General features: G+C 47.0%; 1 long non-coding RNA gene across 8 annotated transcripts; it reads left to right on the forward strand.

Annotated features, from left to right (window-relative positions):
- Nucleotides 1-9,095: 9,095 nt before the first annotated feature.
- Nucleotides 9,096-108,863, forward strand: LOC139361181 (uncharacterized). Of its 8 annotated transcripts, none has more exons than XR_011618749.1 (8): nucleotides 9,096-9,415; nucleotides 47,888-48,037; nucleotides 99,514-99,853; nucleotides 100,666-100,753; nucleotides 101,445-103,856; nucleotides 104,906-105,712; nucleotides 107,244-107,411; nucleotides 107,807-108,863. It is a non-coding gene; the product is annotated as an uncharacterized lncRNA (long non-coding RNA). The 8 variants fall into 8 exon arrangements; XR_011618747.1 differs by lacking the exon at nucleotides 9,096-9,415 and adding an exon at nucleotides 30,440-33,973 and having other exon boundaries at nucleotides 46,255-48,037; XR_011618748.1 differs by lacking the exon at nucleotides 9,096-9,415 and adding an exon at nucleotides 43,713-46,503.
- Nucleotides 108,864-144,179: the final 35,316 nt, after the last annotated feature.

The raw sequence follows: 144,179 nt of genomic DNA on the forward strand, positions 1-144,179 counted from the left end.
AGCAGAAGGTCTAACAGCAGTGATATTTATCACTAGCTGTGTTGGCCAATGTGTTAGGAGGGTGAACCTGTTTGACTTAAGCTGCTTGACTGGTTTGCATTTAAATAGACACCTGGTGACCTGGTGCCTGGACACTTGCTCTGTGACCTACCCCACGTGGCTTCTCCCTCTGCTATGCATTAGATGAGATGGGCGTGTTTAGGGTGGTGTGGCCCTCGACTGGAATGCATTAGAAGTGCAAACCCTGCCTCACCCCAGACGTGCCCCACCCCAGTGTGACTTTTGGAGGTGGAGGCCCAGAATCCTTCACCTGCCCTCCAGGTGGGCCTGAGGATGCTGAGATTTCAGAGCACTGCTTTGCTGGCACACCAGCAAGTCCTGCTTAAAGAGACCAGGATGTGAAATGGCAGGTTACCAAATTGTATAGCAGAAAAATAGAAATGTTTCCTTAGAATGGGTGTAGGAAGAAAAATGATTTCCTTCACCGTATCTGGAAAAGATTTCAAATTAGCAGGCACTATTTTTAATTATTAGTGGTCTCTTGTATTTCTTATCTTTTTTTTTTTTTTTTTTTTTTTGATACAGGGTCTCACCCTGTTGCCCAGACTGGAGTGCAGTGGTGCAATCTTGGCTCCCTGCAACCTCCGCCTCCTGGACTCAGGTGATCCTCTCACCTCAGGCCCCTGAGTATCTATCTGGGAATACAGGCACGATACCACACCTGGCTAATTTTTGTATTTTTTTTTTTTTTAGAGATGGGGTCTTGCTATGTTGCCCAGGCTGGTCTCAAATTCAAGCATTTGTCCTGTCTCAGTCTTCCAAAATGCTTCTGTGCCCCTGTCCCAACAAGGAAGAACAAGAGATGTGAGCCACACTCCTGGCCTCCTGTCTTTCCTTGTTGGAGCCGGAATGGAGAAGCACTTGCCGCAGCTGACTTGAGTATATCCCGTTTTGCTTTGTTTTCCTCACGGGTAACCTGGCAGTGCTGTGCACCAGTGCTGCTGGCCAGCTGTTTTTTCGATGGACTGGCAGAAAATGAAACTGAGACCCGGGTTCCTTTCTCCCTGGGTACTGACCAGGTGGGAGAGGAGGGACGTTATCTGAGTATCATCTTCATGAGGGCTGGTGGGGAAACGTCAACTTGAAGGTGCCTGGGATCTAAGGCATGAAACCCAGCAGTGCAGCGGAATATAGGGGATGTAGACTTGGGACCAGAGACGTGTGGGCCGGTGCCCTCGTTCCTGGTGGGTTTTGAGTGCAGGAAAAGGTTAGTGAACCAGCCGAGGTCACGGAGCAACCTGCCAAGACCTGCCTGGATGTATGGCTAGCTGCCATGCTGGCCCCACAACTGCCCATTTGGGGATTCCTTGCAGTTGCAGACCCACCTAGGAGTCCGGAGAGCATCCCAACCATGACCTCAAAGAACGAGGTGTTGCCTTGAGATCCTCCAAGGTGAGGGTAGGATTTTTTTTTTTTCAATTAGCAACAATTTGTTGTGAATGATCTTGGACCTATTTTCCACTTCTTTGTATAGGAAGAGAGAATAAAAAGTCTCAATGTGCCAGATGCAACATCAATGGATAATGCTGCGATTTGGTTTCCTCCCGTGGTCCAAAACACGTTCTAGAGATGCCGCTGCTTTGTGTGTACTTGAGACAAGGGTCTAAATGTATTAGGGCCTTGATATAATCTGTAAGACAGGCACAACATGCCTATTTCAAAGAGGCACTAGACAAGAAAGCGTGCTCTACTCAGTACAATGAGAATGCTTCATTGTCATAAGCAAAGTAAAATGTCTCCAAGACGAGCTTGCCATGCATTTAATGACCTTGGATACGAGCTTCCTAAACCTGCCAGAAAGTGCTTCCAGCATAGCTTCATGCAGTGGTTTCATGCAGTGGCTTCAGTGGAGAATGTGCATATGCGGCTCATACTGAGAGCTGGGCAACACCCTCCTGACGTGACGGGTGCCCATGTGTGAACCGTGAGCCGGGAATCCTGACTTGACGGGTCCCCATATGTGGACCGTGAGCCGGGCAGCACCCTCCTGACCTGACGGGTCCCCTTGTGCCCATTGTGGGACCTCCGTCACCCAAGCAAGTGACACGCGTCAAACTGAATGCAGGGAGGAGGGTCCAGGATTGTGTGCGGGCTCCGTGTCTCGTCCTTCTGAGGCCTTCTGGGAAGCCAGGAGGGCAGTGGGGACTTCTGTGTGTTTCCTCCTGGTGGCTGTGAATTTGTAGCAATGGCTTTTTGCCAAAGGGCCCGGAGGCGGAATCAGAGCCTGTCTTGGAAAGGATGACACCTTCACGGGCAGCTTTTTCCGCCACTCCAGTGCTCCTGTGATTTTCAATATGTGCACCCTGCAGACTTCAGCCTGCTAGTGTCTTGGGGGAATAGATACCAGGATTGCTCCAATGCCTGCAAACCTCAAACAGGAATTTCTCTGCATGAAGTTGGTCACCAAAATGGGAGGTAAGGGGAGAGGGGAAGGAACTTCTTGGCCTCGTCAGCCCTTTTCTTGAAACTCACAGTCAAACTTTGTCAAATTCTAGGTGATGGTGCTTCAGGCGATGCACTTGTGTATGTTATGTCTTGTTTTCTGACTATGGTGCTTCGAGAATTTAAATATTAAGGTGAAATTGCCATGCACAGTTGAATTGGCACCATAATTAGACTCTCTGTAACGCCTTTTGGTTTCCTGTTAGAGTGACTTACCATTTTTTGAGTTAACTGAAGCAAACTCACTCTGCTTTCAGCACGAAGGAACCACTGTATAGTTAGGACATCCAATTTAATAGAATTACCCTAAATAAAGTGTGCTCTTTTCATAAATTTTAAAAATTCTTTTATTCATCAAACACATATTGAGTACTTATTATCCTGGTTGCTAGTCACTGTTCATATATATTTTTAAGGAATTACTTCCACCTAGCTCTGAAATAACATTGCATTTAGAATTTAGCACAGAGGTGATTAAGCATGAACTTTTCTCAGCAGTCTTGTTTTCGTTTTTACTTGAGAACATGTTCTCAGACTCGGTGCCCAGCTGACATTACCGTGCGTTGCCCGAGGCACACACCTGGCCGGCGCTGTGTCTCTGGGGCTTTAGAGCAGGAAGGAAGGGCTGCCAGGTGTCTGGCCCTTCCATGTTTCCCTGGGGTAGGAATTAGGCCTTGGGCAGGAGTCTTGGCTTGTCTTACTGGATTAGCTGGTGTCATTTAGTCAGCTCTGCCTTGGTGTTAAGCTCTGGACTGACACTGACCTCTGAGTGGCAGAGGAGAGGACGGCGATTTAGAATCAGTCGTGCAGACCGGGGCACCCAGCGGGTCTCCGATAAAAAGTGGTGGCAATTGATCACTTCCCTTTTTGGGAGAACTGTGTGGATTGACTCAGACCTCTTTCTTTTGATTTTATCTTGAGACTTTGTAGAAGCAAAAATGCCTTTAAAAAAATTAAATGATGGGCTTTTGTAATGTTTGTATCTCCCCAAGATTCACAAGTTGGAATCCTCACCCGCGAGGAGATAGTGCTAGGAGGGGGAGCTTTGGGCGGTGAGGATGTTGTGAGGGTCTCATAAATGGGATTTGTGCCCTCAAAAAAGGGACTACAGAGAGCTTCCTCGCTCCTTCCACGGTGTGCGGACCCAGTGAGAAGGCGCCGTCTATGAACCAGGAAGCCCTCACCAGGCAAACCTGTCAGGCCTTGACTATGGACTTCCCAGCCTGAGACTGAGACTGAGAGCTGTGAGAAATGAACTTGTGTCGTTCGCCAGCCCCTGCTCAGCCTGTGGTGTGTTGTTAGAGCGGCCTGGGTGAACGAAGGCAGGTCGTGAATTTTCTGTCGTACTTTCTGGCTTCAGATATTTGCTAGGGAGATGTCACCATCTTACCCAGGTGGGACTGTCTGGAATCAGACGTTCCGTTATGATTTGACCTTGTTCTTGCCCCACGCCTGTGCCGTTCACACCTCCAGGTGTCTCGGCTGCCCGCGGCCCCTCCAGACGTTTCTGATTCGGGATGTGGTACTGGTCACGGCCACGCCATCAGTGACCAGGAGTAGGAGCTCGCACCCCTCGTGAAGCAGCAGCCTCACTCGGAAGCTGCTGAGAAGCGTTTGACAGAAGGTGATCGTGCCTCGAGACTGAAACTTCCTGTTTACAGGGAATGGAGGTGCATAGTAGGGAATTTAATGATGGCCCTAGAAACAGATGCCTCTGGGGTAGGGGATATTCTGCAGGACAATGCCCCCGGACTCTCGAAAATTGAAGATCACACATAAAAGGGGTGCTAGGCTGTCCCTGAGGAAGACGGGGAAGGAGAATCACTCGGCGCAGTGTGTGGCTCAGATAGAAAAGACGTTTTCGGGACGATTGTGCTACCTGAACATAACCTGGACAACGATGCTCGGAAATAATTCTTGTCTGCCGATGATGGTACTGCGGCTGCAGAGGGGCCCTTATTCCTAGGGAATGTGTACCCGAGGACTCGGTGAGGCAGCAGGAGCCTCTCACCTTCAAGTGGCTCTAGAGGAGAAACAAATCTGTCTCTCTGTCTGATCTACAGAGACAGTGAGAAAGCAAATCTAATGAAATGCTAGCAGTTGTTGGAGCTCCACGTGGAGAAAACTTGACCACTCGTTGTACTGTTCTTCCACTTTTTAAATATGTTAGAACATTTTCATAATGAAAATGTGAGAAAGTAAAAATAAATCTGGAAATTAGAACGGAAGTGAGCCCAGCCAAGCGCTCTTGGGTTCAGCTGGGAAGAGCCAATCGTCCGTTGGTGTTCTCTCGACTCGTCGTGGGGATTTCCTCCTCCTGGGTTCACCACCTAGTTTTCCTTGTGATAGTTATTTTATACATAGCTATGAGCATAGGTGATGCTGAAAACACACGTTTAGTGTGGTTTGTCATTAAGAATTTGGAGAACTGGCTAAAGAAACCACTTGTACAGAGTTGAGATGAGCACTGCCTGCCTCGGCGTCTGTGGTAACAGCTTCATTTGGGTGCAGAGCTTGGCAGAGGTTTGAGTGACTCTGTCTCGATGGTCCTCTGTCAGAGGACAAGGTTAAGCATCACCACCAAGGGCCCTGTTGAGCCTCTGGGCCGGAAGTAACCTCCCCTGGGCTGGTGAGGCAGCCTCGGGGGGCTTTCCTGACAAAGCCCTTCACTGAGCTGCAGTTTGGCCACCTCTGCCCTCGCCTCCCTGACTGCAGGGCCTCGAGATCTCACCACCTCCAGCCTGAGCGCCCAGTGCCCAGGGGCAATTTCCCGCCTTCTCTGGGGGCTCAGGATGCCGGCTCCCGGAGCAGTGTCCGCAGCTGGGCCCCTCCTCCTGGGCTGGGGGTAAGGCTGGGCACGGCCTCCTGCTATGTCCCACTGGCCACTTCACGACAGCTGCAGCCCACACTGGGTGGCCGCTCCTGCTTCTGTTGGATGAGGAGATGCAGGCCTTCACCGAGGCTTCCCGGCCTCGCCCCTGCTGGCCCCAAGGCTGTGCCGCTCCCCCCTGCCCAGCCCCTGGTCTCTGTGCAGTGTTTGTCCAGGATGTCTGTCCATCCGTCCTTGACATTCTATCCAGACGCGGCCACTCTCATCCTAGTCTGTGAGGGGTGAGCAGAGCCCAGGTGCGGTCGATGTGGAGACGCTGATGGACTTCAGTGTGCAGGGAAGTGAGTTCCTTCATATCTACAGCCTCTGCACAGACAGCTGGGAGCTCACCCCATTCACTGGTGGATGTGCCTTGTTTTTTAGCCCAATCGCCTACATTAAGTCAGACAACTCACAGTTCCCTGCTTTTCCGGCTTTCGTGACCGTCCGCCTCCCTCCTCTGCCTGGGGCTGAATGGTGGGGTCTGTCGTGGGTTCGTGGGAGCCTCTGTTCTCGTGAGGCCACCAGGGACTGTTATCCAGGCTGATTCCATAGGAGGAGTTTGGGGTGAGATCCTGAGCGAGAGTTGGGAAGACTGACGTCTGCGTAAACCTTGCTTGTTCGTGGTTATTCCTCTCAGTCTTCTTAAATTCTGAAAAATTGGGGCCAGTTTGAAATAAGGATTTAGGTATGGATCGGTGAGGAAAGAACGTTGATCTGATTGAGTTTACGTTGTGTGTGATAATTTTATGCTACCTTCGGGAAGAACTGAAGATGTTGACAGTGTCGTGAGAATCCATCCTTCCTTCCTTTCTTCCTTTCTTTCTTTCTTCCTTCCTTTCTTTCTTTCTTTCTTTCTTTCTTTCTTTCTTTCTTTCTTTCTTTCTTTCTTTCTTTCTTTCTTTCTTTCTTTCTTTCTTTCTTTCTTTCTTTTCTTTCCTTTCTTTCTTTCTTTCTTTTCTTTCTTTCTTTCTTTCTTTCTTTCTTTCTTTCTTTCTTTCTTTCTTTCTTTCTTTCTTTCTTTCTTTCTTTCTTTCTTTTCTCTTTTCTCTTCTCTTCTCCCTTCCTTCCTTCCTTCCTTCCTTCCTTCCTTCCTTCCTTCCTTCCTTCCTTCCTTCCTCCCTCCCTCCCTCCCTCCCTCCCTCTCTTTCTTTCTTTCTTTCTTTCTTTTTTTTTTTTTTGATGGAGTCTCACTCTTGTTGCCCAGGCTGGAGTGCAATGGTGCAATCTCAGCTCACTGCAATCTCTGCCTCCTGGGTTCAAACAATTCTCCTGCCTCAGTCCCCCAGTAGCTGAGATTATAGGCGCTCATCACTATGCCCAGCTACTTTTTTGTGTTTTTGGTAGAGTTGGGGTTTCGCTTTTAAGGAGATTGTTCATTAAGTATTAATTGGTGGCCTGCCGTTGAACTAATGTTAGTGTAGTATTGACATCATCAGCTACAGCAGAAACTTACTTGGCACCCCTGGAAAAGAGGGCAGGGAAGCATAGTGCCCTGAAACCACCTCATTCTCCAGTGCTACTTCCAACTCTGAGCTGATGGTCATTATGAGTGGATCTGCCCTGGACAAGTAGTTTAGTGCAGCTGCCTTGGACAGGCAGGTTAAAAGTAACAAACCGCCACAAAACTCAGCTAATAAAATGTGAGGAGAGACATGGGGCGCCAGGAAGGGGTGAGGCCTGTCTCCCTGTGTGCCATCTGTGTGGAGCCTCAGTACCTAGGGGACAGCGTTTACGCAGAGCCCCAGGTTTTTATTAGCGTTTCCCTGAATAAAATGTCACTTGTGAGCTGCGGACTGGGAAGCTTTTTCTGATGATTAGGTTTTGTAATGTGGGATCATCAGTAGGCAAGGTGGACCTGAGGGCTGTAGGATCTGGAGACTGTCCAGGGCGGCTTTCTGGGGATGACAGGCTTGTCCTGTCAGCAGTCAAGACACCAAAGAGAGTCTTTCTGAGAATAAAAGACAGAAGCTTTTAAGGAAAAAAGCAGTTTCTCTCTCTGTTTGGGAGTTGAGTGCATTTTCCTACATTTATTCGAAGATGTTCCTTGGTTCCCACCATGTGCTATTGCCCCACTATGGGTTAGGGTCACCCCACCGCGTACCTAACCCGGGAAAACTCCTCTGCAGTGATTTCAGAGGCTGTGTGCATTTCTCTTGCCTCAATGGGTGGAGTGAGTTTTTCTTCCTACTGTTTTTAGTCAGTTTTCTTAATCTAGCGTACCTTGCGTAGAGAGCAGTCCACCTGTAACCAGTTTGTTCCTGGAGGTGCTGCAGTGACCTTGGTTACGCGAGGGCTCCGTGGCTCAGGATGGGCCGAGGAAGGAGTGTGTGTGTGAGCAGTGGGCACTGGCCAGAGGCAGGGGAGGTGTGGCCACTTGTGGCTTAAACCCCCCGATGCACTCTACTGCACCGCTGGGACGTGAACACTCTCGCCCTGAACGTTTTCTCTGAATGCTCAGTGCCCAGGCTCTTGGGTACACAGGCGGCCCCGGGGTTTATTTGAAAAAGGTGTCATGAACAGTGAAGTAACCCACGTGCCTAAGCTTTGATTGACATGAAGGAATGTAGAGGCTGCTGAAATCCTGGTCATTTTAGAACAAAGTATTTTATTAACAGTTTTCTAAAAGAAAGAAATCGTTAAAAAATTGATCCCTGTTGAGGTAGAAGGATCTCGTCCTCATGCTTCTCAGTTCTTTCCAGAATCAGCTTCCAGTTCAGCTGCACAACAGGTTCTGATGGTGGCTGGAGCAGCCCAGGCAGGTGCTGTTGGGTCTGAGTTCACACTGGTGCCTGTGTGGTCTCCGGTTATGGTGTGGGCTGTGGGGTCTGAGTTCACAGCATTGCCCATGTGGTCTCCAGTTACGATGCTGGCCGTGGAGTCTGAGTTCACACTGGTGCCTGCGTTTAGAACGTGAGTTTGACGTTACTGTGGTAAGGGGTATCCTACACGTCATAATTCATAGTCAATATCGGGTATTTAGTTAAAATAGAGTCAAGTATAGAGAGGCATTGGCCCCCTCTGCCGAAAGGGCAAGGCACGGTGCTTTAGGTCCAGGTCCCCAATATCAACTATGAAAATAAAACGTTGTCAACTCCAATTGCAGCCCTGTCCTCAGCGGGTCATTGTTTATGCTAACAATTATAAACAGCGTGAACTTGCTGTCCTGAGAGGCAACACACCCTCCATTCTCTCTGCAGTGTAGCTGCCTTGGTGGATGGAACATGCCCCTCCTCCCTCCCTCCACCCTCCTCTCTCCTTCTCTCCCTCATCCTCTCTCCCTCCCTCCACCCTCTCCTCTCCCTCCCTCCCCCCTCTCCTCTCCCTCTCTCCTCTCCTCTCCCTCCCTCCTGCCTCCTCTCTCCCTCCCTGGCCCTCCTCTCTCCTTCTCTCCCCCCTCCTCTCTCCCGCCTTCCCCCCTCCTTCTTCCTGTTTTCTCTCACCATTCTCCCTCCACCTTCTCTCCTGGGTGAAGGGCAGAAGAGAAGAGACCTCTGGAATCTTGTGCTTCATCCAAGCAGCTTGGGGGCAGCATCAACAGCTGCAATTTGGCTGCCCCAGCAGGTGCCTCAGGGCAGCCTTTCTATTGGGAGTCCTGGAATCATGTCTTTCCTTAATGTGCCCTAAAGGCTGGAGGACATGAAGTGAAACAATGCTCCATGCTCAGTCCTGTGATTTTGTGTATTTGTTGGACTTACTTTGAAATTAAACTAAATGATACTCAAAGTACAGCATGAGAAAAACGAAAAAACAGGCCATGGTGTTTGAAAAATAAACAAAGCCGTTTGTTTTGTTGGTTTGTTCTTAGACCTTCACAGGCTCCTAGGTCACACGTTTCAGTTTCTCAGCGAGTGACATTCTCTGCGGAAGCCGTGTCAGCCTCTTGTTTGATGATGTCAGCCACAGCAGAAAGAAGCACTCCATAGGCCCTGTGCTCAGCACCTTGGCGTGAGCTCTTGCAATCTTCTGTTCATCCTCATCACAGCTCTGTGCAGTGGGCGTCCTCCTGATCCCGGTGGGAGGATGGAGGATGGAGGCGGAACGGTGAGTGACAGCAGGATCACATGAGGGGTCTCTCCCGAGGTAGAGAGGGGAACCGGCCCAGAATCTCAGTGCCCATTACGTCCTTCCTACTCCTCCTCTGCCTCTCTGTGACTGACTCAGGCTGCAGGGATAGATGTGAGTATGTGCAGAGTGTGTGTGTGCACCCCTGGGGGTGTGTGCTCATATTGGCAGGGAGGGATGTGAGTGTGTACAGAGCGTGTGTGCACACCTGGGGATGTGTGCTGGCATTGGCAGGGACAGATGTGTACAGAGTGTGTGTGCACACCTCGGGGGTGTGTGCTGTTGGCATGGACAGACGTGAGCGTGTACAGAGGAAGTGTACACACCTGGGGGTGTGTGCTGGTGTTAGCATAGACAGACATTAGCGTGTACAGGGCATGTGTACACACCTGGGGGTGTGTGCTTATGTTGTTTTGTAAGCGGCAAATACGTGGCCCGATGCTTCTGGCGGCCCTGCGCCCGTGCTGAGTCCGTCAGTGGCTCTCGGGTTGGGGTCTCCATCTCCCCAGACAGCACTAGAGTGTCTTGAGGTTTCAGATTCTTCCTCTCCGGTTACTTGGGCCTCCTCAGACCGAACATCAGAACCAGCCAACTGCAAACTACAAGAACATTCAAATGCATCTTCAGTAGGAAAACAAAAGCAATTGGAATAATTTTCCAACATGACCCCATGGTTAAGCCGTTAGATACTCCAGCTAACAGATTGAGTCACTTTAAAATTCACACCAATTAAAATGGTTGTGAGAGTTGCAGAGCTTTACCGCTAAACTTTGAAATAATTGAAGAGTTCTGCTCCACTTGCTTACAAACTGGGGTTGGGGATAACTTTCAGTCCAAAGTAGTAACCTTCTAAATCCAGCTTAGATGCGAGGCTCCCACTCACACAGGAAGAGAGAGAGACCCTTGATTATTCTCCTGTTTCAGATACTTTGTCATTTTTTTTGTATCCTGATCATCACTTCTGCTTTTCCAATTCAAACTAAAGGGAGTTTAGTTCTGTTTTGGAGAAGCTGTGGTTAGTGGTTTCTTTTTATGGTTTGCTTAATCTCTTAAGTCTGGCACTTACATTTATCCAAATGGACTTTGCTTTAGTAAGACGGTGCCATAGCCCAGGGCTTCTCCCTCCATATCTGCTCCCCAGGAGGCCCCCTAGGAGTGGGCGCTAGAGATCCAGCCCCTCTCCGTGTGCCATTTTCTTTGAGTCTAATGTAGGTTTGGCTCAGAGAAGAAAAGAGGCCTCCGAGTTAGGTGCCTCTGACTGCTTGCTTGTGAAATGTTTAATGATAAGGCGACTTCCAAACTAATTTTACACATTAATAGTTGTAACTTAAAGTATCACTGCAGTCATAAGAACAAGAAACACTCCCATAAAGTAGATAGGCAGAAAAAAGCCATAAAAGTTTAATAAAGTGCAAATAAAATGGTGTTGTAAGAATGTACAGTGGGAAATGTTCTCAGTCCAGCCAGATCGGCTGTGGCGTCCTCCTGTAAATACATTCAGCCACGTGTGGCCCTGATCGCAATCAGTACTGTGAATTGTGATCCAGAATGTTCTTGGGGGCCGATACCTGGACTGTGCCAGCAGCTGAGTCTGATTGGACATCACGGCGGTGATGTGCTAGGCGTGGCCAGCTGGGCCGAGGGGTGGCCACCTGTGCACTAGCCACGTGCAGCTGTTATTCTTGTGATGGAGTTGCACGGGGCGTGGCCTGTCCACCTGGGCTACTTATAGTACCGGGAACCCAACCTCTGGTGGGTGCCTCCCGACATGGGAGCTGTCTTTTTTATCCAGGGCCCTCTGGCGCTGCAGACCCTGAGTGCACGGGGAGGCAAAGGAGGGCTCTGCTGGGCCATGGAGGTCCCCAAGCAGGTGGTCACTCATTGCTTGTGGAGTGGTCCATGGCCTGTGAGTTTATTCCCAGGGTCTGTGTGAGCGAGGTTAACCAGTTCACAGCTGGGCACTTACCCCTTACACAGGTGATACTAGTTAAAGTGGAATCTATATTAGCTCGCACGGGAGCGTGTGAGGAGCTGGGAGGGTGGTGAGGCTTGGCCCTAGCACTGGAGCCCGGGCTCCTGACTTTCTGCGTCTTCCTGTTGCGGGGCCATCAGGGCCGCTGTGGGTCCTGAAGACAGTAGGTGCCATATGGACCAGGGGATGCGGAAGCCTCTAGAGGCTGTGGGAGGCAAGGAGACGGTCGCTTCCCCAGAGCCAGCCCTGCCGACACCTCGACGTTAGCTGGTGGGACCTGTTTTGGACTCCAGCTTTCAGAAATGGGAGAAAATAAGTCAGTGTTTAGGACGCTAAATTTGGGGTGATTTAATGGAGAAATAGAAAACCAGCCCACGAAGGTGCACGCATTGAAATGTGCTGTGTCCAGGTGTTCACAGTGGCGTGAGGGGGATGGCGTCAGGGTTCTGGGAACTGTGCAGTTTTACTGAAGGAAGGGGGCTCGCCACGCCTTTCCTCATGTAACTGAAGGTATGTATGCCTGCCACACTGCCCAGGAGACAGGGACCAGAATTCTGACTTTATTTCTTATGGGAACCAAGGTCAGAACACGGTGAGGGCTGAAACGAGCTTCCTACAGCCTGAACTGGGCAGAGGAATCGCAAGTAGTTTGTGTTTTTCTACACAGACCTGTCCTTTCAGGTTTTGTTAAGTTCTGGAAAAAGGGAGAAGCCAGGCACACCTCGGCGACGGACAGTGTTTCTGGAGGTGGTGTGGCTTCAGCCTGAATGTGGCCGTGTGGCTGGGAGGCTCAGAAACTGCCCTCCAAGAGCACTCATCTGTTCCTTATTGCACTAATACCTCATTTACAGAAATCCACAGAAATTACAGAGCTGTGCGGGAGGCCTCTGGTCTGGATGGCTTTGTGTGGACCGAGGTCACGGGGTGTTGTCCCAAGTGCTTATCCTGATCTGGCAGAGGCTCTGTTCCCAAATGATTATGCCACAGTTTCAGAGCCTATATCTGAGTGATAGTCTTTTAACTTTGGTGCATAAAAGCAAACAAAGTGTGTCTTGAGAGTCTAAAAATCCGTTTAGTAGCATGGCTGTAAACTCATACATGGGGCATTGGGATGGAGTGAAAATCACCGTCACCTGGCGTGGACGCTGTGTGGTATTCTGTGTGGTGGCCTGCTCGTGCCTTGAGCTCCATCTGCAGTGTGAACAAAAGCTGTGCATTTGAGAAATGTGGGCAGGTCAGCTTGCTCCTCCAGGGGCCTTCAGGCGTCCGGGCGAGGGGCCTGGGATGAGGCCACGTCAGTGGGAAGGAGCTGGGTTGTGTCAGCAGATATGTCTGTCTTTACAGGCCCGCAAGCCCGCCAGAACCCAGTTTTCTTTGGTCATCTAATGCCAGAAAAAAACCCATTCCTTAGAGATTCTCGTAATTTATGTTAATGAACCATTTGACCATACATAAGATGTTATAAATGCATGAGGCTTTATAACTTGGCAGATGTATAACTCGCATGTTATGATTGAATCAAACTGTTGAAGATACTGGTTTCACTTGAAGATTTTTAGCATTTTATGCGCAAATCAAATGCCAGTAGCATTTTGAAGGAGTATTTTGGAATCGTAAATACAGTGGGACACTGCTGGGTCTCTGCGATGCTGGTGAGGTGTACGTGACCTCAAGCTCTTGGAGCTTACAAATAAGATTCCTAAATTGTCACACCTGCAGTGCTGGAAGTCAAAGTGGATTTCTGTAAAGGAGGTATTAGTGCAATAAGGAAAAGATGAGTGCCCTTGGAGGGCAGTTTCTGAGCCTCCCAGACTCCCCAGGAGGAAGCGGGAGAGGGAGGCAGTTACCCACCAGAACCTGGATGGTGGAGCTGGGTTTGCTGGTGGCCCTGCGTGGCAGGTAATTACGTGCAATAAGGAACAGGTGAGCGCCCTTGAGGGCGGTTTCTCGCTCTGCTTCGGAACTGCAAGTGGAAGACGCCCCAAAGTGGGGGTGGGGGGTGTGGTTGGTTATCCAATGGGGCCGGATTTGCTGTTGGCCGCTGTGTGGCAGGTCACTGCGGGGAGCGATGGGAGGTGAGTGGAGTGGGAATAGAGGATGCACCCTCCACAGCTACTGCTGGGAGTTGGCTCTGGTAGCAGACGGGGCATAGAGGGATTCCCATGAGGGGCAACACGGCCGGGGTCCCACGTGTGCTGGACGCTGAGGTGTGGCTATATGTGATCTCAGTCTCCACAGCCGTCCTGGGAAGTGGGTTCAGTCACCTTCCTTTCTCCCATTTGAGAAATCTCGGGCTTACATCACAGCTGGGTGGGTTGGAACTAATGTCTCAGGCAGGACGTTGGCCCGAGAGCCCAGATCTTAACCCCCCCTGCTCTTTTCAGTTCACCAAGCTTGTAGAGAGGGGTGTGTGGTGGTGGGGGGTGGTTGAGAAACCAACACAGTAGAATGGGGGAAGGAAATAAACCAGGCAGGAGACACAGGCTGTGCTTGGGAGGTCTGCACGGGGTGTGGGTGGCACCTCTGGGCCTGTGAACCCCGTTCTGTGCTCTCGGCTTGCCCAACCTTGGCCCTCAGCCATATGCTGTGCACTTTAGGTGAAATCTCAGTCCCTCGAGTGATGCGGGCATCTTTTCTCCCTGGTTTTGCCTCTCCTTAAATCATGGAGTCTCAGTGGGGATGGCGGGGTGGTTGGTGGTCCATGGAATTGGCCCTCCACTTCCCCATCCCTGTCCTGTCCTGTCTGGCCTGTTACCTGTGTCTGTGTCCCTTCAGAGCCTGCAAATAAGTGGAGGCCACGGCAGCCTCTCGCTGATTGGCCTCTCAACTTTTTTATTCATCAGAATCGTGTTAAATGCTGATTCCTAGGTACCCCATTAGACTGTCTACGCCTGCCTGGCATGGGTACTTTGGGGAAGGTACAGAGGGTTGTTGGGCTGTTCCAAGAGGGAATTTGCATTTGTAGAATGTCAGCTGTGGTCTTTCCAGCACTCTACTTTCCACGCACACATGGCATTAAACCTGGAAGACCTCTGGGTGCTGTGCTGGTGAGGAAGCCCCGGCTGGACGAGGGGCTGCTGGGGCTCGGACTTGATTCCTGGGCTGGGGGCTGTGGGCTTATTCTCTTCAGTGGGTCTGCTGATGGGATGCCCTGGGAAGTCCTGCTGTGCACTCGGGGAAGGTGCAGACACACGCTCGGGAAATACCATGGATTTAAAACTTCCTACTGGAATACCTTTTATGAGCAAAGTGATTTGCATCTAACTGTAGACAATCATTGCTTGAATAATTGATTTGTTTACCAAATTGGTCCTATGAACAGAATAAAGTTTTCATTCATGCCTTGTCTATAACGTAAATAGGAGCATTACCGCAACCTAAATTAGCTTTAAATTTTGTATCAGATTGCAGTCCAGATTACAAACGGCTGCTTGATAATCTAATTGATAAAACAGAGGAATTTAGTGCTTGGAACCCAGAGTGAAGGGAACAGAATTGCTTTGGTTTCTCAAAAGCGTGTGACTGAGGGGTGACCTGGGGTGAAGAGAAGTGGCTGGAGTCATTACACTCGAGGAGATGATCTGCCCCAGCCTTTCTCAGCTGTCTTCTGGATAAAACAAAAGGGCGATAAACAGAAAAATTCAGCACTGAGTTCATCTATTCCCTGAGCTTCTCATATGGTCATTAAGGTGACTGGGCTGTATCTGTGAAGCCGTATAGAGGCACAAGGGAATTAGGCTAGAGTAAGGCGGCCGGCGACCTCTGGCGTCTGTGCCACGTGTCATTTCCTGAAGCCCTTTTGGGCGAAATGACAGTCGCAGTGTCTGTTGTTCAGAGGAGTGTAATCTCACGTATGAGATACAGATTTTAAACGATGGAGATTTTAAACACTAAAGCCAGGAAGCTTGGTGGGAGTGGCTGTCTTCCGAGTGGTTTTCTGTGCTGCCATGGACGAGGCGTGGATGTGTCATCCGTTGGTGAGATCCACTGGTGAAGGGGCTAAGCAAACCCTGGGGGGAGGGGGGTGAAACTACATCTCTTCTGGCATCCCTAGTAAATACATTTTGTAAAACCTGTGAATTTGACCCTAACCCTGAGTGTTGAAGTCTGGTGCAGTGTCTTGAGCCCTCTTCTGCCTTGAGGGTGAGTGACTGTAAATGACCAATTCCTCAGTGATGAAAGTTCAAATTTAGCTTCCCTGAGGAAGCCAGACCTCAGTCACCCGTGTCTCCATTAACACTGCGGTCCCTACTCGGGTGGCTGCAAGTTTCCAGGTCCTCCTTGGAGACAGAGCCGTGCGGTGCTTGATGATTTGATAACATCAGCCACCTTCTGTCTAATCGCGGTGCAGATGATTCTCCTACAAGGAAACAGATCTAGTTTCTTCCCTGATCGTTGGAAGAAGCAGCCCGCCTAGGGACTGCACCGTCCTCTGCACTTTCACAGCGAAGCCTGTGTCTGTCTGCGAGGAGTGTCGTGTGTGTCGTGGGAATCGTGGGAATTGCCTCCTTAATTCTTTCTGCTTTTGAGGGCTCGGACAGCTCTGCCTGTTTCACCCGGGACGAGCAGCGGGTGGTCTCTGGCTGCTGTGGGACTAGGGCTTGGGGTGCATCATCACATCTGGTGACCTGTCCAGGTGGGCATATTGTCTTGCCTGTTGGCTGAGGCAGCTGTGATGCCATGGGGGTCATGCTTGTATCAGGGCCAACCCAGTTCTTCCCGTGCACACTTCTGCTGCTGGAGTGCCTTTCCTTATGATGACGTGTTGAATTAGGGTGGAGAATGCAGAGAGGCTCTGGGCCTCTCCTTCCCATTCTTACTCCCTGGAGCTGTGATGCCCGACAAGGGAGCCCATAGCCAGAGGCTCCTGTAAATTTAATTAGAATAAAGATTTGATAACATAGCCAAACACATTTGAAAAGAGCTTCACACATTAAATTCCGGATTCAGCCCTTCAGGCCCAGTGGCCACGTTTTGGGGCTCAGCAGCTGTTAGGTGGCTGTTGTCTTTCTGTGTTGGCTCAGCAGATTGGGACGTTTCTGGTTCAGCAGGCAGTTCTCTTGAATGGCTCTGCCTGTGGTGAAGGCACCTTGGCTGGAGAGCCTCGTGGGGATCCCTTAGGCCTCTGGCTCCAGCCAGGCTGCACGGTTCCTGTGCCCTGTGTCCTCTGCAGGCCCAGAGCTATCCCACCACAGAGTCAGCACTGCTAGACTTGGGTACTGTGTGCAGACAGCAGAGGGGCATATCTGGGTCTTGCAGGGGCTGGGGTGACTGGCCTCCTTGGCCAGGAGCCCGTCTCCGAGTCTTCAGGGGAAATGCATCCACCATCCACACCGTGCACCAGAGGAAAACTGTAGGCTTCTCTGTGGATGGTGAATTGAGATCATGCAGAGTGACTAGGCTTGGGCTCCTGACCAGAGTGAAACCTGATACCTTTAGGTGGAACCTGACATGCCTCCATGTGTACATGGCAAAGAGAATGCAGCGTTGTCAGCTTGAATCCAGATGTGCTCCCGTTTTGAGGTGGAAGGTTCTGGGAGTATTGGCCATTGGTGATTGTCCTGCCATGGAGGACTTTGAATGCAGGCACTGGTTTAGGATAACCCTGGTTTCCTGGTCCTGTATGTGGGCATCCCTGAATGTCCCGGGCTGGAGGAAAGCAGGGCAGATGGGAGGGTGACAAGAGGTCAGGTGTTTCCAGCTCTGGGGAGTGATGCCATCAGACGGCTGAGATCAGGTGGCGGGGGAACAAAGCAGGGGTGCATGGAAATGTCATGTTTCCTGGGGCATGGGGAGGACCTGTTGAACTCTATTCCTGGGCAACAGTTCTTCCATTCTCAGGAATCTGTGCCATTGTAACTGAGTAGCAAATTCTAGAATTGCTCTAATTACTTACTGTTAAGTCCCCATCCCAATTACCATGAATTAGCAACAGTGATAACAGTTTGCCTGGTCAAACCTTGCTAAGAAAAACCAGTGGAACTAGTTTTCGTTGCCTCGAGTTCCCTCCAAATCGGATTCCTTAGCGGCTTATGTCCCCACAGCTGCTGCAGTTCTTCCTGGGCCTGGCAGGCACATTCCAGACATTGACATCTCAGCTCAGATGCAGGCGTGCATATTATAGAAAATCGCACTGTGCTGCGATTGGCTTGAGCTGACGTTCTCTAGGTGAGAGGCGGAGGCCGAGGACCTGTGAGGGACTGTCTTGAGTGTCCTCTCATTGACTTGGAGCAGATGCACATCTGTTCTTCAAAAGTTCTAATGGGATGAAATTAGAAATAGGAATTTTTAAAATTCATGTGTTACGAACTCTGTTCAGTGATTTCCTCTGAAATGAGAGACTATTTGCAGATGAGGCATTGAGCCTACAGCTCTCCTTAGAACTGTCCTAGACCTCGATGCCGTCCTTTGGCCTCTTCCTGGGTGTGGGGTGCTCTGCTTGAAGCAAAACCACGTGGTCTGTGCATCACTACTGCAACCAGCTCAACGTACACACCCACTGGGAGGGGGGCCAGATCACTTAACATTTTAAATGCATTTAACATTAAACCAGCAAGTCAGCCAGTGCTTTCTGTAACCAAGCTGCCTGGCTTATGGGAACCTGACACTTAATTTTTTGGGAGAGAATACTTGCTTCTGTGGAGTGTCAATATTTGTCTCATTTGTTGAGACTCTGCTCAAAGTGATGAACGTGTGTAAATTAGGACCTTTTTGTGTAAATTGGGCCACAGAGCTCTCTAGGCACAGTCAGGGGAGTAAACGGCTGTGAAAGATGTCGCCTGATGTGAGCCGTGACCAGGCACTTTGGAACCTGGGATCCCATCTCCAGCCTTTCAAAGGACGTAGAGGAATCGGCCTGATGTGAGCCCTGGCCGGGCACTTTGGAACCTGGGATCCCATCTCCAGCCTTTCAAAGGACATAGAGGAATATAAAATGCAGATGGGAGAGTTCATATTTTGGGCATCTCTGTTCTTTTGAAATCAAAGTGCAAAGAAAAAGTTTTGCCTTGAGGTCTTAGCCCATCCTTGTTTTTCTCCTGAGGTTTTAACATTTTCTTAACTGCTTTTTTCTCGCCCGATCCTTGGGGAACTTCTATCTTCATATCTTCTTAAAAGATACGGTTAAATTCAACACTGAAATTTACAAACATACATTCATATTATTTTTCTTTAAACTGAAGTATCTGACATTGGTGAAGAACTAACTGGGTGTATTGGTGTATTTTTATTTTTTTGAGATAGTCTTGTTGTGTTGCCCAGGCTGGAATGCAGTGGCGCGATCTTGGCTCACTGCAGCCTCACCTCCTGGTTCACGCCATTCTCCTGCCTCAGCCTCCTGAGTAGCTGGGATTATAAGTGCCTGCCACCATGGCTGGTTCATTTTTGTATTAGTAGAGATGGGGTTTCAACATGTTTGCCAGGCTGGTCTTGAAATCCTGACCTCATTTAATTCGCTCACCTTGGCCTCCCAAAGTGCTGGGATTACAGGCATGAGCCACCACACTTGGCCTGGGATATTCTTGATTGTAACTGTAATAGATGCCTTTAATAAAAACAAAACAGAACAACAACAACAACAAACAGCTGTCTGAAAAGACCCAAAATTAAAGAGCTCACTTGGACAGGGATTAAAACACCAGTTGAATGGCCTAGCACAAACCATAGTTACATGGGCCACTCGGCCTGTTAGATCCTTAGGGTATTTGAAGTCGTGGGGATATTTGCATTTCTGCTTCTGGATATCGTGTCAGTATGAATTCGGCTAGTGTTTGAGGGCCAGGCTCAGATCCAGGAAAGCAAGAGCCCCTGCCCTCACGGCACTTCTCTTCCGTGTGTGTGTGTTAGGAAAATAGAAAGCATAAGATATTTTTTTCAATGAGCTGGGAAGATGGAAAAATAAGCTTAAGATGTTTACTTGTTCAGAAGAAGGGAAGTGCAAGGAATACTCAGCTTTGTTGCTGCTGAAGGAGGCCCCTGGCGGAGGATATTTCAGAGGTGGGGTTTGTCTGAGAAAGGTGGCAAGAGGCAAATAGGATGCCCCATCTGGTTTGCCAGAGATGGGGAAAGTCCGTATCCCCAAAACAGCCTCGGCATTCTGGCAAAGGCTTTGGAAAACCAGCTAGGGTGTGGGACGTTGTTGGCTGCTGGGTAGAAGGAAAACATTGCTGGTCCTGAGGACTGTACTGTTCTTCCACTGCTATAAAGAACTACCTGAGGCTGGGTAATAAGGAAAAAAAAAGTTTAATCGGCATACAGTTCTGTGGGCTGTACAGGTTTCTACTTCTGGGGAAACAGAGTGGAAGGTGAAGGAGAGACAGGCATGTCTTCACATGGCTGGAAGGGGAGAGAGAGTGAAGGGGAAGGTGTCATGCACCTCCAAACAACCAGATCTCAGAACTTTCATGAGGACAGCACTAGGGGGATTGTGCTAAACCATTAGAAACCACCCCCATGAGTCAGTCACCTCCCACCAGGGCTCACTTCCAACAAAGGGTTAGAGTTCAGCATGAGATTTGGGTGGGGACACACAGCCACACCATGTCAGGCTTCCCATTCTTCTCCTGCACATGCTTCGCAAATGGTTCTGTCATTGGTTTTTGTTTTTGTTGATACATAATATGTGTACATATTTTCAGAGTGCATGTGATATCTTGATTCATCCCTATATTGATGAAATCTGTGTACTTGGGATGTCTTTCACTTTAAATATTTTCTTTTCCTTATGCTGGTAATGTTCAAGTTATTCTCTCCTAGCTGTTTTGAAATACACAGTAGATGACCCACTGCCATCCCCCTGGTGATTTATCAATAGTAGGTCTTGTGCTCCCATTAGGCTGTGTGTTTGTGCCCGATACGAGCCTCTGCCTATCCTGCTTATGAGTGGACTCTGCTGGGCCCTGTTGACCACCTACTCTTGGCCTCCATGAGATCTGCTCTCAGCTCCTGTTTATGAGTGAGAACATGCTCCGTTTCTTTGCTTGGCTCGTTTGCTTAACGTAATGTCCTCCAGCTCCATCCATCCTGTCTCGGATGACAGGGATCTCAGCTGTATGGTGGAGTATTGCTCCTGTGAATGTTCGGGCCACATTCCCTTCATCCCCTGTTGACGGGCACTCAGGTGATTCCAGATCTTGGCTGCTGTGGATGGTGCTGCATTGAAGCTGAGAGCAGTCACTGGCTTTATACTCGGGGGACGTGAGCCACTTTGATGTTCTCAAGCAGCCATTCCCCAAAGTCCTCCGTGGAATTTGTGCTCCGCTTTCCTTTGTGCCCATGGTTTCCACTAGGATGAAGAGCTGGGAAGGGGCTTCGAGTGAACCCTTGGGTTTCTGTCTTTAATTGGTACCCAGCTGCACTGACCAAGTGGGGATCCCAGTGACCCTGGACACTACCTCACATAAGGTCCAAAGATGCAGTTAGGTTCTTTTTTTAACTTAAAAAAAAAAAAAAAAAAAAAAAAAAACCCTTTTGACCTGGTTAAGCTATAGCATTATCAGTTAGTGTTTTTCTTATTGGAAAGGTGTATATTTTATTTTCTAAGAAGGAAAGAAATCCTGTTAAATATTCTAACTACAGATTAAATCATGTCAAGGAAAGAGGTACTATTTTGGGGGAAAATTATCCCTTCATGTCAATGATCAAGGAGAGGACTTAGATTGTTTAATTGAGTTAATTATGAAATCTTAAGTGGTTTTGAGAAGATGAGCTGTGGATGCTGCAAGACATGAGACTGATGGTGATTTAATGTGAGTCAGCCCTGTCAGAATGTGGCTAATATTTAAAGCTTGCTCCAGTATTGCTTGATAGATTGTAAGTTAATGTAAAGATCTGTTTGATGCTTTTATTTTACAAACTATTATGGAGAAAAAGTTTGACAGCCAAGGAACCACCTTCAACCAATTTCTTCCTACTTTCTATCACTAGAAAAATTTGTCCTGTTAATTCCAGAATTTACTTTTGGAAAGTTCCTGTAAGGAGAGCAGAGGTATTGGTGGTTGAATGGTGACTTGAATTTAGGTGAAGATCGTTACATATTTCATAGTCATGTTTGTCTTGGTGGTTTTAGCAATTTTATATTAAATTTAGAACTGCGAGTGAAACCAAATGTGTTCTTTTGCTTTTGTGATACTCCTTTGTATGACTATACTGGTAAAGAATGATAAAATGTGTATCGGGTATTTTTTCTGTGTAGATATTAGGATTTTGAGGGGAACAAATTAATCATTCTTCTAATAGACATTGTGCTGTGTGTTGGGTCCTTTGTATATTAGTTGAATCCCTATAATGAGGACAACTTGAAAGTTTGTTTCTATACAAGATCTTTTATATGCTGACTTGTGTTACGCAAAATCCTTCATCCTCTAAGAAGACTAAGCAATGGGTTGGAGGAGAGGTTTAATCACCCATTAGGTTTATTCTAAATGCCCAGAATTGAAAGCAAGTACGAATTATGTTTTTGAAGTGTGGTGTGTGTGTGTGGTGGACTCCTTTTTAGGTCATGGGAGGGAGGTAAAGCAAAGATCAGATTTGCTGATAAACATTTGTGCATATGCTAGTGGAGAAGTCATATGACTTGACTGCACCTGCGTACTCTGATTTTGGTTTTGTTAGTGTCTGTAGCTACAAGCCACAGCCGCCTCTGGGACTCACCCTGAGGGGCTGTGATGAGGGTTATTACAGAGTTGTGTGTCTTAGCGAATGGCACAAACGGTCTTGTGGGCCTACTTTGGCTTCGTTTGAATCTGTAGATTGTTAAACTAAGTTTAACATTTTGAGGATTATAAATTGTGATTCTTGTCTAAGAAGAGGTTTCTGTTGTCTCTGAAGACAGGAGCCACAATACAGATGGTCCCTGGCTCACAATGGTTACATTTGTGATTTTTCTTTTCAACCTTGTGATGGTGTGAACTAGTCACACTCAGTGCATTGTTCGGCCCGAGATGGGCTGCCTCTGGATGAACCCATTGTAAGTTGAAACTATTATGTCAAATGCACTTTCTATTTAGGATATTTTCAGCTTACGCTGGGTTTATTGGAACAGTTTCATCCCACGGTAAGTCAGGGAGCATATATGCTCATAAAAGTAGAGAGAATCTCATAGATACCATGAGATATAATGTCTCTGATGTTATAGAGATACGATGAAAACAATCAAGTGGGACTTGGAATCCTTGGAGGGACTCACATGGGCGGCTCCTGGAATGCAAACGTGAGCGCCACTGGCTTCTGGATGTGACATCTGTGCCTTCTGCTTAGCCCAGTGGGTTATTGGCTGCTCCCGAGGGCAGAGAGGTCCAGCGTTCCTGTATTTAGGTGTTTGCGCTGCCTTAAGAGGCTAGGTCAATTCTCACTGGTGTCTTCAGGGCTTTAGGTCTTCTGAACAAGCAGGAGGAAGGACGACTTTGTAGAGCTTTGGAAATCTCAACGGACTTCAGGGCCATCCCCCTTGGCAGGAGAGAGCTCCACTGGAGGCGAGCAGGGTGCCATGCGTGCCTGTGCTGGGCCCAGACGTGTACGGATGTTGTGAGGGCCACAGGACGCAGATCGGTCTTGGTTCACAACTGGTGTCAATGGCCACGCAGCATTTCTGCCAGGTACATGACTGCGGGGACTTGGGTTTTGGGGTGTGCGTCCTGGTTGCCTAGTTGCTTGGAAGACCCCTATTCAGACCCCATCCTGAGTCACCGTGACAGGCCTCCCGCTTCACACGCCACACGGAAGCCGTGGCGTCGGTCACTGACGCCCACCAGCTGTCAGATGTGCGTATGTATCTTCCCTGGTCTCGTGATGTGTCTTGTTTTGAGGTTATAGTAAACGTTCTTTAAGAGGGGTTTTGGATTTTTTATGTTGTTTGCACGGAGGCAGCAGGGAGTGCTTGAGCAGTGAGATCCCCTTCCCAACCAATGCAATTTCAGATCCCAGCAGGTAATTAGGGCAGCGGAGCTGTGGGATCACCTACCCAACCAATGAGAATTCAGATCACAGTAGGTAATTACGACAGCGGGGTGGGTGGCAGAACCCTGAACTGTGGCTGTTTCTGGTGTCTTGCCCCGCGGACAGAGTGTGCTGGGGCTTCCGTGGTCCTCTGTGGGGTGGGTGGAGCACATGAGCTGGGTGCTGCTGGGCTGTGGCTGGCTCCCCAGCCCAGGGTTTATGCAAGACTCGTTCTTAAGACAACTTGGAACCCAGAAAGCAACATGAGGAGAACGGGTTTGTGCGTTTCTGGATCCTTGGTGCTTCCCAGTCTCAGACGCTGTGCAGGCTCTGAGGGGTCTCGCCAGGAAAACTTGAACAGTCGGCCCCCAGGGTGGAGTGGGGTTACAGCGGGTCTTGCAGAAACTGGAAGTGGGGGTGAGTGTCTCGCAAGCGGGACCTTTCAAATGGGCCCAGCAGGCTGCATCTGTGGAAATGGTGCCACCTAACGCAGGGCTGTGGCCAACAGGGCCTGAAAGGCTACAGCGGGCTCTGTTTCTGCTGTCTTGAGAGAGTCTGCACGGTTTTCCTTGGTCTTTGTCTATTTGGAGGACGCTTCCCCCTTTCTTGGGCTTACCAAGCCTTCTGAGCTGCCTTGTTGAGTATGACAAAGCCCTGAGAAGGCATTTTTATCGCATAATTATGTTATCCTGGTGGCTGGATAAACGACCTGCAAATATGGGTGACTCAGTAGCTCTGAGGGTGCTCAATATCCAAGACAGGTGGGAAGAAAATGTTCAGGCAGGTGTCAGAGAATCTGTTCTCTGCTTCACACTGGGGCCCTGGTTTGCTGACAGTCTTCACACTCGATCCAAAATGGGGATAATGAAGTCTCACGGATTCGGCTTCAGCTGAGAGCTGCCTCCAGCACAGTCTTGTGTGAGTAAGAGTTTATAGGTTTGGTGCAAAGGGCGGGCGTCAGTTGATCTTATTTGTGGTGGTGCTTATGGTGGCTTTTCCGTAAGGAATTTATACTTTATTAGCTTTGGCAAGGGAATCCTGAGTGACAAAGTGGAAAATGCTTCAGGAAATTCTGGAACCTGCAGTGAGTTTGGAATCTGTATGAAATTGAGATTTAGATTCTCACGATTTCCTAATGCTACCCCGAAACCCAGTAGTTGAGACAGTCGTAGAGCTTCAGTTGTGCTGCCCCGGTTCCCCATTTTAAAAGGAACACGTTGCTTTCATCTAGAATGTTCTGAGCTCTGAGTGCTGCCAGCGGAGTTTCCAGCTCTCTGCATCAGAGGGGAAGCCAGGACTGCGCTCACGGTGTCGCGGCAGCTGGGAGCTGAACCTAGACCTCAGGCACGTGTGATGCTGACCATTTTCTGTAAACTCCAAGGGTGCAGTGGTCTCCTTGGCACTTTACAGTCTTCTGAAGCTTTTGATGTGTCTGTACTTTATAGATTTTTCAGAAGTAGACGGCCTTTTCCCACACCCTTGGGCTGAGTTTTGTCAGAGGCTGGTGTGTGGGAAGCACCACACCCACATTCTGAGAGGTCAGAGTGGAAATTTGTTTTTCCTTCCCTCCAGTCTGGTCCAGCTGCTCCCTGGTTGGCCAGAAGAAAATCATGCTTATCCAAGTCATAGGCAAACCCCTGAAGTCAAACATTTGTCTTTTTTCTTTAATATACCCATTTAGTTTTTATGGGACGATAGATGGAGAAGTGTTTTTTAGGGGAAAATTAATTTCTTTAATTACAGAGAACTTTTTGGACAAAAACTGTAATCCAGAAGCTATTGTGTAATAAGATCTAGTTAAATACTACAGTTGAAAGCTCTTTATATTTGATCTTAAACTTGGGCCTGGTATGCATGTCTGCACACTCGTGCTCATGACGCCAGGCTCAGCTGTGAACTACAGGCACGGTACAGACTTTCTGGTTGCTTTTTTGAAAGTCTTACTGCTTGGCCTCTCGGACTCAAATGTTGAGTTAGGTTGATTCTGTTCAGAATGTTCATCCCTCCATCTAGGGTCCAGTCATCTTTCAGGAAGGAACCGTCTTCCTCATCTTTGTCCCCTACAGTATTGTATATTTAATAGTTAAATATTTATAGGTTACATGGGTGACTGATCTGTTCATTAGGAGGAAAACAATGCCAATTTTTACATCATTATAATGGACTTGTTAAATGACTGTTAGTATAATGAAGTTTCCATGGCAAAAGAGGCTTTGCAGATGTGACTGTAACGGACAGTGAGATGGGGGAGGACCCTGGGTTGTCCAGGTGGGGTCCAGTGTCCTCATATGTGCATTGATGGGAGGGAGTACGAGAGTCTGCCTCAGAGGAGGAGACCTGAGGATGAGATAGAGGCCAGAGGGCTGTGGGGCTGAGGGCGGGGGTGGGGTGGGGGCCGGAGGGGCATGGGCCAAGGGTGGGGCAGGGGCTGGAGGGGTGCAGGGCTGAGGCCGGGGCAGTGGTCAGAGGGGTGTGGGGCTGTGAACCAAGCTGCATGGTGGCCTCTATGAATTGGGAGACTCCAGGCAGGAACACAACCTACTGACCCCTTGACTTCAGCCCTGGGACTCCTGACTTCCAGGGCTGAGAGGAGGTTTGCGTTTGTGGTAATTTGTTGCAGCAGCAATAGGAAGTTAATGCAGTGTATCTGTTCTTCACCTCCAAACCTTTGAAAAGTAACCCTGTTTTATTGGCCTTTTGTGTGCCCTAAATTCTAATGAGATGGTTTGTAGGAAATAACGGACACAAACGATGGCAGAACACAAAGTTGGACAGAAGCAGTGTCTTCTGTGGTTCTGTAGTTTGGGTCTGTGAAGTTAGATTTCGGTCAGAGAGTGTGTGGTCTTGTTCAGTGTATACCTGGAGTACTTGTTCAGAGCTCCTGGGGGAGTGGTCTTTAACACTGTTAGCATTAAAACTCCAAGCACATCAGGGCCAGAGTTCCTGAGTCAGTGTTAGGCGACCTTTGAATAAGAGTTGGCGTGTAGAATCTGCCCACTTTACTAGCATGAAGCAGCACATTTTTTTTTTTTTTTTGAGATGGAGTCTCGTTCTGTCACCCAGACTGGAGTACAGTGGCTCAGCCTCGGCTCACTGCAACCTCCGCCGCCTGTACTCAAGTGATTCTCCTGCTTCAACCTCCAAATTACATGATTTATTTTTCTTTTTTATATACTTAGTATATGACAACTCTGCAAACTTTATCAATACAAATGACATGCCAGAACTTATGAGAATCCAGCATTTTCCCATGCAAATTAGTAGTGATGTGGAATTCCTGGGCTGGTTTGGTTTTATAAGACGTAGGGGCGGATTCTTTGCCTAATTTCTGTGGAGCTAACAATTGTTAATCACCCAACACTCTTACCTCCCCCAACAGCTCAGGTGAGGGGGTTACCCCCGCTGTCATGATGAGAGGCAGGAGACTGAGGCTCAGATGAGCAGGTGACACATTACTGTCCAGCCCCACCCACCCCGTAGTTTCCTGCCATGGCTCAGCTATCTTTCTACGAGAAAGGACAGACACCCTGGTGCTGGGTAGAATTCCTTGTGAACCCCTTTGCATCCTCCAGGGAGTTCTTGCTTTACGGTGGTGGCTCACGGGGAGGCCTCTGGCCCACTGAGAAAGTGACTCATGTTGTAACATTACTGTCTCTCTGTCCGGCTGCTGTCGATTGGGTGATTTGTAAAGAGACATTTATTGCTCACAGCTCTGGAGGCTGAAAAGTCCAAGGTCAAGGCAGTCCAAAGTCAAGGCACCTGCACATCTGGTGTTCCAGGGCCTGTGGCATACAGACGGCAGCATCTCACCGGGTCTTGCGTGGCAGCAGGCGTCTCATCGGGACTCATATGGTGGAGGAGCAGGAGGGCTCCTCCATCTTCCAACAAGGACACCAACCCCAGTCCTGAGAGCAGGACCTCCCAAAGGTCCCACCTCTTAATGTATCCCATCGGAGATGGTTTCAGCATGAGGTTTTGGGGACATTCAGGCCAGAGCCATTGCTCTGCCACGGTGTTAGGGCTGCATGGCATCATTACTGCAGCAGAGCCACAGCCTTGTCATGTGCATTTGCTGCAGGAGGAAGACGCAGGTGCCTGTGCATGTTGGGGTTCAGTGCAAGAAGTTGAGACCCTCTGGGAATCTTAGCAGGAGGAACTTAAGGCTTTGAGAACTGACACCTTAGGACTGTAGTTTTCTTCAGACTGTAAAAACCTTGGTGTGTGATAATACTGAACATTTCCTGAGCCCTGTGATCCTGTAAAACAGTGGTGGTTAAGACATTCCCCCTCCCCACAACTAGGCCCCCACTTTTACTGCAAGAAGCCCCTTCCCATGTGGCTTAGGCTGACTGGCGGATGACCATTTACCGAGGAGAAGGCCAGACACAGGCCTTCAAACCCCCCATCTCTGCCTTATAAGTGACTGGCTAAACTGTCTGTTCCCACTGATCAATCACCTCCCACCTTGAAGTGGTTCTTCGTGGTGCAGTTGCGCCTAGGGGGGTGGACTTGTCTTTGACTGTTGCCTTCCACAGAGGACGGTTAGGGTGGGCAGGAAAGAATTCTCTGCTACACGTCTGCATTCCAGGCTGTTTCCAGAAGTGGGAATTCTTGTGCCCTGGAGTCTGGGAATGGATTTCTAGTGTCCCAGCTTCAGGTGGAGTTGAAATTGAGTGAGACAACCCGCCACACCCATCTGGAGCCAGGAACTAGAGCCATTTTTAAAGTGGCAGTTTCTCCATAAGATGACCCAAAAAATGCGCTCAGCACGTTTCTTTCTTTCTCATATGCATTTGGCCATCTAAAATGGGAATGGTGGTTTTTTGAAGTATGGATGTAGTTTTAAATTTTGAGTATTGTAAACCTTAATGTAGCTTCTTAAAATGTTTGCCTGATTATTTGGAGATTTACTAAACCTTTGGAGTGGTAATCATGAATTGATCTATATGACTTTGCTTTCTATGATGCAATGAAAGTACTCTAATGAAAACCTCTGCAGTTGGGTCAGCAGGCGATTGGCCAAAACAAATTCTGCTTTTTGGGTTTCTTTAACCAAACAAGGGAGTAGAGTGTAGGCCGAAGTGGCAAATTCATTTCAGAGCACGCCAGAGCCCTCAGTGATTGAGCAGCCTTCTCAGGTGAACGTGTAATGTGCCGTGAGTCTTGGCAAGCCTGGCTACTGCTGTGTGCACGTGACATCACAGAGCCACACCTAGGAAGATGTGGTTTCTGTAACAAGCTTTGGAAAACCAAAGTTCAACTTAATTATCCAACTTTGTTATAGAAAAAGCTTAGATCAGATGGCCAAAGACCTGATTGTTTCATGGTTGAGACATGGTTATAAAATTGCCCTTACTTGGTGCCAATCGGTGTTGGTCCACAGTGATACTCCTCCAACCTCACTGAATAGCTTGGAGACTGATATGAGTCTGTGAAAATCTCCTTAAGGTGAAAAGGGCTCTGGGGCACCCGGGAATATCCGCACACCTGTGGCCATTCCCCTATAAGGTGGAAAGGACGGCTGGGTCACGCGGGAGCATCCGCACACCCATGGCCGTCCTCTTTAAGGTGGAAAGGGCTGCTGGGGTGCCCCGCAATATCTGCTCACCCGCGGCCATTGTTCCTGTCCCCCTTTCTGCTCAATCACCTCTGTGTTCCCGCATTCAGGCTTTGGGACAGCTCGTCCCCTGGGCTGGTGAGGAAGGAGTGGGAGGTTGTTCTGAGGCTCTGTCACTGTCTGCCCTGTCATGAGCTGGGGAACGCAGTGGCAGTGACCCTGGAGGAGTCTGGTCAGTGAGGGCTCCGGCAGGAAATGCTGAGGCTTGAGGTGGCTCTGCCAGTTGTAACCAAATGTCTTCCCTCTTATTTCCATGATTCCTTCTAGTTCTGCACCTTGCACTGCAGAGTCTCTGTGTGTCTATAAATATACATGAGTTACGATACAGGTGTCTCTTTCCCCTCTGTCTGGGGCTGGGCCCAAGGAGTGAAGTGCAAGACCCCCTTACTGCTGGATGCCCACCAGCACGAGGCACTGCCTACCCTGCTGACGAATGCCTACAGCGAGTCCTGGAAGCCTCCTTCTGAGCACCTGGCCTGTTGACGGTGTATACGGGAGACAACTGAGCTCCCCTTGCCCCACCCTGAGCAGAGACTGGGGAGGCGGCGGTAGCACTGCCCCCATGGTGCATCCTTGGTGCATGGAGGAAAGTGTGTTCATGCTTAAAACACACCTCATCCTCTCAAAAGCAGGGTGACAACCACATTTACTTCTGGAATCTTAAAAAAGGGCCCGTCTCTTTGAGAGAAGAACGTGGTATGTATGTGTGTACCTCCATTGTTTTCTTTGAGACAGTTTCCCTCTGTCACCCAGGCTGGAGTGCGGTGGTGCGATCTCAGTGCAAGCTCCGCCTCCCGGGTTCATGCAATTCTCCAACCTCCGCCTCCCGAGTAGCTGGGACTACAGGCACCCGCCACCACCCCTGGCTAATTGTTTGTATTTTTAGTAGAGACGGGGTTTCACCGTGTTAGCCAGGATGGTCTCGGTTTCCTGACCTCGTGATCTGCCCACCTTGGCCTCCCAAAGTGCTGGGATTATAGGTGTGAGCCACCGCGCCGGGCCGTATGTGTGTACCTATTTACAAGTCTTGCCCGACCTTTGCATTGAAAAATTATTGAAAAACTTAAGGATGTAACTGACAAGAACTTTATAGGTTTCTCCAAGGAAAAATTTGGAAAAGTTAAGTGAACCCATAGTGTGTTTTACTTCTATGAGTCCCATACTTGGATTTTTAAATGTGGGCAAAACATCTGTATGTTCTTCAGCCTGATTTCCGTGGAATCGTGAATGAAACGTGCTGAAGTTGCCATGCGGATTTTGTTATGTGGCGGTGACAAGTGGGGCTGGTCATTAAACAACTGGAGGGATCCCTGTCCTTTCTGTGCTCCTGTTGGACACTAGGCACGTGCTTGGGTGTTTTCTGTGTGTGTGGACAAGATGAGGACAGAATTTCCAGATTCACACGGTGGTATCTTCTCCCTTTTCTGTTAAAACTTGTCTTCTGCTGCTTCTACATAGACCAAGTGTTTCTTTCTCTTGCCTGTCTATATAAACACTGTTTAACAAAAACTGTATTGTAGACTTGTGAAGCTGAATTCCACATGATACAGCAGATAGAGATGACTGAGTATACTGTTTTGTGGAAGGAAGGTTTAAAATGATTTTTACCTTTTTCCCTGAAATAGGGAATAATTTTAACTTTTTCCCTGAGATAGGGAATAATGAAATGGGAAAATAATTAAATTTTCCCATTTAATTGTTAGATTATATTTAATTATTAGATTATTCATGTATTGCAAGGGAAAAAGGAACTAGATCACCCCATGTACCCAAATGAAAATTTAAAGGGTATGGGCGAGTTCATTTGAACTCCTTTAATTTGTTTTAGTTTGTTTGTTTTTGAGAGTCTCACTCTGTTTCTCAGGCTGGGTGCAGTAGTGCAATGACAGATCTCTGCAACCCCAACCTTCTAGGCTGCAGGTTCAGGAGTGGTCAGAGGAGGCCAGAGGAGGCCCTTGTGATGCGAAGCTAAACGTTTAATGATGGCGCTGCTGAGTGCATGAGCCGCGTCAGCCCAAGAGTCTGGGTAGGAGGGAACGGCGGGGTGGAGAGAAGACTGGACAGATAGGTGCTTTCCTCGGCCCCTGGGAGCACGGTCAGGTCCATGCTCAGACGTCCTGGTTTCTCCCACATTGCCATAAATAGCAAGGGAAGGACTCGGGGCACCCAGGGACCTCAGGGGTATAAGCTGTGTCCTCGCGTGGCCCCAGCTGTGGCCAGTGATATTGTTCTCTTTAACCTCAGGCTTATTTTCTATAAAAACACAAAGGGACAGAAGTAGTTCAAGGGCCTCTAAACACTTACGTAATTGTTAATAGGCCTACTTTTATGCTTTCTTATGTATTAAGAGCAAATCATGAAACAAACTCATTTCTGTTTGAAGAAATCTTTACGGTTCTCATTTTTGTGGCAAGCAACATTGATTCTTTGCTTAGTGAGCGTTAGTGCCCTCCTGCCCAGTGCGGTTGCCTGGCGTGTCCTCGCACACACCTCTGTCCATTGGTCTCCGTTCACCTTTCCGCCTAGAATTGTAGGAGGGTCGCTGGGATCTTAGGGCTAGAAAGAAACTCTGAAGACCACTTTTAGGGGCGGCTTTTAGTCAGGGCTCTCCAGAGAGACAGCCAGCCGGGTGTGCGTGTGTCTCCAGGGGGAGGCTTGCTGCAGGGGCTACAGAGTCCAAGAAGCCCCAGGACCCACAGCCTGCAAGCTAGAGTTCTGGGAGGGTGTGGCTTGAAGACTTGAGAAGCGGAGGGTGCAGATCCCACCCGGGTCTGAGGAGCTGAGACCCAGGAGCACGGGCTGCAGAAGACAGATGTCACTGGCATATCAGCCAGACAGGTGGAGTGAACCCAGTTTTCCCCACCTTGCTGTTTTACTCGGGCCCTGGGTGGACAGGGTGGTGTCCCCCACACCGGCGAGGATGGGTCTCCACTCAATCCAGAGGCAAACATGCATCTCACCCAGAAATAATACAGAACCAGCCATCTGGGCACCCCGGGCACGCTCAGGTTGATGCACAAAACCAACGCCACGCGTGGCCCTGACGTCTGCGTGTTCGCATCACTCCACGCACATTGCTCGGTCATCGTCTCGGTGAGTTTGTAAGCTCGTTGTGTGGTTCTGGGGCTCTTTGTCCCGGGTGGTGGTGGTGGTGATGACAGGCTCCCCATTGCCCCAGCTCAGGTATGGAAGGTGATGGCACCAACGGCTCCTTGTTTCTCAGACACTGGAGCGGGTGCTCTGTGCAGCCAGTTCCACCTGCAGCAGCATCTGTTTCCTATGCCGATTCCATTCGGAGTGTGCGCCTCCCTTCTGTTGAGGGTGTAGACTTCTTTCAGGGAAGAACTGTGTCCTGTTCGCCTATATCTCCTGTGGTGTATCTCATGGCTGAATAAGTAGCTATAGTATACCTTGGTGGCTGAATGATAGGTTCATTGGAAGGAAAACTTGATACTTTTTTTTTTTTCTTTTTGGGATGGAGTTTTACACTCAACGCCCAGGCTGAAGTGCAATGGCACGATCGTGGCTCATTGTAAACTCTCCCTCCCGGGTTCGTGATTCTCCTCCCTCAGCCTCCCAAGTAACTGGGGTTACAGGCGTCTGCCACCATGCCTGGCTAATTTTCGTATTTTCGTTAGAGACGGGGTTTCACCATGTTGGCCAGGCTGGTCTTAAACTCTCGACCTCAGGGGATGCACCCACCTCGGCTACCCAAAGTTCTGGGATTACGGCCATGAGCCACCACACCCAAGAACTTAATACCATTTTTTTAAAAAATCATAATGGGCTTGTTAAATGCTTACGTTAATGTTTATTTTTAAAAATGTTATCTGTGACCTTTCAGCTTTTCATAGCACTTCTCGTGTGAATATTTTAAAAAGGCCCTTTACTCGTGGGGGAGAAGCAGTTATCCCTTTCAGCAGAGGGAGATGGAGGAACAGGCCCTCGTGGGTCTGAGCACAGGCAGTCACCCCAACCTTGGTGATGGCTTAGGTCTGTTCTCCGTTCACCGTAGCGCATCCACTCTCATTGTCAGCTTAAAAATAAGCTTTTTCCTCTTTCTAATCAGAACAGTTAGTTTGTTAACCATCACGTTAAGGTACCGAGAATGATGGCTTTCAGGCCTCAGATATGACAGAAGTAGTAAATGCAGCTGACCCTGAACAACATGGGTTTTGAGCTTCGAAGGATCACTTATGTTAATTATTTTCCAACCAACCCTTACTGAAAAAACCTGGCTTTGTGGAGGGCTGACGTTTCCTACATGCGGTTCCATAGGGTGGCCGCGGAGTCCTGTGGATACGTAGATTTGGGTAAACTCGGGGCATGTTCTGGAATCCATGTCCCTGTGTATACAGAGGGACAACTGCAGCTTTTTAAAAGTTTGTGTCCTGCCTTGTCCTAAAAAGGCTCCAAGGTAGATGCAAAATTATTTCATCCTTTTGGTTTTCTTGGTGGGATATTGATGTTTATTCTTCAGTGTCTAAAATCCTGAGTGAATAGAGTTGGTGCTTCAGGAACAAAGCCAGTCTGGAAACACATATTGAGATATCCACCTTTTCTTCATGGTTTCACAAAAGGCCATGATCATATTTTATTCGGTTGAACTGTAGGAAACTGCCAATATTTGCTGTTTTTGGCCTACAAAATGGCAAGTTCGTACGATATTAAAAACAAAGGCTCCCTGGATGGGGAAAATAGGAATCGGTGAGAACCTGAAGTTGTCTGTCATGGCCTCTGAGTCACAGGTAAATAAACCTGTGTGAGGGGAAGTTGGCTGTACAGTATTTTCCTTCTGTTTTGAGACTGTCAGAAAAAGGTAAGTTCCATTGCGTTGGGTCCCTTTTCCTCACCTTTGCTGCAGAGCGGACTTGCCATTGTACCTCTTGTTTCCAGTGCCCAGGAGGCTGATGCCAAATAGAAGACCTGCAGGTCAGTGAATGTGAAACAGGCAACGGACACGCTGTGCATCTTGGGACGCATCTGAGAAGTACGTGCTTGCAGCAGGTCTGAGGTGAGGGCGTGTTCCATCTCCTCTCCCTTCTCTGGCTTTGCAGGCCTTTGAAGTTGGTCCTGGAAAGTGAAATTAGTTAATGCTGATTAGCTCCAGGTCAAAGCCGGGGGGCCGAAGAGACCCACCCTTCACTCAGGGTGTGAAGCATTGGGCCTTACATCAGGAGGTAGCAGGGACTCGAGAAATCCCCACATGCCCTCCAGTTCCCTTATGTTGAAATTTTTTGTACTCGGCCATGCTGGGTTATTTTGGGAGGTAAATGGGGGATTCACATGGGGGTGTGCAGTATTCTCAGGTGTCAGGTGTGAGAGTTGAATTTGTAGAAGCTGTGCGCATAGGAAAGGACCTGACAGGGAGTGCTGTTTACACGGAGCCAATTTAACGCGAGATCTGTGCTCTGCCTGGGTCCGTGTCTGACCGGTGTCTCCCAGTCTGCAACAGGACGTTCATGTGCCTCGGTGCCATCGTCCCACTCTGTGTAGACGTCTGAGGAACTGTGCGCGGATGCTCTGTGAGAGAGTTGTGATTATGAACTGAGAAACAGTGAACAAACCCTGAATTGGTTAGCACTGGTTCCACGGCCACTTCTGCCGTGGTTGGAGTCATTCATAATAAAATGTGCTGGACTCCTATGCAGAGCTCTGAATTTCAGAGGCCCTTTAACTCGGCAGCTAACCAGCCGCTTCCTTCAGAAGACATTTGAGTCCCCTTTACCTACCAGGGTGACCCTGGGAGTTTGAAGATGAGTGAGACAAGCCCTCCGTGTCTTGTGGATTTTACTGTCCAGAGGGGAGACAGATGTGGATGGTGAAGGGGGCCCTATCAGAGGTCAGCCCACATCAGTTTGATTTCTTCAGCACTTGCTGTGTTCAGGCGGTGCCCTGGGCCATGTGCAGAGCATCTGGGGACACTGCCCATGGCATCCCAGGCACAGCTAGCATCTGCGCCATCTTCATACTTGGCCTGAGTTTTGGGGAAGTACCGCGGATGGCTTCTGCCCTTGCTGGAGAGAGTTGGAAGTCAGGGCAGCCCTCCACAAGGAGATGATCGCCAGCTGATTCCTCAAGAAAGAGAGGTGGTCCCCACATGGGCAGAGCAGGGCAGCATGCACAGACCTGGGTGTGGGGTCTGGGGCATGTGAATCTGAGTGGGGTCTGCTGGGAGACAGCAGGGGTGAGGTGTGAAGGCAGTTGGAATTGACAGGATAAATGATCACTAAGGCGATGCTGGGAAAACATAAAATTGGGACCCTCTGGGGTAAACGTGGACTTAGGGTGACCCTGGGCGTGGGTGTTTTCAGGCTCTGAAGGCAGAGATTTAGGAAATTGGGGCAGAGCCGAGCCCTAGATGAGGGTGAAGACCACCCTTGGGAAGTTGAATGAGACAGGGGTGGAAACCCAGTGAATGTCGTGGGGTCAGTCCAGGAGGAAGGCAGCAGAGGAGACCGGTGCCTTCCTCAAAGGCCCCGTGGGGCCTGCCTCTCAAAGTGCTGGGATTACAGGCATGAGCCCCTGCTCCCTGCCGATACTTTTAAAATTTCTAAGCTACTCTCTCTCATACCCACTCCCGTATTTTTTTTTTTTAGTCTAGGTTTATGGCTATATTTTTTCCAAGGGAACCAAACAGTTACCTGTTTGAAGTACAGAGAACACCGTGTTTAAAAACTGAAAATGCCAATTTGCATAGAAGTTTCGAAATACCCAGTTGTTTTGAGCCTTGAATTGCAGTGTCACTACCTGCTCTTAAATTTCTACACGATGTATAGATAGTGAGGCAGGGATGGCTCGTACATCTTCAGGTTTCAATTCTACTAACTTGGGCTATATTTTCATTTATTTTGGCACATCTGTGGGTGTGGCAAGCAAGGCCAGGGTATTTATTTTGAAGCTTGTCCAATAACAGTTGGGAAGATTTTCACATTTTTAGAATTTTCATAGTAATAGTTATAATTTACAAAGAATTTAAAATTGTGTAGTCATTATTTTGCTTTTTTCTAGATATGCCCTGAAACAGGGTTGCTAACTATCATTCTACATCACAGGATTCAGAACAGTACCATTTTGGAGCAGATGCCTGTAATCGAGGAATTCCACCTAGTCAGTTCACTTTAAACTTGTTTAAAAGGTTTTCTTTATCCAAGTTGGCACCTGTGGCTATAGTTTGTTTTCACTGCTGAGGAATATTCCATGATGGAAACCCTAATTCACCTGTTTTTCATATCGGTGGACATTTGGATTGTTTTGGGAGGGTGTGTATGTCTATTCAGCCTTCGTTTTTTCAGGATTTTTTGTAGAAGATAATGTAACAGTTTAACATCCTCTGCTACGGAGCCAACACGAACCCTGATGACAGCCACACAGACTCTCACACAGACTCTCAGGCCTTGTTACCAACGCACAGAACCATTTTCTTAAGTTGAAACCCAGTTGCAGAACCTGAAGCCATGTGAACGGGTCCTCCGATCTTACACTTGGAATTCACTTTTTATTACTATGTCTGCTGATTAGGAAGCATATCAATTATACAGAAATCTGAGAATATAAAATTATACGTTTACGACAGAAAAAAACTTATTTAATATTCCAGAACACATGGCTATGTTTTTCCCTCATGGCCCACCACTGTTTTCTTTGCTTGAAATGGGAAATGATACTTGAAGGCGGTTTTCTAGCAACTGTTAGACTGGCATAGTTCTTTGGAGACAGAGGATGTAAAGCACATGGAGAATTTCTGTTTGTGGAATGTGATTTCCCGGTCACCTCATTCAGGCTGCCGCCACCTTCCCCTCTGGCCGCCTGCATCATGGGACGTCTGAGGAGGTCCCTGTTTCATCCTCTGGAAATTCTGAAAAGGAAAGAGAGGAGGGCGTGCAGGGTGTGATGCATTTGTGTTGGTCCTTCCAGCTTTTATTTGCCTTGGTGGTTCCTGCCTTTATGTCCCTAGCTCGTGGCTTTGTCCTTGTGTCTAACTCACAGGCAGACCGATGGAAAGGAAAGTTGTATTCAGCCAACAGCTTGATCTTATTCTCAAGGCTCAAATCGACTGGGTATTTGGAGACTTCTGTGCAAATGGCATTTTTGGTTTTTAAACACGGTGTCTTATTTGTACTTCAAATGGGTAACAGATTCTCTTGGAAAAAATGTAGCCATAAAACTGGTTCTTTAAAAAAAAAAAAAAAAAAAAAAGGGAGTGGGTGTGAGAGAGTGGCTTAGAAATTACACCAGTAATGGTTGGGCCTGGTGGCTTACGCCTGTAATTCCCGCACTTTGAGAGGAGGAGGCAGGTGGATCCCCTGACGTTAGGAGCTTGATACCAGCCTGGTCAACATGGTGAAACCCCGTCTGTACTGAAAATATGAAAATTAGCCGGGCATGGTGACAGGTACCTGTAATCCCAGCTACTTGGGAGGCTGAGGCAGGAGAATCACTTGTACCCGGGAGGCAGAGGTTGCAGTGAGCCGAGATCACGCCACTGCACTCCACCCTGGGCGACAGAGCAGAAACTCCATCTCAAATTAGGAAGAAAAAAAAAAAACACCCCGGTAATGGAAACCTGATTGCGTCATCTGTGATGGAGATGGCAGATTATTTCATTTTTAGTGACAGGATGAATTGGATATGTTTGCAGTATTCATCTTGACAAGGGAAATGGTGAGAACCAAATGTGCCTCCCAGCTTGGGCCTCGCCGTTGGCAGAAGACCCTGGCGGGCAACAGACTGGAGACTCGGAGACCGAGGGGAGAATTCTCATGCCATGATGCTGGTGCAGTGTGCGCTTCTGGACTCCTGCTGGAGGGAGCGGCCCCTTTGCCTTGCAGGCTTTGGTGCTGTGGAGACCTTAGGACCCGCCCCTCCTGGCACACCTTTGGGTGTGGCGAGCAGTGCCAGGGCTGAGGCACAGGTGCTGAGCCCCGAAAGTGGGACGGGAGAGGCTGCACACGCCGGCAGGCGTCTGCTCCAGCAGCCGGGGGTTTCCGCAAGGGGGCGGGGCGTTGGTTTTCCTCCTTGAATTTGGGTGAGGAGGGTGTCCTGGGGTGCTGTGTCTGCACTTGTGTTGCTCTGAGGTCAAGTTGTGGCCCCGAGTCCCTGTCCCTCTGCCAAAGTGAGGGTTTGCCCATTTTCAGGTCAGATTTCCCTTGGTTCTGGGTCTCTAGGAGTGGGGCACATTCGAAGGGGGCGTGAGCACGGTGGACGTGCGTGGGCCTCTTCCTCTCCCCTCAGCTCCTGGGCTGTTTGTGAAGAGCTGCCCAGCGGAATCACTCTCCTGCCTGGTGTTTCATTCACCAGAAATCGTTCTCACTGTGGACTGTTGAGTCAAATGTAATCCAGGAATGGAACGTGCTGTTGCTGGATGCCACACACAGCATCAGGAGCTTAGTTGGGGATTATATGATCTTACCCCACACCTTAAAAGTAAAGACTATAGTTGTCAGGCGTCTGAGCCCAAGCCAAGCCATCGCATCCCCTGTGACTTGCAGGTATATACGGCCAGATAGCCTGAAGTAACTGAAGAATCACAAAAGTGCAAATGCCCTGCCTGGACTTAACTGATAACATTCTACCAGAAATAAGTGAAAATGGCCGGTCCTTGCCTTAAGTGATGATTTGTGTGTGTGTGTGTGTGAAATTCCTTTTCCTGGGTCATCTTGGCTCAAAAAGCTACCCCACTGAGCACCTTGTGACCCCCACTCCTGCCCGCCAGAGGACAAGCCCCCTTTGACTGTAATTTTCCTTTACCTATCCAAATCCTATAAAACGGCCCCACACTTGCCTCCCTTCGCTGACTCTTTTCAGACTCAGCCCGTCTGCACCCAGGTGAAATAAACAGCCATGTTGCACTCACAAAGCCTGTTTGGTGGTCTCTTCACATGGGCGTGCATGACAATAGTTAAGAGGATACTGAAGTCTTTGGCAGCTCCAACAACTTTTTCAGTTTGTGTCAGGACATTTTAGGCAGAAGGAAAAGCTTGCTTAGAGAATCTTACAGAAATGTTTGGTGCAGGGCCATTAACTCGTGGAATAAATATGTAACTTTCCGTGGAGGCCCTCTGGAAAGAGATGCACTTTGAGTGCACCCTGGCCTGCTCGCTCCAAGAATCGGCCGTGTCACCCCACTTTCCGTGGGTCTGCAGGTGTGCGTGGTCCATTGCCCTGCACTGTGGCCATGGAAGGGAAGATGATCTGGAATGTTGGCGACAGTTATCGGTGTGTGTTGATGTGTGCTGCTTTCTACAGGGAAGAACATTTCTGTTTAATAAACATCTCATCAGGATGATGACTGCAAGATATTTGAGTCTCATTCAATAGTGTCTCTGGGTTCCTTCTGTTTTTAATCTTTCTAGCACTAGGCAAGTGAAGACATGGAAAGTAAAAACTCATCGAACTTGTAGAGACATGGTGTTGTGTAGGAGCAGACTGTAGCCTCTGGCTCTGTTTTTAAAGATTGTAGTAAACCTCTTACCTGGCGTGGTCAGGTTGTAAATTATCTTGTTTAATCGAAATGTGTATGAGTCAAAACTGGCGCCTGCATTGTTGATGAAATACCAGATTTTAAGGGAATATTTCAATGTGCCGTAAGATACCAACAAAGTTCCTCACTGAGGTTCGGCGCGGGTTCGGAGGAGCTGGGCCTTAGGTCACCGGAGTCGTCTCTGGGAGCAGATGTTCAGTGTGGGCATTAGTCACTTAACCTTTCCAGAGCCGAGGAACAGCTCTCTGTGATGGTTTTCGGAACCTGTATTTAGAGTCAGTTTGTCCCACTTGACTCGAAGTTGCCGCGCAGTTTCAGACCTTTGCCTCCACCGTGCGCTCGTTTTCTTGTCCCCTGATAACTGCCTCGGTTGCCCCGGCCTGACATTTGAGCCTCGTCGTTCATGGACACAGGCTCCGTGGTGGGGCCAAGGCCGCGACTCCGGCTTGCACAGTTCCGTGCCTCTCACCATGGTTTATCACATCACTCCCAGGATCTCCCGTTTAAAGGAAGAGTGTCCCTTTCCTGCAGGCCCTGTGTGGTGTGGAAACCACCCCTACCTACCTTTCTCCCGTTTGAACTGTACCGTGAAGCTATTTCTGTCCTAGCCAACCGTCAGAATTTAAGGAACAGTAATTGAAGTAACTTACCACATGCTTCTCAGCAGTTCTTTATGAATTTCATTCTGTTGTGAAATTATTGCAGTTTTCACAGCTATGCTGGTCTCAGGTTGTGGCCCTTGAAATGAATTGTCTTCCCCATTGTGTGTTGAGGTTGTGCCTGGGAGATGTTGAGGCCTCACCTCTGCTTAGGGCAGTGGCTTTGCTCTCCTGACAAGAGAAATAATCTTTTTTAGAGCATTTCTAATGTGGTTTTTGCTTCCAGACAGAATTACTTTTTTCATAGAGACAGCCACTAAAGTCATAAATTATGCTCAGGACGGACACACGGGTCAGCTGACAGAATGAAGTCCAGACCAGATCCAAAGAGGCAAAAGCAGTTCAGTGGAATTTGAGTCTTTTCAACAAATGGTGCTGGAATTATGGGACAGCTGTATGCAAAAGAGTGAAAAGAGGGAGAAATTTCTGTATGAAAATTAAGGTGGACCATAGCCCTGAATGTAAAATACCAAACTACACAACCTGTAGAAGAAAGGGAAATTGTCGAGACCTAGGGTGAGAGCTCTTAGCCATACCATGATGCATAATCAAGGAAGAAAACAAGTAGGTAAGACTCATCAAAATTAAACTTCTAATATAAAAGACACCCCTAGGGAATTGAAGAGACACATTTTCGATAGATGGGGAGAAGATGTCTATGAACCATGCAGCCGGCAAAGGACTCGTATCCAGAATGCACAGGACTCCCACGGCTCATGACAGAGAACAAACTACCTGACTTTAAAGCGGAAGAGACCTGAACAGATGCTTCGCTGAGAAGGACGGGAGGATGGCCCGAAAGCATCTGAAATGACCTTCAGCGTGACTGGTTGCACCGAGATGTGCACCGAAGCCGCAGTGAATTTGTTCACACCCCTGCTGGATCGCCTGACTAAGGTCTTCCGACAGCCCCAGGTGCTGGTGAGGACAGGCAGTAGGGACTCCTGTGCGATGCTGGGGTTCAGCATGGTGCAGACAGCTTGGCGGTTTCTTATAAAACTGAACTCACACAAACGTGGGGCCAGGTGACCCCAATCCTGGGTATTTACCCTAGAGAAACAGAAGCTGATGTTTAAGAAAAACTGTGCCCAAATGTTAATAGCGCTGTCTATAGTTGCCCAAAACAGGTTACAATGTGCCACAGCCATACGTGTAATAATCATCACCCAGCAGCCCCGAGGCCTGGCTGTTGATCACAGAACACCCTGGGTGCACCTCCAAGCACGATGCCCAGGAAATCATGATTTTGTGAGTGTTTTGCCACAACACTCGCAAAAGACAGACCCGGGGGATGGGAGAACACAGAGAGGGTGGTTGCTGGGAATGGGAGGTATGCTTATGAGGCCCCGTGAGTGGGTTTGGGGCTGTTGGACTGTTCTGCTTGTGTGATGATGATTGTGGGAATATGTGTGCCGAAATTCACAGAACTGAACACTGTCCACTTTACAGTAATTTTTAAAAAGTGGCAATAGGTTCATTTTCAGGACTGTTTTTAATTGAAGATGGAGTTTGCCAATGATTCATTAGGGCAAGCCTGTCTCAAGAGTTGGTAGACGATTCGTTAGAGGCCTGTCTCATGGCCCTTGGGTTGGGTTGGGTTGGGATGGGATGGGATGGGATGGGTTGGGATGGGTTGGGGATGGGTTGGGGATGGGATGGGATGGGTTGGGATGGGTTGGGATGGGTTGGGATGGGTTGGGTTGGGTTGGGTTGGAAAAGCCTTCCCTGTTGCGGGCAGTAGCATGGGGCATGGAAAGGATATTGGCAAGGAAACACATAGAATCCTTTGAGGAAACGTGTGTTTCTAACTTGCTATAAGATAGAATTGGAAATTGTAACGGTTTTGTTTCCTAGAGTCTTGGTAGAATAGGGAAGACAGTGTAATAAAAGCTAATTTTGAAATGAAGAATTTGAAAGATTTCAACAGCAATAGCTCTAGGAAGTCACCCTGGAAATGTTTTTAAAGATGTTCAGTAGCGATAGCTCTAGGAAGAGTCACCCTGGAGTTGCTTCTTGAGCATTGGTTTCCTGGCTGTATCTTCCGACTTTCATTTTTGAGTTTTGCTGTGAGTTGGGGATGTGTGGGAATAGCCATCCCCAGGTGTTGGGTAGGAGTGGCCCTTCAGGGGGGTGCACGTGCCCCGAGGCCTGAGGCACTGTTTCCACCTAGCTTGGAACATGGGGACTCTTGTCAGTGGCTGGAGTAAGAGTACCAGCCTGGCAGGCTGGGGGAGCCCCGGGGTGGTCTGGGCACTGTCCTCCCTGCCTGCAGGATGGCAGCTGGAGGAGCTTGAAGGCTGCCTGCCTGCCTCGTGGCTGTCAGCGCAGCAGCTCCTCCTGGCCCTGGAGCAAGCTTTGGGTCCATGAGTCTCTGCGCCAGGACTTGCCTCCTGGGACCTCCGCCACTGTCCTGAGGGCCCTGGTGCCACTTTCCCAATGGGACCCAAGCCTCAGGCAGCTGCGACCCCAGATTTGGTTGCTTTCCCTGCCGTCTCATTCCAGCATGAGTGCTCACCTCACTCAATGTAGAGCCTCAGGTTCCTTCAAGATCCCCAGAGACGGAATCTCCCAATTTTACAAGATAGTTGGCGACAAGATTTGAGTGGCACTGATTTAACTCGGCTTCCAGAGTTGAAGTTCCCAAGACACAGTCCTGCTCCTTCCCTGGCGTCATCCTGTGTGGCTGGTGTGGATGTGGGTTTTCCGGAGGGTGGGGTAAGGCAGGTCAGCAGCAGGGGGATGGCTCATTATTGATCGCTCAATGCCTTGAGGATAACTGGGATTAATGACCTTTATAGGGCTGTAGGTTTGGGGTGTGTGTGTGTGTGTGTGTGTGTGTGTGTGTGTGTGTGTGTGTATATATATATATATATATATGTATGTGTGTGTGTGTGTATGTATGTGTGTGTGTGTGTGTGTGTATGTATGTGTGTGTGTGTGTATATGTGTGTATATATATGTGTGTGTGTGTGTGTATATATATATATATTTAAACGAGGTGGACACGGTTATCACTGCATTTTTCTGACATGAAACGTGGAGAGCAGAGGGTTTAGGAAACTCCTGAAGCCACACTGTCAGTGGGACCCGGGCAGTCTGGCCTTAGACCCTGCACTGTTTGCCCCTCGCCACGCTGTCAGCAGACCCGGGTGGTCTGGCCTTAGAACTCATGCTGGTTGCCCCTCCCTGCCACGTTATGGGGTTTTTCCTGTCTCTGGGCAGCATTTGATAGCTTGTGAAACAAGACCAAGACTTACTATGAGTGGATATGCCATTATCTGAGATCCAGAACGTTTCCTGGACCTGGCGTTGCCGATGTCACGTAAGGGGAGGTAAAAACGTTTTCATTGTGGTCATTGGGGCTCCCGAAATGGTGTTTTTCCCAGTGAAAATTTGCTCATAAAAATCTGTTAACTCAATACTTTGTGAACAGGAAGAAGTGTGTTGGGCTCTAGTTAAATGTCTCAGAGCCACAGAAGTAAATGAGGGCACCTTCCGAGCACAGCCTCCCTGAGGAGGCCAAGGATGTTTGCCTGGAGGTTTTGCCGTGAAGCAGGACTCGGGCAGGGCTGGTCTGCCTGGAGAGGTCTCTGCCAGATGTAGGTTAGTTGAAGTAGTTGAGGGGTGGTGGCGTGAAGTCGGTGGTCCCCGAGGAAGCCCCTAGCAAGGCCGGTTTCCGTGGGATGGAAGACTGCCGTTCAGTGGCTGTAATCCTGGCTTCACGGGTCTGACATACAATCCTGCACTTGGATTCTTGGATCCCAGCCAGGTCAGATGGCCCTGAAAGGACCTTCAGACTGTGATGGCTGCACCCATTCTCAGCATCTGTAGGGTCTCCTTTGTGTGTGTGTGTTTCCATTTTCTTTCAGCACAATTTCTCTCTCCCAGTGAAGTCGCGAGAAATAGAAGGAAACATGGTATGAAGATGTGATTGAGGAAAGTGTGGTGTGGTCTTTGACCTTATTTTGCTTTTGTTGGTGCTCAAGAACTGCACCTGACCTCAGAGCTGAGCGTTTCTGCCAGGAGGTCCTGCCTTTTATCCTACCTCGAGGCCTGTTGAGACACTCCAAGAAGTTTCGTTAACAAGTTGCCTTTTCCTTTTACAGCAGTTGGATATATTTGCAGCAAAACAAAGGAATAACCCCCCAATATGGTGATGAAATGCATTTAAGTATAGATAACATTCAGTCTTGAAGGGCCTGGGATTTTAATCATCTTTGGGTCATGTAACAAGTGGTGTTGGTGATTAAAATCTCCTGACAGCCTTGTTCTGCCACGTTCTTCAGTTTTGAATGATGATCTTCCTGGTTGTACCTTGGAGGGGCATTTGTGTCAGTAGAGAGCAGAGTGGTGGTTCCCAGAGGCTGGGAAAGGACAGAGGTGAGGCCCCTGAAGGTCGCTGGTCTTCCTGGTTTAGGGGCTCAGCCACCTTCCTGTGTCCGTGTAAATTATATCCAGGATAATTTTCACTCGCCCCACTTGAGTTGAGCATTGGAGCTTCAGGATGTGTGTGCCCACATCACCTGGGCTGTGATCCTGGAGTTGGGTGAGACATTCCCGGGTTTATAGAATTACTCTGAGATGATTGAAAACAGAAGCACTTGAGGCATTCGTAATGCTATTTCTTGAACATAACTTAGGTTCAGTTCTTCAGAAACATTTATCTGAGGAAGCATCTATAATTTTTGTTTACTGCCACTCAGTGCTAGAAAGAATTGTGCAACACTCAAGTGAGTGGCATTATTCCTCTCCCTCCACCATGCAAGCAAGATTAAAGGTACCTCTGGCTCCCCTCAATCTTCTCGCCTGCAGGGCGCCTGGCGTGGCAGTATGCTTTCTTCTGTCTTCTTTTTGGGGAGAATCAGTCGTGTTTGTGTGTGCTGCTCAGCTCAGCCTGGTGCGGTTGTGTGGGTGAGGAGCTTGGTTGCTAGGTGACCCTCCCAGGCCTGCCTCCCACCTCCCTAGGCCTTGTTCTAAACTGACAGATAACCAGTGTGTTTTGGGAGAGGACAGCAGCAGGGCAGGAGAGAGTTTGTTCAGAGTTTCTCCTCGCACTGACGTTTGAGCCTTCATCCAGTCTGGGCCCTTCTACAGAGCTGCCTTTGTGTGTTGCAAACCACTCCCTCCCAGTAACCGTGCTTTCAGAGGTTTGGAAATGTGACTGAACTCATCTTCAATTTAAAGCATACTATTAAATTTTAGTGTTGAAACTGATGTATTTTATGGCCTTTATTTGATTTCTCTTGATTTTTTTCCCCCATATGAGACATGGCATCTTAAGGGAGACAGCCTGGTGTTGGCCCTGTTTCCTAAGGATGGAAGTGAATTCTGAAAGCCCTTTATGTAGGCAGTGAAATAATCAGGGAATCGTTATTATAGCTATGCCTGTCCATGTAAAGCGAGCATGACTCATAAGCAGAAAAAAGTGCAGCCCGGGGGCAAGGTGAGCCCTAATGCTGCCTGTGCCTCGCCTCCCTGCCATGAGGAGCGGAAGTACAAGCGCAGGTAGTTGAGTTAGCCTCCAAGCCCAGCCTGCACCCCCTCACATCCCTCTGCATCTGCAGGGGCACAGGCCGTGTTGCCACTCCTCGCTCAGTCCCACGGCTGATGCGTCAGGAATAGGGGGTACTGTCCCCCCCTTGCTCGGTGCCAGGGATGATCTGTCAGGATCCCTCGTGCTCATCTGGTCGTCATGTCTTCATCACCAGCCTCCTGCTGGTAACGGGCTTGTTATTACCTTGATATGGGTAATAACATACCCATACCAACGTATGTAGTAACATACCCATACCAACGTATGTAATAACATACCCATACCAAGGAGTTGTGGGGTGGTGCTCAGTCCTCCGAGGGAGGGAATTGGCCCTTAGCCGATTCATATTCAATAGGACCGGGAAATGGGTTCTTGTTCCATGTCCTGGATGCCGGGAAGTCCTTGTCCTGGACCCTGGAATGCCCGGGGTCTTCCTGAGAAACGCTGGTGCCACTGGAACACAGCCCGGCCTCCTCCAGTTTCTCTGCTTTGTAACTGCACTTGTGTTTAGCAGGTCTTCAGGACTTAGACGCTGCTTGGTGTGAGCCAGGTTTTGTGTGGAAAGAGGACAGGTCCGAGCCGGCAACCAACCAGCCCAGAACCATCTTTTATGCTTCCAGATTCTGTGGCCAAAACTTACCCGTGGATATTGAGGGTGATGCATTTCTGCTCCAAGACGTGTGTGGACTCAGCTGGAGGGATAGAAAGGACGTGGAGCCTCTTCACTCCTGGCCTGGGCTTGGACCTGCTGTGTAGCCTCTCAGTGGCACCAGGGCCCCCTTGTGTCACAGCGGCCTTGGGTTGCTGGCACTGCCCCAGGATGTCCCAGGCTTCATGATGTCCAGGCTCCCCTGGCATAGCGGCCTCAGGTGGGTGGCACTGCTCTGACGGACATCCCAGGCTTCATGATGGTAGGGCCTCCTTGTGCCATGGCGGCCTCGGGATGGTGGCACTGCCCCAAGGTGTCCCAGGCTCCAAGGCCAGTGTTCAGTCCAGCGAAGGGAAGTTGTACTGTAAGGTCTAGTCTCGGAAGATGCCTGGGGTCCTATCCTTCGGAGTGGTCCTACACTCACCACAAATCAAGCCAGGGGAGGCCCTGCCAGAATTTGCAGGTGTGTTTCAGGTCATCCAATAAGGCCTCTTTTATTTTGGGTTAGTCAGGTATATAATTCTTTTTCTCTTTGGTTTTTTTGAGACAGGCAAAAAAAAAAAAAAACAAAAAAAAAACAAACCTTTTTGTTGCCCAGGCAGTGGTGTGAGCACGGCTTACTACAGCCTCAACCTCCCAGGCTCAAGCAATCCTCCTGCCTCAGTCTCCTGAGTAGCCAGGACCCACAGGCACATGTTCCACGTGTCCCAGTGCCTGATTATTTTTGTATTTTTTGTAGAGATGGAGTTTTGCAATGTTGCCCAGGCTGGACTCGAACTCCTGGCCTTATGCGGTCCAGCTGCCTCAGCCTCCCAATGTACTGAGATCACAGGCATGAGCCACTGTGCCTGGCCAAGTGTGTTTCTAATTTCAAAGTTAAGAGTACCCAGAGTCAGTTAATGACGTCTCTACTAGAACATGCTGCTTATAGTACATTAGGAAAAATCCAGAACTTGGAAAAGGGGCTGGACAGACACAGCCCTTCGAGGTTGTCTGATGAACCCCTGGGGTCTTTAACCATCTGCAGGGATGTACCATGTCAGACTCACTCTTGTCGACGGGCTGAAGCCCAGGTTTCATGAGGTTATGTGTCGGCTTGTAGTCCTTTCTCTGGCAGAGATGCGAGTGACTTCTGCTCACTGAGAGGCTTATCTCAGGGACTTCATGGCCTGAGGGACGGCAGCCTATTTGAGCTGATCGAGCAATCTCGCGCTACCCTTATTTTCTGAAACGCCTATGAGTGACTTCTCATCCGGTCTTTGAAGCGGCTTCATGCCTGCGCTCCTTGGTAATGATTGAATGCTTTTTTTGACACCTTGTCCCCTTTCTTTGGGGTGTTCCAGTCTCAGTTCTCGTGTATTCTGCTTCTACGGGAAGTTCTGAAGCTGCTGAGTGTAGAAAGCACTGAGGAGGCTGTGGTCCCACCCCTGTGAGTCTTCCAGACATCATCCTCTCCCCTTGGCGAGGCAGCGTCCATGGCACACCGAGGAGGCTGTGCTCCTGTCCCCCGTGAGCTTTCCAGGAGTCCTCATCTCCCCTCCAGGGGGACGGGAGGAAGCTTTCAAACCCTTCTTAAACTTGTTTTCATGTCTTTGTTTTAACAGATTTCTTTGCATCGTCTCCCTTATCCAGAAGTGAGGGTGAACGCTGAGTTATTCACGGGAGTCAAGAAACCACACGCAGCCCAAAGAGACGTTTTTTTTCCCTGAAATGATTTGTGTGTGTTCACCTTAAAATGCAACTCAGTAAAACAGGTGTGTTTTGAGGAATGACTTTAAATTACCCAGGTAAAAATGTGACAGTCAAATGTCATCGTCTCTGCGGGTGTCCACAACCCCCTTCTGTGATTGCGTGTGAGTTTGTGACTTGTGGTTATTTTTGAGGAAAGAAAATCTGTTACTGAGGACTTCAGAGGGTGTGCTGGGATTGTGTAGGGTGGACATCGGGGGCTTCAGTGTGTGGCTTCCTTGAAGAACTTCAAATTAAGGCTGAGAGTCCCTACTCCAAAATGCTCTGAAACCTGAAACATTCCGAGGTTCCCCATGACACTTGAAGGAAATGCTTTTCGGAGCACTTTGGATTTGAAGCGGGGGATGCTCAACTGGAAATTGAAATATTGCAAGACCCTTCTGGCCCCAGGAGCTTGGATAAGGACATGGAGGGGGCCTGTGCCCGGTGTCCCTGGAGTGTGAGGCAGACTGGGCTCGCTGGACTGGTTTTTGTAGGAGCCACAGAAGGGAAAGAGGGTCAAAGTGGCCACGCCTGGCTCCTGAGAAGTCTGGACCAGAAGGAGGTGTGCACAGAGGGCAGCAGTTGAGTCCCCAGCGTCCGGGGCTCCTGTCCCTGGTGGAGTTGAGAGCCTCCTCTAGTTGTGGCCTCTCCCCTGTCAGCAGCCACTGAGGCCTGAAGGGAGAGGGGGCTGAGGAGAGGAGGGAAGGATAGGCCTACTTCTGGAGAGGGCCAGCATCGGCCTGTGCTAGCCTCCTGTGTTACTCCTGCATCCAGGGTGCACGGCCATGCCTCGTGGTGTAGTGCTTCCCGGGATGCACAGTACTCTTGTCTCCAGTAACGGCTTTGTCTCCGACCCTTGGAGGCAAGTTACCTTTTTCCCCAGTGAAAAGAGGAAAAAAATCTTACAGAAATGCATTTGTTCTAATGTCTATTTTCCGATAAGACATGGTCGCTTAGGCTAAATCTTTGGGAGGTCAAGGCAGGAGGATCACTTGAGGCCAAGGGGTTGAAGACCAGCCTGGACAACATAGCAACACCCCATCTGTATAACAGAAAAATTAGCTGAGTGTGGGGGTGCGTGCCTGTGGTCCCTGCTACTCTGGAGGCTGAGGTTGGGAAGATCACTTAAGGCTACAGTGAGCTGCGATTGCTCCACTGTACTCGAATCTTGGCGACAGAGCCAAGACCCAGTCTCAGAAAGAAAAGTTAAAAAAAAAAATCCAGAAATGTCATTTTCTTTTTAAACCATCCCAAAAGAAAAATCGGTTTTTTCTAAGAATGTAAAAGGAAAGTGATACAATTGTTTTTCAAATATTTACAGTAGTCCATCCATGTCATCTCTCATCTCTCATCTCATTACAGAGCAGCAGGTTTCTTTGAGGTTAGTGGTGTTTCTCTGTATCACACCTTGGAGAACAGCCAGCATGAAACCTCTTACCACGATCGTGCACATTGTTTGTAGTCCCAATTAAAATCCTCTCCAGAGACGCCTGTGCTGCTTATTATAGCAGAACTTTGGTTTCGCTGAAATGTGCATTCAGCTAATTTTTTTAAGTTCATATCTGAGATGATGCTGTATAATTCCTGAAGCATATGGGATCAGTAATGATTGAAGATAATTCTGGCTGATGTCAGTTAGAGGATATTTTTCACTTCAAGTTAAAACTTCCTTCGTGATAGTCATTTTGGGATTCATTTAACTATGCTTTATTTCATAGCTCAAATTTTCATTAGTCATTTCATAACATAGGATTTTGAAAGCAGATTTGGCAAAATCTTTCTAACAAAATGCTTGCTTATGACGTCCCAAGGAACAGCACTCAGAATTGCTGGTAACTGTGGTACATTTTAAGGCTGATGATAGAAGTCACTTGAACAGGAAGGGGTGCTTTGTGAGGCAGATGGGGTTTGAACCCCGACCCTCCTGATACACCACCCTGACCCTGGCCTTCTCTCCTCTCCACTGGGAGATGAGAAGGGTGCCAGCATCCACCTCACAGGCCATCCTGAGAACCCGGGACTAAGGGCTTGTGTTCCTCTTGCAGGTGGCGCAGATGTGGGGGCTTGACGATATACACACTGCAGGCTGCCAGTGTCGGGGTAATATAGTTTTAGTCATAAAGGTGGGATTTGCTTTGCTCCCCTGCAGACCAGGTGCAGTGCTGCTGTTGTAGCAGGTGTGTGGATCCTCTTGGGTGGTCCTTAGGTGGACAACAAGTCACCGATTCGGATTCCCAGTGTTAGATGTGAGGGGACCATGGACCTCATGTGTTCAGAGGGGAGGAGTAAAAAGCTTCCCTTGTAATTCCAGGACTGTCTTATCCCAGGAATGCCAAACCACTGGCTTTCACCTGACGCTGTCGTAGGTGACACTGTATGGAAATGAGGACTCATGTTCCGCATACCTGAGCCAGTACCGTCTCCCTCCAGGGCCGTGGCTGAGCCCTCCTGATTTCGCTGGGTTGCCAGCCTGGGGATCTGTAAGCCCAGTGACGTCTCTGGTCTTGGCCCCCGCTCCCCGTGGGGACAGGAGGTGGCTTCAGGGAGGCTGGTGATGAATGCCTGAATGAAGCTGACTTGTGACTGCAGTTCTGTCTAAGGGCTTCCCCGAGTGTTAGATGTCAGTAAATGACACCTGTGTGTGGATCTCATGTGATGAGAGAAACAGTGGGGGAAACCAAAGCTTGTGGAGTCTGCAGGTTCTGGACTTGGGGTTGTGTGCACCTGTGTACTTGGTGAGGGGTGTGATATCTGGAATGACTGTGCAGGTGTGTCACGTTTGTGCGTGTGTGGTGAGTGTATTTAGCAGGTGTGGGTGGAGTGAGCATGTTCATGTGTGTCGTATGTATTTGAGGGTGTGTGTGGAGTGTGTACACGCATCACATTTGGTGAGTGTATTTGAGGGTGTGTATGGAGTGCATACATGCGTTTGCGTGTATAGTATTGGGTGAAGGGGTGGCATGCACACGTGTATGCTGTGTGTGGGGTTTCTACGTGGTCCTCCCCTGAGCCTGCTCCTGGGCCCTGCTGTCCTGGCAGCTTTACAGTTTGGTGTGTCTTTGATTCCCGAAGATTCCGGAACCAAATTCTGAAGCTGTGATCACAAACTTGCAGCCCTGGAGGACGCTGGCCCGTGGAGCCGGCACGAGGGTCTCTGTGCTGGCCTCTCCCTGGGCTCTGTCCACAGAAGAGCATGTCCGATGATTGAGCTGGGCGGGTCTGTGGCTCCCCAGCCTCGGGTCCGCCCTCAGTTCTGCCCCGCCTCTGTTTTTCTTGCTGAGGGGCTCTGGGAAGTGGAGCCTGGGATGGCGTTTTCACCCTGGGGTTGCTTCGCCAGCTGCCCAGGTGCTGGCTGCCTGAGGCCTGCTGCCGTCCTGGGTGGACGGGGCTGTCACGGGGACATCCCTGCACAGGAAGGCAGGTTTAGGAAGTGCCAGAAGTGAGTGGCTTCCTCCCACACTTGATTTTCTGGAAAGTTCTGGGTCTCATATTTTTCTCTAAGGGAAGTTAGAAACTGAGTTTCTCTGTAGGGGAACGTCTTTGCAGCGTCTGTTTGAATGTTCTCCAGGTGTGGAATACTCGGGGCCGTATGTGTTTGGGAACATCCATGTCCTGAGCGAATTCAGTAGGGAATGGAGAGAGGCCTCCTGTCAGCTTGGCCTGTGTTTCCAGCTTGTTGAAGGTTGACGGCTGCTGGTATCCCAGGGAGAGTAAAACACTGGGTGTTGTGGGATGGGAACGTTCCCTCTGACAAGGTCAGTGGGAAAGCACCTAAACAAACGTCCCTGTTCTCTGGGCTCCTCGGGGTCGAGCTTGTTTTGTGGTGTTGAGGGAAAGCTACCCTTGTTCCTGTTCCTCACCATTTGAAAGGTGTCCAGGGCTCGTTCCTCTGGAGAGGTGATATACGTGAGTGGGGGTCAGGTCGCAGGCTCCGAGGTTATTTGGGATCTGTCAACTGATTTCCTGAACGCACAGGTGCTTGGTAAAGATGTTTCTGATTAGCTAAAACATGTCAACAGGACGTGATAGCTGGTGGTTGTTTAAAGACTATCACAATTTTCCTGTTACTTTTTAAATGCCTGTTGAATAAGGAAGGATTCACATATTTTTCTTTTCCTGTCTGCATATTTGATATTTTGTTTTTTGTTTATGTGGGTGTGCAGTTAACAGGATTTAGAAGCAGTCTTAGCCCTGGGGAGACTTCAGGGCCGCCTCAGTCAGTGCTGAAGGGAGGCAGGGATTTGGGGGCTCCATTTGTTCCTCCATAGGACGGACACCAAGGGACAGAGGTCAGCAATCTCAGTGAGGTCACAAAGACGGGCACACCCAGCACCCTGGCCCATGTGCCTCTCCTTCACGTTTGTCTCTGCTCAAAGCTGCTTTCCTGGGTCATCACGGGTGATCTCTAGGCGCATGCTTGGTTCTTGCAGAAGTGGTGTCTGGCTGTGGTCAGTGTGGGCCCTCAGGACTTCCATGTTTTTGGCTCACATTAATATTAGGCAGTGGTGTATGTTTGTTTTGGAGTGGTAGATCGGGTGGATTTTGGCTTTGCCAACTCATTTCATACCTGCTCTCCTAGTCGCTGGGACCCTCTCGTAAGCCACATGTTTTCCTAGGTGCGGGGGCCCTATCATAAGCCGCGTGTTCTCCTGGGCGCTGGGACCCTATCGTAAACTGCATGTGAGGGATCTCGGAGGTGCTCCTTATGAGGATCCGATGCCTGACCTGAGGTGGAACAGTTGCAATTCAAAACCAGCCCCCAGAAAAATTGTCTTCCATGAAACCCATCCCTGGTGCCAACAAGGCTGGGGGACAGCGGGCCTAACAGGTGCTAAGATGTCAGTAGATTTTTGGACTCGGGCCTCAGTTGAAGAGGATTCGATTTTGAAAGGTGGGGATTGAAGGCTTCTAAAGGGCAGGTTTTCATCTCCAGTGGGGCCTGGGCAGAACTGGGTAGAACTGACCCAGAAGCTGACAACTAGTCAGGCTGGCTCCCTGCCTGTGTCCTGTGTGTGCAGCCTTGCTATTTATTCAATTGTCTGGTGGTGGTGTGGATTCCATCCACAGCCTCATAGTAGTGGAACCCATTACTTCAAGGCTGACCTTATTTCACTTTATCAAAAAGACATGAAAATCATTTAGTATAAATCTTCCAGATACCTGTATCCTTTCTTTTCCCAGAGGCTTTTAAGTATTGCAACTTAAAAATCTTCAAAAATAACTTTAAAGGTAAACCTCTAAGTACATTTTTGATGAGCACCCTTGACAGCTTTAATATGTGAAGTAAATTCCCTTGACTTCTGTATTTCTGTTTGCAGAAGACTTTATATTTTGTCAACAGTGGCCACTGTTCGGTGACCATCATACCTGCCGTGTCTCATTTAGAAAGTTGGATGTGGATGTATTAACTTTTCAGACACACAAATACATGCGCTGTTTGTTTTTAGTTTTGATTTTTTGGGTTTTTTTTTTTCCCCAGCTGAATTCAAGAAAGGGAAACAAGCAGAGTAAGTACCCGAAAGCGTCTAAGTGGCTGGGTGGGGGATCTTACTATGGTGTTGGATTGTGTTCTGCCAGACATCGCTCCTTGAAAAGCTGACCCTGAAAGGGCTGGCATTGCCCTCACCCTGGGACATTCGTCTGTGTCACCAGAAAATGAAGAATCTGCCAGAGTACTGTGAGTCACATTCAGTCAGAACTCGATTAACTAAGAGGCTTTGTCTCAAAGGCCAAAACGTGAGGACACATTTTTAATTTTTAAGGAGCCCTACGTCGTGAGTCAGTTCTGATGTGTATTGCATTAGGAAACCTCTGAACTTCCACGGTCCGGCCCCAGAACTCTGAGGGAAAGTGGTTGTGCCCTTCCCACTGTTTTTGTCACTAGCTTTATTCATTTCCTTAAAACCCTTTTTGTATGAGTTCTATTATAGTTTGAAAAAAAATTCACTTAGGTAGAACCGGAAGCGTTTCTGCAGTGTTAATACTCATGACGTGTTCTGGGTCTCGGTATATGTGTACTGCATAAATGTACATGTTTGTATGTGGTGTACCCATACTACGTGTATTTCCACTGTGCATGTATGTGCAATGTATAGGTATGTACACTACCTATGTGTCTTACACACGTGCATGCTGTAGGCATGCATTTACACGTGTATATGTGTATATGGGCACTATGGTTATATGCACACTACTTGGACACCTATCTGTTCTGCATGTGTATATACATGCATGTATTTAATGCCATATGCATACCTGTGTATGTACACCATGTGGTTATGTGCACATTATTTCTGCAGATGTATATATACATATGTGCACACAAGCATGCATGTATACTATGCACACTGAATAAACTTCTGGATATGTACACACTAATACATATACATGCTGCATATGTATGTACACTATTGTATATGTGTATATGCTTTATACGTTAGTATACTGATGTACATTGTATACATGTGCATATGTGTACACTGCGCATGTGTATGCATGCTGTCGTGCACCTACGTGCATTGGATAAGAATGTATGCTATATGCATGTGTATACATATAGCAAATAGCATACCTGTGTACATACGAATGTGCATGTGTATGCCATATGCATGTACATATAGGTTATAGTATACCTGTGCACACTGTATGCATATAGATGGGTGTACATGCTATGTATGTGCGTACATGTTAGCGTACCTATGTACATTTGCTATATGGATGTATGTATGCTCTGTTTGTACACACATAGTGAACTTATTTGTACACTATATATTTGGATATGTGTACACTCTATGCATGTACACTACATGGATTTGGATGTGTGTGCACTCTACGCATGTAGTGCACTTATGTACACTATACGTATTCGGATGTGTGTACGCTCTATGCAGGTACACATGTTACAGTGTACCATATATGTACACTATGTGGATGTAAATGTGTGTGTGCTCTGTGGCACCAGGAATAGGGCTCCTGCAGGGATCCAAGAATGCACCATCTCGCTGGCACCGGAGAGTGTAGGAAGAAAACAGTTGTTTGTTGCAACCTAGTTGAAATTTGGCAGGTAACTGTACCCTCTGCAACGATTTAGGAACAGTCACTTCCTTGATGTTTGTGTTCCTGAAATCATAAACAGCTTTGTGAGGTGTGTCTCATCCCCAGATGAGAGAGGGAACCGAAACATCAATGACTCGGTCACTTAAGTGAAGTAGAACTAACATAGTAGCTGTCTAGCTTTCCATATGATAACTTTGTCAGCAGCTCAATGAGAAATCGCCACTCATCAGGAAATGTGTCCACTTTCTACTATTCCTTATTCGTGGCGTATTTACTGCCTCGTGTTATTCCTCACTATGTAGCAAAATCCCTCCTAGTGTTGTGAATCTAAACAGTTCATGACAAATGTAGTATCTTCTTTGTTAACATTGAAAACGATATGTGAGTTCATCTTCAGATACTATTTGGAAGGATGAGAAAGAAGATATTTAGGACAAAAGAATAGAGAGCTTTCAAGTAAACAGGGAAAATAAGGACTTTGTGCAAAATATTTCCAAAATTGGAATTTGAGAATACTAAATCTCACACCTAAGATCATAGGTAGTTTTTTTGGGGGGGTTTTAAAATTAGTACTTGGTTTTCCATGCCTTTGGGAATTCTACTTCTGATGGAGGATTGCAAGAATAATCTGATTTTTCAGAACAGAAGGACAGTCTGTCTCAAAGGTAAATTCCAGGTTCTACCATAGAGAAATAGAAATTGCTGTCAACTTTCTGTAAGGTTCTTCAGTTCTTTCCTCTTCTGTGGTTAAAAAACCGTCTCTGGGTTTAGTCTCGGCCAAGTTCCTCTTACCAGGTTGCCTTACATTTCACACAGCTGTTGAGAGTCTTCATCATTCATAGTTAACTTGTGAAAAGCAAAACCTTGTACTAGTTAGATCTGAGCACCTTGAAGACAGGGCCTTGTTTTATATTTTTAATAAGCAGCAGGGTGACGGCAGGGCTGGGGCCCTTCATCCCATCATGCGTTCCTCTGAGCTTTCAGAGTTCTCACTGTGTGCCGAGTGTGGTGTTGGCTGTTTAGGGTTTAAATAGGAATACGAGGCTCTGCGACTTGGGACGCTCTTACTACCTTCATAGAGAGCTTGGTGACAGCTTAGCATGACAGCTTGCACACCTGTTGTGTATACTTTATTACGGCCCCACAGAAAGGGTATTGATTTAAACGTGACTAATTTCTCGTGCTTATTTTTGCCTTTATTCCTAGTTACAGTCCTGATACTTTTTCTTCCTTTAAAATCTTGCCAATCCCTGATGAATTGGTGATAAATTATGTTTATGTGTTCTCTAAATCTAGCGATTTAATTGGAGGTCATTCTTCTTGTACCATGTGTCAGTGCTATGTCAGGATGGCTCAGTTTTACGTTGTCAAAGGATTAACTAGAGTAGGATGCAGCCTTACTGGAACTTGCTCATTTATGAAATATAGGCACCTTATTTTTTGTTATACTCGAGGTGTGCTCAACTGTATACATTTTGAGCCATATTAGAAGGATATACAAGATTGTAATGAAGAAAACAACAAGTTGATCAAGTACCAGCTAATGAAATTTATGTTTGAAGAATATGGAACATGGACCTTGGCAATCACTTTTCATCTTGACCTTTTATTTTTTTACTAGAATCTTCATCTGTCACCCAGGCTGGAAGGGTGGAGCACAGTAGTACGATGTCCGTTCACTGCAACTTCTACTTCCCAGGTTCAAGCGATTCTTATGCTTCAGCCTCCCTAGTAGCTGGGGTTACAGGGTGTGTGCCACCATGTCCAGATAATTTATTTGTAGTAGAGATGGGGTTTTGCCATGTTGGCCAAGCTGCTCTCCAACTCCTGACCTCAAGTGATCCACCCACCTCAGCTTCCCAAAGTGCTAGGATTACAGGTCTGAGCCACCATCCCTGGCCTTATCTTCTGTTCTAATATTGGTTATTCAGTCTGAATGATAGCGCCTGGTTGTATTAACTTGTTGTAGAAAGCACAGTTGAAATGAATTTGATCGTGTATGTACTTGCTGACTTAGCGTTCATGGCAGCACTGTGAGGTGGGCATTGTTCCTGAAGGAAGGCCGGATGGGCAAGTCGGGGCTTAGATACGAGACTTGGGCACAGTCACTGCTGTCCCATGGCTGAGATCAGGCCTGTCTGACTCCTGTACCCCGAACTCTTCTTAACACACGAACGAGCAACTGTCAAGAGTCGGTGCTCGAGTGTGATGTGGCCTGTGGTGTTTGCCTCTCAGCCTTGCTTTGGCTCGGGGTAACAGGGCAACAGCTCCCTCCCTCGTGTGGCTGCCTGGGAGTCCCAGGAGAACCCACTGATACCGTTTATAAATGCTGGACATCGAGCGTTCTCCTTGGTACCAGCACATCTGGAATTGGACAGTGCAGTTAGATTCTCGTCCAGTAAACCTGTACAGGAGTGTGTGAACTCTGCATTTGCTTCTCCCGGACAAAGGTGAATTCCTGGTCACTATTGGATGGCAACAGGTGTGGCCTCAGGAGCAGCACGGAGACAGGCACCCGGGTGCAGGAAGAGCATCTGCAAGAGGGGTTGGGGAACGTGACAGACGCAGGTGCGAGTTCAGCTATTACCGGAGGAGGGGGGGTTGAGTAAGACCAGATTTTCTCATTGTTGCCCCTTTCTGAAAAGGACCCTGAATTGACTTCTCTGTGGCTCCTCGTGCCTCCTTGTCAGGTTGGAGGAGACTGCGCCCCTGGCTCAGGCCCTGCTTGCGGCGAGAGGGAAGCTGCTGTTGCTTGCTCTGCCCTCCCTGTGACGTCCTCTGTGCTGTTCTCCTCCGGGAACAGTTCTGCCGAGCAAGCTTGGACACTGCTCCCTTCTGCCCTTTCATGTGTGGAAGGCTTGTGTTCTTTCCTGGTTTTTGATGATGCTGAGCAATGTTTTTGCAAGGATCACTTGTGCCCATACAGGGAAGAAGCCCCTTTAACATCTTGACGTTCTCAAGCAGAGCTTGCTATCGAAGTTGACAGACTCCTGTGTTTTTGTTTTGGCAGAAACCGAATTTCAGTCCTAGGACAGCTTCAGCACACTTGATCCTAGCTCTTCTCTCTCACTGCTCCCCTCGTATGTGGCAGAAATCATATGCCCTGAAGTTTACCAGTCCCTTCATTTGAAAATCAGTTAATGTATGCGATCCTCATGAAAATTTTTCTTTTTATAAAAGCAATTGGAAAGACTGGGTTTTGTGAAACCAGTGTTTTGTGCGTATATTAATTGCACTCACAATAAGCTTTGTCTTCTAAATATTTCATGTTTCAGATTAGCACTGGAATCGTGCCCTGGAGTAGTTTTGCTTTTCCGCTTTTATTTTTGGCTAAGGTAAAGTTGAGAACATTGTGATATTAGGTGTAATGAGCCCTTTTAGTTTCTTCTATGTCTGTTTTCCTTTAAGCCAAAACCAGCAGACTGATACCAGTTTGTGAGCACCTGGCATCTCCCAGGCCTTTCCTGGGTCTTCCCTCCGCTGTCTCGTCTCGTGGACAGAGCAGTCACTTGTGGAAGGTGAACCTGAGAATCCATGCGTGGAATTATGTAAATGTCATAGCTCTCTTCTGTGACGAACTGAATCACATTAAGCCCAGTAAATTGTAACAGCAGGTTTTGCACACACAAAGCGTTGAACACCAGGACAGGTAACCAGGCTGCGACGCTTCTGGTCCTGCACAAGACTTCCGGTATCACAGCACATTTAATAAATTGGCAGCATTGAGTGTTTGAAAACGTTGTGTATGTACCATGTCCGTGATTTTCGAGGGCCTGGAAAAACACCTCTGTGGTTAGAGCAATCTTGATCAATGAGAGCTTAAGGTTAGTACTGGGGCAGACTGTGTTTTAAAGAATCAAGGTCTCTCGAGTATGTTTTGGTTTTCCCATGAAGAAGAAAGATGTTAGCTGTTCTTTCCTGGACTGTGACTATCAGAGTGCCCCACCTCAGTCACTCACATGTTTACTTCATTTCCATTTAACCGGGCTGGGCTTGGGTCAGAATACTTCGGTTGTCAAATGTCATATGAGGCTGAGGAACTGTTTTCTGCTTCATCGTTGGCATGTGGAAATACTGTTTTCCAAAGCATACTCTACTTTCTCATTTGTGTTTATATAAAATAATGGAATGGTTATTTTAACTGTGCAGTTTCCCATGCTTGGTTATTTAATTGCAGAAAGATAACGGTTTTATTTTGCTAAAATCTGTGCTAGGAATTGTGCAAAATATTTGTGAAATGCCCATTTTACTAGCTGAAATGATAGATCTTTGTATAGAAAAGAAAAAGCCTATTGCTACAAGGTGCATTGTCTTTATCGATGCAAAAAGCTTTAGGCTTATTGGCCGTGTAGTCAGTAAAATGCATCAGAATGTGGCGAAAATTGAGAAAAGCAATGAAGTTTTAAAATCTGCTCTGCAGTTTTCTTCAACTCCCTTGCAAGATACTTAATTTGAATAAAAGACAGAATGAAGTGTTCCCATTGAAGAAAGGGGCAGGAGGACTGTTCAGAATGTGTTCTGAATCTGAGCAGTCCTGCCACGCTCGTCTGTGATGTGGTGGTGTCCATGGTACCACTTTTACAGAACTTTAAGAATGCTACTTCTGTGAATAAAATACATTTATTCTTAGCATTTCAGTTTTGAGTTTTGAGAAGTGTAAAACGTGTTAATGGTTTCTTTCCCTGACAGAATTTACTACTACTTTTTTTTTTTTTTTTAATGCCGACAAGACTCTGAAGCACATTAATCACTTAAAAAGAAAATTTTAAAAAAGGGCCAGGCGTGATGGCTCACGCCTGTAATCCCAGCGCTTTGGGAAGCCGAGGTGGGTGGATTGCTTGAGCCTGGGAGCTTGAGACCCAGGGAACCAGCCTGGGCAACCTGGTGAAGTCCCACCTCTACTGAAAACACACAAATTAGCTGGGCGTGATGACTGCACACCTGTAGTCCCAGCTACTCCAGAGGCTGAAGAGAATCGCTTGAGCCTGGGAGGCGGACCTTGCAGTGAGTGGAGATCACGCCCTTGCTGTCAAGCCTTGTTGACAGAGTTTGGACCATGCCTGAAAAACACCAACGATAATAACGTATGGGTGAACTGCCCGGCTGCTCTGTCTAGAGTAGAATAAATCCAATTACGTTTTTGTCTTTTATTAGCATTGAAATTTTCTTAATCATCCCTTTGTTTTCATTACATTGTAGCAATATATTGCTGCTTCGAGTCTGGAACAAGTAGGCTTCTCTGGATCAGGTTCTTACTGGATTACTAAAACTTAGAATGATTTTTCCCCTCCTTGGATGTGACTTATAGAACTTTGCCTTTTGAGGTGATGTGCTGCATTTGACAGCGGACACAGGAACGCCTGAAGAATTCACTTATGGGGCTAAAATGTACGTGCTTTATAGTGTTTCCCTCCTAGAATGAAAATGGTACCTCTCATTTGGGGGTCGATGATGCTATTTGCTGAAAACATTTTAAATTTTATTTATTTTAATTGTTTGAGACGGAGTCTTGCTCTGTCACCCGGGCTGGAGTGCAGTGGCACGATCTCGGCTCACTGCAAACTCTGCCTCCCAGCTTCACGCCATTCTCCTGCCTCAGCCTCCTGAGTAGCTGGGACTACAGGTGCCCGCTACCACGCCTGGCTAATATTTTGTATTTTTGGTAGAGACGGGGGTTTCACCGTGTTAGCCAGGATGGTCTCGATCGCCTGACCTTGTGATCTGCCTGCCTTGTCATCCCAAAGTGCTGAGATTACAAGCGCGAGCCGCCGCACCCGGCCAAAAACATGTTTCTTTACTGCCTCAGTCCTCAGTTGGGTAGTCTGTTCTTTGTAGGACACTCAGGGAGCGGGGACATCTTGAGTCTTGAAAGGCACGCTCTGCCAGATGGGAATCTTCCAGCTGCTTATTTAGGGAATCCTGCCGGCTGTCATTGACTGGAGAGCGCAGTTTCCTGGCTGCCCTGGTCTTTGAGGGGAGGGAGGCTAAGGGGTCATTTTCCCACCTGGACCAACATGTTTATTAAACCTGGTTTGTGGATCATTTGGATCTTTTTATGAAGGAAAAGCCACATCTGTGACTTTCAGATGAGTAGAAGTCATGTTAAAAAAATATATATATATATTTTGGTTACTATGGAGAAGTTTTGTCCTTGTGACCTGTGAATACAGTCACGGGAGAGCAGAATGTTCACGGTGTGGGTGCTTATGGTGTACATGTAGAGTCACATTCGTCACAAGTATTACTTTAAAAAGTGACAAATAAGAGAGAAATATTTTCCTCTTTACAACCTCGGTAAGAAGCTGGCAGCACTCTTGTTTTTGGAGGGGTGTGAAGGGAATATTGAGAAAGTGTCATCAACATTAGACTCGCCCACTCTGCAAATCCTGTGCTGGCTCGCATGAAGACCCCGTGATGGAAAGATGCACCCCTCTGCCCAGAAGGAGGTGAATCTTTGTAGCGCTCAGGACGCATGGTTCATCTCTATATAAAGGCAGAGTGTGAAACGCCGTGGAGGCTGAGAGAAGAGATGTGGTTAGCAAGTATGAGTGAGACGTTTGCGGCTTGTTAGCACCTGGCGTGTGTGCAGCAAACTTTGCTATCTGCACACGTGTGATCCTCAGAACACTGGCGTGTGGAGCCGTGGGGGCTGTCGAGGGCCCCAGCTCCTGACGGGCTGAGGAGTTCCCTGTTAACGCCAGGATAACCGTGATTTTGAAGGCTGTCACTCAATCCCAAGTCCCGGAAGGGGCTCCTTTCAGAGAGGAAAACACCCCTAGAGCCTCGGGCAGAATTCAGTGATTTTTCATATAATGCTGCTTAGATTTCGCAAACATGAAACCAAGAACATATTTCGGAATGCTTATGGTTCTTTTGTAACCATGGAAACAAAGTAATTTGCAGTCGATGGACAGTTTATCCATCGACTGAACTGCCTACGGCATGAGCACAGCGCTCTCCCTACCGCCCTGGGCCTTGCTCTGGTTTGCTGGGGAGGCTTGGCAGGGCCTCTTGGCTGGAATACCTCTCCCGTGTCCCATGTTGCTACCCCTGGTCACAGCCATACTGCTGGGCGCCTGTGCCGTGAGGACACTGAGTGGACACGGAGCCGCGGGGCAGCAGTTGGTCATGAGGTGGCATCCACATGGTCCGAAACAGGTTTCTGTTCATTAAGAACGATCATTGCAATAAAAACATAGAGTGAAAGAAAACCCTCTACTGACCTGAGAATGCGTCAGCTGAGTTGCATTGGGAAGTGCAGTGAGGAAGGTGAGGGCTGAAAGGAAATGAGGGAGGGAGAGGAAAGGAGAGAAGGGAAGTGAAAGGTGGAGGGAGGATGGGAGTGAAAGAGGGAGATGGAGGAGGAAGAAGAGAGAGGGTGGTAGGCAGGAGCCTGGGAAATGAGTCCCAGAGCCGGTTCCTGACCGTCGTGGGTGCGTCAGAGCTGATCTTCCAGGAGAGGTGGCCTGGGACGGCTGACCCTTAGGAAGTGAGGGCCTGGGGGAGCTGATTTTTTGGCCCTCAGCGGGACTGTTACTGACCTGAGATGCAGTCGATGGTTATCCCGAAGAGGTCGTCTGCACAGCCACCGTTTGCTGCCAGGTTGGAGAGAGAAATGCTCCTCCCCATGGGTTCTTTCTATTTTGTGGATTTTTCCCAGTTTAGCTGAGCAGCCTGTCAGTGGAAATATTAGGGATTACTAACATGTCTCCATTCTACAGAGCAGTCGGCCAGCTTCCGATCCTGTAGTTGTTGGGGGCACGACTCCCGTGGTGTCAGTGCCGGCCCAGCGTGGAAGCCGCAGCCCGAGGCGCTGGGAAACCTGTGGGGCTCTCGCTGCCCCACAGGACTCCCTGATGGGAGTCGTGCGCTGGAAGAAAGATGTCCTTAGGGCAGAGCCTGGCGAGGAGGGGGTGCTGCTGTTGCAGCAGTATATGGAATTTCAAATGACGAATGAAACAAGCTTTTAATTATGATCAGAGCTCTATGCTGTGCGTTTCTTCAAATGGAAACGTTGTGCTTAAATGAATTTGCTGTTAATCGGTTGCCTCGTGCAAGACGGAGGGCTGGGAGTAAAGTAGAACGTAGACTTATCTACAAAGCTTCCTCCTTTCAGACTACAATCAGTTGGATGGTGCTACACAGGAATACATGAGAATTCGTGTGAGAAAGGTGAGGGGTGTAGAGCTGTGTGACCGGCAGGTGTTGGGGGAGGTTTGAGAGAAGCTTTTGGCTGAAGTGGTGTCAGGTGCAGGTGCTGAAGTGTGATGTCTGGCTGGATGGAAGAGCACACGCCTCTGGGCTGCGGGAAACCCATAAAGGAGGAGGTGGGCAGACGTGAATCGTGTCTTAGGAATGGTGGCAATTCAGACAGACCCAGGATCAGGGTCCCACGGGGGAGGAGTGGACATCAGGACCCAGGGAACGTGGGGCGGGGGTCATACCCAGGCCTCTGCAGAGCTTGCTGCTGTGTCAGCAAGGCCCTGTGCTTGCCCTCCTTAAAACTTTCCTGATCCATAAAACGGGCACGACAAAATCCACCTTGTGACACTGAAGCTTAAATGAGATGATGTACGTGGTGCCTTCCTTCCCTTCCTGACACATCATAGACTCACAGCTATGGTAGCAGCGACAGACTGGATGGAATGCTGGAGCCGCTTTGCGCCTGGTGAAGCCACATGGATTTGTACAGTGCTGGTGACTGTCTCCAAAAGCCTTTGGTCACAGCAGTGGCAGCCTTGAGTGGCTCTTGGCATACTTCAGTTTGTGGAGTGCAAGGTTGACTGGAGATTTGAGGCCATTGATACTACCCAGGGGTGAGCTGATGAGGCCCCAAAACATGGGGGAAGGCCGAGAGGACTTGGCTGCCAGAAACATGGTAAATTTCTGGCTTCGAGAACTTGCTGACTTATGGACATAGGAAGGTAAACCCAGATGGCTCCAAAATTTTAAGTCCAGAAGAAAGGTGGGAGGGTACAATTGCTGAGTGGGTCATGGTTGCCCTGTCCCTTTCTTTCTGGCCATCGTTTCTCCTCCCTCCCCCCTCCCCCTGCCTTTGTGGGCTGGAGGGCCTGAGCCTGCACAGTGGTCTATTTCATGGTGACGATGGCTGATTATTAACCTGCAGTAAGAAGTCTCTCCATTTTATTTGGCAACAGTAGTTAAATAAATTTAAGGAGTGATGGTGTAGTGGTATTTGTTTTGTTTTTGCTTTTTTTTTTTTTAAGTGTCATTTAACTGAATGTTATTTCCAATTTCACTGATCACTTTGAGGGGCCAAAACATGCTTTGATTTGTTATTTTGTGTTTGAGCTAGTTTATTGTGTCACAAGAATGCCAATTATTCTGTTGTCACACATCATTAAGTATCTCAAATTGTGTTACTATAATACTTAGCTGAATTACCTCCCTTAGTTTGGCTTTTAAAAAACTAAAATCTGTGTGAAACACTGGATGGTGCATCTCCATTGAGGGTTGTTGAGAAGTGTGACTTTTCCTGGCATGCTTGAGAATCAGTGACATTATTTTATAGAAACACTTTGTAACTGACACCAAAGCTAGAAGCTCCTGTAAAGGGCAGGGGAGGCAACGTGTTATACTTTGAGGGCCACAGAAGTCTCTGCATATATTTCTTTTGTGAAAACTTCAAAGTGTAAAATTCACTTCTGGTTCCCTGGCCAAGGCTCGGCCGGGGATCATGGTTTGCAGACCCTTGACAGCAGCTGAGCTGAAAGCTGGTCTCCCATGCGGTGAGCAGGAGCCCACCTCATTGCTTCAGCCAGGAAGATACTGCCCTCATGCTGGAATTTACTTCAAAGAAACTTGAAAGCTCTGGCACCGCTGCTCATTTCCATACTGTTGCAGGCTATCTAAAATACGGAGGATGTCTTGGCGTTTTGATTTTGTTACTCCTGTTGAACGGCTCTGAGATGGCTCATCGCGAGTTAGACATTTGCAGAAATGATCAAGCAGAGCTGCAGTCATCTTGCAGATCAAGTGAAGTTTTTTCTGAAAGCTTGTTACAGGCTTAAATTTCTGATCCCGTTCCATCCACTGATCTTGTATGATTGGTTTCTTTTTGCACCTATTTGGGTCTGTGAAGCGTCTTCCCCCTGTGGTAGAACTTTAGCTCTGATTTCATGCATGAGTCAGTATCCTCCTCATCTGTGAGGAGAAAGCACTGCAAATCCTGTGTGGTTTCCGTCCCCTTCCTGCACGCGGATAGATTGGGAGGTATCTGTGGTGTGTGAACTTGCTACCCCCAGAGGCTCCTTGTTCACTCCCCTGGACCATACTCCTCCCTACACCGATGGACTGCACTCCTCCCTCCTGGTTCATTCCCTGGACCACATTCCTCCTTCCTGGCTCACCCCCTGGACCACACACCTCCCTCCTGGTTCACTCCCCAGACCGCATTCCTCCTTTCTCCTTCCCGGCACACGCCCTGGACCACATTCCTCCCTCCTGGTTCACTCCCTGGACCACACTCCTCCCTCCTGGTTCACTCCCTGGAGCACACTCCTCCCTCCTGGTTCACTCGCTGGGCGGAACTCCTGCCTCCTGGTTCACTCGCTGGGCCGAACTCAAACTTCCTCCCTCGTGGTACACTGCTCTGGGCCCCCCCACACCTCCCTCCTGGTTCACTGCCCTGGGCCCCTACGCCTCCCTCATTGTTCACTCCCCTGGGCCCCTACGCCTCCCTCCTGGTTCACTCCCCTGGACCCCCACTCCTCCCTCATAGTTCAATCCCCAGGGCCCCCACTCCTCCCTACTCTCCTGGGCCGCGTTCCTCCTTCCTGGTTCACTCCCCTGGGTCCCCACTCCTCCCTCTTGGGGACTTGGTTGTTTCCGCTGTGCTTGTGCCAGCACGATAAGGCTGAGTGGTAGCTCTAGGGCTGTGGCTGCTCACGTAGCTGTGGCATTAGTGTAGAAAACTGCGGGGATGCAGCTGCCCTTACTGTGATGCTTCGAGTGTCATAGTCGGTGTGGGAAGCTGGGTGAGATGTGGATGTCTCAGGAAGGGACAGGAGCCTCCCCTCAGCCTCTGTCAAACACTTCTCAGCCAGGCGTGGTGGTTCATGCCTGTAATCCCAGCGCTTTGGGAGGCCGGGGTGGGCGGATCAACTGAGGTCAGGAGTTGGAGACCAGCTTGACCAATGTGGTAATTTTTGACACATTAAGGATTAAGGAAAATGACTCACTCGTTTGCCTTGCTTTTTAATTGATGATTGGTGTAGCCCAGTAGTCTGATCTTGTTAAGCAACCATTCTTACTGAAACACTAATCTTTAAAGGTCTCTTCCTCTGGACACGTCTTTGGCTGCTGTAATCAAATGCAATGTAATCAGCACTGGTTAATGGCTTTCCTTGCTTGGCTAACAAATGCTCCTCAGAAACGTTGGTTTCTTGTTATTTTCATTTATAAGTATGTTTTAAGCATTCTAATTTTTCTAGCTTTCCTGCGAGTTGGGAATAATTGTGATGGGTGCTTAGTTTGGGATGTTGATGTACACTCTACGCCCAGCTACTATGCCATTGTGTGAACACTGATTTGTCACTTTCTCATGAAGACTGATTTCACCTAGTTTGGTAAATTCTATTAATTTTAAGGAAGGGGGTGGAATGCAACTGCTGTTAGGAGGCTTTTTTAAGGATCGGGGAAATGTTGCCATGATTATTACCATTACAGAAGGAACATAAAAATACGTGCTGCCTTCAGTCATGATGAATATGTAAGTCCGCATCTGTGACTGCAGAAAACGGCAGCCCCAAATCTTAAAATCGTGTGGATGCACCAAGCCCATCTGCAGGGCACTGTGGAGCAGACTGCATTAGCCGAAGTTGGCCCACAAGCCCTGAGGGATGGTGTCTGAGTTATGATAAGGCTCCGATTTGGGATTAAACAGGCCTCCAAATACTGTGATATTCTAAACAAAGACACGATACTGCCCAGGGAGCCCAGTGGGCACCTGTAGGCAGTGTAGGTGAGAAAAGGCTCCAAGGAAGATTCCTGCAGCTCAGCTAGGAGGATTCTGTAAGGCAGTAGACACATCAATGTTCACATAGGAGTGTTGAGCTATATTCATTCCTTTTAAGCGGCCAGGCTTGTGTGTGTTTTTAGGGGCACTCACGTGGTGCCCCTTCCACCCTCACTGCTGGTTGTGCCTGTTTGATGTTCCGGATTTCTGTGTTAAGTGTGTCCACTCTCCAAATGTATCTCTGTCTCTAGAATATTTTAGAGTAGACCATTTACTGTTTAAACGCTTGTTTTTAGTGAGGAAGAAATCTTTAAAACTGGCCATACAGACACTGCTATAAATGTTTAACAATGGAATGTGTAATGTTTGACACGTAGTGTTTAAAATAGAAGACAGTTTAATTTAGAAATTCTGCTGGAATGCCAACTTAAATTACCACCATGCGTATGCATATGGAAAAGAATGAGAGTGAATGTGCAGAATTGGAATTTTGTCTATTTTGTAGAGATTCTGTAATGTATCAGGTACAAGCCTCACTTCATGATTTAAATGCATGAAGCTGAAATTACAAAACTTGACAAAAACATGCCTTTGAATAGTGAGCCTTTATCCTCCTTGAAATAGTGATTCATTCACTAAAATGTCCACCTGCAACTTTGTCAAACACATTTGTTACATTAGTTCTCAAGTGAGCTCAGTTTTCCAGACAGGGAGATTATTACTGCTTAAAGTTTGTCCCGATGATGTAGGTGAACAGGGAAAATGCTTTGACGTGGATCCTCTGTGTGTGTTAAACATCAGACGCGGCCTGCCCAACCCTCTGCCTGTAACTGGGAACCTTGACTGTCGGGATCATTGTAGAGAACCTTGAGGAAAGCAAAACAAAAAGCCTCTGGAGTAGCAAAAGATGTAGCTGATTTCATGTAGTAAAACATACACATTTTTCTTTAAAATGCATCCTTCGGAACCTCAGCTTGCTGATTATTTTAGAATCGCTGTAGTCTGCTGACAGCAGTGGTGGGAACAGGTGCATGGCCCGGCTGGTGCAGGAGGGTCTCAGAGCACAGCCACACTGCTGACACCGAAGGAGGGGCTGGAGCCATGATGCTCGTGACTCGTGCAGATGGCCTTGGCTGACCTCCACAAGAGGAAACGTCAGTATCCAAGGAGGAAAAAGTGTATTAATTTCATGAGTGTTTGCCTTCGCAATGGCTACAACCCTGAGTTTGTGGCACCTGCTGTCTCTGGAATGAGGAGTCTTCCCTTCCTGGCAGACAAGCTCTAGATGGGAACAGGAGCTGTGATTGCTGGATTGAAGAGGTTTCCTTCTTGGGGAGGTGGCCTTCGAGCCTGACTCAAGGAAGCTGTGGCTGGCGGGAAAGGGCCTTGGAGACAGTGTATTTACCAGGAGGGTCAGTGACTGAGAACCATCCTGTTCCGAGTGTTGCCATTCTGGTTCTAGAGTAAACTTGGGGAGAAATAACAGCCCAATGCTTCGAGGAATCTTCTGTGATGTTGATGACATTTGGTAGATTTGTTGCTGAGACTCTGAAATGAGAAGTCCGGGAGGTGCAGGCCTATCAGGCCGTGGGACGTGGTAGAGCTGCTGCTTTAGGGGTTGGAGTCGCCGTGCCAGAGGTTCAATCCTGCAGAGACTTTTGCACAGTGGGCAACTGCTGCCTCCCGTTGATTGTGAGTCCCCCAGATGAATACCCATGAAAGGTACCATGTCAGCAAAGAGTCAAACTCTGAAGCATTTGGAGATTTATTCTGAGCCAAATGAGTTACCATGGCCCTTGATACTGCCCTCAGGAGATCCTAAGAATGTATTCCCGAGGGGGTCAGAGCCCAGCCTGGTTTTATAGCTTTTAGGGAGACATGAGACAATCCATCAAATAAATATAAGATGTACATTGGTTTGGTCTGGAAAGGTGGGACAACTGGAAGCAGGGGTGTCCAGGTCATAGGTAGATTCGAAAATTTCCTGATTGACAGTTGGCAGAGAGAGTTGTCAGATAAGGGGTTGTGGAGACCAAGGCTTTGTCATGTTCAGGGAATCCTCCAGGTAGCTTCAGAGAGAATAGATTGTAAATGTTTCCCATCAGACTAAGAGTCTAAGGTCTGTCTAATTCCAGAAGGGAGGTGGGGTGATGAGGCAAGTCCGACCCCCCAGCGATCACGGCCTGGACTAGTTTTTCAGTTTAGCTTTGGAATGCCCTTGTAAAAAGCAGGGGCTGTTCAGATGGCCAAAGGGGCTTCGAATTCTAATGTTTTTACAACCAGAAAGTGATCGTGTTTTTTTCTGTGGATGACAGCCAGTGTGGTAATTAATATTTTATTAGCAGATTAATTTGGAAGTCAATGTGTTTTCAAGTATGTTAATTGTTAAATCATCAACAAACAGAGAAGTGCTTATTTTGAAACCAGCCTGAGACTCAAGAGGCTCATCAAAGAAAACGATGGACTTGGGAGAACTGATTCACGTGTTTACTGCCCCAAGTTTCAGGCATTATGAGAGGTCTGTGCTGATACCTTGTGACTTGAGAACTTAAATCTTGATTGACTCTTAAGAGTGAGGCTTTTTTTTTTTTCTTTTTAAACGATCAGTGTTTCTGTCTCCTGTGTTTTGTCTTCCAGCCGCTGAGCACTTTAGGTTTGTGTTCACGTGGCGTTGTTCCCTGAACCACCCGCTTTGCGGCTCCTCTGTCCTGCCCGCCTTGATCGCATCTTTCCTGCCCCGTGAGTTTTATCCCGAGGACTGTTCTCCGCTGTGTGGAGTGGAGGATCAGTGGACACTGGCTTTACCGACTCATTTTCTATGTAGCTCCCAGTTTCTCAAAATCATAATCGTCTTGGATTTCCTGTGAAACTGGGAGTCAGGCCTTGGGCACAGTGCTGGGTGGCCTTGGGCACAGTAACTGGGGCAGGAGGGAGAGATGAGAACAGGATGGACGGTTTGTCAGGGGAAGGAACCCCTTGCCGCATTCCTGTGTCTGTTTTAGGTTAAAGATGAATGGCCGGGTGGTGGATGTCTCACCTGCTGTGGCTGGACCTCGCTGTGCTGAACCCTGAGCAGGGGCCCCAGCAGCTGCCTCCTGCCAGGCCAGGGCCACAGGGCTGGGCTTCTGCCTCTGGGGTGGGTTGCGAGGGCTCCTGCCAAGGTGCAAGGGTCTGCACCGCTCCTGTGTGACCTGAGGAGCATGGGGGAAGCTGGTCTGTGCTCCTTACCTGGGAGAAGCTGAGCTCACCTGGGCCAGAGCCTCTGGGGAGGTAGGAAGGCAGAGGCCTGGAATTCCTGCTTTCCCCAGACAGCAAGAAAGCTCAGTGTTGCACCTGCTCTGAGATGCCCTCAGCAGCCATATATAGTTGACTTGAACATGAGGGAAGGTGCCAATTAACCCGGCTCTGTGGAGAGCTTTGAGGAGTCCAGGTCCTGGGCCCCGGGCTTTTTAATATGTTCCTTCCTGAACAAAAAACAACAAAAGATCCCTGTGGCTGATGCCGACTGCGTGGGATAGGACATGCCGAGCTTGCGTGGGGCTTGCCCCTGAGTTTTCTTGGTGCTCCTCCCAGGACCCACGGACACCAGCCTTTCCAGGCCGAGGCTTGTCCTGTTTAGACCCTCGTTGGTGGGGTCTGTGGTCCTGGATCGAGGGCCCAAGCACTTCTTTTTGCAGGATTCCTTAGGTTTCATCATTAGTCCCAGCTCTTCAGCAGGTGGAGCTGATTGACTCTGACATTTCCATTATGTTGTTCTTGTGTTGCCTCAGTTAACTTAGAATAATGAGTATTTGCCAGAAATAATTGATGGCGTGATGGGAATTATTGGTGATTCCCTGACATAGGCAGCCTGTATAGATAAGCGTGTTACACGGTGTCTGATGTCTGAGATGTTGGTCCAAACCTTCTCAGCAACACCCTTTCAGGGGTAGATTCCTGTGCAGGAGAAGCTACTTTTCCCCGAGACGCGGTGGCGGCCCCTGCACTGGCATGGTAGGGTGGCTGTATGACTGGGCAGGGCTGGACGTGCTACTGTCCGCCCCTGCACTGGGCGCGCGCCTCCGCACCACGTATGTGTCGAGGGTGCCTGCCTTTGTTCCCCCAGCTCGAACTCATAGAATTGTATACCTTCCTTGACACATTCCTGCATAGAAATGATTAGATCTGGGGGCTGAATCTCAATCTGACATGCATGTAGGTAAATTATTCATGTGAATGACTTGGGTCCTCCACGTTCAGGGTCAGGAGGCACGAGGTGGGTTTGGACACAGCTGTCTCACCTCAGGAAGTTTCTCTCAGAGCCTGTTTCTTTCTCTAGCAAAGTAAATGATGCCTACCTCACGGGGCTTGACACAGGCTCAGTACTCAGATGCTGTCTGGTCTTTATTATAGTTGGTATTTGGGGAACAGCATGGCTGGTAAGAAAATGCGTTATCTTTACAATTTATAGAATGTCATACAAGGCAAGCGTGAAACCGGGACTCTACCCTAACCTGAAGATGCTGGTGCTTACTCTTCTCCTGAAGCATCTTGTTGTAATTCTGGTGCGTGTCAGCCAAGTCATATGATGGCACCGCATGCGTGATGCCAGCTCAGTTACCTCGGACCGGCGAGCCTGAGGCTGCCAGGGAGCAACCCTCCTGCCTCCAGCCCTCGGCTGTTTCTCTCTCTCTATCCTTCCCTCTGTCCCTCCCTATCTCCCACTCCTCCTCACCACTCCTGCTCCCCTCCCTACCCCCCTCACTTACTCTACAACAGAGGCTCAGACTTGAACAAATCCCAGCTGGGCCTATTTAACGCTTGGCTGGGAAACCAGAAGGAAAGGGGCCCAGTTACTACAAAAATAGAGAATTGAAATAGAATGTGAGCTACTTTTGCATATTTTTTATTTTAATCTGAATATAAAAGGCAAGTGTCAACACAAAATCGGTGCTAACTGAGCCACACAGCTCCAAGTCTGCCTTGTCAGGGCTCCATGGGTTCCCATGCACTGGCCTTCTCTATGCGCGTCTGGACACGCCGTGACTGCGAAAGGAGCATTCAGTTATGGTCCTTTGAATGTTTCAGAGTCATGATTAATAAAAATCTTCACGTTTACCCACAGCCAAGTCTTGATTTAATAACAGGTACTGCAGGTATCTGGGTGGGCCTAAGCCTCTGTTTTAGAAGCAGCCGCACCATCTGAGGGGCAGGTCCATGTGGGCTGGCAGGCGGCTTGGTCCTTGGAGCACAGGGTGGACCTGACCCAGTCCTGGCAGTGGGGGGCCTTGCATTTCTAGAATGTAGTGATGCAACCTGTGGCATAAATAAAAAGCCTCATGTGCCCCCATGAGAAACTGGGGCTTCCCCTCAGTACTGTGGTGTGCTGTGTTTGTGATCGTGCAGATGTAAAAGGGTGAGGGAGATGTCTAAAAACTAGGCTCCCAAAGACAGCCCTTCAGGTCTGGTGCTTTCATGTGTGTTTGCACACCTGTTTGACGCGTGTTCACCTTCACGCGTGCACCTGTTTCATGCATGTACACCTGTTTGTGCATGCGCCTGTTTCGCACTTGTGCCTGTTTCATGTGTGTATGTGCCTGGGCATTCACCCTGTATTGCGTCATATGTTGTATTTTACAGATTGGTTTTTTTCAGTTTGTATCGTGAGCTTGTAACGACTTTGGGAAGAAAAGAGGGGTTCCTGGCAGCCTTTGGCTCTGAGAAACATGATGTCACGGGAACAGATGAGACAGCCCGGGTGAGGCCGGCAGAGGCCATCGTGGCCTGGGAGTCCGTGCACATCCACTGTCTGTCACTGTGTGACAAGTGACCCCAAAACCTAGGGGCTTAAGGCAAAGTACACGTACGACTGTACAGCTTCTTCAGGTTGCAAATTCAGGGCAGCCCTGCTGAGCTGCTCTGGCCCAGTCCCCCGGGTCACCGTGAAGATGCTGTCCAGGACTGCAGCCATCTGTAGGCTCAGTTGGGCTGGAGGTTCTGCTCCAGGATGCTGTGCTGACGTGTCTGCTGGCAGAGGCCGGGTCCTCCACACCTGGCCCCTCCCTGGGGCTGCCAAGTGCATTCCTGCCCAGGGCCGCTGCTTTCCGTAGAGACGTAGCAGTGCTGGTCTTATGCCCAGCGTCAAGGTGGCTGGGTCAGGAGCAAAGACTTGTTTCCCCTACTCAACGGCTACGCCTGCAGGGCTGGGCGACAGTGGAGGTCGCGCAGGAAGGTGTTCGCTGAAGACCGTGCTCTGTGACTTGACGGGTGTTCCTCCCAGGAGGGTGAAATGGAGACTGGACGCTGGAAGCGGCGTCCTGCGTGACCCGACGTGTAGTGGGCTCACAGCAGAGTTAAGTCCTTCCTTTACAGATACTTTTCAGAGTCTGCCCGCCTTTAGATTCTCTGACTAACATGTCTGAGGAGGGTCCCAGGAGTCTGCCACCTGCCAGGCCAAGGAAGTTCCCTACATGTGGCTGGTCCCCTGACACCCTGAGAAACGTGACTCGAGAGGATCACCCGAGTTTCCTAAATGAGTCACCTGCCTTCTCTTCTCTTTGCTTTCATGCCTCCCCCAGGATGGGTCAGTCCTGTCAGCCGCAGCGATACCTGCATGCTGGGGTTCCAAGGAGATTGGGGGTGTGTGTGGTCCCCCAGGGAGATTCGGTGACTGAGCATGCTGTCATAGCAGTCAACATGTCCTCATTGTTTTCACTTTTAATGAAGTTCAGTTACTAGGTTTTCTGAGGCACAATGATGTCCTTGTGAAAAATTGGTGATCAGGGAAACAAGCAAGTGTGGGAAAATGATCCTGCCCTTAAACCTGAAAAACGATGAAACAGCAAAGAGCCCTGAAGAGCCCAAGAACTTCCTCATGGAGCAGTGAGGAGACACCTCAGTAATGGGTTAAAAAAAATGAGATAATACTGAAGAAAAGGTAAACTAAATTTTGGGTCTCCTTTGGGTAAAGAGATGGTGGTTTACATTTTGGAGGCATGCTTTTATATACTTATTTATTTTTCTTTGTTGGATTTAGAATTAGTTGCAATAAATGTGTTTTTTAATTAAAAAAATTGGGGTATACAAAGTCTAATCTCTTTGTGATATTTCTGTACTGTGAGACTCCACATACAAAAGTGAAGCCCAGACTGTATCTCTAATGAAGCAGAGTGAAGTTGTCATCTCCTGCAGGCCGGTCTGGTCTCCAGGCATCTGGCCATCCTCCCAGTCTTGGGCACACCTGCGTCACTGGTGCTTCCTGCCAGACTGTGACTCTGCCCAGGTTTCAGGAGCACCCGGAACAGTTTTCCTGGGGCCTCCTGCTTTGTCCTGGCTCCTGGAAGCACAGGCTTTTGATGAAGGACTCTCCCCACTGCCAGGTAAATTGGTGATTGCCCCACAGTCTGTATTTCTCGCATGGTTCGCAGAGCGTCTGGGCGTGGTGTCCTGGCCCTGGAGCCAGCTCTAGGACTGCACGGTGGCCTTGCCTCTGCCCCTCATCTGGGAACAGGGTGGTGGGGAGGAGAAGGGAAGCAGGGTCTTGCCCCTTCTGCGTCTCGAGAACACGAGAACATATCGTCCCATTGCCTCGCACCATTCACAGCCCAAGCTTGTGTGAAGTATTATTTTATAACCTCCCCTGACAATGATGTATTTTATATAAGCAGCACATACAGTGGTAATTTAATACCCTATCGAGCAAGATTAAACAATAAGGAGCAGATATCACTGTAGAAAAGTTACTTTATCCAGGAAACATTTATCTACTGCAGGTGGATGTGAATCATGGCTTCCTCCTCGGCGGCGCCCGATGAGCCTGTGAGATTCTGTCCTGTTCACCACTGTTAGTTATAAGCTACACCTTTCCTTCTCTGATGTTAGTTAGAAGCTCTACCTTTCTTTCTATGATGTTTATTTCTTGCCTGTTCACCGCTGTTACAGTTACCAGCTATACCGTTTCTTCTGCGATGTGTATTTCTTACCTGTTCACCACTGTTAGTTACAAGCTATACCTTTTCTTCTGTGATGTATATTTCTTGAAGGCATGGACTAAATCCTAATTCCACAGTTTTTGATGCACATACTCAAGAGATACTTGTCTGAATGAATGGATTAATGGAAAATAGAAGTGGTGACTTCACTTTATTTCATTATGTCAAACTTTGTTTACCCAGAAAATTTTATGGTCCTTTGGATAAACAGGGCCTCTGTGCAGCGTGGTTAGAGATTGTGAGAGTGCCGCAAATGGCTCTGTGGCTGTAGGCTCACAAAGGTCATCAGGGACTTGGTGGCGGCACCTGTGTTGAAAACTGAGTTCTGCAAATCCATTCGAGTGACCTGCCAGCACACACAGCCCTGCTTCCCAGCTGATTTCTGCACAGAGGCTTCTCCTGAATGCCCCAAGTGAACGTGGGTTCAGCCAGCACTGCTGGGCTTCCACAGCAAGGATGAGAGAGAAGAGGGGCAGGACCCGAATCTTCCTGGGCCCCAGTGCCCGTGTGGGGACGCTGCCTGGCCTGGCTCTTCTGGGGGAGGTCAGGGAAATGATGGCATGGAGGGACTGTTGGCACGAGCCGCTTGCTCAAACATAGATCCCAGTTCTGTGTGGGAGGCAAAATAGAAATTTATGTGGATATCATCAGTAACATAGCAAACATGGGCTTCTTCCCTAGGGTGGCTGACCCTCTTGCTCCTCTGCTGAGCAAAGGCCAGGCCTGGCCTTCTGGGCCTCCACAGTGAGCTTTTCCCAAACTCTGTCCACTCTGTGGAGATGGCTAGAGTCAGGGCAGACATGGGGTGTCTGCCACTTTTTTTTTTTCTTTTCTTTTCTTTTCTGAGATGGAGTCTTGCTCTGTCGCCCAGGCTGGAGTGCAGTAGTGTGATCTCGGCTCAGTGCAAGCTCCGCCTCCCAGGTTCACGCCATTCTCCTGCCTCAGCCTCTCGAGTAGCTGGGACCACAGGTGTCCACCGCCACACGAGGCTAATTTTTTTCGTTTTTAGTAGAGACGGGGCTTGATCATGTTAGCCAGGATGGTCTCCATCTCCTGACCTCAAGTGATCCGCCCATCTCGGCCTCCCAAAGTGCTGGGATTACAGGCGTGAGCCACCGCACCCGGCCAGGTATTTGTCAGTTTTTGAAAGCTACATTTAAAGAATGAAATAGACCAAACAGAATTACTTCCGTTTGAATATTTAATACTTAGTCTACCAGAACACTTAAATATAGTTACTGTATTAAAATAATAAGGAAGAACTTTCCCTCTGTTTTCAAAGCAAAAGTATAAACAATCTTTTACTTGGCAGGGATTTCACTATGTTTCTAAAAAGTCAACAAGCACTTTTCCTGAAATAGACCCGTCTCTTCCTCTGCATAGACCCTATGAACATTTTAGCTACATTTCTGCTGTATCTTGATGTGATAGATTATAGAAAATTCCTTGCTACTGGAACTTCACGATGCTTTCCTTTTAAACATCAAATAGAAAGTATAGATAGTAAATCTCAGATTAGTTGCCATTCTCGGTCTTGGTAGGGCTGCCACAAACAGCCTCTGTCAGTTACAAGAGAGTGTGTCTCCCCAGCAACCCGGCTTAGATTGCAGACCAAGCCAGCCTCACCCAGGATTCAGTGCAACGTCTTCCAAAACTGTAGCCACTGCTCTTGGAGGACACTTGAGAAGAGCTCCCTTTGATGCCTGTACATGGCTGTTCTCAGATCACAGCAGCTGCAGCAGCATCTCGGAGGATGCCGGCAGGGGTGTCCTGGGTACTGACACCACGGCAGGGGCCTGTAGTGTCTGAATGAAATGGGCCGTGACACTGAGCAGCCTAGAGGAGTCCACAGCCACGTTTCAAAGGTGCAGTGTCCCGAAGTGAACCCCAGAGCACTGAGGAGCCTGGAGTGACCTGTCACAACTCCACTGAGAGAGCTGGCTGAATTCCGTACCTGTACGGGCAAAAGATGGCTATTTGCGCTTGGCCCCTTTCCAGACCAGGGCTAGGGAGATTGTCTGCACAGCTAGTGGGAACTTGATTCTGTTCACACTCGGGGTTGAGTCTCGCTCCTTTCTGTGAGCCCAGGGAAGATAGACATACCGAGCTCTCCTGGAAGAGGGCCCTGACGAGTCGAAACTGAGCTTCAAGATGGTCGGCATTGTGGTGTGCGTGGCGGGTTCGGACTCGGTGCGTGCTACGTGGGGCCCAGCTGCTGCTGTCACTGATTGGTCTCAGGAGATGCTGCAGGGGACGTGGCTCCTTGTGGTACTTGGTGGTTTTCTCCTCACGGGAGTGGGTTTCCCTGCTGTGACAGGCAGCCTGGCAGGAGGAAGGCCCCCATGGGGTTGTGCCCTGAGGCCCCCTTCCTCTTGAAGAGCAGGAAAGGGGGTTTGGGATCCTGCTTCCAGCTGCGCTGCCTTGCTAGGTTCTTGGCCTCGGGCTGGGAGAAGCTGAGTGCAGACTTGAAGCCTAGACCCCTTCCACAGCCTCCTGGGCACTTGTGGTGGTATGCAGGACATGGCCCTTGGAACTCCAAGCCCTACCCTGGCATGCCCGCCCGTTGAGTCGTCTCGAGCACCTGCTGTGTGCTAGGCTCCGTGGTGGGGTGGGCGGTAGCAAGGGCTGTGGGGTAGAGTGGACACGGTACGCGGATGATGATGAGAAGCATCAGGGAGGCAGTGAGAGCACAGCTGAGACCTGCAAGGAGGGGACTGGCTGTGGGTGTTGGGGCTCCGGGAGCTGCCTCTACCCAGAGCCACAGTGGCCAGTGAGGGCAGAGCAGGGGACCGAGGACCAGGGAAGCCGTGTGTATGGGTCGCATCAGGTGTGCAGGTCTGCCGGGCTGTGCTGCCCTTCTCAGTCCTGGCTGGGCCTGGGGTCCCAGAGGGAATGGAGGGTCTTCGCATCTCCCTCCTCTTGCTTCCCTGCTGCTTCCTGGTCAAGGGATGCTTCTTCATTGCAACTCTGGCGGTTATTCTGCATATTAAGAGGAGTTTCACAAAATCACAGGGGGAGAGGCGGACTAGGGATTCATTTTTTTTCTGCCCCTGATTTTACACGGAGGCTTCTACTATCCCTTAGTGTGGAGGCAGAGTGCAGATGCTCTACAGTTCTCTGTCCAGGAAGAGAAGAGCTGCTGGGAAGTCACAGATCTGATCATTGCAATAGCACTGACATTTTTAAGTGGCAGAATGCTGATGTCTATAATAATCAGAGTAAAACTTCAGTAGCTTCAACATAAAGATGTTGAGATGATCTTAGAGCCATTTCGTCTCTAGATCCTTCTACAGTGTGGAGTGTGACATCTCTACCAGCCTCTGGTCAGTGGCCGCCTGTGGGTAACTGAATGTTTGAAGTGTAAATGAGAACTTCTAATTTTATTTAATTTTAGTCAAATTTAAATAGCTATATGGGCCGGGCACCGTGGCTCATGCGTGTGTTCCCAGCAGTTTGGGAGGTCGAGGCGGGTGGATCATGTGAAGTCAGGTGTTGAAGACCAGCCTGGCCAACAAGGTGAAATCCCATCTGTACTTAAAAATATAAAAAATTAGTCGGGCGTGGTGACAGGTGCCTGTAATCCCAGCTACACGAGAGGCCGAGGCAGAAGAATCACCTGAACTCGAGAGGCAGAGGTTGCAGCAAGCCGAGATCGAGCCACTGTACTCCAGCCTGGGTGACAGAGGGGAGACCCTGTCTCAAGAAAAAAAAAGATTTTAAAAAACCCTACATGGCCCTAGTTGCTTCTGTAGGAGACGGCATGTTTCCAGAAGGTAGACTTTGTGTTGAGGACTCTGCAGTGTCAGGCTGGAGACAGTCTCCCTTCCTAGCAGCGTGGGCCCCTGGGCTGCTTTTCTACCAGAAGGGATGGTGGCATCTCTGGGAGGTATCTGTGGACTCAGATCTGTGTGGATTAGTGACTTGTGTTACTCACAGATACTTAAATTTGTGGGTAAATGAATACCTGGACTGGCTGCAACTTCAGGGCGAGATTCGGAGTAGGGAGTCAAAAGTGACGACGGAACCCTGGGCTTGTCCTGCCGCCCCCACGACCCGGTCGGGGCACCTTCTCGTCTGAAGTCCCAGCACGTGGTCAGGGTACCCCTCCCCTCTGAACCCCACAGGAAGTGATCGGGGCACCAATCCCCTCTGAAGCCCCAGCACCTGGTCAGGGCACCCCTCCCTTCTGAATCCCCCAGACCCTCCTGGCCTGTGGTGCTGCTTCTCCAAATTCTGCCCTTGGCTGTTTTCTAGGAATCACCTGCAACCGAGCAGGCTGCGTGTGTCACTTCTTGTCGGATCTGGGGTGTCGGTGAAGCTCATTTATCTTGTCTTCCTCCTCATGTGCCATATCTCACCTGTTGTCTGTCTGAGTTTGTGTGAGTGCGTGTTGTGCGTTCTCAGGCTGTACTCGAGCTTAGGTGACAAGAACGTCTTAGAGCAATGGACTGTCTGCTCCAAAGGACGCTGTGCATGAATCGAGACACGGTTTACTTGTGGGGTGTAAATTTCCTGGGTGTTGGAGGCAATTGGGGAAAAAAAGTCTAAAAAAGCCCCTGGGGATGAGGAAGGCAATAATGAAAAAAATTACTCTATACACACTTAGCAGTGGATTTAATTTGTAGGTGAATTTTGCATTTTGGGAACTACTAAAGCTACTGCTTGTAGGGATTCCTTCATGAGCTTGTTGTTTTCTGTCGAGTAGAAAGTAAAGTGGATCGGTTTTGTCTTTAATTCTGACAGACTAGAATCTACTTCCTTTTTCCCCCCATTCACGTTAGGGTGGGGATTGGGCTAGAAGAGCTGTAGAATCTCTTTATTTCTGATCTTAAATGAATTTTTTTCTTTACTCAGTTTTTTTTTTTTTTTTTTTTTTTTTTTGGTGAGCTGTTACTTTTTCCTTCAATGCACTGTTCTTTGGTTGAGAAATGGGCTCTATTTGTACCGTGCTTTAAATGTACACAATGGTTCTAAATTGTTACTTTTCGTTAAAGTTAGATAAAACATCTTAATTAAAATGTCATCCATAATTGAGGCATAGTCTGAGGCCTGGAGACCCCTCTCGTCACTTCCAGCCGTGTCTCCTTCCCTGGCCACGTTGCCCCTGGCAACATCTCCTCCCCACACCACGCCGTGTCATCCCCCCACCACGTCACCTCTGGTCACATCAACTCCCTCCCGGCCACATCACCTCTGGCCTCACTGCCTGCCTCCCTCTCTCCCTGGTAGCCTCTGAGACTCCTGCTGTCTACCTTGCCATGGGTCTGTTGAAGGCTCCTTTCCCGTTTTCTGCTCCTGAGTGGGTCTTGGGGCCTGGATGTTTCACAGGATGAAAGTTTCTTCCCTTCCAGCCGCGGGTCTCTGAGCGACAAGTCCAGGGAGGGCGCTAAGCTCTCCTTACCCACCTGGGGGCCCCGAGCCCTGACCGCCGACCACCAGGGCTTTTCTGTAGGGTGTGGGGCAGACTCATGCATGAATTGGACTCAAAAGGTGCTTCCAGGAATCCTTGTTTTAACTGCACTGGAGCAGAGATGGGGAGAGGGGACCACCGGGTTTGCTCAGAATTTGGCCCTGCTCACAGCCAATGAGGCAACATAAGCTCCTCCTAAATGAAGCATTCCATAGACTGATTTTACACATGACAGTTGTGATGGCTGGAAAAGGTTTCACACAATGAGTGAGTTTGAGCTGCCTTTGAAGGAAGAACAGGTCCCTGCCGGTGGAACTGAAAGATCAGGGTGACCCAAGCCATCAGCAGCAGTGGGGGTGGGGTGGTGCAGACTCCCCATGGATGGTGGGCATGGCGGAAATGCAGGAGAGGGCAGGGGTTCGAAGGAACAGCAGGTCGGCAGTAAAATTCCCCTGCAGAGAGGGGACGTGACTGAGATATTGTCACATGTATACAACTGAGAGATGATCTGAGGATGATTTCTGGGAGCCTTTCACGTGCTCATCATCAGTTCTCGGGATCTCTTTTTATGAAGTGAAAACAGTCATGCCTCTGCCTATCTTGTGAGCTGTTAAGATCAAATCGGATAATCTTCAGCGAGCCTTGTAAATGCTAAAGGTTATGACAGACTGTTGCAGCCCGCTTGTCTCCACCCTCCTTTCCTCCTCAGTAACGTGAACCCTGCTGGGTACCTCACTATCTGCCTGGCTTCCTCCTCCATAACGTGAGCCTTGAGTACTTGCTGGGTACCTCGCTGTCCACCTCCCTTCCTCAGTAACGTGAGCCCTGAGTATTTGCTGGGTACCTCGCTGCCTGCCATACAGCTGGCTGTAGAATTGTCAAACGGACTTGACTGGCACATAAACAAAAGTGCTCGCCAGACCTTGGGAGGGCTTTCTGACATGTGGGTGCCTTCTGTTCCCTGTTAGCCTGGAGCTGCAGGAGCCCTCCTAGACCAGACAGAGGACCAAGGCTGTGGCCTCGGGGTGGGGGTTGGGGGAGCTCGCTGGGTTTATTGTGTGGGTGAGAGCAAACTTCAGTCCCGCTGCGGCATTGGGATTCAGGGTTCCTTCTGGAACGTTGTGAGTGAGAAACAGGAAGTGTGCACAGGTGCGTCTTCTGCGGATTTTATGGATATCTTGGGAGAGCACTGGTGCCTCTGAGCTATGAACCTGCAGAACCACTTCTTCCACTAACGGCCGCCTTTATAGAAAGAATGACTTACAAAAGATGTCACTTCAGATGGAGGTATTTGCAGCTGTGGCTTGAAAATGAACAAAATGACTTTCAAGGAAAGTACCTTACATTATTCCCAATGATAGACATTTGAGCTTTCCAGCGAATATTAAAATATAAAAATCTTGTGTCTACCAGTTTCTCATGTGATTAATGATGATATTGATGCGGTTTTTTTGTTTGTTTGTTTTTTTGTTTTTTTGTTTTTACATATAACGAAATGTGGAAGCTGCTCATAACTCTGAATCAGTGTTATCTAACCAATGTGGGATTACAAAATCGTGTGCTGGTAAAAGCCATTCAGTTGCAGGACAGACCAGTCGACTTAGAAGGAATTGGGGCAGAAAGGTCCAACGACCAGAGCACAGACTGTGTTGCAGACAGCCTGTACGGAAGTGCCACTTGTTATATTTGGCAGCAGAGAATTCCTAAAGTGATCTGAAAACACAGTGAAAATACTGCTTCCTAATTGTATATCAGCATGGGGTCGGACTTTCTTCATAAACTTCAGCCACGGCTCTGCAGCCCACTGAACGCAGAGGCAGGCATGAGAACCCTGCTGTCTGAGGTGCAGAGATGTTAGGTGTTTTCACAGCAGCACAAACTGTTGTCATGCTGCTGCTTATTTTCGAAAGTGGTTTCTTCTTTAAGACTGTGTTAAGATGTAATGACTTTATCCTTATAAAATGAACTAAATTGTTACTTTTTTTTTTTTTTTTTTTGAGACGGAGTCTTGCTCTGCCACCCAGGCTGGAGTGCAGTGGTGTGACCTCAGCTCACTTTCACCTCTGCCTCCTGAGTTCAAGTGATTCTTGTGCCTCAGCCTCCCTAGTAGCTGGTACTTACAGGTGTTCGGCACCATGCAGGCTAATTTTTGGATTTTAGTAGAGATGGGGTTTCACCATGTTGGCCAGGCTGGTCTCGAACTCCTGACCTCAAGTGATCCACCTGCCTCTGCCTCCCAAAGTGCTGGGATTACAGGCATGAGCAGCCACCACTCCCGGCCTGATGAGAAAGCTTTTCTGTGCTCTTTAATAAAGTGCCAAGGGTTCCTGAGACTTAAAAGTTTGAAAACCACTGGCTTAAACTGACAAAATTGTCCACGATTCTTCAGTGTATCTTCTAACCTGTTGGTGGAGAAAGGACGGTAAGGGTTGCTTTTCTTTTTTCCTTTCACAACTCAATGGTGCTGGGACAACTGGGGTATCCACATGGAAAAGGATGGACTGGACCCTTCCTCACCCTACAGGCAAAGCTCAACATGGATCCAATGTAAGGAGCCGACTGTGAGACCCATTCTGTCAGTCTGCTGGGTACCATAACGGACACCACAGACCATGCGGCTTAAACAACAACATCTTATTTCCTTTTACCTGGAGACTGGAAGACTGGGATCAAGGTGCAGGCAGGGTTGGATTCTCTGGGGCCTCACTCCATGCTGTGTAGATGGCGTCCTCTCTGTGTCCTCACAGGTTTCTTTTATGTGCGTGCAGCACTGAGGACTGTGTCTAAATTCTCTTAAAAGAACACCAGTCATACTGGATCAGGGCCCACTCTTAAGATCTCATGGGACCTAAATTGCCGAGTTAAAGGCCCGGTATCTAAATACAGTGACATTTTGAGTTTCTGGGGTTGTGACTTTAACATGGGAATCTTGGAGAGGGGGCGGGGGACAGTTCAGCTCATGACACCTTTAGAGGAGAATTCTGGAGAAACGGTTACGTTGGATTAGGCAATGTTTCCTTGGCTGAGACGTCTAAAGCTGTAACAAGCAACTGAAGGGAAAAAGACAGTATCAAAATTAAAATGTTCATTTCAGAGGATACTATTAAAGTTAAAAGATAACCCACAGAACAGGATACATTGTCACAATGAGAGTCTGATATCAAGAATATATTTAAAAACTTTTAATAAAAATCCAATTTAAAAATGGACAAAGGATTTGAATAGACATTCTCCAAAGAAAGACATATAAATGCCTTAAAAAGCACATGAGATGGTTACCAGAATTCATCATCTTAGAAATGGAAATCAAAACCACTGTGAGATACCACTTCACAACCACCGGGAGGGGTAAAACCCCAGTATTGGACAGTGACGTGGTGAATTTGGGAAAACTGAAGTCTTGACATATTGCTAGTGGGAGGGGAAGTAAAATGGTACAGTTGATGTGGAAAAGTCTGGCAGTTCCTCAGAAAAGTTAAATATGAAATCACCGGACGACCCAGCAATTTCACTACTAGTCATAAGCCCAAGAAAACTGCAAACACTTTTACAAAAAAAATCTTATGCAAGAATCTTCATAGCATCAGCATTCGTAGTAGTAGAAACAGTCCAGGTGTCAACAGGTCACTCATTGTGAGAATTCCACTCACCTTGGACGTGAAAGATGCCAGCACCGAAGGTCACGCCAAAGGTCACGCACTGTACGATTCTCCTCACAACAGGTGTCCAGAATGGGCAAATCCAGAGAAATGGAAGTTGGCTGGCGATTGCCAGGGGCTGGCAGAAGGAAGGAGCAGGTGCTGACTCTTAATGGGTTCAAGGTTTCTTTGGTCCGTGGTGAAAAAGTCCCAGAATTACATACTAGTGGTTGATGTGCAGCTTTGAGAATACGCTAAACAGACTGAATTGTATCCTTTAATATTGGGGCTTTTATGGTTTGTAAATTCCTTTCAATTTCAAAAGGAACTCAAGACCTTCTTTGGTGTTGACATTTAGATGGCGAAAGAGACAGTATCCAAAACAAGTTACTATGTAACTCACGTCCCCAGAGTTAAACTTCATTTTCTGAGGATCTTGAAGTGTTTGAGCCTAGGTGACACAATGATCCTATACTAGATGTTACACCCCATCTTACTGTTTTCTATCTCACATAACCATATTCAGGAAAAACCGACATGTAAACATGAGCTGAATGCTATGCAGAGGCACATTCCTCTTACCCGGATGATCTTTAGTGGTGCAGTAAGAGATGAGGTCAAAGCAACGTTAGTTTAGTTAAATTTCCATGGCAACAGGAATTTGGCACATCTGATGAGTTAGATGTCCCTGCACAGCTCCGAACGGGGTTGCCCATTTCTGTGTGGTGTCTGTGTATATTCTCACTGTGGAAATAAGTGATAGCACCTGCACAAACACTTGCCTGGAAACGCGCACGAAGCTGGTGAAGGCAGAGGACAGGTGAGAGGGAAGCATGGCTCAGCCCTGGCAGACAAGACCGTTATTCCGAACGCAGAAGATTCAGGAACACAATCCTTGGGAAAACTGGTGATGTCCGTGGATCTTACCACTGTCGGGTTGTATCTGTGCAGCCAGTTACCGGAGCCGCCAGAACCGCATGTGTTGGTATTGGTGTCATCACTCAACGCTTCTGACTTTTCCTGGTGCTGATGAGGACTGCATGTGGCGGAAGCAAAGTGCTGACCTAGCACAGATCATCAGACCCCAGTTATTTTCTATGAAGGGGGGGCAGGGTTAGAACCCCCCCACCCACTCCCCAATCCTATAAGAACTGGGATCTGACGATCTGTGCTGTCGAGAGAGGCAGGGTTAGAACACCCCACTCCCCAATCCCATTGTTGGAAATAATAGTTGGCTTGGGAGGGTTTTTATTCCAAAGGTTGAAGCCGTGCGTTTCTGGAGCCTGGGCTGTCAGCAATGGTGGCTGGGGAACGCTGGGGCTGTGGTCATCCGGCTGCCGGCAGCCCTGCTGGTGGGTCCTGCCTCTTTGACATCGTTCGTTTCTGAAGCTTGCTTTCCCCGGTGTTGGAAGTAGCAGCACTGGGGGAATGGCCGCCTTCCTACAACGAAGCTCTGCCAGGAGAGTAGACATGGAGCATCTGTTCAAGGACGTGACGTTCTGGGCACCGCACCTATGCGTTCTGCTTCTCAGCGGTGCCTCCTAGTTGATGTTACCATCACCTGGCATTTCCCAGGAGGTAACTCGCAGATGTCACACTGATGGAAAGCCGCAGCAGCGCGGTTCAAGTCCAGGGCCAGCTGGAGCACATCAGCAAGATCAGGCTGGACACATGTGCTTGCTGACAGGAAAATGACAGGAAATGTGCTTGCTGACAGGAAGGTGACAGGAAAGAGGCTCGTGTGGAGAGGAACCAGTGGATTCAAGGCAGGGAACCGAAGGAGCAAGTAATCACAGAGTGGGAGGCTCAGGAGCCAGCAGGCAAGTGGGATGTGGCTTCGGTGCTGCTGGGTTGGTGAGGGGCCTTCTGTGACTTTTCTAAGCGTGCAGTCAGTTGTAGGGGTGGGTGTCGGCTCCCGCAGATAAAAGCCAAGCGTCTTGCAGGAGAGCAACGTGTGCACTGGGAGTTCCCAGTTGCGTGTCCCGGCATGCGTCCCAGAGGCCCCTGATAAGGCTCAGTGCACCAGGCACACAGTAGATTGTTGGTTCCTGACCCAATGAGGAAGTGAGGGAGTGAGTGAGGGCCGAGACACAGGTGCAGGGATGCACGGGACGGGGTGTAGTCAGGTGAAGAGTCAAGCTGTGGGGTCCGGGAGAGATGGGTTCGAGAATAAAAGGGGGTGCAGTGAGGTGGAGAGTCATGCTGTCGGGTCCGGGAGCGATGGGTTTGAGAATAAATGGGACCGGGGTGCAGTCAGGTGGAGAGTGATGCTGCTGCGGTCTGGGAAATGTGTTTGCTTCTATCTGAACAGCTGGACCTGAGCATATCTGTGCTTTGACATCTAATCTGTACACTGTCCTCGGCAGGGTGTATATCTCTGGCAGAGGACACCCCAGCCACAGTGGATGTCAGCGGCGGTGGCTGGACTCAGGGTCCGTGAATGTTGCGTGATTGAACATGTTTGGTATATTCTCAGCTCCTGCCCAGGTGCCTCCCGAGCATCAGGTGTTGTGGCTCCCCACAGCCTTCCCATCTGTGTGTAGCATGACCACCACCTTCCTACCATGTGTTTGTCCTACCACGGCTGCCGTGTCTAATGGATGCTTTGCTTTCCAGCTACTTTCCTACCATCAAAACCCTTGAACGACTTTGAGTTTCAGAGATGACATGGTATTAGTCTTTCATGATTGCTCGGAAGATTTCCAAAAGCAAATGCAACTTACAGGATGCAAGATGTTGGAAATGACAGTAATTATAGATGAGTTTTCTCAGTTAGTCTTTTGATTGTGGTAAAATTACATAGCACTCTATTTTTAATTGTGTGGTTTGGTGGCATTAAGTGCGTTCACACTGTCGTGCCGCGATCACGGTCACCCATTTCCAGAACTTCTTGGTCTCCCCACGCTTGAAACTCGATCTACCAAACACTAGTTCTCCTTCCGCCCCAGCTCAGGTAAGCACTACAGATTGCGTACAAAACAGGCTTTTTCAGTAAGAGAAGGGGCAAGGAAAAGAGCTCTAAAGACTGTCCTGAGATTTGAGGAAGTGTTTTAGGTTTTGCTGTCTGGTTCCCAGTGTAAAGGAACTATTGAAGACATGGGAGGGCGGAGGTCTGTGATCTCAGGAAGTGCTGGGCTGGGCAGCTTTCCCACTGTGACGGGGGCACTTGCCCTCAAACCCGCCTGAGATAATCGTGTGAGGATACTGCTGCATTGTGACAGCTCTGAACTTGGTCTCCTTGAACGTTACCAAGTACATAAGCTTTGGAGGTTACCGTCTAGTGTCTGCAGGAGACCTAGAATTTGAATATTGTTGACTTTAGAACACACTCATTTTATAACACTTTACCTGTTCTCATCAATAGGAAATATGCTGTGTCTTTTTTTTTTTTTTTTTTTTTTTTTTTTTTTTTGCCTTAATATTCTGTGTTGCGGTGGCAGTAGTTGCAGCGGATGCTACTTCTGGTTCATGGTCATCGCCAAACACAAGCTTCTGGAAATCATGTGAAAAATGAAGGGGAAAGTGCTTTTCTGCAAAGGCCTTTTTTGAACATCTTGTTTTCTTCTGGAATATCTGTTGTGGTGTAAAACGTTTTCATATTTGGAGGTTTGTAACATGTTTTATACTGGTTAGCTTTGAAACCCCATGTTTTTGCATGTCATGGGGCTGCTTTATCCTGTTATTCTATGATATAGCTGGTTTGCAAAACTATTGGTTATTTCACTTTAAAAACCAAAACAGCTTACAGATTGAGCGTGATTCCTGTAAGAATTTAATTGTAAAATTGATTTGTGTTCAATAAACTTACTGGAATGACTAGATCAGTGGACAAAAAGATAAGAACATGTCAAGTCTCTGGGCCAGGAAGGACTTCCAAATAATACAAGTGATACACAGCAATTTCTTAACAAAAGATTAGATTTAGTACATAACTGTTTAAACCTCCATATTTTCTATTATAGCCATTCCACAGTGCCCATGGGGGTGGGCAGCAGGACTGCCTATGGAATCCAAGGTCTGTGGGCACTCAGATCCCTGCTATAAAATGGCATGGTATTTGCATATGGCATACGCACGTCCTCCTGCAGACAGTCATGTCAGGGTTGCTCGTAACAGCTATACCATGGACATGCCATGCGAGTAGTTGTTTAATGAATAATAAAATCTGAATGTTTAGTACAAACACATTAAAAACGTTCTTGATCTATGGTTGGTTGAATCCACAGGCCTGGAACCCCGGGAGAGAGTAAAAACTCTAGAAGCAAAACGAAAAAATAAAGAATTTGAGGTCAGCAGTGATGGGCGTGGGATCACACTGAATCTCATGTGTTTTGCTGTCTGTGTCACCGTGTCCCGGGTAAAGGGGAACCATTTTTAGCTTAAGGTAAAATAGCTAACAGGAAACACTACAGAATGGGCATGAAGGCGTGCCCCTCATTACCAGATGCTGCTGCATTTGCCCTTAGGCTTCACTGAGGGAGGGTCAGTTCTGACCCTTTCTTAGATACTGACCTGGAACGGACAGAATCGGGTTTCAGAAAAACCCTCGAGCTGTGAGAGTTGCTGATATCTATGTGAGTGGGGTTCATGTGTCAAACTCAGGTTTAAGAAAAACCAATTCTAGGCTGGGCATAGTGGCTCACACCTGTCATCCCAGCACCTTGGGAGGCTGAGGTGGGCAGTTCACTTTTGAGCCCAGGAATTCGAGACCAGCCTGGGCAACATAGCAACACCCTGACTCTACAAAAAATTGAATAGGAGTGGTGATGTGCACCTGTGGTCCCAGCTACTTGGGAAGCTGAGGCTAGAGGATCACCCAAGCCTGGCAGTTTGAGGCTGCAGTGAACCATGATAGCACCACTGTGCTTATGGTGCACTGTGCCTGAGTGACAGAACAAGAACCACCACCCCACACACAAAAAATCAATTCATGCAGAGGCCAGTTCTGCTGGGACCACCTGTTAAGGCTACTCTGGGCTTCACAGTTTGAGAAGTTTCTGTCCAGGGGTGAGAGGGAGTGGCTTGAGGGCCTAGAAGCCAGTTCTTGTGGTTCAGCGTGACTGCGGATGTGGAGGTGGGGGCAGGGCTCTCCAGGGCATGAGTGGGTAAACGGATGGGCTTCCAGGATGAGCCCCTGTGACTTTGCCTGGTTTACATCTGTCCAATACAAATCCACAGGCTCTTACTCTAGAAGCTTCTGCCGGGGCTGATGGACTGGCCTGGGGACAGAGGGTGCCCTCAGAGCCTCAGGGTGCCATCTGGTTTAGGAAGAGCACTTAGTCACCTAGATCTAGGATTTATGACACTACAAGGGGACTCGTCAGACTCGGAGCGACAGCCATCTGCATTCTAGACTTGGTTCTAGGCGAAGTATTTTGGAGCCTGTTGGTACCCTGTGTTCTGTTTATGTGTAAAACAAGTTAGAGTTATAACTAGTTACAACCTATTTTTTAAATTTTGCCACAGAATATGGCAGTTGCGGTGGAGCCTGGCCAGAGACCCCCACACTTGGACGCTGCCGCGTGCTGGGGCTGCAGGCGTTGCCTGCATCGGCTCCCCCTCCTGGCGTGTCTGTGTTCTTGACACGGGCGCCCATCGAGGCTCGGCCTGTGGGATTCATGCAGCCATTTGTCTCCGTGTTCCTCTGAGGTTCCGCAGACTTCACGGTCCTGTGGCAGAGCGTACGGTATCTGCTTGCATCCTGATCTCCCCAAACCCCAGGACAGGCCAAGAGTTCCTTACACACAACTGCAGAGGGCCCCGTGGTGTGGATTTGCGGGTGACACAGCCTTTCCCCAGCTCGGCCTTCGTCTCCAGAGTTGGCTTTAGGTTGATAGAAGCTTCCTTCAGACTGGGGGGCCCTGAAGCTTTGGTGGTAGGAATTCGGTGACCAGCACGGATGATACCCCGTTTCTCTGCATTTGTAGCAATAGTTGTTAACATGACCACGAGATGTACAGAGGAAGGAAAAAGGAGGTTTTATTTTCAGAGTAACACTCTGTGCTTTGGGAAATGTGGTCTCGAGGGAGCTGTAAGCACGTGCCCCTCAGGAGGGGAGGAGGCCGCGGCGCTACACGTTCCGGGGTTTGTTGGCTGTGTGTGTTCATCGGGCTCATGGAATGTCGGAACGTTTACAGGGAAAGTGGGGTTTGCTCATCCGGTTCGTGCAATGTCTGAACACTTACAGGGAAAGTCTAGCACACATGCAGTGAGTTAACCTGTAACATCCATGTTCGCCTTGGGGCGAGCGTAACATTTGAAATGAGGTGGACTGGGCGTGTCATGTACAAAGGTGAGCTGTTGGGCGCAGACGTTTATGCGCAGCCTCAGTCACAGCCAGGACTGGCTCAGGGTCTGCAGCTTGTGGTGGGAAAGGACACTCACGAGGCCATTCTGTCCAGTCGGGGCTGCCGGCAGGGTCCCAGGGTGGGGCTGTCTTGTCGGCCGGCGTCTGGAGTCCACCCAGGTCCCGTGGGCAGCTTTCCTCTAAACCAGGCTTCTGATTGTGGAGGAGACTTCATGCTGGTTAACAGACTGTACAGGAGTAGTGCTGTGGGGCTTTGGGGTCGACATTCCCTATGATGCTGGTTACATTTCTCTCCAGACCTCATCGTAGACACAGAGATTGTACCTCATCTGACAGCAGGGGGGTGCCATGTTGATATAGTAATTTATTGTATTAACCTTTTTGTTACTATTTTAATAACCTTTTTTTTTTTTTCTTTTTAAAGAGATAGGGTATTGCTGTGTTATTCAAGCCAGTCTTGAACTCCTGGCCTCAAGCAATCCTCCCACCTCGGCTTCCCAAAGTGCTCGTCTTATAGACATGAGCCAGTGTGCCGAGCCTACAGCCATGTTTTTAAAACTCAGCAGTTTAAAAATCCTACTCCTTTCACCCCCTCAAGCAGGCTGATTGGCCTTGTGCAAACTGGGGTGTCACGATCTTGGCACCCCTTTTATTTTTCCCTTTGGCCTCAAGTTCTGATGAGAACAGCAGTTACAAAATGGGCCTTAGGTGATTCTTCCATTACTAAAGCCAGAATTCTTACCAGTTAGAGATGTTTGTCCCTAGGATCCCAGAAAGCTCTTTTGAATCAAGCCCGCAGCAAATAAGAAAGGAACTAAACTCTCGGTCCTCTGCTTAGTACCTGGGGATTGGGTTAGTTGCTGATACCCTTTGATCTGTGCTCACATGCTACATCTCGTCATGGGAAGCAGAGTCGCCCTGTGGAATAAAGCCCAGCTCACGATGGCACGTCGAGACACTCTGGGCTGTCAGTCCCTTATACAACGGCAGGCGTGGAGACTCAACATCACGTGCAGAGCCCGGGCAACCGGAGTGCATCCACCTTAGAGACCACACGGACTGTCGGCAAGGTGGACCTCCAAGCATATGGCCCTGACAGGCCCGCTGCGAGGTGAATTAGGAATTCGTTAGCAAAGAAATCAAACTCGCCTGTGGGTCCCAGCTGCTTGGAAGGCTGAGGTGGGAGGATTGCTTGAGCCAGAAGGTCAAGGCCGCAATGAGCTGTGATTGTAATACTGCACTCTGGCCTGGGTGACATAGGAGACTCTGACTCAAAAAAAAAAAAAAAAAAAAAAAAAAAAAACCCAAACCTTACTCTTCATAGCAGGAAGGAGAATTTATCAAAGTAACTGCAACAAAATCTTAGATGATATAATTTCAGTGGCTAAGTGAGCTGTCCAGCCCATGTGGCTGGCTCACAACGCAACAGAGCAAGGTGCTGCTGCAGCTGCCCTCCCACCTGATCGCTTGTGGACTTTTTCTGTTTTCCCATATCTCCCTTTTGGATACGTAGCTCGCTACTTTATAGCTAAGCATCAGTAAAACAGGTTGTCTATTTTGAAAAGTAACTATTTTGTCTTTTAAGGACAGAAAATGAAGCAGGTGACAATAGCATGGCGACCTGGTGAATAGATTTAGAGGAATATTTAATACTTGGCACCACTCTGACCTCTTCTTCTCTCATGCTTAGTTACAACTGCCGCCTCCTAGGACAGAACACTTTGAGCTCTGTGAGTAGGAATTCAACATGTTCTAAATCAGAAGTTTTAGTTAAGCAGTATTTTCTGTGAATGCCCAGATCCTAAGTGCTCACTGTACTGGTGTGTGGCGTCGAAGAAGAAACCAGGGCTTGGGGCCGGGTCTATGGTGCAGTGTCCGCGTTCCCATATGTGAGACGGGGGCCATGACACACGGCCTAGAAGGTTCAGACTGTGGGATTGAATAGATCTGCCCACTCCTGGGAAGCCTGGAGTCTAACTCGACTTGGGCTGGTTTTAGGGAGATGCTGGCAGCGCTGTCCTCACAGGTCACTGGGAGGGGCTTTGGCACCGTCCCTATGAGGTGTCTCATGATCAGCCCAGCTTGTTCATCTCAGAAGCTGCTGGTCGTGTTCTCGTTCCTGTTGTTTGTTGCGTGTTATTTTGGTTCTGTCCATGTGGGGACCTAGGAAGTTCCACAGTGAGAGGAGAGCCGCTGAGCCGCCTTCCTGCCTGGACACCAGCCCCACGGAGGACCATAACTGTTTGAGGGTGGCTTCTGCGCCCAGCCTCACCTGTGGAGGCATTGATGCAGTGGTACTTTCTAAGCTCCTGGGGCACACAGTGCTGTTGTGTGGATCCACAGGCCACTGTGGCGTCCGAGCATGTGCTCCCGGAGGAGAGGACTCTGCGGGCACTGATACTAGGAGCTGGCTGAGAGTCCAGCGAGTGAGACTCCCTGTGACGTGCACAACTGCCATCTGCACAGCCCCTCCTGACGCCAAGATAGTCGTGCGATAAATGCAAAAAGTGCATCTCCAGCAAAAAGCCGCCGAATGTCCACACATCCACCACGGCGGCTTTTTGGTGTTAATACGATGAATGTGAGCAGCAGGTGGTCTGCGTTCTGGGTGTGTGTGACTGTGCCACTGCAGTTTTGTTCTCATGTCTTGATGAGCATGAACGGTTCCTGACAAGGATAGGTAAGGATGCTGTGACCTGAGACTCTGCAGTATTGTAGTTTGAGGAACCAAGGAGTTTTTCTCTCTTGTAAACTCATGAGGGAGGATGTTCCAGGCTGGTGACTGCTCCATGAGGTATTCAGGGATCCAGGTTCGTTTCAGACCCCTGCTCTGCGTTACCAAGGACACTGCTTTCCTTCCTGTGGTTGGGACTGGGTGATTGCCACGGTGGCTGTGGGGGAGGCTTAAGGTGAGAGTGGCCATGATTTACCTAATCTGCATAATGACAGGGAGCCTGGGAGTGAAGTGTAGCCATGGCCCGGAGGATGGATGATGGATGTTGGTGAACGACTGGTTGCACTCACCGCAGCTGGCCCAGGGATGGGGAAGCATGGCTGAGTATGCCGTTCAATGGTACCTGATTCTTTCAGATTTGACTTCCTTATGGATTTTCTGCTGTAAAGAGGAGAGAGCCTGTGGTTCTAGGCCAAGCATCTCACTCATCTCATAACATCTTGTATATCTTAGCCAACATTTTTGTCAAGTTTTAGAAGTCCTATCAAACTGGCAAGCATTTCTCAATTTGGTTTAACCATTGGATTCTATATCTGTGTCTGCATCTCTATTTTACATCTATGTGGTTATTTGACACTCTGTAGTACCTTTGTAATAGGTTCTATTTGGTGGAAGTTACTTTCAACAAACCCTTGCTGCTACTTGAATTTTCAAGGTTGCAAGTAGAAAGGAGAGAATAAAAACCACATCTTCTCTAATTTTAAAATGCGTTGTTCCTCAAATCACACCAGAAGTACAAATATTACAAATTACAAAAGCAGTCAGAATCAAGGTTAAGAGATTTCTGGGTGATTCTGGCTCATCAGCAGTATTTGCTGAGGTGTGTGCAGCAGAGCAACACGCCAAGAAGCCCGGGAGGGGAGAGTTGGGAGGCCAGACTGTGACTTCAGAGGTGCTGTTGCCTCAGGGAGAGGAGCTAGATGCAGAGAGGATAAATGGCCACAGGTGTGACCACCGCCATCCTTGCAGCGGTACTAGGGCCTTTGTGAGCTGAGTTATGAACCGGATGAAGGCTGTGCAGGCGTGTGAGAATCCAGGCCAGACTCGACGGGTGGAGGCTTGGCAGATTTGAGGAGCCTAGTGAGGCACCCCCCACAAGGTGGGGACTAATAGCCACCCCTTCTCCTCCCGCTGGCTATTAGGGGCCATGGTGGACTCATAGCCAGTTTACGATATTGTGAGTAATATCATCTCCCCCTCTGGAAATTATGAACTCTTTCACAGATGGCTGTATACCCTCAGTGTGTACACTATCAGAGGGTGTACACCCGTCTGTATTGGGAGTAATATCATCCTCTTCCTCCCTGAATGTTAAGAAGAATATCCCAGGATTGCTTCTACTCCCTGAATTATTGGGTGTCATATCCTCCTCTCCGACATGGAAATTAGAAACAATATCACTGGGGGCGTGTACACCTTCTGTAATATTTAAAGTAATATCATCCCCTTCCCTCCAGGATCATGGGAACAATATCCCTGGGGGGTGTACACTTTCTGCCATATATGTAATATCATCCCTCCTGCCTTGAAACATTATGAAGGACCATCTCACATGGGGTGTGCAACCCTTGGTGCGATATTGGGAATGCAATTATCCTCATTCTCCCTTGCATGTTTGGAAAAATATCAGAGTGAGTGTACCCCTCCTGCCATATGAGGATTACTATGCTCTTCTTCCTTTCTGGATATTAGAAAGAATATCACACGTGGGTTTGCACTTTCTTCGATATCTGGAGTCATGTCATCCTCTCTCATTTTGAATAGCAAGAACAATCCCTTGGGAATGTACACACCCTGCCATTATGGGAGTAATATTACGCTCTCCCCCCTTTGATAATTAGGAACAAAATCCCATGCTCTCTATCCCTGGATATTAGGAACATCATCACAGGTAGGTGTACACCCCCTGCGGTATTAGGAGTAATAATATGATCAATTATTAAACATCCATGATCGATATTAACAATTATCAATGATATTATTAATAGGATACTGTTATTATGGATAATTATTTTAAATATATGATTATGCATGCTTAAAATTAATTGTTAATATTGTTATTTTATTACCAGCATCACTTAGTATTGATTTAAGTAACATTAATTGCTGATATTATTTTATTAATAGTGATATTACTATTATTAATGCTAATGTTAACATTTTTAGTATTTTACTAATTAATATCGATGATTACTCTTAATTTTTCTCATATTAATATTAATAATAGACTTGTTCCTGATATCCGGCGGGGAGAGGATATTACTCCCAATATCGAAGAAAGTGTACACCCCTGTATGATGATATTCCTTACAGCCAGGGGGTAGAGGATGTCATTATTGAAACTATGGCAGTGGGTGTACATCCGTTCGGTCGTCTTGTTCCTTATATCCTGGGTGGGAGAGGATGATACAACTCCCAATATAGCAGGGGGTGTACATCCTCCTGTGATATTGTTTCTTATATGCAGGGGGAGAGGATGATATTACTCCCAATATCGCAGGGGTTGTACACACCTCCTGTGACATTGTTCCTAATATCCCGAAGGCGGGAGAGCATATTACTCTCAATATGGCAGGGGGTGTACACCTCCTTTGTAATATTGTTCTTAATATCCATGATGAGAGAGGATGATATGACTCCCAATATCACAAGAAGTGTACGGCTGCCTGTGATAGAGTTCCTAACATCTAGGTGGGGAGAGGATGATATTACTGCCCATATCGCACGAGTTGTAAAATCCCTTCGATATTTTGCCTACAATCCTGAGGGGAGAGGATATTATTCCCGATAGCAAAGAAGGTATACAACCCCCTGTGACACTATGCTCAATATCCGCATTGGGAGACGATGACATTACGCCCAATATCACAGGGGATGTACACCCACCCTGGGATATTGTTTCTTATATCGAGAGGGGGAGAAGATGCTATTGCTCCCAGTAACGCAGGGGCTGCGGCTGTACACCCCTCCTGTGATATTGTTCTTAATATCCTAGGGAAGAGAGGGTGATACTACACCCAATATCTCATGGGCTGTACGGTGTCCACTCAGAGATGTGTGGGGCTCTCTTACACCAGTAATTCCTTCTCTAACTGTAGTCACATACTGGTCATCCAGGGGCCTCCTAAAATCCAGCAGCATAAAAACAAGTGGAATTTCTGAGAACCAAAGATGGCGCACGGTTCTGGTTGGGCTGCCACAGGCAGTTTTGTGAAAAAACAGAGATGTATTTCCCACAGTTCTGGAGTCTGGAGGTCTAAGGTCAAGGTGAGTTCAGGGCTGGCTCCTCCTAAGCCCTCCCTCCTTGACTTTCAGATGGCATCTTCTCTTGTGTCCTCGTGCGGTTGTCACTCTATAGATGTCTGTGTCCTGATCTCTTCTTACAAGGTCATCAATCCTAATGACTTTGTTACCTTAATCACCTCTTTAAAAGGCCTATCTCCACATACAGACGCATTCTGAGGTCCTGGGTTAGGACTACAACCTGGGAATCTTGGGGTATGCAACTAAACTTGAAGCAGATGGGGTCTTATGAACCTGTGTCACCCAAGATCATGCCAGAGCCCCATGAGGGAGCCCCATGTCCCCCCCTTTGATATGGTTTAGCTGTGTCCCCACCAAAATCCCGTCTTAAATTCTCATGTGTTGTGGGAGGATGGAAGTGATAATTTGACAGCAGAGAAGACAGTTGCCGCCAGGGAGGGGAGAGGGGACCCCAGGCCTTCGAAGTTTGGAGGGTCTCGGGCCCCTGGGCAGAGCAGGCAGCCCCACCCCTGTGACACCCCTGATGACCGCTCAGTAGTTGGAAAAGGTGGAATCATATGCAGAGGCTGGTTGGGGAGATAGGAAGTTGTTGAATGAGTTTTTAAATATTTCCATCAAAATTCTTACTGCACCCTTGGTGTTGATGGGGACTAGTGGCTTCACCATGTGCCTGGCTTCTCCTTGGCTCTGACTCTGGAGGCCTGGCCTAGGGCTGCTGGTTGGAGGTAGAAGGTGGAGGAGGCAGCAGGTAGAAGGTGGAGGAGGGAGAGGAGCTGTCCTCCCTCCTCTCTTACTCATGCCTGTCCACGTTAGCAGCCCCTCCCCAGGCATCCCTTGCCCATGATCTGGGGAGTGCTATTCTCACTTCCCTTGGGCCCTGCCCACCGAACTCCAAAGAATCCCGTCAGTGACTCCTTTTAATCACCCCTTTGCCTGTGACAAAGTCTTCTGGGGCCTCCTGACTGATCTAAGGAGAAGCCTGGCTATCTGTGCAACTTGTTAAAGTGAAGTGAGTCATTCACACTGGCAGGTATCTACAAGTCACACAGCTTTGCAACTGGAGTGACTTTAAGCTCATCGAACCAAAGCTTCCATGACAGATGAGGACACCCAGAATCATAGGATAGAAGTGACTTGCTCCCATCTGGGTCGGCCAAGCTGAGACTCAAGCGTAGAGTCTAGCAAAGCACACTTCGTCCTCCCTTAGAAGAAAGATCCTGCCCGCACGGCTCACCTCCACCTACCCTAGGTCTCCCCCACCCTCCCTTAGAGGGAAGCTCCTGCCAGCATGGCTTACCTCCACCTACTCTGGGTTTCCCCCACCCTCCCTTAGAAGGAAGGTCTTAGAAGGCAGCACATTCACCTTCCCCTACCCTAGGTATCCCCCACCCTCAGAGGGGAGTCTTTGGGTCAGTCACAAGACTACTCCGGACATCTGTAAGAACAAATAGTTTCCAGCACAGTCCTTTCCTGGGGTCTGCCTTTTCCCTCTGGGATGCTTGGAAGTTGAAGGAGTCAGGCAATTCAAGTTCTCCCTGGTATCTCAGGGGCCACTGACACACAGGAAAATGTGCTGCTCTGCTCGCTGTTTGAATTTGATGGATGCTAATTTGTTCTAAATGAGCCTGACATTCATGAGCATGTAAACATATGTTACTGGTGGTGGCTTGCAGGGCCACATGCTGATGGATCTCGTGGGCTGTCCCCGCCGGACACCACCAGGCTGCCTGGGTCTTTGCTGCTTCTGGCTAAGGCTCCAGATGTTGTTTTTCTTGCACTATGAAGTAGGCATTTTAGCTATGGGGATATATATATATATATATATATATATATATATATATATATATTTTTTTTTTTTTTTTTTTTTTTGCACAAAAGAAACACAGACAAATCTGTAAAAAGAACTTGAGTTTATGCGCCGATCTACTGGAAGGAGCCTCTTAGAATGTCAGCTGCTCAGTGTCTGCTTTGACTCCCAGTCCGTTCTCTGTCCTGTGGCTCAGAGACTCTGTGGGGCTGAATTATACATTTGATCTCGTTCTGCTCAATATTTCCCCACAAGTAGTGTTTAGGATGCGACTGATGCCTTTAAAGATATCTGCAGCAGGAATAGTGCAGAGAAAAAAACACTCTATGCTAAAATATTTTGAGCTGAAGGCAATTAAGAAGCGCTCTGGCCTTCCCTCTATTTTCTGAAAAGCACACAACATAATCATATTATACAAAGACAAAAGTGCCCTTTCTCCCCTCTCTGCCAGAAAGGACGCAGGTCAATCTCTGCAGACAACTTCAGACCCTTATCGTTCGGGAAACAGCACCAGAGGAATTTACACAAAAATCTATCATTTATTGGCCTTCCCACAATTTGTTGCCCCCAATGACCCAAAGTCCTTTTACTTTGTCTTGGCACTTCTATAAACATTTATTATCCTTGTTGAAGATGTTATATAAAAGAAAGCTCTGAGCTGTCTCTTTGAGATTCCCTCATTCCCTGTGTATCTCCCATGTATATATGAAATATACATGCTAATAAGCCTCGGTTTGCTTTTTATGGGGTTCATATGGTTTTGTTATAGGAACCCCAGCCAATGAAGCTAAGATGGGTGGAAGAAAAGATTACATTTTTCTCCCCTGTAGTAGCATTGTTCTAGCAGTAGCTTTTTTTTTTTTTTTGTAGATTTCTGTTGCGCACACACACACACACACACACACGCGCGCGCGCAGACACAGCAATATAAAAAGAAGTGTGGGGAGTCCTGATGAAATTTTAGGTCCCAGAGATTCCTAAATATGTTGGGAAGTTGTCTTTAAACATTGATTTTTTTTCCCACATTTACTCTCATATTTTTGATTTTTTTTTCTTCTGAGATACCATTTCTAGATTGTTTTCCTACATTTTCTTGCAAGTCCGAGAGAGTATGCTGGTTAGTAGTGTGTCCAATGCACCACTTCTGTCCTTGTCAGTAAAGAAATGTAGTAATTGAGAGGGATATGAAGGTCACACTACACAGGGACGGAAACACAGATATGAAGTAAATAAAAACACGTGAAAACCCAGCATTTCTGGAACTCTCACCTACTCCTGTGCCGATATTCATCCTTCAGCTTTGCCTCCGTTCTTCCCTTCTTTTCTCATGCTATAGGGTCTGCTTTGGCGATGTCATCTACTTTCATTCTTCCAAAGTCAAGCTTCTAGCTTTGGTTGGAACTGCAGACCCATTGACTCATTCAGCAAATACTTTGTAAGCACATGGATAGTCACTGAGAATACCATGGTTCACCAACATGACCGTGGCCCCTGCTCACGAACCTGCGGCCTGATGGGGAGAATGGACACTAATATGACAATCACTCGAATGGGTTTCTGATGAAGAATTGAGGAAAGCGCACCAAAGAAAGGGAAGCGGGATTCTCTAAATTTATGCTGTAAAAGAACCTGGTGTATCTTGAGATAAGAGGTAGAAAATCGATGCATTCTGGAAGGTATGATCCCCTTGCAGTCTGGAGAGAAGTAGAGGTTGATTGTTGAGGGGGTTGGAGTGTAGGAACACCACGGTCTAAACAGAGATGGGGGTGCATGCAGAATGCCTCTTGCAGCAGGAAACAGGCATGTGCAAGGAAGTAAGCACGGGAGAAAGTGGCACAAGACAAGAATGAAGGCAGGCAGGCAGGGGCTGGGAGATGATGGTAGATGCTTTATTCTCTTAATAACAGCAATGGCATGCTGTTGAAAGCACTTGGAGGTGGGGAAGTGGGTATGACATGTTTAGTGTTTTTAAAATTATCACATTGTCTTACCCAACTCTATTTTTTTTTTAAATTTTTAAGTTCTTGGATACATGTGCAGGTCTGTTACATAGGTATACATGTGCCATGGTGGTTTGCTGCACCTGTCAACCCATCATCTAGGGTTTAAGCCCTGCTTGCATGAAGTATTTGTCCTAATGCTCTCCCCCCTTTTGTCCCCACCCCCCAACAGGCCCCCGTGTGTGTCTTTCCCTTCCCTGTGTCCATGTGATCTCATTGTTCAACTCCTACTTATGAATGAGAACATGCGGTGTTTGGTTTTCTGTTCCTCTTTTAGTTTGCTGAGAATGATGGCTTCTAGCTTCATCCATGTCCCTGCAAAGGACAGGAACCCATTCTTTTTTATGGTTGCATAGTATTCCGTGGTATATACGTGCCACATTTTGTGTATCCACTGTATCATTGATGGGCACGAGATATCCTCTTAACATGTGATCCAGCAATTGCACTCCAGTATTTATCCAAAAGAGTTGAAAACGTGTTCACAGAAAATCCTGCACATGGACATTTATAGAAGCTTTATTCATAATTGCTCAAACTTGGAGGCAACGAAGAAACCAAAATGTTCTTCCCTAGGTGAGTGGATAACTAACTTGTGATATATCCAGACAATGGAATATTCTTTAGCACTGAAAAGAAGTGAGCTATCAAGCCATGAAAAGACACGTAGGAACTTTAAACATGCACAGCTACACAAAAGAGGCCCATCAGAAAAGACTAAATACTGTAAGCTTCCAACTAAAGGACATTTCGAAAAAGGCCCGACTATGGTGTGAAAATATCCATGGTTCCCAAGTGTTGGGAAGAGGGAGAGATGAGGTTTTTAGGATTTTAGTGCAACTGCTCTGTACGATGCCATCATGGTGGATACATGTCATGACACATTTGTTCAAACCCATAGAACCAGCACCAAGACGGAGCCCTCATGTAAACTGTGGACTCTGGGTGACAATATGTCAACGTAGGTTCTTTAGTTGTTACAAATGCTCCCTCTGGGCAGGAGAGTTGTTAGTGGGGGAGGGTGTGCATGTGGGGGAAGAGAAGGCATATAGAAGGACTCTCTGCACCTTTCCCTCAATTTTTCTGTGAACGTGAAACTGCCTAAAAGATAGTGTATTTTTTAAAAATAAAGGAAACAAATGGAAACAAAAAGTCCTCACAAAAATCAAATGACAAAATGATCACACTGGGTGCTTCAGGTCAAAATGGAAGAACAAGGGCTGTATTTACCATCCCACCTGATGACTTTTTTCTCACTGTTTTTCAGCATTGTTCTGGAATCTAGTCGGTGCAATAAGGTAAGCTGAAATATATAAAATGCACTCTTATTAGAAAATAAGATGTAAACGTATCTGTATCTGCAGGTGACATGATCACCTGTGTGGAAAATCTCCTGAAATCACAAAAAGCCACTAAAACTAATAAGAAGAAGTTACTTACTAATAAGTGACTTTGGAAAGTTTGCAAGATACAAGCTGAACACACAAGCAATATTTATGTCTTTATACACTGGCAAAGAAATAATTGGAAATGGAAATTAACAAAGCAATATTATTTATAGCACATCAAAACATGAAATACTTCAGACTAAATCTGACAAAAGATGTGTAAGATCTATACACTGAACAGCCCACAGTGATGCTGAGATAACTAAATAAATGAAATTATATACTAAGTTCATGGATCAGCAGGCTCAATATTGTTAAGATGTCAGTTCTGCCCTTGTGGATCAGAGGTTTAATGCAATTCCAATCCAAATCCCAGCATGATTTTGTTTTACTTTTTTATTTTTCAGTAGAAATGAACTAGCGGATTCCAAAATGTGTCTGGAAATTTAAAGAACCCAAAAGAGCTAAGACAACTTGGAAAAAAAGGTGGAGGACTTACCTGAACTATCAAGATAGTGTGGTATTGGTATAATAAGAGAAAACTGGGTTAATGAAACCTCCTAGAGGGTCTAGTAATAATCTCACAAACATGTTACATATACGTAGTGGATTTTTGAATAAAGGTTCAAAGACACTAAATTAGAGAAAGGACGATAATGATGAGAGAAGGATTAAATACCATAGGCCAAAAAGAGAAAAAAGAGCTCCTGCTAAATATCTTCACAGTGTTGATGTCACTCATGCAATTCAATTCACATTTTGCGTGTCTAAAAGTTGAACAGACCTCTTCATTCTCTTTCCCCAATTCACTCCACAGAGATGCTGGTGTCTTTCAGTGGAACTTGGAAGTTTGCTCTTCTTTTTAAAATGAATCTCATAGATACTGTTTATGCAAGAAGTTATGGGACTATAACTTACAAATACTGTTCTAAACCTTGGGATCACATATTCCCCTTTTTCTCTACTTATCGTTTCTAATCAGTTTCCCATTTCCTCTTTCTCCTTCATATTTACACTGCATTCCTTTTAGTTCAGGTCCTTGTTACCCCACTCGATTTCTTGATGTGGTCACCTGAATGTCCTTCGTGTTTCAGCCTCCTGGAATCCTTCCTTCATGACCCTGAAGAACTGCCCTCCAGACCCGCAGGTGTGACCCAGAATCAAGGATCTCAAAGCCAAGTGGGATCTGAGAGGCTATCTAGACCAATCCTCCATGACAGACGTATACCTTTTGATGACTTCACTTCAGAGCCCAAAATATTTGCACTGCAGGCAGAATCACCTAAATCACTTGATGCGATGTTCAGTCTTCCCGTGGTATTTTCCTATCTGCATCTCCCTACTTTCGGTCAGCCATTTCTCACTCATGACACGGAATCCTTCATTCACAACACATTATTATTGTTCTCCACACACGCTCATTTGTTTTCTGCCTGGGTTTTTTGTTACATTATTCCCTCTGCTGGAAATACCATTTTCCAAGATATGACTACAGAATTTTAACGTATTCCTCAGAATGATTCACATATCACATATTCTACCAAATGGCTGCAGATTCTGTCACTTCCTCTCTTATCCTATGGCAACCTGGAGAACGTTCTTCTCTTAGCCAATAGGATTTATCATGGTCCTTCTTTATCTTAACAATAGTTTAGCGGGACTGAGAACTGGGAAGTAGATTTTTCTCTCAGGGCTGAGAACTGTCTTAGTTTAGCAGATCTCTCTGGGGCTCCATTCTGGTTGTAGAAAAGCAACCCATAGGGCATGATGGGGAGGAGAAGGAGGGGAAGTAAGCTGTGTTGCATGAAGATGGACAGTTGTGACCCTTACTCCGGGGTTGGGAGTTGAGGCCCCTAGGAAGGAGAAGCTGTAAGGATGAAGATGAGGCATAAAAAGTGATACAGGCCGGGTGTGGTGACTCACGCCTGTAATCCTAGCACTTTGGGAAGCCAACGTGGATGGATCACGAGGTCAAGAGTTCAAGACCAGTCTGACCAATATTGTGAAACCTGTCTCTACCAAAAATACAAAAATGAGCTGGCTGTGGTGGCACATACCTGTAGTCCAGCTACTCGGGAGGCTGAGGCAGGAGAATCACTTGAACCTGGGAGATGGAGCTTGCAGTGAGCCAAGATCATGACACTGCACTCCAGCCTGAGTGACAGAGGGAGACTTCATCTCAAAAAAAAAAAAAAAAAAAAGTGATGCATAGTAACAAGACTGCCTGAGGAGAAGAGGCAATCAGCAACCTTCTCCAGGGTGGGATGGCTGAAGACCCTTTAAGAACAAAGGTGTCTACTTTCCTTCTTTAGGTTGCTCTATCATGATTTAATGAACCCTCCCAATCTACTGTATTCAGTATTTGGTATGAGTCAATTTAGGGGAATTCTAGAAAACATAGCTGGCTGTTATCATCAGGTTAATGTAGATTGGGAGGAAGGGAAAAACCCCAGGAGGCACGTAGGAAGGACAATACGTGAAAATAGAAACTTGAAGTCAGTTCACCCTTCAAACAAAATCCAGTTTCCAGAAGACATTGTCAGGGCTGCTGGGTCTTCTCATCTGAAGATGGGGGATTCCAGATAATTATTATACTTGAATCTCACAGGATGGGGTGATCACCACCAGCTCTCAAATGGGATGAGTTACAATATCTTCTATCAGGAGGCGGTAAATAAGAGGTTAGGTACACGTCTGTAGTCATCACAATTTTGTCAAGATTGCTCTTTTTACTTCCATGTCATAGATGGAGAGCCTGATGCTTGTGGAAGTGATTGGTTCAGGGTCTCACCATCAAAAGTGGCAGAGGAAAGATTCCAACATGTTTTAAAAGCTGCAAACTGAGCTGACTCCCATCCTTGCTGTCATACCGACTTTGAGATTTCAATCCTCCTGAAGGCAGGAAACTTATTCCATTTGTTTTTATACCCTCCATAACACTAGTGAGCAAGTTTTGCTCAAAGTAACATGGAATATTTTGCTGACTCAAGGGGAAAAAGTAAGAGACTTAAATGACACCATCACAAGTCAACATTCAAGGAACAGAGACATATTTAGCATGAGCTGTCTCAGTCAAATCAACATAAGCATGCACGTTTATCCTTTACATGGGGGTAAGACAGCAAACACAATTGAAAAAATAAGCCAAGTGTAAAACATTTGTCACAAAGGGATGGATTTAGACAGGAGAGCAGTGAAGTAGGTTATAAAATGGTCAGCATAATCCATTTTAAGGAATTATTAGCTGAAACATGCAAAGCATTTAGGATTTCTGGGAGAAGTGTACAAACACACCAAATGTTTGTCCGACATTTTCTTCACTGCTTCTGTCTTTCCACAGGGCTGGAGATGATGTTGACCAACGGCCTTGGGAGGAGGGGTTGCAGCTGAGTCCACACCCTCTCAAACTCCTTCAGACTGTTTGTTTTTGTAGACTACTTTACCCTTAACAACAAATCCTAAGATTTACTCAATCAATACAGCAGTCGTTGGCCAGAGTTCAAATTTCTGATTCGAAGGAATCTGCACTCTGCCTGCCAGGATCGACTATTAATGGCTTCGTCCGTAGAGGAGCTATGTCTTTGCTCACTACGGAATAGTATTGAGGCTTCGAAAGGGGTATTTTGCTGGTCACCTCCCGGTCATCCTTCTGCTCACCAAGAACAGATACTGTTCTCAGCCCCTTACATTGACAAGGTCGTTTAATTCTCACATAGCCCTTTCAGATAGATGCGACTATTACCCCCATTTTACAGAGGAGGAAATCAAGAGGCAGAGGACATAGGCGAATTGTCCCAGATCACAGAGCTGGCCACGGAGCTGGGACTTGCACCCGGCCAGCCTGGCTCCAGAGTTCCCTGCCCTCCTCCTGTACAGCACGTGTGACCTGCAGTAATCACCGCCCAAACAGGCAGGCACTGCAGATAGCCAAGCACATCTCTTCCGACTTCAGCACGGAGGAAGGTTCGTTTTCATTCTGGTGTTCAGCTCGGGACTGTGTTTATCACCACAAGGACGCACAACCCAGAAAGCTCAGTCACGTGACGTTGCCTTCTACGGTCATGGTTTTCTACTTTTTGGCCCCATTTTCCTGCCCACTTGGCCTGCTGGGACGTGAATGATACATTACTACTTCTACAGAATGCAGGTGAGCAGGTGGCATGGCAAGGTGGGTTATTGGACAAGATTTCCTGACAGCTGGAAGCTTGGGGGAGACCCGCGGTGGCCCCTTGTTGTTCTTCCCTCTGGGGTCGAGCGTGAGTCCCTCATCGCTGGTGCCAGGCGGTGTCACAGTTTTTAGCACCCCACAGCCAGGGCGGCTTCTCTGTCCAGCTCCCCCCGCCCCGCCCCGCCCGGCTTCTTTAGTGAGAGAAGTTCTCTGACTTGGGATTTTGCAGTCAGAAGAGTGATCATTACAATTTTCATTTTGAATATTGTGGCCCTGCTGGACTGCGGTGCAACAGGCTCTTTGATGAAGATTGGCAGAGATGCTAACGGCTAGGGCAGCAGGATCAACGGGAGCGAGGAGGACTCCTGGGATACAGCTCTTAGCTCCCCCCGGAGGGAGCCACAGAAATGTGAATCTGCTCTTCACATGGCCGTAGACTCTCCCGTGTCCTCCATGGAACCTGTGGAGGCAGCGTTAGGTGCTGGCCGTCTCCGGGGTGTGAGCTCCGTGAGCAAGAGAACATCTGCCCTCCCACCCCCATCTCCGCAGCTGAGTCCTCTTGCAGTTTTGATTTTTAGAATGAACGCAGCAACCTGCCCCATTCTGCTGATGCTGCAAAAAGGAGCTGGAAAAGAACGTGCACAGCTTCTCCAGTCTTAGTATTTGTTACCTTGTAGTTTGGGAAACTTTGGCTTGAAACTTGGCTGTCCTAGTACAAGGATGTGCTGAGGATTCTATGATCCTGCTAGATTCTTCCAGGAGGTCAAGTTGAAAACGAGCTAGCTGCTCTGCCTCTGTCATTCTGTTTCTCTTTCTCTTGTCTGTGTCTGTCCCGTCTCCCGGTTCCTCTGTTCGCCTTTTCCTCTCTACTTCTCTCTCCATCCCTCCCTCCCTTGCTATTACTCCAAAGAATATTCTTGTTGAATTTGTTTCTCCATATCTTCTGCCTTTCCTTGGAATACATTCCTAAGAGTCTACTCATTGTGAAAAGCAAACGGCCTTTAGATGTTTTCCAAATCTAACAGATGGGTGTCCTTTCAGACAGAGCTTCATTTTACACTTTTATCAAGAAGCCCAGGGCTCCCTGCTCGCCATGCTGCAGTCGCCCTCAGGAGGTTCATGGAGAGCAGAGGCCTTGGGGCTACATTAAGGGGTGTATTTTTTCCAATGTCCCGAAGGTATACTTTGGGTGGGCGTTGAAGTAGGAAAGTGACATCAGCACTGCCTGTATGGCATGGGTTGGTCAAGTACAGTGTGCACCCGACCCCCGGACTGGCTCTAGGTGGGGATAAAGGACTTCAGTTATTACAGGGTGGGTTGGGCTGGCGGCTGCCCAGCTCTGGGGACAGATGCGTCGGCTTTCGAAGCCCAGGTAGCACCTGTCTGAGACTGCACAGCCCTCCTCACCTCTTCAGTTCCTGAAGGGAAAGACCCCAGGAGACTGAGGTGAAGAACGCTCTTCCATTTTCAACTCACCCACCATTAGGGTTCTGCCCCCTCTACCCTCCAGCTCGCCAACCGTGAAGTTTCCAGGGTCCCTGGCCAGTCACTTGCGGAAGCCTCGCTCTCCAGGACCTACCTCGGGAAAGAGGCACCCTACTCGAATGCGTGCTTCTCCAGGAATATTTGCTCTGGTAATAGCTGAGAATAAAAGGCATGTCTAACAGTTTGATTGCAGGTGGGTGACCCCGGGGCAAGTGACTTTGGGAAGATGGGGCTGGCTGGCGTCCTGTGTCCTGACTTTTCTTCTGAGCCTCTGCTCAGAAGAATTAATTTTGAGAAAATTAATCGGGCTGGGTACTCCTGGGTGGCATTTTCTTCTAAGTGAAAATCTGTAGAATTCCTGCATTTGCGGGAGCTGGGGTTTTCTGTCACGACCTTGTGGGGAGAGGGGCTGCCCTTCTGTGTCCTGGCAGTGTGGGGCCTGTTTCTTATCCAGACTTACCCAGACTCTTCTTATCCAGAAGAGTCAGGTGCCTGGCCAGTGAACTGCCCAACTCAAATTTGTATGTCGCTCGTATCGACCTAAAATGAAATAATGAACTCTAAAACATCCCATTTCTGGCATTACAGAGACCTAGGAAGGGAAGGCTTATAGCCGGCTTCTTCACAATCCAACTGGAAGTAGGGTAGCCGGATCCTGGCATCCGTATCTCCTGCTGGGTGAGGGTCACAGGATCTCAGCGCCCAGGTGAGGCAACGATGTTGAAAGAGGCTTCAGAAGAACTGGGCCAGAACAGTGGAATCAAACGGAAAAGACTGGAAATTCAATCAGCTTGGGGAATGACCAGAGAGCGTCTGTTGCCCAGCAAGGCTTGAAAACAGAGATTCCCAGCAACAGGGCCATAGCAAAGCTCTCTCAGCACACCTGCCCCGGACCGTCAGCTGATGAGAGCTTGTGATTGTGCCATCCAAGGAGACGTAGCTATTTGGTCTTCAGCTGGTTCTGGGCACAGAGCATCTAAGACCCTTGGAATCTTGCGAGTGGTCAGAGTGCCTTTGTGTAGTCGGGACAGGCCTGGGAGCTGGGGCCCCCTAGGCAGTTTCAGGGTGGTTCTCGGGTTCAGAAAGACCAAGGCAGGACTAGAGGGCTGGAGCTGTCAGTCTCCAACCCAACCTCTGACCTGGAGGGAGAGGGCTGGAGATGAGTCAATCCCCAATAGCCAAAGATGTCATCAACCATGTCTACAGTGACACCTCTAGAAAACCCTAAATGGTGGGGTTGGAGAGCTTTCAGGTTGGGGAAAACCTTGACATTCTGGGAGGGCAGCATTCCCACTCCCCAGGGCCAGAAGCCCTTGCACTTGGAACCCGCCCCCACCCACCAGGCCTGGAGCAATGCACCTCTTCATCTGGCTGTTCACAGGTCCTTCATAACGAACTGGTGAGAGTAGGTCAAGGTGTTGCCCTAGGTACCGTGAGCCAGTCTGGCGCGTTATTGACCTTAAGTAGAAGGACACGGCAACCCCGATTTGTAGGTGGTCATCCAGAAGCAAGCGAGACCTGAAACTTGCCATTGGCGAAGCGGGGGCAGGCTCAGGGGACTGAGCCCTTGACCTTGATTTTTCCTGTTGCAGCAATATGTCCAATTTCAGAGCTGAAACATCAATAAATATTTCAACTGCTCTAACGTTAGTGTGCAAGTTGTACTTAGGGGTGTAACATCTGCCATTGAGATTTGGGGAGGACCCTCAGAACCAACCTCAGGGCCACCTGCCACATGGACATCAGCACTGTGGTGCAACTTGAACTCTGCAAATCAAGCCTCTAATGTCTTAGGGGAATCTGAACCTTCGATTTCATGCCCCGTGCAAGGTGAGTCCTTCCGAGAACACCCCTGGAGCACTTCGCACATGGTTCAGTGCTGATCAGTTCTCAATGATCTGTGCCACCAGCACTTTGATGCTTTGAACAACAACGTCCTATATCCCCCCCAACGGCAAGCTACAGATCTGATTAGCGAGCCAAGAGCCTCACGCTTCAGAGGGGTGGAGTGTGCATTAGTGACAGCTGAACTGTTTAGAAAGAGCCTGAAACAGCCAGCACCCGCTGGGCTGGAGTACAGGTGCCTAAATAGTGCAACAGCGGACACATAAGCTAAACTCACAGGAAGACAAATTCACATTAAAATTACACTGAAAGATTCTTCACCCATCATATTGACAAAAATAAAAGTCAGCTAATAGGGCAGATAAGGGAGTGGAGAAAGAAGTGCTGCTGTTTACCGCTCAGCAGGGTGTAGAGCCTCACAGGCTTCAAAAAGACAATCATCGTAAAAGCTACATCGGTAGTTCTCTTTGAAACAGAACTCCCACTTCAAGAACTGTTTCCATTTGCCACGAAGGGGTCACGCACCGCAGCAGCAAAAGAGGGAAAATCACCAAACAGGGCTGGCTCAAATAACCTTAGTGCTCCCACAACGTAGCACTGTGCCACCTCGAGAATAGCACGGAGCTCGTTACATGCTGACAAAGGACCCCAAGATATAAAATATGCGTGTGTAGGCAGTCTATCACATCTGTCATGTTTCTGTCAGTTTCTCACATCTATCATGATGTGAGAAAATCCCCAAACCCAGGGCAGAAAATTACACACAGGGTGGAGGGCGCACGCTTCTGTCCCACAGCCCCAGGTGCCTCTGACGGGGAGCATGGGAAGCTCGCGGTTGCTCTCACAGTCACAAAGGAGCGTTTCCATTGTGTCCTTCAGAACTTTTTGAAGATTTTACCATGAAGCTCCATTTATTTGAAAACTAAATATTAAAGAAAGGGAGCCAGGGGGCCTGGCCACAGCTGGGGGGCAGGGAGTGGGCTGGACACAGGGGCTGGAGGGCTGGAAGCAGAGGCAGAGCCGCGGGGATGTTGGAGGGCGTCCACAGGGAATCGGGTTAGTGAGGCAGAGGGAAGCCCAGGGCTGCCTTCATTTCTTTTATGCCAAACCAGGCGAACAGAAAGGCAAGAGTTTCTGGAGCGCCTGGCCGCAGTGCAGCTCACCATGAAGGGGCATGAGGGGTCTGCCTGTGTGAGACTCCACGGGGAGGGGGTCCCTGCTGAGACCCACCTGACCTGGCGTCCTGCACCCGCTGCTGATGGTGGCAGCACTGCTCGCACGGGCATGGCTACCCTGCTGGGTTGAGCCCACACCCCATGCCTGGAGGGCTCAGCAGGAGACACAGGCTCTGGGGTCCCCAGCTGAGAAAAGAGCCAGGTTCCCTTTCAGGGGCCAGAGAGCCAGGAGCTGATGCTGCCTGTGACCCCATGAGTTGAGCGCCAGGTGTGTGCACCCTGAGAATGGTAAAGTGGCTCCTGGGAGGTGCCTGGGCACTCCTTGTGGGGCTGGTGGGAGGCACGCTGGGCCCTGCAGCTGGGTGCTTCCTCACGCATCTGTGGAAAAGGCTTCTGAGACTTGGAAAAAGGGCTCTACTGCTGAAAAGAGGCTTCATGGTCACACAGACTCACATTCCTAGGTTTTCACACGCATCTGCCATGGGGGCAGTCAAGCTTGGCTGTTCCCACTCTGACTGGTGCCTTAAGGTGATGGACGGGCACGTCCTCTGGGGCAGAGAAGCGAAGCTGCCCAAGCACCAGTGTGGACACTGCACTGGCCCAGAAACCTTCCAGGGAAGAGAAGCCTGAGGCCCCACTGTGCAAAGCTGCTCTTCCCCATCTTTTTGAACATTTCCCAGGACAGGGAACGCTGCCTCAAATGTCTGAAGCCTGACAAGGGCTTCAGAAGACTGGGAGTGAGGCTCGCAGCCAGAGGACGCACCGTAGGAACGTGGGAACGTGGGAACGTGGGAACACGGGAATGTGGGCTTTGGTGATGTGTGTTAGAAAAGCATTTAATAACCGGTTAATCTGTGCGGCTCGCAACGCACACTCACCTCCAGGCATCACGAGGCTGACATCCTGCATGGTGAGCACGGAGAGCTTCTCTTCGGAGTCCAAACGAATGACTCCATAGGTCAGCCCATGCATGGAGAGGACGCCCCAGCCCGGGGGCTGGTTACCGTCATCCGTGGGCCTGCAACGACAGTTTTTAACTTGAATATGCAGGGGCAGACAAGCCATCACAACCACAGTTGTGCAGTCAGCACACACGCGGCAGGCTGGGCATCCCTGGGAACAGTGCCGGCCACCCACGTGGCCGCATTAGGGGGTGCTCGTTCTGTTTATGAACGGCTGCTGGCGAGTCTACTGCTTCCGCCTCTACGTTCTCAGGGAATCTCAAGAATACCTGAAAACTGCGAAGGCAGCTCCTCTCCTGACCTCTCTTTGCAGGTCCTGCACACACCGGCTCTCTCTGTCCTCCCAGCTCCTGCTCACTGCATGGTCTGCTCTTCCAGTTCCGCAAACGTCTGGAAGGGGGTGCATCCACTCCAAGAATGCAGACAAAACCACTGAACAGAAATGATGGAAATCCTGACTGTTCAGCCTCAATTCAGACGCAGGCTGTCTGGGCGTATGCCCAATTTTATATATAAGAATCTAAAATAAGATTGATGCTGTGCCATTCTGGCTGCCAAGTTCTCAGGAAAATTATTTGGGTGGCAGGCAAGCTGTAGAATGAACTGTGGGTCAGGAGAAGGGGGTCCACAGAAGGCAGGTTTCAGAAGACCACTGTGCACATGTGCACCACTCTGGGGTCCGCCCCACCTCCTCTGCCAGACACCCCAGCTTGCCCCCGCTTTGAGGCTTCTGTGCTGGTTCTCGCTGCTACTCAGGACGTTCCTCCGGCAGACCTCCGCACGGCCCTCTCCCTCCGCATCTCCAGAGTTTGGTTCAAATTTGAGACTTCTCATTCCCTCAGAAAACACTCCCCACCCAGCGTGCCCACCCCATAGCACACATCTCTGACTACCTGTGCGACCTCCTCCCTCAGACCCAACTCTCCAGTTTGTTTTGCTCACTGCTGCATCCCAGCCCTGGAAAATGTCTAGCAATAAATATCTGCTGACTGAAATTGTGAACAAATAAGTTAAAATCTAAGATCATGGATTATATTCCTGAAAACTAACAATTCCTCAATGGTAATCTAAGGGAGTCACCGCAATTTAGGTACACATCACATTTGTTTCTGTAATTTTCCATATGTAAATCTTTAATGCACTTTACACTTAAAAGCTGGACCTAAGCTTGCTGTTTAACTTTAAAATATTATGGTTTATAATGAAGCTGAAGACATAAATGAGGCAACATAAAAGTTAAAATTTGCAAGAGGAGATCTCATTTGAATGAATTAACTGGTGTACTGAAAAAAGCATAAAAGACTCCTGATACAGAACTATTCTAGATGTAAGAATCAAAAAGGATAGAGCTAATCAGATAGAAAAGTCTGCCCAAGTAAGAAAACCCACACGGAACCACCTAGATAGCGTGAGCTCAAATCACTGGGCTTTACATTATTCTCCTGGCCTTTACTTCCCAGAGACCTCAAAAAAAAACTAAAACTCCAAAATGAAAACACAGTGTTGTCAGTGGTCCTGCCACCATTCCCTCACCCTAACAGTCCTCTACAAAGATCGATGTGGGAGTCAGGAACTGTGAGCTTCAGTATCTGCTGTGGGTTGAATCGTGTCCCTGCAAAAGATCACCCCTCGTATCTGTGACCTTATTTGGAAGCAGGGCCTGTGCAGAGACAGATACCCCTGGACTTACAATGGGGTTACAACCTGATAAACCCATTGTAAAGGTGAAAATCGCAAGTTGAACCACCTTAAGCCAGGGCCATCTTATGATCAGGTTAAGATGAGGTCATACTGGGTTAGAATGGACCCTAAATCCAATGACTCGGTCCTTGAAAGAGGAGAGAGAGGCCCAGACACTGCGAGAAGCTCACATGATGATGGAGGCAGGGACTGGAGTGACAGGTACCCCATCCAGGATCGCTGAGCACCCGAGGCCGGGTTGAGTCCTGGGACAGGTTCCCTCAGCACCTTCAGAGGCCCAGCCCTATGACACCTCGGGGTCTCCGACTTCACCCTCCAGAACTGAGACAAGTGTCTGTTGTTTAAATCACCCACTGTGTGGTACTTTGTTACAAGAGGCCGAATACACTATCTTAGTGATGAAAATTTAAGGTATACTTAGTTTTGTTTTAAAAAGCCACATGAAGATGTACCATATGACCCAGCCATCCCATTACTGGGTATATACCCAAAGGATTATAAATTATGCTGCTATAAAGACACATGCACACGTATGTTTATTGCAGCACTATTCACAATAGCAAAGACTTGGAATCAACCCAAATGTCCATCAGTGACAGATTGGATTAAGAAAATGTGGCACATATACACCATGGAATACTATGCAGCCATCAAAAAGGATGAGTTTGCGTCCTTTGTAGGGACATGGATGCAGCTGGAAACCATCATTCTTAGCAAACTATCACAAGAACAGAAAACCAAACACCGCATGTTCTCACTCATAGGTGGGAACTGAACAATAAGATCACTTGGACTCAGGAAGGGGAACATCACACACCGGGGCCTATCATGGGGAGGGGGGAGGGGGGAGGGATTGCATTGGGAGTTATACCTGATGTAAATGATGAGTTGATGGGTGCAGCACACCAACATGGCACAAGTATACATATGTAACAAACCTGCACGTTATGCACATGTACCCTAGAACTTAAAGTATAATAATAATAAATAAATTTAAAAAAAGAAAAAAGAAAAAAATAAAAATAAAAATAAAAAGCCACATGACAGCAAAACACTGGGCTAGCCAAGATTCAGAACACTGACCTGCCGGGCAAGAGGCTGGGAGGAAAAGTCATCTTAGGGCCCAATCACGTATGTTTTGTTATCTCCATTACAAAATCCCCCCCTTTTTATCTGAGACACGGTTTCACTCTTTCGCCCAGGCTGGAGTGCAAGGGCGCACACAGAAGCGTGGTGTTCAGGCAGGCACAGAACACAGGCAGGCACACAACACAGGCACACAACACAGGCAGGCACAGAACACAGGCACGCACAGAACACAGGCACAGGCAGGCACAGAAGCGTGGTGTTCCCCGCCCCCCCCCCACACACACACACCCAGGCAGGCACAGAAGTGCAGCACTTCTGACACACAGCCAGGCACAGAAGCGTGGTGCTCCCAACACACACACGGGCCGGCACAGAAGCGTGGTGCTCCCAACACACACACAGGCCGGCACAGAAGCGTGGTGCTCCCGGCACACACAGCTGGGCACAGAAGCACGGTGCTCCTGACACACAGGCAGCCTCACAGCCCCACCTTGCCACAGACGTGGTGTCCAGGGTCACCCCTTAACTTCTGACCTGGTGGTGCTGATGCCTCCCCTTACAGATGGCAAACCAATGCCCTAGTGCTACCCTCCATGTGCCAAATGGTTCTGAGTCATGCATAGGGACTCAAAACTCACCACAAGCTTATGGTTATTATTCCCCAATTTGAGATGAGAAGACTCGGGCACGGAAATGTTGACTTCACCACCCAAGGGAGTGGTGGGGCTTGGCAGCACTCAGACCCAGAGGACAGCCTCTATTCCCAGGACACTGAGTGCATCAGTCTACTGCTCTCTTTTTATAGAAACTTAGAAGCAAAGAGTACAACCAACGCGAGCACATTCTTAGTATGAACAAGGCAAACATCACAGTTCAAAGGGAAAGTGCCTGTTTCTGCACCAATCCTGTGCCCCACAGATAACCACTATGGAGATTTTTATATGTCAAAGTTTATACTCTAAGATACGCAGTTAAGTATAAAACATGTATGTATAGCAATACATTGCTTTTTTAAAGAAAAGCAGAATCGAGATGCTTCTTCTATGTTGGCAGAGAAGTTGAGTGTTGGGAGAAGCTCAGTGTTCCGAGAAGCTGAGTGTTGGGAGAAGCTGAGGCAGGGCTTCCATATCTGACATAACGTAAGAGTCTTGGAACATGTCCGGGGTCCAGGGTCTGAAACTCCTCGTGGCCTTTGGAACACCAAGCTCTGTGCTAAAGGGTGGAAGGCTACCCTGACGCACCATTATCTAAGCCCAGGGCGTACACCTCCCTGTCCACTGTGAGTGTCGGGGCTCTGATAGTCCTCCCTGTCTACTTGCTGGGGCTGGGATAGGCCTCCCTGTCCACCTGTGAGTCCCATGCACTGCAAGATGATGCTATGCCAAAACTGCTCCATGAGGCTTCACACAGGGGCATTGTATTTCTTTCACTGCTAGGCTCTGCACTGACTTTTATGACCCCAGGAAGGACTGAGACTTAAATAGAATAGGGGCTAGGTGATACAAACGGCCGCTGTAATCAGAACATACCAAGACCAGGCCACAAGGAAGGAAGGAGAAGCCCCCTGCCAGAGCCTTTTACCAAGTCGCTGACATCTCTGTCCAACATGGATAAAAAGACCCTTTTTCCTCCTAAGTCTAAAGCAACATATCGGCCCATCTGGCAGTAATTCTGTTGTACATTTAACTTCATCTTGCTCTTCTAAGTGACTGTTCATGGTCTGAACACCTGTACAAGAATTTCTCAGTTGCTGAACCACTGTTAGTTATTCAGCAGATAAAATGGCAGCAGATTGCACCCCAGGAAGAAACACACCCAGTCACGGGCACGGAACGGGACATCAGCACAAACCGTTTACCAGAAAAAAACGCATCTCTGCTTTGGGACGTACCACCGCTGGTCTCCATGAGCTCAGCGTTGCCATACTCGGGCGCTGTCCGGGACCCCGTGGAACCCTGTGGTCGCTCCATCTGTATGGAGTGCTCTGAGGTGTACGTGGTTACGTCAGGAGGTGCAGAATGATTTTCTGTAAAGAAGCACATCATGAGTGTTTCTGGTGGTTGTGGCGTTTGCTCTGCAGGTTGAGCAAGCCATAACTTAGGAAGAGACCGGAGTGCAGGCTCTCACCCTGGGGTTGCCGTGAGAAGCCAAAGCCGATCTCAGCCATGTCTGCCACAAACATCCGGCACAAAGGGGGACCCCAGCATAACTCATGTTGCCGAAAATGGAGTAGAGTTCGGTGAAACCTCAATTTCCTAAGAGGAGCCACGTCAGCGGCGTTTTTACTAGAATAACGTTAGACCGGCGACGGCAGGGCACCAGGAACCGTGTGTGTGTTTATGGAAGGGTCCCGTTTCCTGTCAGCCACCGTCGACACAGCCCAGGGCTTTACTGGCGCTTTGGAGCCCAGGGCCTGGAAATGGAAACCCAGCACTGGAAACTTCTGGAGATTTGGGGATGTCCCTTAAGCTCTCCGTGCCTCAGTTTCTTCATCAAATGGGAACAGTAATGGCTATGACCATGTAGGGTAGTTGGGTGGATTACATGAGTTAACACATATACAGTTCATAGGATTTTCTTTACAAAAGGGGGAGACATCAAGAACTACTATTATTTGTCTTAGTACAAACAATACTAGTCATTCAAAAAACCACCTTTACACCCTAATGTGTACTAAGGACTGCCTAAGGCCAATGAGCGCATGGAGCTCTTTCTCTTACAGCACCCCGTGGAGAGAAAGTCAAGCCGTAAACGGCTAAATGGGGAAAAGCATGCTTTGCTAGTTAATGAATAAAACGTTGAGGAAGATGTGTCAAGCAGCCCACTGAGGACGCCCGTCACACCTAGAATCTTGAGGATGGGCGCCACAGTGTGGATCTGGATTCTGAATCCTGCTTAGACAGAAGCTTTTCAGGATCACCCACCACCGTCCCATGCAACAGAAGACACAGAAGCGTGATATTCTGTGCTGCTGAAAGTGGTGCTCATCCTCAAAAGCCTTTCTTCACCGCACACTGCCCGTGTCAGCACCCGCCCGGAGGCCATTTAGACGGCGAAATCAACTGAACGCACAAAAACAGCACAAAGAAAATCGAGGCACAAAAGAGGCCATGAAACGATGCTCCTTTATGATCCGAGAACCGGGTGGAGTGGGGGTGCTGAGCCGCCTGGGCACCGCGTCAGCCCCTCCTGAGGGTGTCAGTCTGGTGTCACAAGTCGATTTGGCAACGCCACTCACTTGGAACCCGTGACTGAGAAGAGAAGAATGATCGGCTCTCACTAAGGGGAGGGTCCGCCACACCGTCCGTCAGTGCCACGACTTTCCACCTGGAGGCAGGCCACCCGACTTCCTGCAGAACCAACCCTCAATCCTCAGCGGACTTGGATGGTAGCGTCTGGGAGGCCTCCTCTCAGCTCCGAGGTGTGAAAGAGCTGCAGACAGCTTCTAGATGGACAGCGGGTAAAGCAGTAGAAAAAGAAAACTAGAATGCGATTTCCTATCTTATGCCAAACTGGCTTGACTGTGAAGATATATGTGAGATGTTCCTACTTAACTGCTGGCATAAATTGGTGGAAAAAAATCCACAAAGGACTTGAGATTTCGCTTCAACAACAAGTAGAAGCGCGGCCAGCTCTGTGAGACTGGGTGACCTGGAGTCTGCAGCCCTGGGCTTTTCTCCCCTCCGATGAAAGCAGCCTCTGTGGCCTCTCCTTCCATCCCTTGGACGGGGTGGCCAGTGTGACTATGTTGTGCCTGGACGCCTTAGAACTCTCACACGCATGCGCACACACGACCACACACACTGAGTTCTCATTCACAGGCTTCTGATTATCTCAGAAGGTCACGTGCACATCTGACTTTTTACTTCTCTTGTTTTGCCACACAAAATATTTCTCCTCTTCAAGTTTCATTATTTTGCCACGGCTTTTCCAAAAAAATCCCAAACTTATAGAAAATGTCCAGATAGTCTACGAGGATTACCTTTGTGCCCAATTAGAAATTACCGGAACGTGATCACCTGAGAGTTACATTTGGGTCACACTGAGCCCTGATGTACATGAGTTAGGAGCCCCTCACAGTTTGGATAAATTAAGTCTTTGTACTAAAACTTCCTCCAGTATTGCAAGGGTCAACCCACAAAGGGAGGCCCAAGTGCAGTGATTCATTTGTTCAAAAATATGTGTTTTCCAGGTAAGATTCTGTGCATTTCCTTAAAATTGAATAAACTCCGAGGATACAAATGCTTCCACCAAGTGGCAGAGGTGCTGTCTGGCCTCCCCGTTCAGGTCTGGCAGAGCCTCGACCACTATCCTGGGATCCAATATACACATGGAATTTTAATATGGAAAAATATGTAGAAGTCACACATTTCTGTTCAATGTTCAACCTACTGTAATTTCAAGTATAGGTTATTAATTCACATAAATGAGTGTACATGTTCCTGAAACTGTGTCAAACTGAAGTGTAATACTGCTTTGCATTTGAGTACTACTTTGCAAACTTTTAAAGAGTATTTCTGTTTTCTCCTTTATACCCACAACAGTTGAGAGAGAAAAATTATTTTTTTCAATTTTTTTCCCCTCACTCAAAGCCTAAAGCAGGAGAAGGGACTTCAAGATCCCAGCAGCAGTTATTGGGAAAAGTGAGACAGACCAGCTCTCCTGACAGCAAACTCCTGTTCCAGACAGAAAACAGCTGACGCTTTCAGTGTCAGTGGGCACCGAAGGGGCTGGGACCCAAGTCAATCCCAAACGCCTCTGGGTGTCAAGGAGTCAGTGATCTAGAAGTGAACATTCTGGGGTTCTGGGGTGTCTGTGGGCTATCTGATCACACATGACGTCCACCTGCTTCCCACTGAGGGTTTTGCAGAGATCAGGCTTTCCTGTGGTAGCTGATGCCGGGAGGGTCTGAGCCTGTGGCTTGTGCTCCGTTATCGGCAACATGGTACACAGTCGTCTCCGATTACTGCTTTAATAGAGACACACACCAAATCCTAGTCAACCCAAGTCCCATACTTGATGGAAAACATGTAGTCCTGAACCATTCAAAGGCAGAGCGACAGAAGGCTCATCACCGTTCCTCCACGCGCCGGCTCTAGCTCTAATAATTCTCACTTCACTCCTTTTCCACGGCATCTTCAAACGTTGTAGGGCAGTGATCCTAACTTCGTTCTTTTTCTAACACAGAGGATCTCCCTTGTCATAGAACCTACACAAAACAGTGCGCCACGCCCAAGAAATCTGAACACCTGTGGCAGACAGCAGCGTAAAGCAGCCGTGGTTAAAGCCCTCGTTTCCATAAATGACTCCCGTGGTCAGGAGGAGCACACTTTAAAACCCTGTCCTGTTGACTGGGACTGTAAAGGTTTCACAAAGGAGCATAAGTGAGAAGAAAAGATGGAAGTGGATATGGCTGCAGGATTCCCCAGTAGCAAGGCCCCTGGAATTCCAGCTGTGGGAGGGATCTGGGCATGAGAAGCAGTAAAGGAGATTCCAGAAACAATCCAACCGAAGCACCCCAGGGACCAGAGGGGCTCTGCGCTCTTTCCACCAAGGGATTCCACAGCCATGATGCAAACAGAGGAAAACCTGCACCCACAAAGGCATTTAGACAACAGGCACAGAAAGACACTGTGAAGCGTGCTCACCTATGTGGGTCTGGGCCATGACCTCCGCCAGCCTGTGGGCAGCCCTGCTGCCCCCGCTCTGCATGGAGGACGAGGAGGTGGAGGAGGTGATGGACGTGGTGGAGCCATGGATGGCCTGACTGATCCAGTGCTCCATGGTGATGCAACCCTGGCTGGAGGTCGGGGTGCCTTGGGAGTCCCCCTGCACTGAGCCTTCGTCTTCTGAGCCAGAAGAGGTATCTGTGTAAGAAGAAAAACGATTTGCTATATATTGCAGCAGAAACATGCACCACAATCTCAGTCCCTCAAACACAGATTTACTTCACGCAAGTCTGAACAGTTGTTTAATGACTTTTTGCCGTAGACACTCTTGAGAATTTAAACCACTTTTCAGATAATGAACCATTTATTTTAGCATAATGAATTTTGCTTCCAAAGCACCTTATACAAACATGCTATAAGATGTTTGATACTGTCATCTCAAAGATGCACTGACACATTTCCTCTACACAGCAGTTTGGGAAGAAACCAAGTGTTTTCTTGTGTCAGTCAGAAAGTGAGAGGGCAAGGGGAGGCGGAGGGCCTGTGCGGCTCTCAGGAGTCTCAGTGTGACTATGTTTACCCCTTGTTATTCCTGAGATGCCCTTCTGGGCTCTGATTTATTTCTACATTGGTGTATGTGTTAGATACTCATGCAGCTGATTTCTCCGTCTGTGTGTTAGTTACCCATACAGCTGATTTATTTGTATGTCGGTGTGTTAGATACCCATGCGGCTGATTTATTTGTATGTCGGTGTGTTAGATACCCATGCGGCTGATTTATTTGTATGTCGTTGTGTTAGATGCCCATGCGGCTGATTTATTTCTACATCGGTGTGTTAGATACCCATGCGGCTGATTTATTTCTACATCGGTGTGTTAGATGCCCATGCAACTGATTTATTTCTACATCGGTGTGCTAGATACCCATGCAGCTGATTTATTTCTACATCAGTGTGTTCGATACCCATGCAAGTGATTTCTGCGTCAGTGTGTTCGATATCCATGAGGGTGATGGATTTCTACGTCGGTGTGTTCGATACGAATGCAGCTCTCTAAGGATCAAGACGCTGATGATGGTAACAGGAGAGACACCAGAATGTGCCTCACATGGAGCGGCCCCTCCACCTCCCTGTTTTCCTCCGGGGCACACGACATACCTTCATGTCCCATTTTACACTCTACTCACTTTTACAGAATTCGTTTTTTATACATTCTCATTATTGATTTTTCTATCTACAAATTGGGTATCTTGGATTATGATAAAATACATCCATTTTTTCACTATAATTCAGGAGAACATATTTCAGTTAATAACTTTTCATGCAGTACCAAGGTTTTTGGGAATAAAGTGCTGGTGTATTTGTTAAACTTCAACGTAAGAATGACACTCAGAATCCTACCTACAGGTGAGTGATGGGAGGTGCTGGCTCAGGTGAGCAGCTCCAGATCATTGGGTGAGAGGAGGAGTCACAGCAAATAAGCTTAAGACACAGGTTTGCTTCTTAAAAGACAATAATAGCAAACAATGTTCACACTTATTACCACTGTCACATGACTTATGCTGTCTGGGAATTTTTTTTAAAGTTTACTTGTTAGACAAGCAACAATATTAGGAGCCTGAAAATTCTCTATCACCTTGCTTTTTTTGAGACAGAGTCTTGCTCTGTTGCCCAGGGTGGGGTGCAGTGGCATGATCTCCGCTCACAGTAACCTCTCACTCCCAGGCTCAAGCGATTCTCCTGCCTCAGCCTCCCAAGTAGCTGAGATTACAGGCACGTGCCACCATGCCTGGCTCATTTTTGTATTTGTAGCAGAAACAGGGTTTCACCATGTTGGCCAGGCTGGTCTCAATCTCCTGACCTTGTGACCTCATGACCCGCCTGCCTCGGCCTCCCAAACCGCTGGGATTACAGGCGTGAGCCACTGCGCCTGGCCCACCCTGCCTTTTAAGAAAACTTACACAATTTATATAAAAGTAAAAGTAAAACTGACACAGCCTTGAGACTTTTGAGAAAGGTACACAACCAGGTGTCCATATGGAGCACAACCATCTCCCCAGAACGTCTTCTCACAACCCTTTACAATCTTTCATTCCTAACTCCCACCTACCTTTTCCAAGAAACCTGCAGAATAATGTGATATAGACACTCAACAGAATAGCAGCAAACCAAGCAAGCAGCATATGAAATGGATGATACAGCATGACCAGTGGTGACTAGAATTACACAGCATGGGGACAGGAAGTCAAGTTGATTTAACATTCAAAAGTGAATTAATGTCATACACAATATAGAATTACGGAGTAGAACCGCAAGTTAGCCTTAAGAGACATAGAAAAGTACTGACAAATTCAAGAGAATGAAACTCAACAAACCAGGAATAGAAGGCAATTTCCTCAACCTGTTAAAGTGCATTCGTGAAAAGCCACAGCTAACGTTGTATTCAATGGTAAACAATAGAATGCATTTTCCCTAAGATGGAGAACAAGACAAAGATGTCCCCTCTTGCCACTATGATTTAACATTATCTGGCAGGTTCTAGCTGGTGAAATAAATTAACAAATTTAGTAGTAAAGACATTCCGATTAGAAAGGAATAAAAGTGTCTTTATTCATAGATGACATGATTTTGGGATGTAGAAAATGGCAAGAAATACACCAAAAATGTTTACATTACTAAAACAAAGTTTGATGAGGTCACAGGACACAAGATAAAGATATACATACACTAGCAATAAACAACCTGAAAATAAAATTAAGAAAATCGTTCCATTCACAATAGCATCAAAAGCATGAAACACTCAGCTGAACTTCTAACAAAAAGGTGCAAGATGTGCACAATGACAACTATAAAATATTACTGAGAGAAATTAAAGATCCAAATAAATGGAAACTAAATAAATGGAGGCAGATTCATGATCGTGAATTGGAAAACTCAGCATTATCAAGAAAATTCTTCCCAAACTGTTCCATTAATTCAAGGCACTGCCTAATAAAATCGCAGAAGGCTGTGTGTGAAATGGAAAACTTATTCTCAATTTTATCTGGAAATACAAAGGACCTACAATAGCCAAAATCATTTTGAAAAAGGAAAACAAAGTTGGAGGACTTCACTATCTGATTTCAAAACTTAACATAAAGTCATGGTTATCAAGGCAGTGGTATTAGCACAAAAATAGACACATACATCAAAGGAACAGAATTAAACTCAGAAATAAAGCCTTATATTTTTGGTTACTTTATTTTTGACAAAGGTCTCAAGACAATTCAGTAAGAGAAAGGTAGTTTGTTTTTTCAACAAATGTTGCAGTGGCAACTGGGTACCCACACACCAAAAAGAAAAAGCGTGGGGAAAAAAATTCCCAAACCAAACCAAAACAAATAAAAATCCCACTTAGATCCCTACTGCACACACAAAAATTAACTCCAAATGGATCACAGACCTAAATGAAAGAACAGTAAGACCATGAGACTTCTAAAACTTCCAATAACACAATCCATAAAAATTAGTAAAATGGACTTCATTAAAATAGAAAACTAGTAAGTTTTAAAAGATGATTATCTCCCTATAGCTAATGTAACAAAATTACCTTGATCTTAGTGGCTTATAACAAGACACGAATCTATTATCCTACTGATGGAGAAGTCAGAAGTCAGAAGTGTAAAATCTAAGTGTCAGCAGAACTACATTCCTTCTGGAGGCTTCAAAGGAGAATCCATTTCTTTACCTTTCCCAACTTCTAGGGGCTACCTGTGTCCCTGACTCCTGGCCCCTCTTCATCTTTAAAGGGCATCACTCCAGTCTCCAGTTCTTTTCTCTTGTAAGAACCTTCTTGATTACAATGGGTCTACCTACTTAAACCAGGATAATGGTCCCATCTCAAGATCTCAAATTAATCGAATTAATCAGCTGCAAAATCCCTTTTGCCACTTCAGGCAACAGGTTCATAAGTTCTGTGGAATGGGACCTGGGTATCTTGGGGGAAAGGCTTTGTTCTGTCTGCTACATAATAGTTTGTTCTTTCACTGAGAAACGTTACATCTGTAGAAGTCTCTTATTCAGATTGTATAAGGCACCTAAAACCCATAAGACGACAACCAACCCATTTAAAACGTGAGCAAAAAATCTGAACATTTTACCAATATATACAAATGGCTATGAATAGGAATTAGCACATTAAAAGCTAATAAGCACATTAAAAATGCTTAGCATCATTCATTGTTGCAAAGTAAATACACAATGATATACCATTTCACATCAATTAGAATGGCAAAAATCAAAACATCTACAATAACTATTGGTGGTGATGAGGTGGAGAAACTGGGATGCGCATATGCTGCTGGTGGAAGTGTGAAATAGTGCAGCTATTTTGTAAACAATTTGGCAGTTTTTAAAAAGCTAAACCTAAATTTACAGTAAGAGTCAATCATGCTACTTGGCATCCACTTAAGATAAAGGAAATTATATGCATACACAAAGATAGGTACATAAATGTCGACAGCAGCTGAATACTGGAAACAATGAATAACCAACTGGTAAATGAATAAACAGAATGTGTCATATCTATCAAATAGAATATAAATAAATAATAAGGAATCAACTACCGATGCATGGTACAGCAAGGACTTCAAAACACGTAAAGGAGGCATAGAGAAGCATGTAAAACTTATGACTTTATATCATAAAATTGTAAGATCATAAAAAAACAAGAGCCATAAAATCATAGAGTAAAATATTCTATGATTTTATATTCTACAAAATTCAGAGCACACTGTTATAATTTCTAGGGTACTTTTTCGTAGAGCTAACCTTTCATCTGATATCCTTTGCAATCAGCCAAGTACGTTCTTTAGCACGTTTATAGTGTAGTTCTGCTGATAACACATTCTCTCAGCTTTCATGTTTGGGAGTGTGTTGTTTCACCCGTTTATAAAGGAGATTTTCCCTGGATATGAGTTGACAGGCCTTTCTCCTGCTTCTAGTGCTTTAAAAAATGTCTTTCCATGGTCTTCTGGTCTCCACTGTATCTTCACAGAAGTCACGCGTTGTTCAAATGCTTCTCTGGTGTGTAACGTGTCTTTTTCTTCTGAGTCCTTTCAGGATCTCCTCTTCATCTTGGGATTTCAGTACTTTGGCTATCATGAACGTGGATGTGATTCTTGTTATACTTGTTCTGCTTGGAATTCAATGAACTTCACGGGGCCGGGCACAGGTGGTTTGACACCAATCTGAGAAAATTTGGACTCCTTTTTTCAAATGTTCCTGCTCTTCTCTTTTCCTTCTTGTATTACAAGTATATTGACATATCACAGGAGCTTGAAGTTCTGTTGGCTTTTCTTTCATTTTGTTTCTCTGGGCTTCACTTTGGTTAATTCGTTTTCATCTTCCTTCTCCAACCCGTTAAGCCCATCAGCGCAATTTCATCTCAGTGTCATATTTTCCAGCTTCACAGTGATGTCTCATGTATACCCTATATATGCACAGCGTCTCCTATCATCGACATTGCCTACCAGACTGGTACATTTGTCACAACTGATACTCCTACAGCAAAACATCATTACCACTCCAACTCCATCATTCACATCAGGGTTCATTCTTGGTGTTGTACAATAGATGGGTCTGGACAAATGCATAACATGTATCCACCATTACAGTATCACAGAGATCAAAAGATACTAAAAATTCTCCTGCTCTGCCTATTCATCCCTCCCTCCCCCTGGCCCCTGGCAGCCACTGATATTCTTACAGTCTCCATAGTCTTGCCTTTTCCAGGATGTTGTAAAGCTGGAATCATACAACCACCTTTTCAGATTGCTTCTTTCACTTAGTAATATGCCCTTTAAGTTTCCTCCGTGTCTTTTTATGGATCGCTCATTTATTTTCAGCCTCAAATAATATCCCATTGTCTGGATGTACCGCAGCTCATTATACATTCACCTACTGAGGGGCATTTTGGTTGCTTCCAAGTTTTGGCAACTATGAATAAGGCTGCTCTAAATATCTACTTGCAGGCTTTGTGTGTAGACATAAGTTTTCAACTGCTTTGAGCAAATGCCAAGGAGTCTAATTGCTTTATCATATGGTAAGAATCTATTTAGTTTTGTAAGAAACCACCAATCTGTCTTCCTAAAGGCTGTTCTATTTTGCATTAAGACCCGCAATGAATGAGAGAGAATTCCCACAGCTCCACATCTTCACAGGCTTTGGTGTTGATAGTGTTCTGGATTCTGGCGTAGTGATATCTTACTGTTGCTTTCATCTGCATTTCTCTATGACACGTGATGTGAAGCATCATTTCATACGTCGATTTGCCATCTCTATCTTCTTAGATGAGGCATCTGTTAGTCTGACCCATTAATGTGATGAATTACATTAATTGGCTTTTCAATGTTAAACCGGCTTTGGATATGTGAAATTCCATGTGGTTTTAGTGCACAATTTTTGTTAGATTTAATTTGCTAATATTTTATTGAAGATTACTGCATCTATGTTCATGAGAGATGTTCTGTAGTTTTCTTGTAATATTTTGTTATTAAAATGGTATTAGATATTAAAATGATGCTGGCTCTATAGAATGAGTTAATAAGTATTCCTCAGCTTCTATGTTCTGAAAGAGATTGTAGATAATTGGTATTTCTTCTCAGATATTTGGTAGAATTCACCAGTGAACCCTTCTGGGCCTGGCACTTCCTGTTTTGAAAGGTTATTAACCACTGATTCAATTTAACAGATACAGGCCCATACAGATCATTTCTTCCTGTTCAAATTTTGGCAAATTCTGTCTTTAAAGAAATTGGTTCATTTCATCCACGTTATCAAATTTGTGGCCATAGAGTTATTCATAATTTTTATTATCCTTTTAGTGTCCATGGGATCTGTAGTTATGTCCCTTATTTCATTTCTGATATTGGAAATTTATCTGCTGTATTTCTTTTTCTTTTTAGAGGCTTACAGATTTTCTCTCAAAGAACCAGCTTTTTGTTTCATTGATTTTTCTCTACTGATATTCTGTTTTCAACGTATTGATTTCTGCTCTTTCATTATTTGTCGCCTGCTTAGAATTTAATTTGATGTTCTTCTTCTAGTTTTCGAAGGTGGAAGCTGATTGATTTTAGATCTTATTTTTTTTAATGTATGCATTTAAATCTATAAATTTCCCTATAAACATTACTGTCACTGCAGCTCACAAATTTTAACAAGTTTTCATTTTCATTTACTTCAAAAATTCAAAGAAATCTTCAGGTTTCTTCCTTGAACAATGTATTATGTGTAAGTGTACTGTTTAATATCCTAATATATTTTCCAGTCGTCCATTACTGATTTCTACTTTACTGTGGTTGAGAACATACTTGTTTGATTCCTATTCTTTTAAATGTGTTAAGGTGTGTTTTATGGACCACAACATGGTATGTCTTGGTGAATGTTCTGTATTCTGTTGTTGTTGGAGGAAATAGTCTATAAACGTCAGTTATATACAGTTGACTGAGGATGCCGATTTCAATTTTGTCCTTACTGATTTTCTGGCTACTTAATTGGTCCATTTCTGATAAAGGGGTGTTAACGTCTCCAACTATAATAGTGAGTTAATTATTTCTCCTTGAAGTTTATCAGTTTTTGCTTTGGAATTCTGATGCTTTGTTAGCAAAAGTGCATTTAAGGATTGTTACATCTTCTTGGAGAATTGACCTCTTTATTACGTAATACTCATCTCTGGTAACTTTCCTTGATGAAAAGCCAACTCTGTCTGAAATTAATATCACCACTTTCATTTTTCAAAATGAGTGTTGGCCGGGTACGGTGGCTCATGCCTGTAATCCCAGCACTTTAGAAGGGCAAGGCAGAATGGATCAGGAGTTCAAGACCAGCCTGGCAAACACGGTGAAATCCCATCTGTACAAAAATAGAAAAAAATAATAAATTGAGGGGGCAGAGCAAGATGGCCGAATAGGAGCAGCTCCAGTCTCCAACTCCCAACGCGAGCAACACAGAAGATCGGTGATTTCTGCATTTTCAACTGAGGTACTGGGTTCATCTCACTGGGGAGTGCCGGACGATCGGTGTTGGTCAGCTGCTGCAGCCCGACCAGCGAGAGCTGAAGCAGGGCGAGGCATTGCCTCACCTGGGAAGCGCAAGGGGGAAGGGAGTCCCTTTTCCTAGCCAGGGGAACTGAGACACACAACACCTGGAAAATCGGGTAACTCCCACCCCAATACTGCACTTTAAGCAAACAGGCACACCAGGAGATCATATCCCACACCTGGCCGGGAGGGTCCCACACCCATGGAGCCTCCCTCATTGCTAGCGCAGCAGTCTGTGATCTACCGGCAAGGCAGCAGCGAGGCTGGGGGAGGGGCACCCGCCATTGCTGAGGCTTAAGTAGGTAAACAAAGCCGCTGGGAAGCTCGAACTGGGTGGAGCTCACAGCAGGCTCAAGGAAACCTGCCTGTCTCTGTAGACTCCACCTCTGGGGACAGGGCACAGTAAACTAAACAAACGCAGCAGACACCTCTGCAGACGCAAACGACTCTGTCTGACAGCTTTGAAGAGAGCAGTGGATCTCCCAACATGGAGGTTGAGATCTGAGAAGGGACAGACTCCCTGCTCAAGTGGGTCCCTGACCCCTGAGTAGCCTAACTGGGAGACATCCCCCACTAGGGGCAGTCTGACACCCCACACCTCACAGAGAGGAGTACACCCCTGAGAGGAAGCTTCCAAAGCAAGAATCAGACAGGTACACTCGCTGTTCAGAAATATTCTATCTTCTGCAGCCTCTGCTGCTGATACCCAGGCAAACAGGGTCTGGAGTGGACCTCAAGCAATCTCCAACAGACCTTCAGCTGAGGGTCCTGACTGTTAGAAGGAAAACTATCAAACAGGAAGGACACCTACACCAAAACCCCATCAGTACATCACCATCATCAAAGACCAGAGGCAGATAAAACCACAAAGATGGGGAAAAAGCAGGGCAGAAAAGCTGGAAATTCAAAAAATAAGAGCGCATCTCCCCCGGCTAAGGAGCGCAGCTCATCGCCAGCAACGGATCAAAGCTGGATGGAGAATGACTTTGACGAGATGAGAGAAGAAGGCTTCAGTCCATCAAATTTCTCAGAGCTAAAGGAGGAATTACGTACCCAGCGCAAAGAAACTAAAAATCTTGAAAAAAAAGTGGAAGAATTGATGGCTAGAGTAATTAATGCAGAGAAGGTCATAAACGAAATGAAAGAGATGAAAACCATGACACGAGAAATACGTGACAAATGCACAAGCTTCAGTAACCGACTCGATCAACTGGAAGAAAGAGTATCAGCGATTGAGGATCAAATGAATGAAATGAAGCGAGAAGAGAAACCAAAAGAAAAAAGAAAAAGAAATGAACAAAGCCTGCAAGAAGTATGGGATTATGTAAAAAGACCAAATCTACGTCTGATTGGGGTGCCTGAAAGTGAGGGGGAAAATGGAACCAAGTTGGAAAACACTCTTCAGGATATCATCCAGGAGAACTTCCCCAACCTAGTAGGGCAGGCCAACATTCAAATCCAGGAAATACAGAGAACGCCACAAAGATACTCCTCGAGAAGAGCAACTCCAAGACACCTAATTGCCAGATTCACCAAAGTTGAAATGAAGGAAAAAATCTTAAGGGCAGCCAGAGAGAAAGGTCGGGTTACCCACAAAGGGAAGCCCATCAGACTAACAGCAGATCTCTCAGCAGAAACTCTACAAGCCAGAAGAGAGTGGGGGCCAATATTCAACATTCTTAAAGAAAAGAATTTTCAACCCAGAATTTCATATCCAGCCAAACTAAGTTTCATAAGTGAAGGAGAAATAAAATCCTTTACAGATAAGCAAATGCTTAGAGATTTTGTCACCACTAGGCCTGCCTTACCAAAGACCCTGAAGGAAGCACTCAACATGGAAAGGAACAACCGGTACCAGCCATTGCAAAAACATGCCAAAATGTAAAGACCATCGAGGCTAGGAAGAAACTGCATCAATAACGAGCAAAATAACCAGTTAATATCATAATGGCAGGATCAAGTTCACACATAACAATCTTAACCTTAAATGTAAATGGACTAAATGCTCCAATTAAAAGACACAGACTGGCAAACTGGATAAAGAGTCAAGACCCATCAGTCTGCTGTATTCAGGAGACCCATCTCACACGCAGAGACATACATAGGCTCAAAATAAAGGGATGGAGGAAGATTTACCAAGCAAATGGAGAACAAAAAAAAGCAGGGGTTGCAATACTAGTCTCTGATAAAACAGACTTTAAACCATCAAAGATCAAAAGAGACAAAGAAGGCCATTACATAATGGTAAAGGGATCAATTCAACAGGAAGAGCTAACTATCCTAGATATATATGCACCCAATACAGGAGCACCCAGATTCATAAAGCAAGTCCTTAGAGACTTACAAAGAGACTTAGACTCCCATACAATAATAATGGGAGACTTCAACACTCCACTGTCAACATTAGACAGATCAACGAGACAGAAAGTTAACAAGGATATCCAGGAATTGAACTCATCTCTGCAGCAAGCAGACCTAATAGACATCTATAGAACTCTCCACCCCAAATCAACAGAATATACATTCTTCTCAGCACCACATCATACTTACTCCAAAATTGACCACGTAATTGGAAGTAAAGCACTCCTCAGCAAATGTACAAGAACAGAAATTATAACAAACTGTCTCTCAGACCACAGTGCAATCAAACTAGAACTCAGGACTAAGAAACTCAATCAAAACTGCTCAACTACATGGAAACTGAACAACCTGCTCCTGAATGACTACTGGGTACATAACGAAATGAAGGCAGAAATAAAGATGTTCTTTGAAACCAATGAGAACAAAGATACAACATACCAGAATCTCTGGGACACATTTAAAGTAGTGTGTAGAGGGAAATTTATAGCACTAAATGCCCACAAGAGAAAGCAGGAAAGATCTAAAATTGACACTCTAACATCGCAATTAAAAGAACTAGAGAAGCAAGAGCAAACACATTCGAAAGCTAGCAGAAGGCAAGAAATAACTAAGATCAGAGCAGAACTGAAGGAGATAGAGACACAAAAAACCCTCCAAAAAATCAATGAATCCAGGAGTTGGTTTTTTGAAAAGATCAACAAAATTGACAGACCACTAGCCAGACTAATAAAGAAGAAAAAAGAGAAGAATCAAATCGACGCAATTAAAAATGATAAAGGGGATATCACCACCGACCCCACAGAAATACAAACTACCATCAGAGAATACTATAAACACCTCTACAAAAATAAACTGGAAAATCTAGAAGAAATGGATAATTTCCTGGACACTTACACTCTTCCAAGACTAAACCAGGAAGAAGTTGAATCCCTGAATAGACCAATAGCAGGCTCTGAAATTGAGGCAACAATTAATAGCCTACCAACCAAAAAAAGTCCAGGACCAGATGGATTCACAGCTGAATTCTACCAGAGGTACAAGGAGGAGTTGGTACCATTCCTTCTGAAACTATTCCAATCAATAGAAAAAGAGGGAATCCTCCCTAACTCATTTTATGAGGCCCACATCATCCTGATACCAAAGCCTGGCACAGACACAACAAAAAAAGAGAATTTTAGACCAATATCCCTGATGAACATTGATGCAAAAATCCTCAATAAAATACTGGCAAACTGGATTCAGCAACACATCAAAAAGCTTATCCACCATGATCAAGTGGGCTTCATCCCTGGGATACAAGGCTGGTTCAACATTCGCAAATCAATAAACATAATCCAGCATATAAACAGAACCAAAGACAAGAACCACATGATTTTCTCAATTGATGCAGAAAAGGCTTTTGACAAAATTCAACAGTCCTTCATGCTAAAAACGCTCAATAAATTCGGTATTGATGGAACGTACCTCAAAATAATAAGAGCTATTTATGACAAACCCACAGCCAATATCATACTGAATGGGCAAAAACTGGAAAAATTCCCTTTGAAAACTGGCACAAGACAGGGATGCCCTCTCTCACCACTTCTTTTCAACATAGTGTTGGAAGTTCTGGCTAGGGCAATCAGGCAAGAGAAAGAAATCAAGGGTATTCAGTTAGGAAAAGAAGAAGTCAAATTGACCCTGTTTGCAGATGACATGATTGTATATTTAGAAAACCCCATTGTCTCAGCCCAAAATCTCCTTAAGCTGATAAGCAACTTCAGCAAAGTCTCAGGATACAAAATTAATGTGCAAAAATCACAAGCATTCTTATACACCAGTAACAGACAAACAGAGAGCCAAATCAGGAATGAACTTCCATTCACAATTGCTTCAAAGAGAATCAAATACCTAGGAATCCAACTTACAAAGGATGTAAAGGACCTCTTCAAAGAGAACTACAAACCACTGCTCAGTGAAATAAAAGAGGACACAAACAAATGGAAGAACATACCATGCTCATGGATAGGAAGAATCAATAGCGTGAAAATGGCCATACTGCCCAAGGTAATTTATAGATTCAATGCCATCCCCATCAAGCTACCAATGAGTTTCTTCACAGAATTGGAAAAAACTGCTTTAAAGTTCATATGGAACCAAAAAAGAGCCCGCATCTCCAAGACAATCCTAAGTCAAAAGAACAAAGCTGGAGGCGTCACGCTACCTGACTTCAAACTATACTACAAGGCTACAGTAACCAAAACAGCATGGTACTGGTACCAAAACAGAGATATAGACCAATGGAACAGAACAGAGTCCTCAGAAATAATACCACACATCTACAGCCATCTGATCTTTGACAAACCTGAGAGAAACAAGAAATGGGGAAAGGATTCCCTATTTAATAAATGGTGCTGGGAAAATTGGCTAGCCATAAGTAGAAAGCTGAAACTGGATCCTTTCCTTACTCCTTATACGAAAATTAATTCAAGATGGATTAGAGACTTAAATGTTAGACCTAATACCATAAAAATCCTAGAGGAAAACCTAGGTAGTACCATTCAGGACATAGGCATGGGCAAAGACTTCATGTCTAAAACACCAAAAGCAACGGCAGCAAAAGCCAAAATTGACAAATGGGATCTCATTAAACTAAAGAGCTTCTGCACAGCAAAAGAAACTACCATCAGAGTGAACAGGCAACCTACAGAATGGGAGAAAATTTTTGCAATCTACTCATCTGACAAAGGGCTAATATCCAGAGCCTACAAAGAACTCAAACAAATTTACAAGAAAAAAACAAACAACCCCATCAAAAAGTGGGCAAAGGATATGAACAGACATTTCTCAAAAGAAGACATTCATACAGCCAACAGACACATGAAAAAATGCTCGTCATCACTGGCCATCAGAGAAATGCAAATCAAAACCACAATGAGATACCATCTCACACTAGTTAGAATGGCAATCATTAAAAAGTCAGGAAACAACAGGTGCTGGAGAGGATGTGGAGAAATAGGAACACTTTTACACTGTTGGTGGTATTGTAAACTAGTTCAACCATTATGGAAAACAGTATGGCGATTCCTCAAGGATCTAGAACTAGATGTACCATATGACCCAGCCATCCCATTACTGGGTATATACCCAAAGGATTATAAACTATGCTGCTATAAAGACACTTGCACACGTATGTTTATTGCGGCACTATTCACAATAGCAAAGACTTGGAATCAACCCAAATGTCCATCAGTGACAGATTGGATTAAGAAAATGTGGCACATATACACCATGGAATACTATGCAGCCATAAAAAAGGATGAGTTTGAGTCCTTTGTAGGGACTTGGATGCAGCTGGAATCCATCATTCTTAGCAAACTATCAGAAGAACAGAAAACCAAACACCGCATGTTCTCACTCATAGGTGGGAACTGAACAATGAGATCACTTGGACTCAGGAAGGGGAACATCACACACCGGGGCCTATCATGGGGAGGGGGGAGGGGGGAGGGGGGAGGGATTGCATTGGGAGTTATACCTGATGTAAATGACGAGTTGATGGGTGCAGCACAGCAACATGGCACAAGTATACATATGTAACAAACCTGCACGTTATGCACATGTACCCTACAACTTAAAGTATAATAATAATAAATAAATTAAAAAAATAATAATAATAATAATAAATTACCCAGGCATGACGACAAATGCCTGTAATCCCAGCTACTCGGGAGGCTGAGGGAGAATCACTTGAACCTGGAAGGCAGAGGTTGCAGTGAGATGAGATCAGGCCATTGCACACCAAAAAATTAGTGTTAACATTTATATCTTTTTCCATCCCTTTACTGTTGATCTATATGTATGTCTTTATATCTAAAGTGGATTTCTTATAGATAATATATAGTTCGGTGCATTTGGACTGACATTGAAAGTAATAATATACAGTTGAATTAACATCTACCGTATTTGTTACTATTTTCTATTTGTTGCCCTTGTTCTTTGTTTTTGTCTTTCACTTTTTTTTTTTCCTTGTGGTCTTAATTGAGCATATTCTATGATTTATTTTCTTTCCTTTCTTAGCATATCAGTTACTCTTTTTTTCTTTTTTTTTTTTTTTAAAGTGGCTGCCTTGGAATTTGCAATATAAATTTACAAGTAACCCAAGTCCACTTTCAAACGACACTACACTGGTTTCTTGATAATGCAAGCACACTATAATAACAAAATAATCCTAATTCCTAATTGCTCTCTCCCATCCCTTGGGTATCACTGCTCTCATTCATTTCACTTATATTTAAGTGTGTGTATATGACATATACATAAGCATATAATACAGTATATTTACTGTCGCTATATGAATGAACTGTTAAGTTAGATCTATTAAGAAAAATGAAAGATTTCCTTCTACCTTCACTAGTTCTTTTTTAATGGTTTTTGTTTTTCTATTTATTTTTTTAAACAGACAAGGTCTTTCTCTGTTGCCCAGGCTAGACTGGAGCAGCATCATTATAGCTCACCGCAGCCTTGAACGGGATCCTGGGCTCAAGAAGTGACCCGTCTCAGCCTCTCAAAGTAGCTGGCAGTATAGGTGTTGGCCACCACGTTTGGCTTTTTTTTTTAATGAGACAGAGTCTCACTACATTGCCCAGGCCGGTCTCAACTAAGCGGCCTCCAGCTGTACTCCCATCTTTGCCTCCCGGAGTGTTAGGATGACAGCTGTGAGCCCTGTAAACAGACTGTGCTCTTCCTTTCTTTGTGCACATCTGAGTTACTGACCTCTACTATTTTCTCTAAAGAACTTTGAACATTTTTTGCAGGGCAGGTCTACCGGTGACAAATTTTTCAATTTTTGTCCGAGAAGGTCTTTTTTTTCTTCACTTTTTAAAGATAATTTCACAGAGTATAGACTTCTAGGTTAATGGAATTTTTTCCTCTCAAAAGTTTAAATACTTCACTCCACTTCTTGCTTTCATGGTTTTTGAGGGGAAGTTGAAAATAATTCTTATCTTTGATCCACCATAGGGAAGGAGATTACTCTGGTTTCTTTGCTTTTTAATCTTTGATTCGCCATAGTTTGAATATTTTATGCCCAAATAGAGTTTATTTTTGTTTTTGTCGTCGTCGTTTTTACATTTATCCTTCTTGGTGTTTCTTGAGCTTCCTGGATCTATGGTTTGGTGTCTGGCATTAATCTGAGGAAATTCAGCTATGACCGTTACAAATATTTCTTCTGTTCCTCTTTCTTCCCCCTTGTATTACCGTTATGCATATTTTATGCCTCTGTGGAAGTCCCATCGTGCTTGGATACTCTGTTCTTTTTTGCTTTTCAGTTCTGGAGATTGGAGTTGGGTATTTCCATTTCTCCCAGGTCAGAAGGCTCTGATAAAATCCCACCAGGTTAGTCTCTAGCTAACTAGCTTCTCTGGAAGGTAGACCTAGTGAAGAGTGCACCTACATATTGAAAAATGATTCCTATTCTCTTTCCCCTGTAGTAAGTATGAGGGGATTTTTCTGTGATGTTTACTTCGAGAACCTGGTTGAGCTTCTGATGATACAACTCACAAAAGCATGAGACCCATATGCACAGGCCTCCTGGAGGTTTTAACTCTCAGACGTGGCCACACCTCACTGCAGCAATTTGTCAATTCCAGTTCAGGTTTTCCAATCCCAGTGTGGGTTCCTTGGAGCATTGTGCTCCAGTGTATGGTGATTCTCTGCTTTACCGCTACGGACAGTGGCTTGCCTGTGACCTCAGGTCTCTTGCAGGTTTAAGAAGAGCTGCTGATTTTTCAGTTTGCTCAGCTTTTTACCTGTGAGGAGGGAGTGACAATTCTCAAGATTATCGTATATGGAACCTGAAATTCCCCAACTCCATTATAGTGAAAAGTGTCTTCCCTTCCTCTGGCTCAAGAATTAAAATATTTTCATTCTTTGACACATTGTAATTTGATTCCCTAAATATTTATAATTGTAGATTTAAAAACTCGGTCTTCTGCTGTATCAGACACCTAGACGGGCACTTTCCAACAGAATTATGAGAGTCCTGTTATAGAACTTGAAACCTTCCTTGTAGCCTCATATAAATATATAAACAGGTACAATTAATTTTACTAGTCTATTTTTAACTCAAAATGCTCATACCATACTTGCAATAAGAAATACAAATAGGCCAGATGCGGTGGCTCAAGTCTGTAATCCCAGCACTTTGGGAGGCCGAGGCGGGTGGATCACGAGATCAGGAGATCGAGACCATCCTGGCTAACACGGTGAAACCCCGTCTCTACTAAAAGTACAAAAAGTTAGCCAGGAGTGGCAGCGGGCAGCAACTTGGGAGGCCGAGGCAGGAGAATGGCACGAACCCGGGAGGCGGAGATTGCAGTGAGCCGAGATCACGCCACTGCACTCTAGCCTGGGCAACAGAGCTAGACTCCGTCTCAAAAAAAAAAAAAAAAAAAAAAAAAAAACAAATACAATATTTTCTGTTTTTTATATTAACTGGCATGTCTTTCATGCAGCAAATCCAGTTCAGACCGGGCGCACTTCATGCGCTCAGCCGCCGCGTGTGGTGAGTGACAGAGACCATCCTGCATGTGTGTGCACTTTTTACTGCCTTTTTCTTGACCACAGATTCTACCTCCTGTTTCTCTGTGTATGCAGTGATTATTTGCTGAATATTACACATTGTGGGTAACTTGTTGAGCACACTCAGGATCCCTAACCTTCCTCTAAAGCTTTCCAGCTCTTGTTTTAGCAGTTAGCACAGGCACGGCTGGGTCATCGTGACATGGGCAGGCTTGGTTGGATTCGCTGTTGGTGTGAATCTGTGGAGAGCTCCCATCCTGCACCCACTCCGATCTCCCCCTCCTGGATGTGGTAAGATGGCCATGCTCCGCCCACACCTGAGCTCTCTCTGATCTCCCCCTCCCGGACATGGTAGGGTGATATGCTCTGCCCACACCCGATCTCTCTCTGATCTCCCCCTCCTGGACGTGTTAGGGTGGCCATACTCCGCTCACACCTGAGCTCTCTCCGAGCTCCGCCTTCTGGACGTGGTAGGATGGCCATGCTCTGCCCACACCTGAACTCTCGGCACCACGGTCTGCAGGTGTTTTCCAGAGGGTAAGTGTACCGTGGGTGCATCTTATTCATTCTCCTGCCCTCGCCCTCAGGTTCTGGCTGGTACAGCTGTGGTCACAGACTAAAAACAGCCACCTCATTCGTTTTGTGCAGTTTTACAGTTGTTTATGGCAGATGTGTGATTTGGGTCCCTGTTCTCTCATCATGGCTAGAAGTAGTTTTGGCAAATTATTCTTTTATCTTTACATTTGGAAACTAAAGTTTCACCCATAGAATATTAGCGTTGCGACAATCCTAATGAGAGTTTCTCCAGAAACTAGGATCCAGGTCAGCAGCCAGTCATTTCATGAAGATAAACTTCAAGAACATTCTCTGAAGGGCAATGAAACTGAGTAAGATCTAACCACTGTTACCAACAACCAAGAAAAATAGGTAAGAAAATGCAGCTAAGATTTGGATCAATAAGTACGGTAATAAACATGCAAACTGTCGCTAAGCACAAAATAGGCTGGGAGTAAACAAATTTTATGATATTGACATTTACGATTTTACAAAACTGCCCCATATGATATATCAAGAGAACTCCTGATGAAAATTTACAAAGGATGCTTTATGGCTTATATAAAACTGTTGGTCAAATCCAAATATTTCACAAAAACAACATTTCAAATAATATTCTTTTATATTTTGCAGACATCTGTACAAGGAGGTTATTCATCACACATGACCGAGTAACATTTCTCAGCGGTTGGATTCAATAAGTGAAATAAGCAAATAACCGCACTGTTTCTTCCATTTCAAAGTCATTTCTCTTATAGAAAGTGGTCAAGAAAAATGTCCGTTGCCTTACATACTGGTTAGTGCCAAAAAGTTGGTTTAAAATATTTCAAGTGGGTTATCCTTTTACGTCCATGTTGTTAGTTACACAAAGAACACATACAAATACAATTATTTTACCATAAGTTTTGGCAAATTATAACCATTAACTAAACAAACAGGATTGAGCATGTTATTTTTTGAGATAGGGTCTTGCTCTGTTGTCCAGGCTTGAGTGCAGTGGCACGATCATGGCTCACTGCAGCCTGATCCTCCCACTCCAGCCTCCCGAGCAGCTGGGACCACAGGCACACAACACCATTCCTGGCTGATTTCTGTATTTTTTGTAGGAATGGGCTTTGGAATGTTGCCCAGGCTAGTCTCAAATGCTGGGAACTCAAGCAATCTGCCTGCCTTGGCTTCCCAAACTGCTGAAGTTAGAGGCATGAGCCACCATGCCTGGCCTAATCATTTTTAAAGAGTCTGCATTTATTATCGTTATTTTTTTCTAATTGAGATGGGGGTCTTGCTCTGTTGGCCCGGCTGGAGTGCAGTGGTGCCATCTCAGCTGACAGCAACCTCTGCCTCCCGGGCTCAAGTCATTCTCCCACCTCAGCCTCCCAAGTAGCTGGGACTAGAGGTGCACACCACCAGGCTCAGCTAATTTTTTGTACTTTTGGTGAAGACAAGATGTACAAAAGGCATTTCTGTACATTTTACCATGTTGTCCAGGCTGGCCTTGAACCCTTGGGCTCAAGCCATACACCTGCCCTGGGTTCCCAAATTACTGCAGTTATAGGCATGAGCTATCGTGCCCAGCCCTTAATTATGTGATGTGGCTTAATATTAAAATAAGGAAAGGGAGGAGCCCCAGGAAGCACGTTGGCAGAAAGGGCTCCCTTGCCAACAACTTGCTAGCACGGCATTCACTCCCTTGCCTGCTGGCACTGCGTTCTTTAGAAGAAGAACACGTTATGTGTCAATGAAAAACAGAAACAACATAGGAACACCCTGTCTCTACAAACACTTAAAAATTAGCTGGGTATGGTGGTGAGCACCTGTGATCCCAGCTGCTTGAGGTTGAAGTGGGAGGACCGCGTGAGCCTAGGTGGTCACAGCTGCAGTGAGCCAAGAGCTGCCATCATGATGCTGAATTCCAACCTTGGTGACAGAGCAAGACCTTGTCTCAAAACAAAAAGCAACGAAAACCCAAAATGATGCACTCTAAGTTCTGTCCTTTAAATTCCAGTACCTTCACGTAAAGGTGAAACTCAGGAGCTGCCTGCAGTAATGTGGACATACGCTTGACCTCAGCTCTGATCTGAAGCACGTCCTTCTGTCTCACTGCTTGCCAAGACTAAGCTAAACTTCAGAAGTAAAAATACTCCCCAAAATGTTGTACATTTTCAACTATTCGTATTGTACCTTAAGTTTCTTTGGTATTGGAGCAAAAATACGGTGTCATTTAAAGTGATATGTAGCTTCAACGTGGGATGTAAGGTTATTCAGGTCCTTTGAGAAGACAAGCTTGCAACAACGACATGAATAATGTTGGAATCAAAATCACAGAAACTAAACACCAAATAGCGTAGGTTCAATCTGTGTCTCTAGCAAGTATCTGGATAACTAAACTTTCTGCTTTACTTGGGCGTGAAGATCATGAAATGTAGTTTATAATTATTTGGGCAGAGAAAATAGAGAATTGGGGTAGTTATGTAAAATTCAAGATTAAAGAAAAGCAGTATTATATAGCAGAAATATAAATTGGCTATTACCTTCAGTAATTTAGATCAGGGGTTGGCAGGTCTGTGCACCAAATCTGGTCCGTTGTTCTTGTAAATAAAGTTTTATTGGTACACAGTCATACGCATTTGCTATCACCCATGGCTGAGGGCAGAGTTCAGTGGTTGTGAGAGACCTTATGGCCTGCAGGAACTAAAATACTAGCTAGCACCTTGCAGGCAAAGTTTATGAGCTGATTCGGGTAGCAGCCTAAACTGTCCAATTCGCTTGTTCTAAAACAATCCAACAATATAGCACACTTATCTGAAGATTTGAGAATATGCATGCCACAGCCTAATCAGAAGAAAAGTCCAATTCCACTCAGAGTGTTACAAACTCTTCCCTTTTCACTACAAAGAATTAAATGAACAAAACTGTGTGAGATTTTACTGGTATGTATCATATGTATGAATCTTGATGAAAAGTTAAAAATGTGTATTTATACAGATACATAGTGTTACTTTTCATACACTGTTTTCGGACTTCTGGTTCACAAAATCTGCATTTCTGCACCATGATTTTGAAGGCAAAAACCCAACTGCTGGGCTAGCGGTCAATTCTGAGGTGCCCAGCATGTTCAAGAGGCAGCGTCGGGGAGCACGTCCCTTACCTGCATGTCGGCGTCCATGCAGGTCTGCACGACCAGGGACCTGCGTTTGGAAGGCACAGGCACTGCCATCTTCCGCTCTTTGTGTCTGGCCAGAGCCGCCTGGACAGCTTCCGTGTGGACGTCTGAAATGGAGAGAGCTCAGTCACTCAGTGCTCAAATGAGGTCCCAGAGGCCAAGCTGCACCTTCCTCTCTGTCCCCGCAGCACGGTTCATCCACCTTCTGAAACTCACCAACAGATGGGTGGGTGAGGAAAGAAAATCAGTGTTTACAGTTCCAATAAGGCATTAAAATTTATTCACAGACTTTTAATTATTCATTTTATTACTGTAGAATCCATATCTGCAAGCAAACACTGGCTATAAACTGCACTGAGATTTTTCTTTTTAAGGTGAATGCACCTTGATCTTTGGAGATTCTTTGTAGGTCACACGTTTGAGCCTCCAAATCCTTTCACTGTACCGCTGAGAGGCGTGTGCACGCCTCGCACCCCAACTCACACAGCCACGGTCGCAGCTCAGCTCAACACCAGCCATGGGCCAGGACTGTGTTGGCTATGAATATGGTTTGACTGTGTCTCCACGCAAATCTCAACTTGAATTCTACATCCCAGAATCCCCATGTGTTGTGGGAGGGACTTAGGGACACGTAACTGAATCATTGGGGCGCGTCTTTCCTGTTCTATTCTGGTGATAGTGAATAAGTCTCATGAGATCTGATGGCTTATCGGGGTTTCCGCTTTTGCTTCTACCTCGTTTTCTCTTGCTGCTGACGTGTAAGAAGTGCCTTTCGCCTCCCACCATGATTCTGAGGCCTCCCCAGACATGCGGAACTGCAAGGCCAACTAAATCTTTTTCTTCCCAGTTTCGGGTGTGTCTTTATCAGCAGCATGGAAATGGACTAAAACAACCATTAAGACATTTTGTGGCTATTAAACCATTACATTAATTCCACACATTCACTGAATGCCTTCTCTGTAAGTCCCTATGGGCTGGGGTCGCAGTGGTGATAAGGCAGACAGTCTCATGGCATCTCACGCAGGCCACTTCTTAAGGGATGAGACAAGTGATAGATGGGCTAGAGAATTAAAGCAGAGACAGATGCAGCAGCAACTCCAAACTGTGAAGCCAGGGAAGAACCCTCTTAACACAGAATCAGAACAACAGGAATGAAATACACCGGCTGTCAAGACAAGAATCTTCGACACACAGGCAAAAACCTGCTCAAAGGCCCTAAACTGTCAGTGAGAACGGTGTTAGCAGAATAAAACTACCACCACCAAAAATGGCCAGCGTGAGTGAAGACGGGTTGGGGCAGTTTTCTCTGAAGCTGCGAGAATGATCCCACTGAAAGGGAATCGTATGTGGATTTCTGGCTTAAACCCCCCAAGCTGCCACCTGAGACAGGACCCAGACCCTCAGCATCATGCCCACAAGCAGCTCATCACACTGCTTGGTCTTGGTCAGCCTTTGTGCACACTTCTCTCCCTAACCAGATCAAGAGCCTGGTCATCTGGCCACTATTTCTAATTCCCAGGTCAAAAACCACTATGTGACTGACTTGGCTCATGGCCGAAAACTGAAGGGATCAATGAGGTGACAGTCCACTCACTTCCACAAATCGCTTTTTGTTTTGCATATTCTCCGTTTTAAACTTTTTGGAAGTAATTTCAAACACACAGAAAATCTGCAACACCAGCGTAGCGAATTCCCACATAACTTACCAGGCTCAACTTAGGCCCAACTGCTCCTATCTTACATCACTACTTTCCCCCCTCCCCCATGAATTTTCTAAGTCAAATGAAAATAAATTTCAGATACTATGTCCTTCCATACCGAAATGTTTCAATGTATTTCCTAAACACAAGGATATGCTCTCACATTCATTTTCCTCAAGATCCGGAAATTTAACTGTCATATACAAAGTTCACTTTCAAATGGTGTCAACTGTCTCCATAATTTTCTTACTTTGTTTTCCTCTTTTACGATCCAATCCAGGATCATGAATTGATTTGCCATGTGATTTTTACCCGTCCAGAATCCAAGTTTCTCAGGTTTTGTGTTTCCTGAAATTGGAAATGTTAAAGAATACAGGTCAGTTATTTTGCAGCTTGTCCTTTATTTTGGTATCTTCCGGACTAGACTCAAGAGTATGCATTTTAGCAGGGACACCACAGAAGTCTGTCCTATGTGACAATGTTAACATCGGCAACTCAGTGAAGGTGGTGCCTAAGTGCCTCCAAAGCAAAGATGCTGCTTTTCGCATTGAAATTAAGATTTGGGAGGAGACACCCTGACACTATGCGCATATTCTGTTTTCCATGAATTCTTCACTACTAGTTTTAGCATCCACTGATTTCCTGTCATTCCTTCTAAATCATTAGATCTTCCATATTCACTGAAAAATAATTTTGTCTTTCAACATTCATTTACATATATCCATATGTACTCACGGAGTCTGGCTTGCTGGGTTATGATTCATAGTTACAATGGTTTGTTCTGTTGCTCAACTGGTCCCAGATTTGACACCGGAATCCTCAGCCCTTAGACCAGGGCTCCTTCTTGTGAAGAACGGTGTTTGGAAGCTAAGAGTGGGCACCGGGTGCTGCTGGGCATTGCCGGCAAGTAGAACACACACACGCATGTACACGCATGTGCACCCACACCCATCCACAGGCACTTCTATCCCTGTCTACATCTGTCGGGAGCCACCAGCTTATACTTGTACCTCCTGCAACACTCAACATATTCACTGATTTATTAAGCTTATTTGCTTAAGCCTGGAGATAAAGAAATGCTTTCAGAATTGCTATCTAATACCACTGTGAAAAATCTATCCAGTTCAGTGCTCATTTGTAATTATTTTTTCATTGTTTTTCTGGAAGGTAGGGAGTACAAAGTATACACAGTGAAATGTTCAGATCTTGAGTACACTTGGCGCATTTCGATAAATGGAAATCTATTACCCTACTCAAATCTTTTGCATCAAAGTTTCCACAAGTCCCCTCCCAGTCAATCCCAGCCCTCAAGAGACAGCCACTGTTCATTCTCGAGGAGTGTTCTTGGCGCTCTTCCGTCACCCGAGACTCGCATAGATTCTCCATTGTCACATGGACTCCACGGCGTGGTGTTCACTCTCTGCTCAGTTCAAGGCTCCTGGAACTCATCCCCATTCTCTGTTTTGGTTTCACTATTTTGTACGTTTTTCGTGATGGGAACTAGGACAATGTATGAATATCTCAGAATTTGCTCATGTTTCTCCAGATGAGAGACATTTATGTTGTTTCCAGTTCTTGGCTATGACAATTTACTCTGCAGATAATGTGCATTCTTTTACAAGGACACACATTTTCAGCTCTCCTTAGTGAACATCTACAGCGTACCTGCTGGGCCATATGGTAAGTGTACACATTTTAAAGAAACTGCCACAGTGTGCTGAAGTGGCTGTGCCATTTTAAGTCTCCATCAGTCTGAGATCCAGTCTGTCATATCTTCACCAGCACCTGCTACTGTCCTCCCTTCTCCACTCTTGTGAAGGGGAACCTCGTGGGTTTAAGTTGTACTTACCCAATGACTCCCTGGTGAGCACCCCTCACGGGCCACTGGGCATCGGTATACATCTGTTGCAAGGAGTTCATCTTGCATGCTTGCAAAATTCACACCATTTCTGGTTGTTTGTACATTTCCTAAAATGTTCTAAATAAGGCCCTGTGTCTTCTGTACATCAAGCATCTCCCTGCTTCCAAGTCTTTATGCCTTTTAGTTTTCCTGACTCACTTCACGGACGAGGGCCCCAGTGCGCACCATGCGAACCTGAACCA

This window comes from Macaca nemestrina, assembly GCF_043159975.1.
Source record: "Macaca nemestrina isolate mMacNem1 chromosome 14 unlocalized genomic scaffold, mMacNem.hap1 SUPER_14_unloc_2, whole genome shotgun sequence".
Classification (NCBI taxonomy): domain Eukaryota; kingdom Metazoa; phylum Chordata; class Mammalia; order Primates; family Cercopithecidae; genus Macaca; species Macaca nemestrina.